The sequence below is a fragment of the Pelobates fuscus genome, chromosome 5, assembly GCF_036172605.1.
Source record: "Pelobates fuscus isolate aPelFus1 chromosome 5, aPelFus1.pri, whole genome shotgun sequence".
Lineage (NCBI taxonomy): Eukaryota > Metazoa > Chordata > Amphibia > Anura > Pelobatidae > Pelobates > Pelobates fuscus.
This window is the reverse complement of record NC_086321.1, coordinates 62,653,624-62,797,802: the sequence shown is the minus strand read 5'-3', so window position 1 is coordinate 62,797,802 and position 144,179 is coordinate 62,653,624.

Here is a 144,179-nt window from a genome sequence, read left to right as displayed (position 1 = left end):
AGTGATGAGGTGATGAACCCCTGGGGCTTGTTCTTTCTATCTTTCATTGAGTCCACTACTGTTGGGTTATTTGGAGGTTCATCTCACTATGTTCCAATGCTGTGATTTGTTTGGGTCTAGAATTCACTTTAAATGGATTCTGTAGTGCCAGGAAAACAAACCATTTTTCCTACCGTACTCCCCTCCCTTTGTGCACCCCCCCCCCCCAACCCTCCTGCACGGCTGAAGGAGTTAAAACCCATTTGGTCACTCACTTGAATCTAGCGCTGATGTCCCTCGGCGTTGGGTCAAGCTCCGCTCAGGTTCCTCCCTCGCCGATGTCAGCTGCCATTGGAGACCTAATGTGCATGTGCGGCAAAGGCCGCGCTCGCATAACAATTTCTCCATAGGAAAGCATTATTCCTTTGGGGAAAATCTGATGATGGAGGTCTTCATGCAGAGCATGAGGATGTCCAGCATCAGAGAACTGACCAAAGGTGTGTTTCAATTCCAGAAAATTACCTCTAGTGGCTGTCTGGTAGCCACAGCCACTAGAGGAGTAGTTAACCCTGCAAGGTAATTATTGCAATTTCTCAGAAACTGCAATACTTACTATTGCAGTGTTAAGGGACATGGGACATTGCACCCAGACCACTTCAATGAGCTGAAGAGGTCTCGGTGCCTAAAGTGTCTCCTCACCAAACAGTCTGACATGGGTCTGTATGTTCTGTAAACAATCCTCAAGTAGGTTGTGAGGGTCCATTTGGTAACTGGTGAACACTCCCCAGCATTCAAACCAAGTTTTATGAGGATGGTTCATATTGGACATTTACCATATTTTGGATAAAGTAGCTGGAGGATATAAATGGATTCTCTGCCAGCAGAGCCATTTTGGCTGTGTGCACAACATTTGGTCTTCAAAGCAAATCTGCAATGTGGAGGTTGCTGAATGGTTATCCATCTTGTGGGTTTTTTTGTTTTTCTTTTTTGTTTTTTGCTAATTAACATAGTAAATAACTCATTGTCATCCACTGGGATCATGGGAATATTGACAATGGAGAAAGGCTCAATATAGCTCAGAGCAACAAATGGCTGCTAGCTCCGCAGCACCATCCTTGGAGTTGTATTGTTTATAAAACTCACTGCAAAGACAGATTATCGCCTCCCCTAATTTGCTGCATATCTTCTCTTTACATCCTAATACACTATAAGTCCCTACCTCATACATCACTCTGTGTCATTGGCACTTACATATATGACACACAAAAGCATATGTTTAATCATAGGTTGTCTAAGCAGTTGTTTCTCCAGATAGTTCTAAACTCACAACAAAGCACTGGTTAGTGAATAGCCCACTTTCCTTTTCCCATTGCTAATGATGACTGTAGGTATTCTAAATTCCGTAGTGTAGTTACGAATAGAAGAGCCAAGCAGATTACTGAGGATATTACACTGATACCGATGCATATGCTATAAAAATACTGTAACATTGTTTGTTCTATGCATTACTACTTTTACTGTGATTAAACTAAAGCTTTCTGTATCATGTAATCTGTTTGATCTAAGCTATCCTAGAAGAAACAACATAAATGAAATGTTAAAGGAATTAGAAATTGTTCTACAGATTACCTCCGGAGTGGATGTGTAATTTATTTATTTATTTTAAACGGAATCATCCTTATATGCTTTTTTTTTTTTTTTTAATCCAAGTGTTACAGTTTAAATTATTATTATTATTATTAATAATAATAATAAATAATACATTTGGAAGGGTAGGCTTTTATTTTTGTTCAAAGTTCTACTTTTCCAATATTTTATTGAAACAGTTAATTGGTTTTGTGCTATTCTTTAACTCCTCCATTTTACATATACAGAAATAAATGATACATAAATTGGACACTTTTTTATCTTAATTATATAACATTAAATACTATCTGTTTTGTGTAGCTGTCCAGTTTGTGCACTCTTTAGGGTCAGTATAGTGGTAGGGGTAGTGTTAGGGCTAGAGTTTATGTTAGTTACCGTTAATGCTTTCTGGGTGCTTCTTGTCAGTGGTATGTTTTAAGCTACTCTTTACACTAATCTTAGTCCTCTAGTGCAGTGCTCCCCAACCTTTTTATCGCCACGGACCGGTAAACATTTGATAATTTTTCCGTGGCCAGCTTGTTTTGATTTAATAAGACAAAAAAAAAAAAGTTACATATATTAAAAAAACACGCAGACACATACATAGTCAGAAAATCACAAACACAGTCACATAAAGACATAGACTCAAAATTGTGTGTATGTGTGTGTGAGCGGTGCAGTGTGTATGTGAGGGTGGCAGTGTGTGTGAGAGTTGCAGTGTGTGTGTTTGGGGCAGTGTGTGTATGGGGGCAGTGTTTGTGGGGCAGTGTGTGTAGTGTGTGTATGGGGCAGTGTTTGTGGGGCAGTGTGTGCAGTGTGTCTATGGGGGCAGTGTTTGTGGGGCAGTGTGTGTAGTGTGTGTATGGGGCAATGTGTGTAGTGTGTGTATGGGGCAGTGTTTGTGGGGCAGTGTGTGTATGGGGCAGTGTTTGTGGGGCAGTGTGTGTATGGGGCAGTGTGTGTAGTGTGTGTATGGGGCAGTGTTTGTGGGGCAATGTGTGTAGTGTGTATGGGGCAGTGTTTGTGGGGCAGTGTGTGTAGTGTGTGTATGGGGCAGTGTGTGTAGTGTGTGTATGGGGCAGTATGTGGGGGGCAGTGTGTGTAGTGTGTGTATGGGGCAGTGTTTGTGGGGCAGTGTGTGTAGTGTGTGTATGGGGCAATGTGTGTAGTGTGTGTATGGGGCAGTGTTTGTGGGGCAGTGTGTGTAGTGTGTGTATGGGGCAGTGTTTGTGGGGCAGTGTGTGTAGTGTGTGTATGGGGCAGTGTGTGTAGTGTGTGTATGGGGCAGTGTTTGTGGGGCAGTGTGCGTAGTGTGTGTATGGGGCAGTGTTTGTGGGGCAGTGTGTGTAGTGTGTGTATGGGGCAGTGTGTGTATGGGGGGTAAGGAGGGTAGGGAGGCTTTTTTAAATTTATTTAATTGAACTTAATATATTCATGTCCCCCCTCCCTCCTCTCCCCCCTCTTACCTTTACTGGGAGGAGGGGGGACATTTCTTAGTCCCTGGTGGTCCAGTGGGGAATCCCTGGTGGTCCGGTGGTGGAGAGATGAACTCTAGCCCAGTTACAGGGCTAGAGTTCACTGGTTACCGTGGCAACGCTCCAAATCTCGCGAGAGGAGGACCCGGAGGAGCTGCAGGTAAGAGCTCCCGGGTCCTCTCTCATTCCCTCCGCTGCCGGCTGTCAGCACAGTGCCTGCGGACCGGGGAGGGAGATCTCTGATCTCCCCTCCGGTCCGCAGGCACATTGCAGGGCTGGCACTTGGGCAATGCCAGCCCTGCATTAGCCGGCAGGCTCGCACACCCCTGGGCGGCCCGGTACCATTTGATCCACGGACCGGTCCGCGGCCCGGGGGTTGGGGAACACTGCTCTAGTGCCCACAAGGCTGTTCTCGCCCTGCCCCCATCCCCTCCCCTCTGAAGCAGGAGTGTTTACTAGTCTCAACACTCTATATGGGCAGTGATGACAAGAGTTCCAATTCTTTGGCCATGTAGAGAATAAACAGTCCCATCCCCTCTCTTACTACTTATCTTGAGCGGAAGTCTTTCAAATCATGTAGAGCTGTGCTAAAGGTGCAATTAAGAACAAAAAGGTAGCAAAAGGATATCCTACTGTACATGAATGTGATTCTTTAGGCATGTCAACTTGTATCTAGACTCATTTCTCTCTAGAAGGATTCTAGAAGGACTAGAACGTTGGAGAAGCTACAGACAAGATATTACTACCTCCAAACTCGTATTTGTATAGCCGATGTACTCTGTATGATCAGAGGTTTTGTGCTTTACGTTTTGAGTTTCCCAGAGTCTTTTTTCATTCATATTAAAAGAAAATGTCCATGTTCATAGTATTATTGTATTTTTTAAAATAATATTTAATTTTATAATAATGATTTTGGTTAAAAATATACCTGTTGCATAAGGGCAATAAAAATACTAAAACCCATAATAAAATTGTAGTTATCTATAATTACAAGCTTGTTCAGTGGAATTTGAAGCCCCTTTCTCCAGATGGATCGTGATTTCATATAAATATTTAATTGTAGAAAAAAAGCAAAAATGTATTTATTTACGCATCTTTTTTAGAAGGGAGGATTCTGAATGAAATGATTGTGCTACAAAAAAACAACATTTTCATAATTCACTATGAAAACATGAACTGTGCTCCATTTAAAATATTTTGATAAAAATTGAAAGTTGCATGTGTTGTGAGATAGTTTTCACCCTGAAGGTTTAACATCACGTCTTGGCTGATTCCCTAAATGACATTGGCATCTGCTTTGTTAGAAGTTGAGTAATTCACACTAGCTGAAGGCAAGGTGCCATAATGAGGTCTGCCAGCAACACTGAAAACAGGAAGATGAATGAAAGAGAAATTACACACTGTGTTTATTCTGCATAGTCCTCTAAGTTCTTTTGAAATTTTCCAAAAACAATTTACGTATGTATAAAACTAAATAATATCTGCTGCATTGAACTAGATACCTGAAATTTAGAGAGTTTTACTGAAAACCATGTAACTTATTTTTAGAAAATGTTTGCAAATGAACATTATTTCGATGGGTAGCCAAGATGATTCTAAGCAGAAGCAAATAGGTAGGGATGTATACATTCCGACCAAATTGGGAAATATTCAATGTACATATGAAACCCAAATGGTGAGTATATGTAACTCCTTAAGAGAGTTTATACAATATTTATACACCCACCAAATGTTCAGGACTTTAACTTTTCATATATCACTCGTGTAAGCTGGCTTTATATGTGTTTTTACACTATTTTTTTCTATAGTGCTTTCTCGAATTCCAATTTTTTTCGATTTTCACGAAGATGATCCTGCACTGGGAAAGGTTCAAAAGAAGCCTTGCCAGCAACTCGAATTTCTTCATCAATTGTAGAAAAGTATATTTACTTTCATGCTAATAATTTATAAATATATCTGATTTTTTTTAGTCAGTTGGGGCTTGCAGATATGTTGCTGACAGTAAAATTATTTTATGTTTTTCTTTTCATGATTTTATTGGATATTTTTGTCTCACTTTTTAGATCACTATTGAAGATGGACACGTCTTTTTGACATTCACTTTTAATTCACTATGAAATCTCCCTTTGGTGAATAACCCTGTGAATGTTATTTTTGCTTACCAAGTCATTATATTGGCAGCGCACACTTGTGAGAACAGCTATACACAGTGCACAATGCATGTTGGATAGGTTGTAATAATTTAGATGGTAAATTCATCAGCACCAAAACTATTAGTCTATCTACAGGGATAAGCAACCCCAGATGTTGTGGACTACATCTCCCTTCATGCTTTGCCAGCATTGTGGCTGTAAGAGCATTATGGGAGATATAGTCCAAAACATCTGGAGTGCCAAAGGTTGCCTACCCCTGGTCTATCAAATACTTACAGAGTTATCTAAATAAATGTGAATTATCAGTGATTTTTTATGTTTTTATTTTCTTGATAAATTCATCTATTTATTCAATGAACATGCCTTATATTGTGTCCCTACCATGGCACTTTGCATTCATTTATAATACAATGAACCAATTAATAACTCAATACCACATTATTAATTAAAGGAACAAATTAATAATTTGCTAACACAACCACAGGGTACATAATCCATTGCAATATTACACAAATCAAACATGTAGGGGTTGATGTACTAAACGGTGAACTGAAAAATGAAATGGAAAAAATTTAGAATAAAAAAAAAGTTAAACTGTGTTGAAAGCTGAGTTGCAGATTGTTTTAAAAATTAGTTGTAGATTTGGAATTTTGGTTACATTTTGAAATGTGGTTTTCAATTCACTGCTAATGATTGTTTAGTGAATTAACACCTTAAAATCAAGTATGTCCAACTGGGTTGGTTTAATAGTGGAATAATTAGTGAGCCTTTTGTTTATACTTTTACAAACCACCAACCAAATAATCTTTTTTTTTATAGAAATCTTTATTCATATATATATATATATATATATATATATATTTACGCATTCATCTTGTTACATAAAAAAACAGACATATCACCATGATTCATTTCTAGAAAAACATAAACAAAAATCAATACTAAACATAAAATAATAAGCATCCAGAGGGTTTGGTCGTCTACTCTGTTTCTTAGTTCTCTTACTTAAAGAGGGTAATTGTATTTTAGTTCCTTCTGTAAAAAATCACAAGGTATTATTATAGGTTGTATACCAGCATGCCCACATTTCATCATATATCTTATATTCATATTTATCGCTTTTAAAGAAATATCTTTCTGATGAAGCTTGATATTGTATTTGTGCCTTTATTTCTGGCCAGAGTGGTATCTCTGTTTTTTTCCAGTATCTAGCAATGTATATCTTAGTAGCGAAAACATGTTCTTTGTGACCAATTAATATGCCGCGAATTTCGGGTGACCCTCTAATATAAGCTGCCAATTGTTCAATAGAGTAATGGGCCAAGGGACAACCCTGACGAGTTCCATTTTTTATGTAAAAAAAATCTGATGTTATTAATGGGCCCTTAATCTTAGCTGTAGAGGTAGAATATAATACCATTGTATGTTCCAGGAAGATACCAGTTCAGCCAAACACTCTCAGAGTCTCCTGTATAAATCTCCAATTTACTCTGTCGAATGCCTTTTTGGCATCTAAGGCTATAATCACAGAGGTATTTTTTTGTATGTGTATTTCTTCTAGAATACACTCTGCGAGTGTTATCACACTGGATCTTCCCTTCATAAAATCTCCCTGGTCTACAGGAATCAGATCTGATATAACCGAATTCAACCTATTAGCTAACAGTTTAGGGTAAACTTTAATATCTAAATTGATTAATGAAATTGGTCTATAATTATTGACATAGCTAGGATCTTTATCCTGCTTCGGGATAGGAGAAATAGTTTCTTCCAACATTTCTAGGGGAAAATAGGATGTTGTACCCATTTGTTCAAAAAGGCAGACTAATAACGGAGCGATTACCGGCTCTAATATTGTATAAAACTTAGCCGAAAAGCTTTCTGGGCCAGGAGCTTTGCCTTTTTTTAAATCTTGGATTGTTTTTGAGATTTCAGTTATTGTGAAGGGTTGATTTATCTCTTCCAATTTTTCTGCCGAGAGTCTCGGGAGATGAACGTCATTAAGGAACTGGTGAATCTCAGTATCTGACCTATCTGGTTCTGGTAAATTATATAGGGACCCATAATAATTTTTAAATGTATTACCAATCTGTATTGGTGATAAATGGATTTGTCCATTACAATTAATCTTTTTAATTCTATTAGATTGATTTTGTATTTGTAATTTATTTGTCATAGATTTAGAGGCTCTGTTGTTACTGTAGAACCATTGTTGTCTTGGTCGCATTAAAACATTATCAGTCCTCTTCTTTAATTTTTCCCTATTCAAGTCCTGGATGACCCTCAGCAGCAGGGTTTTGTTTATTTATGTTTTCTAACTGAGCAAGGCCAATATATAATTCCGCCAGGTTCTTCCTTTTTTCTTTTTTGAGCCACAAACCCATTTTATGAGGTGGCCCCTCAAAAAACAGATACATCATGTATCTGTAACCTTGTTTTTATCATTCTGGTCAAGAAACAATTTAGCTTTATTTAATAGCTCTTGTTTACTGTCTTCTGTGTCCAGAATCGCCTCATTCAGCTTCCAATTTGCACGGGTCTTATCCTGCTTATTATTCTTGATCTTTATCTTCACTGGTGCATGGTTAGACCATGTGTTATTACCAATATCTGATACCATGCAGCTCTCCAGTGTTGTCCCACACATTAAAAATAAATCTATACATGAGTAAGACCTGTGTGAATTGGAATAAAAAATAGAATCCTTATCAATTAGACTCCATTCATTCGTTTGTCCATATCTTAATTACGTATAGAATTCATATCTCCCCCTTCAAATTTTTTTTAATTTATTCAATAGTTGAGTTTAAAAACCTTATTGGATATTCCGAGAGTGCATAAACATTCAGCAGCGTATATAAAATATAATTCGTCCAATATAATTTGTCCAGCATATTAGTGCTATATATCTCACTTCTTGGTCATTCTTGTGGTGTATATATTCAACTTCATGTCTATTTGTTATAATTAAAGCTACTCCCCTTTTGTTTTATCTTTTACAGAAGACACAATAATATGTGGATATTTACAATATTTCCACATTTTTTCCTGTTTACATTTCCAATGTGTCTCCTGTATAAAGGCTACATCTACGTTATCGTCTATCAATACATCATATAGGTAAGATAATAATTCACCCTGTGACTTTAGGGTGATCATCTTAAGGGACATATAGAACCTTTGTCACCCTCTTCTCATTCAACGAGACAAGCAAAACCTCTTTACATAACCAACATTGACCCAATCACATTGAACAGTCACAAATCCCATTTTACATGAAAGGATATCTAATCCAATATTGTATAGATGAAAACAATCACCCCAATCCACTGGGAAGTATAAACACAATTGCAACTTCCAGAGGCGGAAGGATGGGGAGAGAAGTAATATAAGTAATAATAATTCTACTTTCGGGAGGGGTGGACAGGCCATGTTTCTTTTCCAGTATATACAAAAATATTCTATTTTGTTTTCCAATATTAAAATATCAATCAGAGGATTTTCTCAAGTGTTAAATATATTTATCCATGGTTAGGAAGAGGGGAGGAGAGAAGGTAGTTTTTCTTCCCTTTTTTCCTTTACTTTTCTTCCCTTTTTGCCTCTTTATAAATAGCTTAGATGATATTCAAGATACTAATCATTATCTTGTTTCCATATTCCCTTTAAATAGTTTAGTTCATAATACAGGTTTCAAGTATTCAATAATTTCCCATCAATTAAAATGATGTCAGGCATAAGAGAGATAGAAAAAGGGAGGAGATCTAACTCATAAAGAGATACATTTCTCACATACTAACATATAATATCTATAATTGTTACGCTGTATATTATACAATATTTGTGTATTATCCATTTCACTGTTTTAAGATTTACTTTGTCTGTGTAATAACACATATTATAAGTGCTTCAATTTAGAATTAGGAAAAAACTAGAATATCTAAGTATTAAAGTACAAATTTAATTAATCATATTATTCTGTCATTTAGTCCTGTCATCTATAAACAAGTAGAGAAAAAGGATACTTTTATACACATTGTTCTACTTTGTGTGCGTGTGCTTTTTGGTTAATACCATGTGAATTAATCTCTTTAGTTCCCTTTTACTTATGAAACAGTGCTTTAATTCTTTAAATCCCTTTAATCTTCAACTTTTTCCTTCCCCTTTCAAAGCTTTTACTTCCCTATCAGTTCTTATTAGTGATGTACCGAACTGTTCGCTGGCGAATAGTTCCCAGCGAACATAGCGTGTTCGCGTTCGCCACGGCGGGCGAAACCCATACGCGGTTTGATCCGCCCCCTATTCGTCATCATTGACTAAACTTTGACCCTGTGCCTCACAGTCAGCAGACACATTCCAGCCAATCAGCAGCAGACCCTCCCTTCCAGACCCTCCCACCTCCTGTACAGCATCCATTTTAGATTCATTCTGAAGCTGCATTCTTAGATAGAGGAGGGAAAGTGTAGCTGCTGCTCATTTGATAGGGAAATGTATAGCTAGGCAAGTGTATTCAGTGTCCACTACAGTCCTGAAGGGCTCATCTGATCTCTGCTGTAAGGCCCTTTTTAGGGCTAGAACATCAGTCTGCTTTTTTTGTGTGTAATCTAATTGCAGTTGCCTGCCTGCCTGCCTGCCAGCTTCTGTGTCAGGCTCACAGTGGATACTGTGCCCACTTGCCCAGTGCCACCATTCATATCTGGTGTCACAATAGCTTGCATTTAAAAACAAAAAAATGTTTTTCACTGTAATAGATTGAATAGCAGTTAGTTGTCTGCAAGCGTCTGTGTGTCAGGCCTACAGCGTGTACTCTGCCAACCTCTGCCAGTGCACAGTGCCACTCATATCTGGTGTCACAATAGCGTGCATTTAAAAACAATTTTTTTTTTCACTGTTATAGATTGAATAGCAGTTAGTTGTCTGCAAGCGTCTGTGTGTCAGGCCAACAGCGTGTACTCTGCCAGTGCACAGTGCCACTCATATCTGGTGGCACAATAGCGTGCATTTAAAAACCCAAAAACCTTTTTTTCACTGTTATAGATTGAATAGCAGTTACTTGTCTTCAAGCGGGTGTGTCAGGCCTACAGCGTGTACTCTGCCAACCTCTGCAAGTGCACATTGCCACTCATATCTGGTGTCACAATAGCGTGCATTTAAAACCCAAAAACTTTTTTCACTGTTATAGATTGAATAGCAGTTACTTGTCTTCAAGCGGGTGTGCCAGGCCTACAGCGTGTAATCTGCCAACCTCTGCAAGTGCACATTGCCACTAATATCTGGTGTCACAATAGCATGCATTTAAAACCCAAAAACATTTTTTCACTGTTATAGATTGAATAGCAGTTACTTGTCTTTAAGCCGGTTTGTCAGGCCTACAGCGTGTACTCTGAAAACCTCTGCAAGTGCACATTGCCACTCATATCTGGTGTCACAATAGCGTGCATTTAAAACCCAAAAACTTTTTTCACTGTTATAGATTGAATAGCCGTTCCTTGTCTTCAAGCGGGTGTGTTAGGCCTACAGCGTGTACTCTGCCAACCTCTGCCAGTGCACATTGCCACTCATATCTGGTCTCACAGTAGCTTGCACGCATAGTACCACTAATCCAAAAAAAATGACATGCAGAGGCAGGCCACCCCGCAGGGGCCGTCGTGGTTGTGGTACTGTGATTCCCTTTTGCCCTAGAATAATGCCCAATTTTCAGAGGCCGCGTACCCTGAACTTGAAAAGTTCTGAAGACATAGTTGACTGTCTAACACGGGACACCCAATCTTCTACAGCTTCTGCTCAGAACCTTGACGCACCATCTTCCTCCAGCTTAGCTTTGGGCACCTCTCAAGATACCACTCACCTGCCTGCCGCCACCACCAACACTAGCACCACAGCCGCTTCACTTTATATGTCAGAGGAGTTATTTACACATCCGTTTGAAGAAATGAGTGATGCGCAACCATTATTGCCAGAGGATGTAGATAACAGGGATATGTCTCACTCAGGCAGCATTACACACATGGACGTACGGTGTGATGATGATGATGTTGTACCCGCTGCTGCTTCCTTTGCTGAGTTGTCAGATACAGGTGAAGCGGTTGATGATGACGATGCGTCCATGGATGTCACGTGGGTGCCCGCTCGGAAAGAAGAAGAACAGGACGAAAGTTCAGATGGGGAGACAGAGAGGAGGAGGAGACGAGTTGGAAGCAGGGGGAGGTCATCGCAAGGAGCTAGTGGCACAGTCAGACAGCATGCATCGGCACCCGGGGTCAGCCCGACAGCACGCCAATCAGCGCATGCTGTGTCCACCACCAGAATGCCGTCATTGCAGAGCTCAGCAGTGTGGCATTGTTTTTGTGTGTCTGCCTCTGACAACAGCGATGGCATTTGCAACCTGTGCCAAAGGAAACTGAGTCGTGGGAAGTCTAATACCCACCTTTGCGTAGGCACATGATTTGCTTTGCGTAGGCACATGATCGCACTTCACAAACGCCTATGGGATCAACACATGAGTACAAGCAGCACACAAACTCATAGCCGCCATCCTCCTCCTGGTCCAGCATTTTCAGCCACGTCAACCACTGCTGTCCTCCTTGCCCCCTCTCAACCATCCGCCACTCCGTATCTCGCCTTGAGCAGTCCACGCTCATCTGCCCACAGTCAGGTGTCTGTCAAGGACATGTTTGAGCGTAAGAAGCCAATGTCAGAAAGTCACCCCCTTGACCAGCGTCTGAGACCTGGCTTGTCTGAACTATTAGCCCGCCAGCTTTTACCATACAAGCTGGTGGAGTCTGAGGCGTTCAAAAAATTTGTGGCTATTGGGACACCGCAGTGGAAGGTACCCGGACGAAATTTCTTTTCACAAAAGGCAATCCCCGACCTGTACTCGATTGTGCAAAAGGAAGTAATGGCATGTCTGGCACACAGTGTTGGGGCAAGGGTCCATCTGACCACTGATACCTGGTCTGCAAAGCATGGTCAGGGCAGGTATATCACCTACACTGCGCATTTTGTAAACCTGCTGACGGCTGCCAAGCATGGAATGCGTGTCTCTGCAGAGGAGTTGGTGACACCTCCACGACTTGCAGGCAGGCCTGCTGCCACCTCCTCTACTCCTCCTACTCCATCCTCTTCCATAACCTCCTCGGCTGAGTCGTCTTCTGCTGCTCCGTCTTGCTCCACATCAACGGCACCCCCCCAGCTCCCCAGGTACTATTCCATATCCCGGATACGGTAGTGTCATGCCGTCTTGGGTTTGACTTGCTTGAAAGCAGAGAGTCACACCCGTCAAGCACTCCTGTCCGCCCTGAACGCACAGGTGGAAAAGTGGCTGACTCCGCAGCAACTGGATATCGGCAAAGTGGTTTGTGACAACGGAACAAATTTGTTGGCGCCATTAAAGTTGGGCAAGTTAACACATGTGCCGTGCATGGCACATGTGTGTAATCTGATCGTACAACGCTTTGTGCATAAGTACCCAGGCTTACAGGACATCCTGAAGCAGGCCAGGAAGTTGTGTGGCCATTTCAGGCGTTCCTACACGGCCATGGCGCACTTTGCAGATATCCAGCGGCGAAACAACATGCCAGTGAGGCGCTTGATTTGCGACAGCCTGACACGTTGGAATTCAACACTCCTAATGTTCGACCGCCTGCTCCAACAAGAAAAAGCCGTTAATGAATATTTGTATGACCGGGGTGCTAGGACAGCCTCTGGGGAGCTGGGATTTTTTTTGCCACATTACTGGACGCTCATGCGCAATGCCTGTAGGCTCATGCGTCCGTTTGAGGAGTTGACAAACCTAGTCAGTCGCACCGAAGGCACCATCAGTGACATCATACCATTTGTTTTCTTCCTGGAGCGTACCCTGCGAAGAGTGCTGGATCAGGCCGTAGATGAGCGTGAAGAGGAAGAGGAAGAGTTGTGGTCACCATCACCACCAGAAACAGCCTTATTAGCATCGCTTGCTGGACCTGCGGCATCGCTGGAAGAGGATTGTGAGGAAGAGGAGTCAGAGGAGGAATGTGGCTTTAAGGAGGAGGAGGAAGACCAACCACAACAGGCATCCCAGGGTGCTCGTTGTCACCTATCTGGTACCCGTGGTGTTGTACTTGGCTGGGGGGAAGAACATACCTTCATTGAGATCACTGAGGAGGAGGAACGGGAAATGAGTAGCTCGGCATTCAACCTTGTGCAAATGGGGTCCTTCATGCTGTCATGACTGTTGAGAGACCCTCGTATAAAAAGGCTGAAGGAGAACGACCTGTACTGGGTGTCCACGCTACTATAATAAGCAGAAAGTGGCTGAAATGTTACCAAATTACAACAAGTGGGAAAGGATGCAGCATTTGCAAAATAAATTAAAAAGTATGCTTTACACAGCGTATAAGGGTGATGTCACAGCACAACGGGAATCTAACAGGGGAAGAGGTGAAAGTAATCCTCCTCCTCCTCCCATGACCACACCGGCAAGGACAGGACGCTTTAAAGACGTGTTGTTGATGGAGCACATGCGGAGCTTTTTAAGTCCTACGCATCGCCACAGCCCTTCGGGATCCAACCTCAGAGAACGACTCGACCAACAGGTAGCAGACTACCTCGCCTTAACTGCAGATATCGACACTCTGAGGAGCGATGAACCCTTGACTACTGGGTGTGCAGGCTTGACCTGTGGCCTGAGCTATCCCAATTTGCGATAGAACTTCTGGCCTGCCCCGCTTCAAGTGTCCTGTCAGAAAGGACCTTCAGTGCAGCAGGAGGTATTGTCACTGAGAAGAAAAGTCGCCTAGGTCAAAAAAGTCTAGATTACCACACCTTTAATAAGATGAATGAGGGATGGATCCCGAAGGGACTGACAGTGGGCGATACATTTGACTAAAAAAGGCCTGATGAGATGAGCTTGCGCGAAAAATGGTGACCCTATGTAAGAGGAACAGTCCCTATTCTGCTCTGTGTCAGTGTGTATCAGGGTCCCTGAGGACAGGTGTCAATCCATATCTGCAAAGTGACCCTATTTAGGAGGAACAGTCCCTATTCTGATCTGCGTCAGTGTGTATCAGGGTCCCTGAGGACAGGTGTCAATCCATATCTGCCAAGTGACCCTATGTAGGGGGAACAGTCCCTATTATGCTCTGTGTCAGTGTGTATTAGGGTCCCTGAGGACAGGTGTCAATCCATATCTGCCAAGTGACCCTATGTAGGGGGAACAGTCCCTATTCTGCTCTGTCAGTGTGAATCAGGGTCTCTGAGGACAGGTGTCAATCCATATCTTCCAAGTGACCCTATGTAGGGGGAACAGTCCCTATTCTGCTCTGTGTCAGTGTGTATCAGGGTCTCTGAGGATAGGTGTCAATCCATATCTGCCAAGTGACCCTATGTAGGGGGAACAGTCCTATTCTGCTCTGTGTCAGTGTGTATCAGGGTCCCTGAGGACAGGTGTCAATCCATATCTGCCAAGTGACCCTATGTAGGAGGAACTGTCCCTATTCTGCTCTGTGTTAGTGTGTATAAGGGTCCCTGAGAATAGGTGTCAATCCATATCTGCCAAGTGACCCTATGTAGGGGGAACAGTCCCTATTCTGCTCTGTGTCAGTGTGTATCAGGGTCCCTGAGGACAGGTGTCAATCCATATCTGCCAAGTGACCCTATGTAGGGGGAGCAGTCCCTATTTTGCTCTGTGTCAGTGTATATCAGGGTCCCTGAGGACAGGTGTCAATCCATATCTGCCAAGTGAGCCTATGTAGGGGGAACAGTCCCTATTCTGCTCTGTGTCAGTGTGTATCAGGGTCCCTGAGGACATGTGTCAATCCATATCTGCCAACTGACCCTATGTAGGAGGAACAGTCCCAATTCTGCTCTGTGTCAGCGTGGATCAGGGTCCCTGAGGACAGGTGTCAATCCATATCTGCCAAGTGACCCTATGTAGGGGGAACAGTCCCTATTCTGCTCTGTGTCAGTGTGTATCAGGGTCCCTGAGGACAGGTGTCAATCTATCTGCCAAGTGACCCTATGTAGGGGGAGCAGTCCCTATTTTGCTCTGTGTCAGTGTGTATCAGGGTCCCTGAGGACATGTGTCAATCCATATCTGCCAAGTGACCCTATGTAGGAGGAACAGTCCCTATTCAGCTCTATGTCAGTGTGTATCAGGGTCCCTGAGGACAGGTGTCAATCCATATCTGCCAAGTGATCCTATGTAGGGGGAACAGTCCCTATTAAGCTCTGTGTCAGTGTTTATCAGGGATCCTTAGGATAGTTGTCAATCCTTATCTGCCAAGTGACCCTATGTAGGAGGAACAGTCCCTATTCTGCTCTGTGCCAGTGTGTATCAGGGTCCCTGAGGACAGGTGTCAATCCATATCTGCCAAGTGATCCTATGTAGGGGGAACAGTCCCTATTAAGCTCTGTGTCAGTGTTTATCAGGGATCCTTAGGATAGTTGTCAATCCATATCTGCCAAGTGACCCTATGTAGGAGGAACATTCCCTATTCTGCTCTGTGTCAGTGTGTATCAGGGATCCTTAGGTTAGGTTTCAATACATATCTGCCAAGTGACCCTATGTAGGGGCAACAGTCCCTATTCTGCTCTGTGTCAGTGTGTATCAGGGTCCCTGAATACAGGTGTCAATCCATATCTGCCAAGTGACCCTATGTAGGGGGAGCAGTCCCTATTTTGCTCTGTGTCAGTGTATATCAGGGTCCCTGAGGACAGGTGTCAATCCATATCTGCCAAGTGAGCCTATGTAGGGGGAACAGTCCCTATTCTGCTCTGTGTCAGTGTGTATCAGGGTCCCTGAGGACATGTGTCAATCCATATCTGCCAACTGACCCTATGTAGGAGGAACAGTCCCAATTCTGCTCTGTGTCAGCGTGGATCAGGGTCCCTGAGGACAGGTGTCAATCCATATCTGCCAAGTGACCCTATGTAGGGGGAACAGTCCCTATTCTGCTCTGTGTCAGTGTGTATCAGGGTCCCTGAGGACAGGTGTCAATCTATCTGCCAAGTGACCCTATGTAGGGGGAGCAGTCCCTATTTTGCTCTGTGTCAGTGTGTATCAGGGTCCCTGAGGACATGTGTCAATCCATATCTGCCAAGTGACCCTATGTAGGAGGAACAGTCCCTATTCAGCTCTATGTCAGTGTGTATCAGGGTCCCTGAGGACAGGTGTCAATCCATATCTGCCAAGTGATCCTATGTAGGGGGAACAGTCCCTATTAAGCTCTGTGTCAGTGTTTATCAGGGATCCTTAGGATAGTTGTCAATCCTTATCTGCCAAGTGACCCTATGTAGGAGGAACAGTCCCTATTCTGCTCTGTGCCAGTGTGTATCAGGGTCCCTGAGGACAGGTGTCAATCCATATCTGCCAAGTGATCCTATGTAGGGGGAACAGTCCCTATTAAGCTCTGTGTCAGTGTTTATCAGGGATCCTTAGGATAGTTGTCAATCCATATCTGCCAAGTGACCCTATGTAGGAGGAACATTCCCTATTCTGCTCTGTGTCAGTGTGTATCAGGGATCCTTAGGTTAGGTTTCAATACATATCTGCCAAGTGACCCTATGTAGGGGCAACAGTCCCTATTCTGCTCTGTGTCAGTGTGTATCAGGGTCCCTGAATACAGGTGTCAATCCATATCTGCCAAGTGACCCTATGTAGGAGGAACAGTCCCTATTCTGCTCTGTGTCAGTGTGTATCAGGGTCCTTGAGGACAGGTGTCAATCCATATCTGCCAAGTGACTCTATGTAGGAGGAACAGTCCCTATTCTGCTCTGTGTCAGTGTGTATCAGGGATCCTTAGGTTAGGTGTCAATCCATATCTGCCAAGTGACCCTATGTAGGGGGAACAGTCCCTATTCTGCTCTGTGTCAGTGTGTATCAGGGTCCCTGAATACAGGTGTCAATCCATATCTGCCAAGTGACCCTATGTAGGGGGAACAGTCCCTATCCTGCTCTGTGTCAGTGTGTATCAGGGTCCCTGAGGACAGGTGTCAATCCATATCTGCCAAGTGACCCTATGTAGGAGGAACAGTCCCTATTCTGCTCTGTGTCAGTGTGTATCAGGGTCTCTGAGGACAGGTGTCAATCCATATCTGTCAAGTGACCCTATGTTGGGGGAACAGTCCCTATTCTGCTCTGTGTCAGTGTGTATCAGGGTCCCTGAGGACAGGTGTCAATCCATATCTGCCAAGTGACCCTATGTAGGGGGAACAGTCCCTATTCTGCTCTTTGTCAGTGTGTATCAGGGATCCTTAGGTTAGGTGTCAATCCATATCTGCCAAGTGACCCTATGTAGGGGCAACAGTCCCTATTCTGCTCTGTGTCAGTGTGTATCAGGGTCCCTGAATACAGGTGTCAATCCATATGTGCCAAGTGACCCTATGTAGGGGGAACAGTCCCTATCCTGCTCTGTGTCCGTGTGTATCAGGGTCCCTGAGGACAGGTGTCAATCCATATCTGCCAAGTGACCCTATGTAGGAGGAACAGTCCCTATTCTGCTCTGTGTCAGTGTGTATCAGGGTCCCTGAAGACAGGTATCAATCCATATCTGCCAAGTGAACCTATGTAGGGGGAACAGTCCCATTCTGCTCTGTGTCAGTGTGTATCAGGGTCTCTGAGGACAGGTGTCAATCCATATCTGCCAAGTGACCCTATGTAGGGGGAACAGTCCCTATTCTGCTCTGTGTCAGTGTGTATCAGGGTCCCTGAGGACAGGTGTCAATCCATATCTGCCAAGTGACCCTATGTAGGGGGAACAGTCCCTATTCTGCTCTGTGTCAGTGTGTATCAGGGTCCCTGAGGACAGGTGTCAATCCATATCTGCCAAGTGACCCTATGTAGGGGGAACAGTCCCTATTCTGCTCTGTGTCAGTATGTATCAGGGTCCCTGAGGACATGTGTCAATCCATATCTGCCAAGTGACCCTATGTAGGAGGAACAGTCCCTATTCTGCTCTGTGTCAGTGTGTATCAGGGTCCCTGAGGACAGGTGTCAATCCATATCTGCCAAGTGAACCTATGTAGGAGGAACATTCCCTATTCTGCTCTGTGTCAGTGTGTATCAGGGATCCTTAGGTTAGGTTTCAATACATATCTGCCAAGTGACCCTATGTAGGGGCAACAGTCCCTATTCTGCTCTGTGTCAGTGTGTATCAGGGTCCCTGAATACAGGTGTCAATCCATATCTGCCAAGTGACCCTATGTAGGAGGAACAGTCCCTATTCTGCTCTGTGTCAGTGTGTATCAGGGTCCTTGAGGACAGGTGTCAATCCATATCTGCCAAGTGACTCTATGTAGGAGGAACAGTCCCTATTCTGCTCTGTGTCAGTGTGTATCAGGGATCCTTAGGTTAGGTGTCAATCCATATCTGCCAAGTGACCCTATGTAGGGGGAACAGTCCCTATTCTGCTCTGTGTCAGTGTGTATCAGGGTCCCTGAATACAGGTGTCAATCCATATCTGCCAAGTGACCCTATGTAGGGGGAACAGTCCCTATCCTGCTCTGTGTCAGTGTGTATCAGGGTCCCTGAGGACAGGTGTCAATCCATATCTGCCAAGTGACCCTATGTAGGAGGAACAGTCCCTATTCTGCTCTGTGTCAGTGTGTATCAGGGTCTCTGAGGACAGGTGTCAATCCATATCTGTCAAGTGACCCTATGTTGGGGGAACAGTCCCTATTCTGCTCTGTGTCAGTGTGTATCAGGGTCCCTGAGGACAGGTGTCAATCCATATCTGCCAAGTGACCCTATGTAGGGGGAACAGTCCCTATTCTGCTCTTTGTCAGTGTGTATCAGGGATCCTTAGGTTAGGTGTCAATCCATATCTGCCAAGTGACCCTATGTAGGGGCAACAGTCCCTATTCTGCTCTGTGTCAGTGTGTATCAGGGTCCCTGAATACAGGTGTCAATCCATATGTGCCAAGTGACCCTATGTAGGGGGAACAGTCCCTATCCTGCTCTGTGTCCGTGTGTATCAGGGTCCCTGAGGACAGGTGTCAATCCATATCTGCCAAGTGACCCTATGTAGGAGGAACAGTCCCTATTCTGCTCTGTGTCAGTGTGTATCAGGGTCCCTGAAGACAGGTATCAATCCATATCTGCCAAGTGAACCTATGTAGGGGGAACAGTCCCATTCTGCTCTGTGTCAGTGTGTATCAGGGTCTCTGAGGACAGGTGTCAATCCATATCTGCCAAGTGACCCTATGTAGGGGGAACAGTCCCTATTCTGCTCTGTGTCAGTGTGTATCAGGGTCCCTGAGGACAGGTGTCAATCCATATCTGCCAAGTGACCCTATGTAGGGGGAACAGTCCCTATTCTGCTCTGTGTCAGTGTGTATCAGGGTCCCTGAGGACAGGTGTCAATCCATATCTGCCAAGTGACCCTATGTAGGGGGAACAGTCCCTATTCTGCTCTGTGTCAGTATGTATCAGGGTCCCTGAGGACATGTGTCAATCCATATCTGCCAAGTGACCCTATGTAGGAGGAACAGTCCCTATTCTGCTCTGTGTCAGTGTGTATCAGGGTCCCTGAGGACAGGTGTCAATCCATATCTGCCAAGTGAACCTATGTAGGTGGAACAGTCCCATTCTGCTCTGTGTCAGTGTGTATCAGGGTCTCTGAGGACATGTGTCAATCCATATCTGCCAAGTGACCCTATTTCGGGGGAACAGTCCCTATTCTGCTCTGTGTCAGTGTTTATCAGGGTCTCTGAGGACAGGTGTCAATCCATATCTGCCAAGTGACCCTATGTAGGGGGAACAGTCCCTATTCTGCTCTGTGTCAGTGTGTATCAGGGTCCCTGAGGACAGGTGTCAATCCATATCTGCTAAGTGACCCTATGTAGGGAGAACAGTCCCTATTCTGCTCTGTGTCCGTGTGTATCAGGGTCCATGAGGAGAGGTGTCAATCTATCTGCCAAGTGACCCTATGTAGGGGGAACAGTCCCTATTCTGCTCTGTGTCAGTGTTTATCAGAATCTCTGAGGACAGGTGTCAATCCATATGTCAAGGTGTCAATATGTCATATGTCAAGTGTCAATCCATATCCATTGTGATTTAGGAATGTTTTCCATGGGAGTTTTGCCATGGATCCCCCTCCGGCATGCCACAGTCCAGGTGTTAGTCCCCTTGAAACAACTTTTTCATCACTATTGTGGCCAGAAAGAGTCCCTGTGGGTTTTAAAATTCGCCTGCCCATTGAAGTCTATGGCGGTTCACCCGGTTTGCCGGTTCGCGAGCGTTTGCGGAAGTTCGCGTTTGCGAAATTTTATGTTCGCGACATCACTAGTTCTTATATACTCCCTTTATACTAAAATAGTATAGTTAAAAACATATACCAGTGAGGGCGCCACTATCACAAATATACAAATATAATTACCATTCAGATGGTTGAAATTGGCATGTAATTGAAACATAAGAGAAAATATACATAGTGAAGTATTTAATGACAAAAGAAAAAAAGATAAAAACAATGGATACACTCACAAAATAAGTGGCACAAAGAGAAATATATCTGTTTGTGCTAGAGAGCTTGTCATCCACCAATGGGCTAAGTCCCCATATAGTTGATATCAGCCGTTGGTACCTCAGGATGTCAGTCACACACATTTTTCACCAGTCTTCAAACAAATGTAAAGAAAGCTGAATGTTGTCCTGTAGATCTGACATGTATTGGTTTATAGGCTTTAGTCCTTGGGAATACTCCAAACTGTTCACTGCTTGACGTGTTTCATCTTGCGACTTTATCAAGAGCTATTTACTTCTCTTCAATTCCTACCTTAGTAAATTCTAGTTATATTAGACTAGACAATCTGTACATGACTAGGGTAATTGGGGTAATATAGTAAGAGCTAAATAACGTATCATTTAAATATCTGCAAGCAAAACCATTAGGTGGAAAAAAGTATTTTTTTATTGACATATGCATTTAATCCTTTGAGTGCCAATGAATTGGACCAAATGTCATGTATATGCAGATGGATGGACTTTTGACCCAGCCCCTATTTTCTCTTCCATGTTGGCTTTTCTGCAAACAATTTTCAGCACTCTATCACCTGTATTATGATGATTATGGTACTCTCTGTTAACCTTACATGGAAATTTACTCATGTACCTTCTTTTGGGGAGTGTGGGACCAGTATAGGGAAACTGCAATCATTCCAGGACCATACTGCATTTTAAATCTTCTAGGAAAAGTGTGTACACATTGACTCATTGGATTCTCTATACCTTATCTGAAGAACTCAGGACCCATCTAGAATAAGCCATTTTTTTCTACTTTTACCGTGTGTCTCTTCTCTGCCCTCCTTCCTTACTTTTACCCTTCCTGCTTCTTTTCATATCTCCCCATCCACCAGATTTTTAAAAAAGATTTCCTTTACTGCTGGATGACAGATGGTTCCTCACTGTACTTCATACTCAGACTCTGGATAAACCCAGTCTGTTCAGAGCTTTTTGCAAGATTTACCTTCCAACCTCAACAGAGTTTGCATAGAAGATGAGTTTCACATGTACATGGCTGAGCTATGTTCTCCTCAGGTAAGTCAAATATCTGTAAATCCTTCTTTCCCTTGTCATACTGCAGGCCAATAAACCCATTTTTCCAGTCTTGATCTAGGATTTCCTTCCATGCTTGGTTTTTTAACAATTAATAAAGTTTATGTCATCAAATTCCATTCTCCTCAAACTGGTCATGGCTCACATTCATGAACGAGTATTCAAGTGCATAATTCTGATTTGTTCTAAGGTGGCTTCATTATTACAAATTCAGACTTGGTACATGTATGTTTATTTTCATTGTACTGCTATTTTTTTTACTGTCATTACTGTCATTTTTTTTCTACATGTGGATCATGATGTATAGTTAATTGATTTGTAATTTATGCTTGATACTTTTGACCAGTTATTGTTCAATATCTTCCACATGTTTTTTTTTTTCCTATATGAAATTTTAGATAATTTTTATTATTGGACCAGCCTAAGTTGTTTCACATTCAACATATTTGCTTACATTATTTTTTAGACATGGACTATTATTGCTGAGATGCATGGCCTGGTTCTCTCTGTAATGGCTCAAGCTGAGCTAAAACCAGCTTGAGAACTGAGCAGGGATCCACCGAAGGGCAGGCTAATTGAACTGTTGTCCATTGTCAGCTTTCTCTTGCGACTTGTTTTTTGCTCTCCCTAAGTTTAAAGGGTCATCCAGAAGTGGACCGCTTGCTCACTGTGCCTAGAGAAATATTGGCTATACCTCACTGATGATGCCTAACAAGGGTGAAATGATCTTGGGTTGCTGTTTCTCTCGTGCAGAGAGCTTAGCTGAGCCAAAACCAGTTTGAGAACTGAGCGGGGACCCACCGAAGCGCAGACTAATTGAGCTGTTGTCCGTTCTCAGTTCTCTTGCAACTTTTTTTTGCTCTGAACTATTATTGCATTTTACTGTTTTTTCCTTCCTTTTTATCTTACTGTTGCATCAGAGCAAAAGGAGGTTCTTCCTGTTGTGGGAACTTATATGATGAGTTCTTTGTTTTGATTGGTTATTCTGTTGCTGTAATATAACTGCTGCTATAGAGGTGCAGTAAAAAAGGCAAACAAAATATTCGCCTTTGGTCATTATTAAAGGACCACTAAAGTAACCCAGGCCACTTCCATTCAATGTCCTGTCTATTTAATAATGTAAGGTAAAGTATTGTGATTTAACAGGAACAGTAACATTTACATTGAAGGGTTATACATTAGACTTGGGCATTTGTTTTCAGATGAATACATTTTCAACCACATTTTTGCAAATTCTTCTGAAAGACTAATGGATGAAGGCAAATAACAACAAATTAATTGAAGAACAAAGTGCTTGTTGGATAAAATTCTGTCATTGCAATTAGTTTGTTCATTGTTTTTTTTTTTATAAGGACATCCAAATACTTAGATAATCTGAGCACACCGTCGCTATTAAAATTGTGTCATGTTTTATGGACCTTGCAACAATATCACTTAAGAGTAGTTGGGATTTAGAAAGGTTCAAAAGTCTATATCTGGAGTCCTATCCACTGACCAATGTGATCACAATCACAAAAGGTAAACAAAAAATGCCAAACTGAACTATGTTGCCCATTCTTTTTAAATCTTCTCTTTTGTCCTAATTTTTACAAGTTAATCATATGGATTGGTGAATATGGGATGCACCAGCATCTTATGATATCTGCTTGTTAATAATTTAGCATTTCTTAAATTTTTAACTACCGTATATACTCGAGTATAAGCCGACCCGAATATAAGCCGAGGCCCCTAATTTTATCCCAAAAAACTGGGAAAACTTATTGACTCGAGTATAAGACTAGGGTGGGAAATGCAGCAGCTACTGGTAAATTTCTAAATAAAATTAGATCCTAAAAAAATATATTAATTGAATATTTATTTACAGTGTGTGTATAATGAATGCAGTGTGTGCGTATGTGTGTGTGTATGAGTGCAGCGTGTGTGTATGAGTGCAGTGTGTGTATGAGTGCAGTGTGTGTGTGTGCATGAATGCAGTGTGTGTGTGTATGCAGTGTGTGAATGCAGTGTGTGCAGGGCCGGTGCAAGGATATTTGCCGCCGTAGGCAAAAAACATTTTGCCGCCCCCTCCCCCCCCCATATGTCCTGACTTCCCCTCCTCCTCCCTCAGTGGTCCTTACCTCCCCACCCCCGTGTTCCTTCACCCCCCCCCCCCAGTGGTCCTGACTCACCACTCCCCTAGTGGTCCTTACCCTCCCCTCCCCTAGTGGTCCTTATCCCACCCCCTCCCTCTCATAGTGGTCCTTATCCCCCTTCTCCCTCCCATAGTGTTCCTTATCCCCCCCCATCCCTCCCATAGTGGTCCATATACCCCCCCCTCCCTCCCATAGTGGTCCTTATACCCCCCTCCCTCCCATAGTGGTCCTTATCCCACCCCCTCCCATAGTGGTCCTTATCCCCCCCCTCCCTCCCATAGTGGTCCTTATACCCCCCTCCCTCCCATAGTGGTCCTTATACCCCCCCTCCCATAGTGGTCCTTATACCCCCCCTCCCTCCCATAGTGGTCCTTATACCACCCCCTCCCATAGTGGTCCTTATACCCACCTCCCTCCCATAGTGGTCCTTATCCCACCCCCTCCCTCCCATAGTGGTCCTTATCCCACCCCCTCCCTCCCATAGTGGTCCTTATACCCCCCTCCCTCCCATAGTGGTCCTTATCCCCCCCCCTCCCTCCCATAGTGGTCCTTATACCCCCCCCCTCCCATAGTGGTCCTTATACCCCCCCCTCCCTCCCATAGCGGTCCTTATACCCACCTCCCTCCCATAGTGGTCCTTAACCCACCCCCCCCTCCCATAGTGGTCCTTAACCCACCCCCCCTCCCATAGTGGTCCTTATACCCCCCCCCTCCCTCCCATAGCGGTCCTTATACCCACCTCCCTCCCATAGTGGTCCTTAACCCACCCCCCCCTCCCATAGTGGTCCTTATACCCCCCTCCCTCCCATAGTGGTCCTTATACCCCCCCCCCTCCCATAGTGGTCCTTATACCCCCCCCCTCCCTCCCATAGCGGTCCTTATACCCACCTCCCTCCCATAGTGGTCCTTATACCCCCCCCCTCCCATAGTGGTCCTTATACCCCCCCCCCTCCCATAGTGGTCCTTATACCCCCCTCCCTCCCATAGTGGTCCTTAACCCCCCCCCCTCCCATAGTGGTCCTTATACCCCCCTCCCTCCCATAGTGGTCCTTAACCCACCCCCCCCCCCTCCCATAGTGGTCCTTATACCCCTTTTTTTTGTTGTTATTAATTTTTATTTTATTATTATTCTTTTTTGATTATTATTTCTTATTTTATTTATATTTTTAGTCCCCCCTCCCTGCTTGATACATGGCAGGGAGGGGGGCTCCTTCCCTGGTGGTCCAGTGGCAGTTCAGTGGGGGGGAGAGGGGGGCTGGCAGAGCTGTACTTACCTGTTCTGCAGCTCCTGTCAGCTCTCTCCTCCTCCGCGCCGTCCGTGCAGCTCCTTCTATCAGCTCACACTGTAAGTCTCGCGAGAGCCGCGGCTCTCGCGAGATTTACACTGGGAGCTGACCGAGGTGCTGACCGGACGGCGCGGAGGAGGAGAGAGCTGACAGGAGCTGCAGGAGAGGTAAGTACAGCTCTGCCAGCCCCCCTCTCCCCCCAGTCTGTATTATGGCAATGCAAATTGTCATAATACAGACTCTGACTCGAGTATAAGCCGAGTTGGGGTTTTTCAGCCCAAAAAATGGGCTGAAAAACTCGGCTTATACTCGAGTATATACGGTAATCCATACATCAGAAAATAAATGAAGAATATGACATAACCAGAGTTGGCCTAAATATCCCAACTTTAATTATTTTAGATTGTAAGCTCATTTGAGTTGGACCCCCTCACCTTCTTCTCATTTATTTTTGTTCACCTAACTCATCATTTTTTTTTTTTTTTTTTTGCTTCTTCGTATTGTACAGTGCTGTTGAGTTTGTTGGTGATATTGATTTAATAATATTAATAATTCTATGGCAAACCCTTTTACTTCACATGTCAAACACCCATATGTAATAAAAAGAAATTGTAACTTGATTACAAGCATACAGCATAGAATTAAACAGTGCATAAAATTTGCAGAAGCTCTGTTCCAGATTAGGACACAAATACTGCATTTAAAGCATCCATCAACAAGACTTCTCTTAATCACCAGCTTCCCTAGGGGTCATTTGAGACATGTGCAAGTGTTCTCTACTCTATTATTATAAAGGGAGAAGCCATTATATAAAATAACATTGTATATTAGAATGTGAAAAAATTTAAGTTATTCAAAAATTAGATGGGTGCATACTACATGCAAATAGACATATACATCATTTATTATTATTCATCAATTTAAAAATATCTGCAGATCTAACCCTTACCAAAAAAAAGAAATGAAGATACCAATAATAATACAAAACTGAGTTTAGCCAGGCTACATGTAAAAAATGATTCAGGTTATATTTTAGACAGTACATTTCCAACTACTAACAAAAAACTTTTGGAATTATAATGGATGTTATCCACTAACATCTGTAGTTTGACAGTGTTAGTAGCAATTATGGCATGACCTGTTGGGGTTCTAGTGAGTTCACTGTATTCAGGATTCAATTGGAAAGGGGTGACATTTTATTTTTCTTTATGAGTGCCACCTACCCATGCAGTACCAGTAGAGCTTTTAGGTGCTGTTGCGTCACCAACTATTCATTTATCCCCTTGAAGGGACACACAAAAAACATTAAAAAAACAAATGTGTCTTAATGAAGGGGTTATGGTGTATAGATCATACTCCTTCAGTCCCACCCAGTGGTGGCTTGTGAAGTTTGGATCTGGTGCCCCCCTCCCTCCCTGACTTTTTGGACTCTACCCACTTAACACCATAACACATCTAGTCCTGTTCAAAACCAGCTGCATCTTCAGTCATCAAAAAAGCAGAACCAGATTTATGGTTGTTTACCCCCAAAAATCGGAATAATTCCTATAAGAAGTTGTGGAAATCACCCTCATTTGCAGTGTGACAGCCATCTGTTGTTCCCAAGGCCTCATCTTTGGATAGCAAGTATGCTGCCCTAAAAGACAAGGCTGCCTAATGGGCTGAACTCCACCTCCTCAATTTAACCTCCATGCCTGCTGCCTTGTTTAAGCCTACTGCTTCTGCTGCTTCATGCGTTGAATACATCCCTGCACTTTCTCTCCTGCAGCTCTGGTACACCTTCCCTGGATCGATGCTTTGAGTCCAACCCTCCCTCTCTCTCCTGCCCGTCTCATCTAGGCATGAACTAAAAGCACTATTCCTCAGACAGGTAGGATGTTGTCAGAAACTCTGCATGTAGAAAACAAAACTAATTAGTAGTGACCTCAAATAGTAATGTCTTACCTTTAGCACCCCAATTCTTGCTGACTACATTTCCCATGAGACTCAGCTAGTCATTCAGCTGGCTAAGTGTCTTGATAATTATAATGTACTTGAACTGTTGAGTTATCAATAAAGCATAAAAATATATATTTTGTATAAAATATAAAACACAAACCAAATTGACCACTAGTTAAAACTGTAAGTAATTATCTTAATATAGTATTGATAGAATATGGATATTTCACAAAAATTGGGCAAAATCCAACCAGTTAAAGAAATGTTTACCTGGAGGCCAGAATCAAATTTTAGCCTGTGTAGCATCCCGCAATCTAAGAACTTCACCAGCTGTCACTGTGTTTAACCCAGTTGACAGAGCACATTTTGCATATTCCATTTCCTTGGAATATTTGGGAACAAGGTGCAGGATTGTTTTGACTTAATAATAATCTATGGTGAGTTTGTACAAGTGCTCATTTACTGTTGCTAGACTTTACCTTTTGTTCTTAAAGGAGCACACAAGCCCTATTATTACAATAGTGTGCCTGGAAGTCTGCCCCAGAACTCTGTCTGAGCTATTCCCAGTGATGCTCATTGTCTGAGTGCGAACTGAAGTTTTTGGTTCTCCAAAGTGCAGAGCCAGTGGAGAGAGGAACTCTGCAGACCCCAGGTAAAAACTCAAACAACTTTAAAATAATAAGTTGGGTCTACCGACAAGGAAAATGTAACCTTTTAGATAGAAGTAAATTTCTTCACTTTTTATATGGGTTGCCGCCCCTGAGTTGCTACCATTCATGTGGAGCATTATTTTTGGTAATTGAGAGCGCTTGCTGTGTTTAAATGTAGGGGGTGCCATGATGTCTAGTTGAGAGGAGAGAGTGGAGTTGTAGAGTGAGGTTGCAGAGTTAGGGCAAGTGAGATTTGAGATGGGTGAAAGGAGAGTTTGGAGTTTGGTGGAGAAATATTGGAGATCAAGGCAGTGGCAGTTTATGCAAGATTGGAGAGTTGAGGGTGGTGAAATTTGGGCATGGGGTATGCCGATGTCAAAGGTCAGCAGATGGTGGAAATGGAACAGTGGAGAGATTGGAGGTGGAGATTGGTGAAGATGAGGTCAAGAGTATTTCCTGCTGTATGAGTTGCTGAAGTAGACCACTGTGTGAGGCTGAAGCAGGAGGTTGCAGAGAGCAGACAGTAGGCATCAGGGCAGTTGAGGTTGTTGATTGGGATGTTAAAGTCCCCAAATATGAGTGAAGGAGTGCTAGAGGAGAGAAAGTTGGGTAGCCAGGAAGAAAAGCTTCCAATGAATAGCCTAGGATGACCGGCGTGGGGTGGGAGGGGGGTGGGGCGATAGATGATGGCAATTCTTAAAGGAGTGGGCTTAAATATTCGGACAGTGTGAACTTCAAAGGAAGTAAAGGATAGGTCAGGGAGAGGGAGGATAGGTTGAAAAGTACATTAAAGGGAAGAGAAGGATGCCTACAATGCCGCCTTTACAGTTGAGTCTGGGAGTGTGGGAGAATTGTAGTCCACCGGACTGGAGTAGCGGTATCAGAGGGGGACAGCCAGGTCTCAGAGAGTGTAAGAAGTGTGAGGGAATTAGAGATGAAGAGGTCATGTATGGCTCTTTTAGCCAGATAATGTCAGATTTAAATTTTCACAATCTATTGTGAGAATCAGATGTTGCTTAGTGTAACAATCCATTGTATGTTAAGGTTTGTATCACATAAGCTGACTTGTTGGTAAATGTTTGTGGCAAACATAGAAACAAACCCATATTTAGAGGAAAGTGGTCAATGGAAATGTTAACGTTTGATGACGGAGACAAGAAAAGTCAGAAGAGACAAAGGCAGTATCATCAACAAGCTCATTTATGGACTGTAGCTTTTATAAACTTTGCTGTCTATCTACAAGGTTACATGACACAGCTCTTGCAAGATGCGTTGGTGCTTTTGCCTTATAAGAGATACAATAATATTTGTAACTAAAATATGTCACTTTTTCCCCTGACATAACAGTAAAAAAATAATTTCTTTTTTTTTTCTAGTATCCTATAACATTGTAACTTCATCGCAAATCTGTAAGGTGGACTTTTTATTTTTAATTTGTTAACTGAATTGAGACTTACAGTCATGGGAGGGTTTCTGTTTTTTATGCTTGTATAATTAAACCTTTTTAAATTTCATAAAGATGCCCAATGCAAATTAAGAAGGCAATAAAAGAGACATTACACTGCTGGATTACAATTGAGACAAATATTTGAGAAGCCGAAGCAGCATAGAGTAATAAATGTCTAAACCCTGATTAGGAAGTAATATTTATGATTATGGCATAAGAAAAGGGAAAGTACAGTAGCGAAGGAGAAAAATGTTATATAGCGAGATTAATCTTAAAGTTTATTGCTTTCATTGTGTTTATATATCTAATTTTTAACTCTGTGGTTATATTTCACTTTTATTTTATACTGTTACTTTAACAATGAGTGGCTTCTTATATTGCATTATCTACAATAAGGCTGCAGTAGTAAGCAGATATAGAAGGGACATTAAAAATATATATTAATACCACTATTACATATCTTTTTTTTTTCAATTTGGCAATTTTTATTGCTTTTGGGGTACAGAAGAGAAAAGGGGGAGGGGTGAAGAGGGGGAAGAAACACTTCTGTAGCCATTTGGATCATAGAATTGCTTATGCGATACATGTAAATTATACATAAGGCAAATACTCAGTGAGTTATTCGAATCTGTATACATAGTAGAGATCCAAGAGAAATGTATTCAGTACCTTGTGTGGGCATGTTTGCAAGGTTTAGGAGAGCCACCTGTCTTCTGCTGGCGGTTTGCTATGGGGAAGGGACATTTAACTAGTTTTCCTATGGTTATTATTTTAGTGCCAAATTTAGTATTTAAAGTGTTGTGTGGTTAGGATAGTTGTGGGGAAAGAGGGTAACCCAATCGGGGTGTGTCCGTCATGGTTTAGTCCTGTCCTTAGATTGATGTGATAAGGAGTACTCTGGAAATTATAGGCCTGTGTGTCACAAGCACCCTACCTAGTTTTCCTTAGCGTTATTTTGGTTTTTGTGGGTGGACCCTGTTCATCCTGTGGAAGTTTCTCCTACTTTGTTGGTAGAGACTTGAGATGTGTTGAGTTGTGTTAGGTCTGATGGAGTCTGTATTTATCCCACATTTCCCATGCTGTGGGCCAGTATTGGGCTTGTGGTAGCATCTTCCTTGCCATTATCTCAGATTGTTTGTTTGTTTGTTTGTTTCTATGGCTGTGGTGCATTGGTCGATTGTAGGTGAGGAGGTCTGCTTCCACTGTCTTCTGATGACCGTGAGAGCCGCAATGATGATGTAATATAGTAGATATCTTTGGCTTTTTTTGTAGTCGTTTTGGCAGCAACAGAAGTAGGAAGGTATCAGGTAAGAAAGGCAGATCTATATGGTACAGCTTTTGGCCATGGTCTTGCCAGTAGTTTTTGAGCCCAGGACAATGCCACCATGTATATGTCATATTTCCTTTGTCTGCCTGGCATCTCCAACAGACATTGGATGTGTTGGGGGAAGCTATGTTTGAGGCGTATAGGGACCAGGTACAATCTGTAGGGCAGTGAGACATGCATAGCGTCAGTTATTTATGGGCTAGGAAAATGTCTTGCCATTGTGCATCCGTGAGTGGATGTTTGATGTATTTTTCTCATGCTAATTGGAAGGTAAGGGGATTTATGTTAATTTGGATATGTTCAGAGGCGTAAATCATGGAGATTAGTTTTTTAGGGTGGTTTAAGTTTCAAGCAGATTTTTTCTGCCTCCAGTAGCTGTGATTCTTGGGAGTGTATAGTGGATGTTCTGAGTTGTAAGTTTATCCAAGATTGTAATTGCCTATAAGAGAAGGTAGCTGTGGTGGGTAGTGTGAATTCTGTTTGGAGATCCGAGAACTTTTTAAGGCTTGGGCCTTGCAGTAATTGTGACATGTTGAGCACGCCGTGCCTATTCCAGATCCTGTAGTTGAAATTGGGGATAAGTAACTGTAGGACTTCCAGTGGAAGGACTGGGGAGATTTGCGTAATTGTGAGCCATTTTCGTTCGGTAGTTTTCCCAAATGGTAAGGGTGAGCTCGGTCGTAGGTAGTATGTTTCGGCCTATGAGATTTCAGTAGCCATGCCAGCACTGTTAAAGGGAGTCCATTTGCGCAGGTCCTCTCTATTTCTGTCCAAGTAAGTTGCTTATGGTGGTGAAATGCGGACATTGGGGGGGCTATGTGAGCTGTTCGGTAATATCCTAGTATATGTGCCATTCCCATCTCTCCATGAGAGAATAGCCAATACAATGTAGTTTTTGCTACTTTAGGTCTGATGTTTCCCCATATGTAAGTATTAAGAAGTCTTTGTACATCCAATAAATATTTTGTGGGAAGTTTAAGTGGGAGTGTTCTGAAGAAGTATTGGATTTTCGGTAGAATTGTCATCTTTACTGCTGCAATTCTTCCAGCCCAGGAGAGGTATTTATCCTTTCACCCTTTGGTGATATTTTTCATTTCATTAAGTAGTTTTGTGTAGTTTGCCTTGGACAGCGAGTTTGTTGTGGGTGTGAAGTTAACCCCTTAGAATTTTATATAGTCTTGTCTCCACTCATAATTAAATGTTGTTTCAGTGTCATCATATCTTGTGCAGGGATGTCCACTCCTAACGCTAATGATTTTGCAATGTTGAGTTGATAATAGGAACATTTGCTCTATTGGGTCAGGACCCTGTGGAAGTTTGGTAGGGAGATGTGCGGTTGTTCTAAAGTCAGATGGATGTCGTCTGCAAATAAGGACAGTTTGTATTCTTGTCCCTTAAATTAAACTCCATGTATATGTGGGTTGTCTCGTATCATTTGAGTTCTAACGCTAATATAAAGAGTATCAGGGAAAGCGGACACCCTTGTCTGGAGCAATTTGAGATGGTAAAGTTTTGGAATATGAAACCTCCATTCACTACTCATGCCGTTGGGGAAGAATATAGTGCAGTGACGAGTGATAAGAAGTGAGTCAGAAACTCGAACCTTTGAAGTACCGCGAGGAGGAAGGGCCAGTGGAGTCTATTAAAGGCTTTTCAGCATCTAGAGACAGCAGTACACTTGGGACCCTCCCTCCCCATGTCCCGTATAGGAGGTCTAAGACCTTCCGAGTGCCATCCGCCCCCTGTCTTCCTCACACAAAGCCCACCTGATCTTCCCTGATTAGGGTCGGGATGATGGATGTTAATCTATTCGAACATTTTTTTGCTATGAGCTTGACGTCTGTGTTTAACAGAGATATTGTCCTTAGGTTTTGGCTTCTGTCTGTTTTTTTTTTCCTGGTTTTGGGAGGGTGGCAACATGCGCCATTAGCATCTCCGATGGTATGTTCCCTGTTTGGGTAATGTGGTTGAATAGTTTTTCTAGGTAGGGGATTAAGATGGGTGAAAATTGCTTATAGTATGTATTATTGAAGCCGTCCGGGCCAGGTGACTTCCCCAGAGGGAGTGAACAGATAGTGTCCAGTATTTCTTGTGTTGTTATCGGGCTTTGTATGGTGAGTTTGTGTGCAGTTGATAACATTGGCAATACGTCTGTTTTAGGAAGCCTTCTATCTCCTGTTCAGTTGGTTAGTACAAAGAGACATCTTCTTTAAGGTTGTAGAGCGTATGGTAGTATGCTGCCATTTCAATGTTTATTTCTTGCAGGTTGTGTATCTTCTTGCCTGTTTTTGCAAATCGGTATGGGATATTGGAGTTAGCATGTTTCTGTCGGAGTATTGCTGCTAAGTGTTTCCCTGCTTTATTTTCTTGGGTGTACGCTTTCAGTTTCAATTTAGTTAATATACGTGCTGTCTTATTGAGGGCCATGGCATTGATTTGGTTGGTGATAGCCGCTATGGTCTTAGCATATGCTTTCGATGGCTGCAAAAGGTGGGCACTTGTCATGTCCCGAGGTTTCTGCAGAAGGTCTAGGTGTTCTCTCTGTTGCGTTCACTTGAGATAGGATGCGCAGCTTATTAGTAGTCCTCTTATTACTGGTTTATGAGCTTGCCAGATGTACAGGGTTGGTACATCTGGGGTGTCGTTGAGCGTAAACTACATTTGTATGCTATCTGACAGCTGTTCTATAAATAGAGGGTCATGCAGGAGTGTGTTGTTGAGGCGCCATGGTGGCTTGACTCTGTGTTGGTATTCGTCAGTCATGGTTATACCATACTATGTTCCCTATAGTGCATCGAGTTATCGTCGGGAGAAGGGAACCTGAGAAGAGCGAATATTCTCTATCATTTGGATGGTGCGTCCTCCAAGTATTATATAGCCCATGTTTTAGTATTGGTTTTGTGAGTGATTTGTTTGTGGATTTTAGTTTAAGGTGTCTATCAGAGGTGACAGGAATTGTTGAGTCTATGCGGGAGTTTAGTGTATGGTTGAAATCATTCATGTTGGCTGGTATTATCGTCAACACTTTCTGAAGGAAGTTCCGCTGTTGTTCATTTGGGCTGTATAGGCAGACTAGCATGTATGGAATATTGTTTATTATGCAATATATGATAACGTATCTACCTTGGTTGTCTTTTTAATGTGGAGAAGTTCCACTGTGAGTGAGCTGTGCAATAGAATGGATACCCCTCTAGCTTTGGAGGAGTGGGTTGATATTGGGGAGGGTATAATTTGAGACCAAATTTGGGTACTCTGTTTGTGACAAAATGCGTTTTTTGTACGCATACAATATCTGCTCTGATGCGTTTTAGATCGTCCAGCAACATGCGCCGTTTGTGAGGTGTATTTAACCCCCTAGTGTTGTGTGAGTAGACTTTCATGGTTAGGATAATAAGGGAAGTTTAGGATAGCGGTGCCTAAGTATGTTCAGTCATGTCAGACCGTCACCTGGTCGAGTTGGGTTATGGATCGGAGCAAGGGTAGGGTTTTGGTATATAGGGGAAGGTGATCTGGACAGGGATCAAATAACGTATATACAGTTGACCTCTATCGGTCGGGTACGCGGGTTGTACCATGGGGGATAGGAGAGAAACTTCCTAAAGGGTGGCTTTTGGGCTCCAATGTGGATTGTGTGTCAAAGCAAAAAACAGTTTTGAACAAAACAACAGAAATCAATACACATGTAACAAATATAATGTAAACAGTATTGCGGACAACCTGTGTTAGCAGTCTAGTTCTATACTAAAGGTACTCGTTGCACCGTATCATACAGATATTCCCCATATTGTTCTGGTATATGGGCCACCAGACATGTTCGCATATGTACTGTGGTCAGGGGGGTATAACTTTACTTGTTATTGTATGTTATAAATGTGGAATGATCCCCTCATCGTGCAGGGCAGCAATGGGTTTGATGGCAATGGTAGCCTGGGTGTACATAAATTGTGCCTTACAGGTAGACCCGCACGGATTACGTCATTTACTCCCTCCTGACCATGATGACACCCTGTCAGGGTCAGATCCATTTTAGCACCCCAGTGGTATTAATTAAAGGTGCATGCCTATCTAACCTGTTGGGCAGATGAGTCCCGCCTGGGGGAAGGGTATCGCCCATGGTCTAATGTGAGCAGTCGGGTGTCCAATAGCAGGGTCCTCGCGACCTGCTATCAGAATTTGGGCTATTCGATTCAGAAGATTCTGGCTCTGCAATAGTTACTAGCGTTGCAGTTCAGTCTCCGGGTTAGTGCTAGGTACTGTTGGTAAGCAGCGTTTAGTCTGCCAGCGCTTTCCCTAAACAATAAAACCATAATACCTAGATTGTCTGTCAGGGTGCGGAGGTCGTACTGTGTACAATGTTTATCACAGGACACCCATATAGGTATCCTATAGCCACTCTGAGGTCACCTGTCAGGTCATTGCTAAAATAATAAAGGAGGCAGAATATGTATGTGGACCCTAAAATGGTTGGAGATCAAACACATCCCGCCAGACTCACCCAAGCATTGCAATTAAGGGGTTGTGACTGTAACTGCGTTAACATGCTGTTTATGTGGAGTGTTCCGTCTGGCATGTTATGTGATGTTGAGGCTAGTTTTGGTTGATATCTGGCTATGATCAAGTCGTGCAACAACTTTAGTATGCTGTGTGCTGTGCCTTGTGTGCTCTCTCGGCTGTGGTAATGCCCTGCCATATTTTAATCTTCCTCTTGCCCCATTGGTGTGAGTAGGTGACTTCTAGCTCATCTAACTAGTGGGCGAATGTGTCCCATGCCGTATGGCCTGTTGTACTGGTCCGGGTGCTCCGAAGGAGTCACCCCGCATTGACATCAGGCCTTATGATTCTGATCCCATAGGGTTGAGCCCCGCAGTGGTTATCAGTGGGTTTCAAAAAGGCAAAAAGACCCTAGCTATAGTGAATAGCAGGGTTAGTACTTTAGCACGTGTCCAAACATTAAAACCATAATACACTTATAAAACAAAAACTGAAATATGGTCAGCATTGAACCAACGTATGCATTAGGATACTTGCCACTGGAATTTGCCTCAACACGACACAGTTCATAATTTTATTCCATGTCAGTCCTGCGGCTTTGACGGGTAGGCGTAGAGGAGGCACGGGCAGGTCTCTTGGTGCGTGAGCCCCATTCTGCGAGTACTTTCATGCCCTCCTCCAGGGTAGTGATACATTTTGTTTCTCCATTTTTGGTGAGTATCAACTTCGTGTGGAAGCCCCACCTGTAACGGATTCCCTGGTTTCTCAGCTCCGACGTAACTTGTTGGGGAAGTCTTTCCTGCACCTTGGAGTTGCTGCTGACAGGTCTGCCATGATGCGTACAGTGGGGTATTCTTCGTGTGGGTCAGACTTTCTGTGGCAGGCTCGGAGAATAAGTTCCTTAACATGAAAATAATGGGACTGGAGCAGCACATTGCGGGGTGTAGAGTCCAGTAAGTATTTTGGTTTGGTGACTCTGTGAACCCTGTCGACTAATAGCATGTCTGCGGGTATTCCTGGGGCGTAGGCATGCATAAGGCCCCAGACATATACTGGGAGGTCTCCGCGGAGGACGGATTCTGGGATTCCACGCAGATGCAAGTTATTTCTGCCTGTCCTGTCTTTATAATCAGTCATGCGGGTTTCCATAATCTCCATCTTGTGCTCTAGGGCCTGTACATAGTCTGCCATGTCATTGTGGGCTGAGGCTAATTCCTTACACTTCTTTTTTGTGTGAGATGTTCTGGTGGATAGGTCAAGGGCCTCTTTTCTGAGTTGGTCTGCCGTTGATTGCCAGGTATGTATGAGTTTTGTTGACATGGCTTCGATAGCTCTCTCAAAATAATCTCTTGTGGGGCATTCAGTGGGTTTTAACTCGTCCGGAATTCCAGTGTGATTACTGGCGTCAGAATCTTCAGCGCCATCTTGTAGAGCAGCCTGCGCGGCCTCAGACGCGGAGGATGACTTCTGGGCAAAAAAAAAAAATTAGCTTTTCAGCTCTCAAGGTGCATTTATTTGTCTTAGGTTGAGACATAGTTGGTTGGGGTAGTTTGAGTGTTTCTGCAAGCATAATTTTCAATGATATTGGAGTCATATGCTGGAGCCCCCCCCCCCCCCATTACATATCTTTTGATGGTACGATAGGAAAATCCCAGATGCTTTTCTTCCATTCCCGGATTCATTGCAGTTGGGGTGTAGGGGTTGTTGGAGTTTAGTGTTTTAGTGTTATTTAAGGAGATTTAATTGATCCGCTTCACCTGTTGAGTTCCACTCTGTTACATATGGTGCTGAGATAAGATGTCAACAAAGGAAGCCAGGTCTGTCCATCCAAGGACATTAGAGAACAGTTGCTGATCTGTCCATCCAAGGACATAAAAGAACAAGGACCGATCTGTCTGTCCAAAGACATAATTCCACTCATTACAAGGACAGGTACAAAAAATATAATGGTAGAAATCCTTTGTAATCTGTGGCCTGTTTCAACCCATGTGGCCCATATTATTACATCCCTGCCTGTAATAAGCTAGATGCTTGATACTATAACCTTGTTGTGAATACCTTAAAGAAACCAATCTCTTTATAAATCAGTATCTATCTATCTATTGCTTTCATTCAGTTATATGTATATAACAATAATATATCATATTTCAATCATGGCTTATCTGTTTCAAACACTATTCAGGATGCGTTTTCACTTTCATTAATTTTGTATTATGACTATTATGGTAATAGAAATTAATTTTAATTGTTTGCACCTTGTATATCTGCATTTTTATTTTATTCTATTACCTGACAAATGCCAAGTGAAACCATTAATTGCTTGCCCAACAATCATCAAATTTGGTTTCTATAGTAACATAACAAGATTTACATATATGCCTTTTGTCATTGAAATAGTTACTTGGCAATCATATATTGCGTTTAAAGAGAAAATACATAACTGGAGTGTTAGTTATTTGTTAGCTTTCAAAACATATTAGATTGCTAAATCTTAACATAAAAAAAAAAATTAATTAAGCGGGATTGCTCATAGGGCATTCATAAAGAAGGTCCACAGAGGAAATTAGTCCTTATAGTTACATTAAAATGACTTAAAACTGGGTAGCATTAGAAAATAAATTTTAGACAGAATTTTGATGGATGAATGATATAATGCTAAAAAAAAAAAAAAAAAAAAAAAAAAGCTTCACGCCAGAGCCACTTCAAATGTAATCTCATAAAATAAAGAACAATGGTTAAGCAGGTTCATAATACTACATAAATACAAACTCTGTTTCCAATATAGGACAGATAGAAAATGTACACAATACATGGAACTTGAAATAAACATGGGTAAGTGAGTGCAGAAATGGGGGAGGTGTGAACATGGTTAAGAAGGATAAGACAGGGATGAGATGCATGGGTATTGTAAAAGCAGAATTCTGAAGAGTATTATTGTAGAGGACAATCAAGAGCAATAAGCTATATGAGTACATTTTGGTGAATGGTGACGAATAACATTTAGATCTGTTAGCTAAGGGACAGTGTGGCTATGAAGAAAAAAAAATGATTCCACTCACATTGTGATGTTACCTGAGAGGATTGTCAATATTGTGGGCTTAACGGGGTTGGCTGGCTTCTTGGTACCAAGTTAAATATATTTATTTTAGACATACACACAGGAAAAAAAAAGCCTTTTAGTTCATACTGTTTTCATACAATTGGAGACATTCATTTATTTAAAACTCAGAGAGTTAAAAGTGTGAAATAGTCGTTTGGGTTCACAGGAGAGTGTGGTTATGAGGGTATTGAAGTAATTTACTTTTGCAGAGGAAAGAGCCAAGCTGTAAGAGCGCAGCATAAATTTATAGTGGAGAAAGTCAGATGCGGAGTGAGACTTTCTCCACCAGCGTTCAGCAGTTCTGGAGCATTTTTGGAGGTATCGAGTCAGCTTGTAGTTGGGGGTGCTTGCTGTGTTTAAGTATAGGAGGTGCCATGATGTCTAGTTGAGAGTAGAGGGTGGAATGTAGAAGGAGATTGCAGACTTGGGCAGGTGAGATTTGAGATAGGTAAAAGGAGAGTTTGGAGGTTAGTGGAGAAGCGCTCTAGGTCAAGACATTGGAGTTTTCTGTGATATTGATGTGTCGAGGGTGATGTCAGTTGGGTCTTGGGTGTGCTGATGTCAAAAGTCAGCAGATGGTAGTCAGATAGAAGAAAAGGAATATTGGAGAGATTAGAGGTGGTACATCCACATGATTCTTAACTATAAATGTATTTTAGCATGAGTTTACTTTGCCAAAAACTTATATATCTAGAGTGTGAATGGTGTGTGATGCCTTACATTAGATGCCACCTTCAATCAATCATTTATATGTTTAACCCTTTAAGACTGGAGGGCGTACTATTACGCCCTATTTTAAGCGTCTCTAAACGCTTTTTTACTTACCCGGTCGCCGGCGATTCCACACTGGCGATCACGGTTGGGGGGACTCCCAGGGAGCCCCCCGCGGCACGTCCTTCCTCCTGGGGGCCCCCCCGGCCATATGAGAGTGAGGTCCTTGCAAAGACCTCACAATCACATGGACGGGTTAGCTGGCTGAGGCATTGCCAGCAGGGGGACTAACTGTAATGACAGTTAGTCCCCCTGCTGGCTGGAAATAAAATAAAATAATGTTAATAAATGTGAAATGTGTATTATATATATATGATCTAAGTATATATATATACACATATACATACACACACATACACTCTCTGTGTATTTTACTATTAATATATATATATATATATATAATTATATATATATATATATATATATTAATTTCAAATTACACGTAGACTGATACTGATTAAATATATATATATATATATATAATTATTGTTATATATATATATATATATATTTATATATAATATAAAAAATATGTAAATACGTTAATAAAATAAAATTAAAAAAATAATTAAAAATAAATAATTAAAAAATATATAGATGTGTGTTATTTCGTTCTAACTGTATTGTGATATTAATATATATATATATATATATATATTTATATCAAAATACACATCGAACGAAATAATATATATATCTATATACATAAATATATACGTATATATTGATATAGATTCTTTTAAGCAAACAAATAAGTTTGAATGACTATCTGTTCCTGTCCAAATTAGAGATGATTAAATTGCGTATGCGCAGAAGTAAATTCACACTGACACACGGAGTTCAGGTTAAAAGAACTTCGAGAAAATTTAATGGCATCGGGTTAAAAAGCGGGCTCGCAGACCCTTATAAAAGCAATATTACATCATCATAGAATATCAAGATAACAACAAATAAACATCATTAATTGGGTTAGGTGTTAAGTGGCTATGTCAATACCCACCCATCAATATTATTAATTGGCTTAAGTACTAAGTGGCCGGCTAAATGTCCTCCCACCGAGAGGTGGCGTCATCTTGGACAAGGGAGTGGACACGATGGCTCAGACGCCATCTTGCTAGCACGAGGCTTCACTCGATGGGAGGGGGGCTTTAGGCGCCATTTTGAGTAGTTAGTGCTGTTAGATTCGAGGTCAGGTTCAAGGCTTTTTAGTGAATGGACATTTCATTAGTACAGTTCTCATGATCTAACTATGGCATACAATGTTTCATACTACAGGAACTTGACAATTCCGGTGTTGCTCATATCCTTCTAGAAAATACATTCTCTTTCTAATATTCTAAATGCTGTTAGGAAAATCTGTCATATAATGAAGTTAATGGAATTAATGGGAAATTTAATAAGGGTTTTAATAATTCTATAACAGTCCCCCCTATGAAATGTTAGGCACTAAAAAGATAAACTTTATTTGTTAATACCAGAAGACAGAAAAATTCTGTCCCTTCCTGTCCCTAATAGGCTGCAGCTCATCCGTCAATACGGTCAGGAACTTTCTTCACTCCGCTGGTATCCCGCAGTGGCTTGCCCACCACATCTCCGCACGGCAGTCTATCCATAAAGACGGACGCTGTCCCTAAGCTGGTTCCCTACCTAAAACTCTTGCACTTTATCAGTAAAAGGGATAGTTTGCAGCGGTATACAGGGTGAAGTGAAATCTTGGTCATCAACTGTCAGATAGGCAAAAGTTGGTGCCGCTTGGTCTGCAGTCTTCTGTAGGAATTTTCTCAGGCAGGGGAGGACACAACAAACGAGAAGAGCGAGAATAAAAAGAAAAATTAGTAGAGCCATACCAATGTGAATTAAAGCTTTTTGCCACCCCGTCATCCAACCAAACCACCTTTCCCAGGGATCTTTCACCCCAGAATTCCTTTTTAACTCTTCAGAGAGCTTATTTAATTTCTCTATGGCCATGGTGACTTTACCATTAGGACCTGTGTTTTCTGGGATGTATGTACAACAGGCCATGGTGTCGGGCAGTATTTTACATACGCCCCCCTTCTCAGCTAGAATCATGTCTAAGGCCATTCTGTTCTGGAAGGACATCTGGGATGTGGCCTGCAATTGTTCGGCTAAACCCTGGAGGGCATCTCTGGTGTAGTTGACAAAGCGTTGTTGGCTGTAATAAATGTAATTAATCCAATTTAAATTCTTGTTTGCAGTAACTATGGTAAAAAGTGATTCAAACCCCGCAGCAACTTCATCTCTTGCTTTAAATTCATTAGGCACCCCCCTAGGCACCCCAATGGCATCAATATAAATGTGGGGGTCAAAACTGCCTCTTACTGGGGCTTCACGCTTAACCTTGGCTGGTGTGTGTATGGACTCATGTAGGTCAGGGTGTGTGTCAGAGATAATATGTATGGGCATGATGGCTTTAGCCAGAGTACACTCCCCCCACCATTCCTTGTCCATTCTGGATCTTAACTGTAAATCCCCACACAACCAGTAAATATCCCCTAATGACCTAGTATGGAATTTTAATAGGTACATAGGGACAGTTCTGTAGGTGGCACAATATCCTTCGGAAAAGTTACCCATGAACTTACCAATTCCGTCATAATTGGCATAACAGGTGTAGTTTCCCTTATAGATCGTAACACCATCTGGGGGTTTGACATCCTTGATTAGGAGGGGATATTCTACTGTCCATGCTTTGCAGAGGGACCTATTAAAATTGTAGTGGTAGGCAAAAAGACTTAAGATGCAATTTTCCATTTCTAATGGCAAAGTCAAGGGCACAGTGCCAAGGTGAGGCCGGGCACCACCACACACATAGCATGCGGTTCTATTATGCTTGTTGGCATTATATTTCATCCATTCCAACCATAAATTAACATCATTAAAACCTGTTTCAGCGGCCATGGTATCTTCAAAAGTGGGGTTAGCAATGGCCATCATGTCTTTAAAGGACTGGATGTGTGGTTTTAATGGGTTTGGGACCATGTGGGTAGCCCCTCGCCACTCTGGAGAGTGGCACATATCTTTTAGGTAGAAGTGCCCCAATTTGTTATAGGAACCTTTCTTCCAATACATTCCCATTACATACTGATCTGCATCCGTTGGGCTGGGATGCTCTATGTTTAGGATTAATTTTATGGGTGTACCTCCTCCAGGCTTCCTTAAAGTCATTCTTTGAAGGAGGGATCTACCATGGTCATCTACTTTAGATAAGGCACTTTGGGTTTGTAACCCCAGGCAGGCCCAGCATTCCACCCTGCAGCCCCCCAATGGTTACAGTTATGCCCCCATTGTTTGTCAACTACACAAACATAGGGGTCTTTTACATGAGGTATATCTCTATAGATGGTTTGAATTTGTGACGTAGGGAATGGGCAGTCTACAATGTCACAATAGTCAAAAGTATATGTAGCCACACGGGTACATGAGGAATTGTACCAGAAGGTATACCCACTGGCATCTTTAGTAATGGCTACTTGTTGGGCCCTAATAAGGCTAATTAAGGTGGTACATGGTTGTGCGGTGTCTGCTTCCTCTGGGGCAGGAGTCTTCTTGCAATGGGAAGCGTGGATCCAATGTGGCCTGCCAGCCAATTTGACAGAGGTTGAAGTGATCAGGAGAACTTGGAATGGTCCGTCAAATCTTGGTTCCAGGGTGTGTTTCCGCACAAATTTCTTGACCAGGACCCAATCTCCGGGAAGCAGGCTGTGGGTACCCGTATCAAAATCGGGATCTGGAATTGAAGAGAAAACTTGGGCATGTATTTTGTTCAAAGCACTTGCAAGTTCAGTTACATAATCTACCAAAACATCAGTTTGAAGCTGAAGCTGTTGGGGGTAATAACAACCTAGTCTGGGTGCAGTCCCAAATAGAATCTCATATGGGGATAGTGAGTGCTTCCCACTAGGTGTGTGTCTAACGCTGAATAAAGCTATTGACAAGCTTTCTGGCCAGGGCATCTTGGTTTCTTGTGACATCTTTAACATTCTAGCTTTTAGGGTACCATTCATGCGTTCCACTTTGCCACTGCTTTGTGGGTGGTAGGGGGTGTGGAAAGCTAGGGTCACCCCCAGAGCGGTCCAAATTTCTTTAGTCACTGTTGCTGTAAAAGCTGGGCCCTGGTCACTCTCAATAACTTCTGGGAGTCCAAATCTACATACAATATCTGCAAGTAGATGCTTTGCTGTTGTCTTGGCAGTGATATTGGCTACTGGATAGGCTTCTGGCCATCCTGAAAACATATCCACTATCACTAGTGCATATTCATGGGGACCACTCTTTGGCATTTGTATGTGGTCAATCTGAATTCTCTGGAATGGGTACATAGGCTTAGCCAGGTGTTTCAAGGGCACTTTGGTTGGTTTCCCTGGGTTGCACTTTGCGCAAATAACACAGGCCTTGCAAAAGTTGTTGACCAGTGTAGTAATTCCAGGTGCTTCATAATACTTCTGTATGAGGGCAGCCATTAGGTCTTTTGACAGATGTGCAGGTCCATGTGCCCATTGGACGACTGCTGGATATAAATTCTTAGGGAGGCAGAATCTAAGATTGTTGTAGTATACTCCATCTTTTAGGACTGCTCCTTTCTTCTTCCATTTCTGTATTTCCTCAGGGGCAATTGCAGCTTGCTGTTCCCGTAGGATTCTTAGGTCAGTAGGAAGAGTCTGCAAGGTAAAAATAGGAATTTCTTCGTGTCCGGACACTCCTTCATCCACTTCCTGCAATTCTCTTGCTGTTTGCTTAGCAGCCTGATCAGCCAAATGGTTGCCCTTTGCTTCATCTGTATCCAATTTCCCGTGTGCCTTCACTTTCAAAATGGCCACTTCTTCTGGGAGTAGGAGGGCATCCATTAGTTCTTTGATTGCAGAACTGTGTTTGACTGGCTTACTGGCAGTGGTAAGAAATCCTCTTGTTTTCCAAATTAATCCGAAGTCATGTGCCACGCCCAATGCATATCTTGAATCAGTGTAGATGTTGGCGCGCTTTCCTTCAGAGATCTTGCACGCTGAAGTCAGGGCTTGCAATTCGGCTTCTTGTGCAGACATTGTTGGTGGTAAAGATGATGACTTGATAATTTCATCTGTTGTGGTTACGGCATATCCTGTGTGGTATTTTCCTTCTTCATCAGCATACCTTGAACCGTCCACAAACAGAGTGAGATCAGGATCTACTAGTGGATCCTCATGCATGGTTGGTAGATGTGTTGTCTCCATTTTCATCTGTTCAAAACAGTCATGAGGTGTCTCTGGGTCATAGTCATTTACTATGACCAGATCTTGAAATTCATTTTCCAGGAAGTGGCGTGGCCATGCCTCTAGATGGTCAGTTGCTGGGTATTTGACAACGCCATTTTCCTGTAGCTGTGATTCATTCATGGTGGCCCATAATTTTGCCATGGGCCCAAGATCATTCCATGATCTTGTCTTTAACTTGGTGACAGGGACATGTGGAATGGCAATGTCCCAATGACGATACAAATGTTTGAGTTCTGGAGGTAGATGAATCAAGACCATACTGTTGCCTTCAGAGTCACAGTAGAAGTCTTGTGAAGTTTCACCTCGACCAGATGATAGAGCTCATCTTCATAGCAAGGTTCAGGAGTGATGTTTGGCTTGTACCACATGGTACAGAAGGCATATCCTGCTCCATTGCAGAGAGGTGTTTGTCCGTCATAGAAGGATAAATTGGAATGCATCTTCTTGATGGTGCCAGCAAGAAGGAAAATATAGGTTTCATCCATGATAAACCCATAGTGTATACCCCCCTCAGGAAGTGGGAGAAGGGTGGATGGATTGAGAACCTGACATCTTTGGAGGGTGATGTTGTCAGGTAACAGGAGATGACATTGAAGACGGAGGTGTCTGGCAGGAGAGACATGCTTGAGTTGTACTTGGTTGATGATGGCAGAAATGTCATGAGGGGCCAAAACAACTAGAGGGTGGCCAAGGACCAGGTCTGCAGTTCTTTCAATTAGTTCTCTGGCTGCAAAAACGGCCCGAAGGCAAGAAGGGGTTCCTCTGGCCACAAGATCTAGTTGGCAGGAGAAAAATCCAATAGGCCTTTGTCATCCTCTAGATTCATGTGCTTGGGTAAGAACTCCTGTGGCATGGCCCTGTCTTTCAGAGACAAATAACTTGAAGGGTTTGGTATAGTCTGGTAGGCCAAGGGCAGGAGCAGATGCAATAGCACGTTTTAGGGTGCAGAGGTTGTCATGGGCTTCTATGGTCAAGCAGAATGGTTCTGACTTGAGGGTATCATAGAGTGGTTGCATGAGCAGAGAAGCTTCTGGGATCCAAGCTCGGCAGTATGAAATGAGGCCTAGAAAGTCATGTAGAGACTTTGAAGTCCTTGGAGGTGGAATATCCAGTACTGCTCTGACTCTGTCACAGGTGAGATGTCTAGTACCCTGAGATAGGCAATGGCCAAGGAAGATAACAGTAGGTTGACAGAATTGAAGCTTGAGACGTGAAGCTTTACATCCTTGTTCTGCTAAATAGCAAAGGAGATTAATTGAGCATTCTTCTGTTGTGGGTATGTCATCTCCACAGAGCAGCAAATCATCTACATACTGAAGCAAGACGACCTCTGGATGGTCAGATTGCCATGGATCAAGAATAGAACACATGGCCTTTGCAAATTGACTTGGAGAATTTTGTGCCCCTTGGGGCATGACAGTCCATGTATACTGTTGTTTTTCATGTGTGAAGGCAAACAGGTATTGACAGACTGGATCCAGGGGTACACTGAAGAAGGCATTGGCCAGATCAATGACTGTGAAGTACTTTGCAGAAGGTGGAACTCCAGAGAGAAGAGTGTGTGGGTTTGGCACAATAGGGGTGTCCAGGACTGTTGCTTCATTCACTGCACGGAGATCCTGGACCATTCTGTACTTCTCTGGTTCTCCTTTTGGTGTCTTTTTCTTCACAGGAAACAATGGGGTGTTGCATGGAGATTCACATTTGACAAGAGCACCCTTCTCCAGGAGTGCTTGGATTTGAATTGTGATAGCTGCAGCTTGCGCTGGTTTCAAAGGGTACTGTGATTTCCTTGGTAACTTTGCTCCTGGAATGAGTTTTACCATCACAGGTGGGACTTTTAGGTGACCTATGTCCTCTGGGCCTGAGGACCACAGTTTTGCAGGAACATCTGTCTTTAGTGAATCAGGGAAATTAGATCTCAGTTCCTTTGCATCCCCATGGGGTTGTTCTAAATGGAGCATCAGAGGCAGGGAGCACAAGGCTGAGGTGTCAGAAACAGATAGAGGGGTAGATAATTCTACTTGTCCATCTGGAGTGAAGATGATAGATGCCTGCAGCGTGAAAGAACATCAGCGCCTAACAGGTTAATGGGGCATGTGGAGGACACCACAAAACGAGCAAGCAAGCTAGGATAGTTGCCAACCCGTAAGGGAGTTGTTAAAGGACTTTGTCTTGGTAGGCCATCCACTCCTACACAAAATACATCAATTTTTGACAGAAATGATGGGTCTGGCAGGTCTTGTTCTCGTAGAACACTTCGGGCTGCACCTGTGTCAACAAGAAATGTAGTAGGTTGTCCTTCAATGGGTAGAGTCACAGTGGCAAGTGCCCCCCCTGATCCCCTGAAGACACTGCCATGACAGGGGTTAATGACACAGGCTTGCCAATTTCCTAATCTTCTGGCTCCTCAACATGTGGAATGGCTTTTGGGGTCTTGGGGGCAGGAGCAGACTTGGTCACTTTCTTGGGTTCTGGGCACTCATTTTTGAAGTGCCCTTTTGCATGGCAATTGAAGCAGAATCCATCTTCGGGTCTGGTTCCTCTGGGAACAGTGCCAGGGCGGGACACCATAAGGGGAGCTGAATTGGGCTTTCTTGGAGTCTGAGCAGATTCTAGTCCCCTAGCCACCTGGAGTAATGTATCCAGAGGAACAACTCTATATTCAGGGCGTGCAGCAATGATCCCCTTGCGTATAGAGTCTTTGATGCCTAGGACAAAGGCACCGGACAGCATTTGAGAATGAATCTTATTAGTAAGATCAAATCCCAAATCTGAGAACACTTGAAACAGTCTTGCATGGAACCTTTCCACTGATTCTCCTTTTTCCTGCACAATATCAGTAAGGCCAGCAGCCTGATCTGCAAGTTTATCCTTAGCCCAGTCCTTTAGCTGGTTGCAGAATGCTATTCCTGAAGAGTAATCAGTATCAGTCTCAAGCAAATTTGTGCTTAGGTGGCGGGCTATGCTAGGCCAGTAAGCATCTCCGGCCTTAATGGCACAAATGCTTAGTAAATCACGCCATGCGGCGGAATAGGTCTTTTGAATCTGAACTATCCCTCGGTAAAAAGGCATTGGTTGCTTTTCTGGGTCAGGGAGTGATTTCATCAAAGCACTAGCCTGAGTGGGATTAAAAGAAACATATTTAGGAGGAGCCTGCTCTCCCCGGCCCATATGTCTGAAAGGATCATCGAGGGAACAGCGAGGCTGAGGCTCTATGGCATCCGGTGAGCCATGGTAACCATGAGAGCCAACCTCTTCAAATTCATCTTCGTATGTGACCTGGACCCCTTTGGGAAGCAGAGCCGCTTGAGGTGTCAGGACCGGGGGATATGAGGGGATCCCGGATGCCGGGGTAGCCAGTGGGTTATGAGCTCGGGGTGAGAAATCATTAGGAAGTACCGGCATTAGGGGTGCTGGATTACTGGGGGCCGCCATATTGGGGGCGTGAAACGAAGCTGCGTTAGGGTCAAGAGAGGTAGTTGGATGTGGGCACATCCGGGGCAGACTGTATCGGGATGGGCGTGAACGGGGCCTGGGGTGTGGCTAGGGAAGGGAAGTAGGGATTGTTTGGATAGGACAGGGCCACGGGATAGGGGTAGGGGTATGGCCAGGCCATCTGGGCAGGGGCTAAGGCGGAACCTGGGGAGGGCGAGATAGCTGGGTAGGGATTAGGAAGGGAGGTGGGATATCCGGGGTAGGGATGTGAAGGTGGGGAGGCGGGAACTTGGGCTGCGGGAGGAGTAGGCAGAAGGGAGGACGGAGAGAGATTAGCAGAGGCAGGTGTAGTAGGAGGGACCGAAGGGGGTGTAGTAGGATGGGTAAAAGCAAGTGAGGAGGGGTTAGTGGACTGGGTGGGTGCAAGTGGGAGGGTAGGATTATTGACGGAGAGAGAGCGTAGAGAAGGAATGACGGATGGAATAGCTGTATTAGGCAGGGAAGATAGTGCAGGGATGGATGAGGGTGATGTAGGGATGATGGGGGGGGAGAATAAAGATCCATCAGAATTCAGGACTGGGTAAACAGGGGTGATGACGGGATGGGTGATGGGAGGGTTAGGGTTGGGGAACATGGTCAGCTGAATGTCACTCATTGCTGACTGAACCTTGGGAATGGACATCCCCTGGGCGCCATTTTGGGGCGCTGGCTGAGGGAATCCCCCAGCAACATAATTATTATGATATACATACAGTTTCAAACATTTGTGATCAATTTCTTCCTCAACCCAACCTTCCTGCTGAATAGCTCTTGCTACTCTGTACCAGGCTTCTGCTGTACGAAGCAAATCATTGTCTGTAAGCTTGCCTTTCTTCTCTGTCAGTAATATGCGCCAGCTCTCTGGCTGTAAATTACCACATGAAGGTACAGCAATTCTACACACTTTAGCAATCTTTTCAACTCCCTTAACCATCTCTTCACCCTTTCTGTCTTCAACTAGATCACACGCTAACCAGCCCTTACTGGGCTTATCTAACCCCTGTCCCATTCCCCCTATAAAAGGCGTCCCAGATATAGAGGAAGAAAATGAAACAGAGTGTCTACAATGCTCGACTGCTACGTAAGGGTGGGTCCCCACGTACGTCTTCCCAAAACGTAGACTAGTCACTTATTCCGCCTACCCGAGGTAGCCACGGATTGGAGCGAGGTGAGAAGTGTGTGACCAATCACTTCTCTCACAAAGAGAAATAGGAGGGGAAAGTGTAAATAACACAGGAAGTAGAGTAAAAGTAAAAAGTGAAAGTAGAGATAGACACAGGAGTTTGAATGACTCCCAATTAAGACAACATTTCAATTAAAAATACAGTGCATGCATCACAGTTCAAATAAATTCAACAGTAATCCCTTTCCTTTACTCATGTGGCCAAAGCCACCTCCCTCAACCTCGTAGTGTCCCCGCTCGGAGAACGACTTTCGTAAGTCTCACTACCAGCGGCGACGGAAAACAGCTAACACCGGCCCGAGTTCCGTACGCATCCCCCGTTAAAGTGGACCGGTACCCGTGACCACCACTTCCCTCACTCCCGTAGTGCCCGTACGGACCCACCCGTAAGTCTCACTACCACGTGGTGATGGAGACAGCAATGCCTGCCCGAATCCACGCGCCACAAATAAAATTGGAATGCCACCAGCCTCAGCGCTCGAGGCTGGAGGGTACCACCTCTCTGCAAGCAGAGCAATGTGCACAATGAGGCTAGCTAGGCTATCATAGTGACACCAAAGGAACCCCCAGGAAGCTATGAGTCTACACAAACCTCAACAGATCCCTCACCCCCCTTTTTCCTTACTGCCGCAGCTACCCGGCACCTCAAAGAGGTAAACAGGCAAAAGAAGACCCCCAGGAAAACTTCCACAGGTCCACCCCCCTTTTTCCTTACAGCCACAGCCACGTGGCTCCTAAAAGGGGTAAACAGGCAATAGAGGACCCCCAGGAAAACCTCCACAGGTCCACCCCCCTTTTCCCTAAAAGGGGTAAACAGGCAAACACTCTACCTGGGCACTTAAGCTAAAGACAGACCAATACAAACACACCCAGGCAACAGATAGTCAAAATGCAGGTAAACAGGTGGGTAACAATAAGGCCCCGGGCAAGTTATTACCTGACTTTGATGTCCTCCCGGCAGCAGTCGCAGACACTGGGATGGGTCAATCAAAGGGGCTGGAACATACCGGCTAGGCTCTGCAGCAGTCTCTACCGTGTACTGGGAGGTGATCAGTCTCCTTTCCTTCCCCCAGGATTCCTTCGACCAGCGTCTTCTAGGACGGCTGACCGGCCAAAGGCCATAACCCGGAGCCCCACGTTGGATGCGCCAAATTGATATAGATTCTTTTAAGCAAACAAATAAGTTTGAATGACTATCTGTTCCTGTCCAAATTAGAGATGATTAAATTGCGTATACGCAGAAGTAAATTCACACTGACACACGGAGTTCAGGTTAAAAGAACTTCGAGAAAATTTAATGGCATCGGGTTAAAAAGCGGGCTCGCAGACCCTTATAAAAGCAATATTACATCATCATAGAATATCAAGATAACAACAAATAAACATCATTAATTGGGTTAGGTGTTAAGTGGCTATGTCAATACCCACCCATCAATATTATTAATTGGCTTAAGTACTAAGTGGCCGGCTAAATGTCCTCCCACCGAGAGGTGGCGTCATCTTGGACAAGGGAGTGGACACGATGGCTCAGACGCCATCTTGCTAGCACGAGGCTTCACTCGATGGGAGGGGGGCTTTAGGCGCCATTTTGAGTAGTTAGTGCTGTTAGATTCGAGGTCAGGTTCAAGGCTTTTTAGTGAATGGACATTTCATTAGTACAGTTCTCATGATCTAACTATGGCATACAATGTTTCATACTACAGGAACTTGACAATTCCGGTGTTGCTCATATCCTTCTAGAAAATACATTCTCTTTCTAATATTCTAAATGCTGTTAGGAAAATCTGTCATATAATGAAGTTAATGGAGTTAATGGGAAATTTAATAAGGGTTTTAATAATTCTATAACAATATCACTATACATATACCTATATATAAATAAAAATATTTTTAAAAAAATGATATATATATATACATATATATACACATACGTATATATATACATATATTAATTCTACACATATATTTATGTAATATTTTTACATAATTAGGTATCTTAATTAATTACAATTAGCGGGACCTGCCTGACAACCCATGCCGAAAGTAAAGGGAATTTAATTTGCTAGCACTATATTTAACCCTATAACTTTCCAAGACACCATAAAACCTGTACATGGGGGGTACTGTTCTACTCGGGAGACTTCGCCGAACACAAATTTTAGTGTTTACAAACAGTAAAATGTATTACAACGATGATATCGCCAGTAAAAGTGAAATTATTTGCATTTTTCACGGGCAAACATCATTTACACGGATGATATTACTGCTGCGATACTTTTTACTGTTTTGAAACACAAATATTTGTGTTCAGCGAAGTCTCCCGAGTACAACAGTACCCCTCATATACAGGTTTTATGGTGTTTTCAAAAGTTACAGCGTCAAATATAAGGCTTGTGTTTCATTTTTTTTACATTAAAATTTGCCAGATTGGTTACATTGCCTTTGAGACTCTATGGTAGCCCAAGAATGAAAATTACCACTATGATGGCATACCATTTGCAATAGTAGACAACCCAAGGTATTGCAAACGGGGTATGTCCAGTCTTTTTTAGTAGCCACTTAGTCACAAACACTGGGCAAAATTGGCGTTGTTTGCATTTTTCACACACAAACAAATACTAACGCTAACTTTGGCCAGTGTTTGTGACCAAATGGCTACTAAAAAAGACTGGACATACCCCATTTGCAATACCTTGGGTTGTCTACTATTGCAAATGGTATGCCATTATGGGTGTAAATTTTATTCCTGGGCTACTATACAGTCCCAAAGGCAACGTAACCAATCTGGCAAATTTCAATTTCAAATGTAACGTGCTATATTTGACCCTGTAACTTCCCAAAATACCATAAAACCTGTACATAGGGGGTACTGTTTTACACGTGAGACTTTGTTGAATACAAATATGTGTATTTTATTGCAGTAAAAGCAAACAGTATTATGACATTGACAGTTAAAATGTAATGTAGAACTGAAAAAACATTTCTTATTTTCTCCCATTATTTTCATATTAAATTATGTTTCATAGCTAAATATTTGATATTAAATGAAAGCCCTGTTTCCCCTGAATAAAATGATATATAATAAGGGGAGGTGCATTTAATATGAAAGAGGTGAATTACGGTTGGACAGACATATAGCGCAAATGCCAGGTTTTGTTTACGTTTTGTTTTGTTCACAACGTGTACATTTGGCTCAGTCCTTAAGGGGTTAATATGGTTATGGATCAAAGGGACATGTATTTATTTTGAATTTTTTTACTTTTCAATTTTGCCACAAGGAGTAGTATAATCATTTTTTTGACTAGATATTTTATGAGCTAACAAAATTTTAGGGGAAATTGCACCCAGTGAGATGGAATAGAATGCAAGAAGTAAAGTAAACTTCTCATGGTCCATCTTCCATCACATTTATTCTTGACGGCTGGAATGTTCTCAGTTCTGTTTCACTGGTTCTCTTTGGATATTATGTTCTATTACAGGGTGCCAATTGGATCATAGGACAGGTATGGTTTTCTTTCTTACTGTCTACTTTTATTTTACTGTTAAGCTTGAAGCAAAACAATAGCCGGGTGAATATATGCAGAATGTGTTAGAATGAATTGATGTTTGTAATATTACTTCAATTTTATTGTATAAAAACTCAAAGACTGAAATCAGACAAACTCACAGCCTAAAGAGATGCTCAATCAAGTATTACCAGTATGTTTTTCTATGTGTAATTACCTCCTAGGTAGCATCACAGTAGGGTTGTACATAACTAGTATCAATACAAATCAGACAAATGAAAAGAAAACTTAGGAAAATCATGAACTAGAGAAAACAACCACAAGTGTACAACACTAACTAACTGAACTTAAAAACCCAGGCAGCAACACTGTCGCACATTGTTTCACGGAGTCACCCATAACTTGTCTAGTTTGAAAATAGCTTAAAAAAAGACTCTACATGCTTAAAGAGACAATCTAAATGAAGTAGTTATGGTGCCAGGAGGCCCCATTGAGGCACTCTTACCTCAAGTGGTTAAACCTTTTTAAAACAGTTTGATCCCAATGTTGCCTCCAGTAGTGATGCCCACTCCCCCCCCCCCCCCCCCCAACCTCCAGGTGTCTTCCAGCTTCTGAACCATTATTTCTATGACATTATAGAGTGTCCAATGCTAAATTTATACAGGTAGCTAAAATAAATAAAAACACCTTAAGGCAATACAAATATAAGCACAATATCAGAGTCTATATAAGGGTTCTCCTGCTCTCCCCAGTCACTCAGATGTGTTAATACAGGTCTATGCCATAAGCATATAGCCCTTCCTGACACAAATTGATTCTCATGTAAGTAGATAGACCATATTTTTAAATATATTCTTCTTAATATCTGTACATACAGTCATTTGTAAATTGCATGTACTGTCTTTATAAAATCTTAGAACACACTGTGAAAAATGTATGGCGAGCTATTACTCATAGGCAGGTCCAGAACCTTTGTAGATCTCAATTCATGTCCAGCATAAATCACTCCTATGCTATTCAGTTTTATCACTTTAGTAGAGATGTCGCGAACATAACATTTTCCGTTTGCGAACGGCGAACGCGAATTTCCGCAAATGTTCGCGAACGGGCGAACCGGGCGAACCGCCATAGACTTCAATTTGCAGGCAAATTTTAAAACCCACAGGGACTCTTTCTGGCCACAATAGTGATGGAAAAGTTGTTTCAAGGGGACTAACACATGGACTGTGGCATGCCGGAGGGGGATCCATGACAAAACTCCCATGGAAAATGACATAGTTAATGCAGAGTCTGGTTTTAATCCATAAAGGGCATAAATCACCTAACATTCCTAAATTGTTTGGAATAACGTGCTTTAAAACATCAGGTATGATGTTGTATCGATCAAGTAGTGTAAGGGTTACGCCCGCTTCACAGTGACAGACCAAACTCCCCGTTTAATGCACCGTAAACAACCGCAAACAGTCCATTTGCACAACCGCAAACTCCCCATTTGCACAAGGTTGGATACCAAGCTAGCCATGTCCTGTTCCTTGTCCTCACTGATGTCATTGAAAGTCTCTTCCTCCATCCAGCCACGTACAACACCAAGGGTCCCCGAAAGGTGACAACAAGCCCCTTGGGACGCCTGCTGTGTTTGGTCTTCCACCTCCTCAAAGCTACCTTCCTCCTCTGACTCCTCTTCTTCAGACTCCTCTCTCTGCGTTGCCTCTCTCTGCATTGTTATAAGGTGTGTTAAGTAGTACTATTCCTATCAGTTTAATCCCTGTTATGTCCCCTATCGGGGGACGTGTATATGGCATTGATTTTAGGAACCAGGAGATGGGAAAAGATGCTTGGTCGGTCCTCCTACTTCAAATTTGGGGCACTGCGCGTGCAATCTAATGTGCCACCAGATAGGAGTGGTGTGTTAAGTAGTACTATTCTTATCAGTTTAATCCCTGTTATGTCCCCCTCATCAGGCCTTTTTTAGTCGAATGTATCGCCCACTGTCAGTCCCTTCGGGATCCATCCCTCATTCATCTTAATAAAGGTGAGGTAATCTAGACTTTTTTGAACTAGGCGACTTCTCTTCTCAGTGACAATACCTCCTGCTGCACTGAAGGTCCTTTCTGACAGGACACTTGAAGCGGGGCAGGCCAGAAGTTCTATCACAAATTGGGATAGCTCAGGCCACAGGTCAAGCCTGCACACCCAGTAGTCAAGGGGTTCATCGCTCCTCAGAGTGTCGATATCTGCAGTTAAGGCGAAGTAGTCTGCTACCTGTTGGTCGAGTCGTTCTCTGAGGGTGGATCCCGAAGGGCTGTGGTGATGCGTAGGACTTAAAAGCTCTGCATGTCCTCCATCAACAACACGTCTGTAAAGCATCCTGTCCTTGCCGGCGTGGTCGTGGGAGGAGGAGGATTACTTTCACCTCTTCCCCTGTTAGATTCCTATTGTGCTGTGACATCACCCTTATACGCTGTGTAAAGCATACTTTTTAATTTATTTTGCAAATGCTACATCCTTTCGGACCTGCGGTAATTTGGTAACATTTCAGCCACTTTCTGCTTATACTGGGGGTCTAGTAGCGTGGACACCCAGTACAGGTCGTTCTCCTTCAGCCTTTTTATATGAGGGTGCCTCAACAGGAACGACAGCATGAAAGACCCCATTTGCACAAGGTTGGATGCCGAGCTACTCATTTCCCGTTCCTCCTCCTCAGTGATCTCAATGAAGGTATGTTCTTCCCCCCAGCCACGTACAACACCACGGGTACCAGATAGGTGACAACGAGCACCCTGGGATGCCTGTTGTGGTTGGTCTTCCTCCTCCTCCTCAAAGCCACATTCCTCCTCTGACTCCTCTTCCTCACAATCCTCTTCCAGCGTTGCCGCAGGTCCAGCAAGCGATGCTGATAAGGCTGTTTCTGGTGGTGATGGTGACCACAACTCTTCCTCTTCCTCTTCACACTCTTCTACGGCTTGATCCAGCACTCTTCGCAGGGCACACTCCAGTAAGAAAACAAATGGTATGATGTCGCTGATGGTGCCTTCGGTGCGACTGACTAGGTTTGTCACCTCCTCAAAAGAACGCATGAGCCTACAGGCATTGCGCATGAGCGTCCAGTAACATGGCAAAAAAATTCCCAGCTTCGCAGAGGCTGTCCTAGCACCCCGGTCATACAAATAGTCGTTAACAGCTTTTTCTTGTTGGAGCAGGCGGTCGAACATTAGGAGTGTTGAATTCCAACGTGTCGGGCTTTCGCAAATCAAGCGCCTCACTGGCATGTTGTTTCGCCGCTGGATATCTGAAAAGTGCGCCATGGCCGTGTGGGAACGCATGAAATTGCCACACACCTTCCTGGCCTTCTTCAGGACATCCTGTAAGCCTGGGTACTTATGCACAAAGCGTTGTACGATCAAATTACACACATGTGCCATGCACGGCACGTGTCAACTTGCCCAACTTCAATGCCGCCAACAAATTTCTTCCATTGTCACAAACCACTTTGCCAATCTCCAGTTGCTGCGGAGTCAGCCACTATCCACCTGTGCGTTCAGGGTGGACAGGAGTGCTGGTCCGGTGTGACTCTCTGCTTTCAGACAAGTCAACCCCACAATGGTGTGACACTGCCGTATCCGGGATGTCGAATAGTACCTGGGGAGCTGGGGGGGGTGCCGTTTATGTGGAGCAAGACGCAGCAGCAGGAGATGACTCAGCCGAGGAGGTTATGGAAGAGGATGGAGTAGGAGGAGTAGAGGAGGTGGCAGCAGGCCTGCCTGCAAGTCGTGGCGGTGTCACCAACTCCTATGCAGAGCCACGCATTCCATGCTTGGCAGCCGTCAGCAGGTTTACTCAATGCGCAGTGTAGGTGCTATACCTGCCCTGACCATGCTTTGGAGAACAGGTATCAGTGGTCAGATGGACCTTTGCCCCAACACTGTGTGCCAGACATGCCATTACTTCCTTTTGCACAATTGAGTACATGTTGGGGATTGCCTTTTGTGCAAAGAAATTTCGGCCGGGTACCTTCCACTGCAGTGTCCCAATAGCTACACATTTTTGGAACGCCTCAGACTCCACCAGCTTGTATGGTAAAAGCTGGTGGGCTAAAAGTTCAGACAAGCCAGCTGTCAGATGCCGGGTAAGAGGTGACTTTGTGCAATTGGCTTCTTACGCTCAAACATGTCCTTGACAGACATCTGACTGTGGGCAGATGAGTAGGAACTGCTCAAGGCGAGAGACGGAGTGGCGGATGGTTGAGAGGGGGCAAGGAGGACAGCAGTGGTTGACGTGGCTGAAGATGCTGGACCAGGAGGAGGATGGCGGCTTTGAGTTAGTGTGCTGCTTGTACTCATGTGTTGATCCCATAGGCGTTTGTGATGTGCGATCATGTGCCTTCGCAAAGCAGTTGTACCTAGGTGGGTGTTGGACTTCCTACGACTCGGTTTCTTTTGGCACAGGTTGAAAATGGCATCGCTGTTGTCAGAGGCAGACACACAAAAAAAATGCCACACTGCTGAGCTCTGCAATGACGGCATTCTGGTGGTGGCTACGGCATGCGTTGATTGGCGTGCCGGCTGGCTGACCCGGGTGCCAATGCATGCTGTCTGACTGTGCCACTAGCTCCTTGCGACGACCTCCCCCTGCTTCCAACTCGTCTCCTCCTCCTCTCTGTCTCCCCATCTGAACTTTCTCCCTGTTCTTCTTCTCTTCTAGCGGGCACCCACGTGACATCCATGGATGCATCGTCATCATCAACCGCTTCACTTGTATCTGACAACTCAGCAAAGGAAGCAGCAGCGGGTACAACATCATCATCATCATCACACCGTACGTCCATGTGTGTAATGCTGTCTGACTGAGACATATCCCTGTTATCTACATCCTCTGGCAATAATGGTTATGCATCACTCATTTCTTCCAACTGATGTGTAAATAACTCCTCTGACAGATCAAGTGAAGCGGCTGTGATGCTAGTGTTGGTGGTGGCGGCAGGTGGGCGAGTAGTAACTTGAGAGGTGCCCGAAGCTAAGCTGGAGGAGGATGGTGCGTCAAGGTTCCGAGCGGAAGCTGTAGAAGATTGGGTGTCCTGTGTTAGCCAGTCAACTATGTCCTCAGAACTTTTCGAGTTCAGGGTACGTGGCCTCTGAACACAGGGCATTATTCTAGGGAAAGGGAATCACAGCACCACGACCACGACGGCCCCTGCCTCTGCCTGTCATTTTTCTTTCGATTAGTGGTACTATGCGTGCAAGCTACTGTGACAACAGATATGAGTGGCACTGTGCACTGGCAGAAGTTGGCAGAGTAGACGCTGTAGGCCTGACACACACGCTTGCAGACAACTAACTGCTATTCAATCTATTACAGTCAAAATTTTATTTTATTTTTTTAAATGTACACTACTGTTACACCAGATATTAGTTGCACTGGTGTGACACTGTGCCCTGGCAGACCCTGAAACACACACGTGTGAAGGAAACTGACTGCTATTATTTCACAGTCAAAGTGTTGTTGTTTTTTTAAATGTACACTAGTGTTACATCAGATATGAGTTGCACTGGTGTGACACTGTGCCCTGGCAGGCCCTGAAACGCACACGTGTAAAGGAAACTGACTGCTATTATTTCACAGTCAAATTTCTAGTTTTTTTTTAATGTACACTACTGTTACACCAGATATGAGTTGCACTGGTGTGACACTCTGGCCTGGCAGGCCCTGAAACGCACACGCGTGAAGGAAACTGACTACTATTATTTCACAGTCAAAAAAGTGTTGTTTTATTTAAATGTACACTAATGTTACACCAGATATCAGTTGCACTGGTGTGACACTGTGCCCTGGCAGACCCTGAAACACACACGTGTGAAGGAAACTGACTGCTATTATTTCACAGTCAAAACAGTGTTGTTTTTTTAAAATGTACACTACTGTTACACCAGATATGAGTTGCACTGGTGTAACACTGTGCCCTGGCAGGCCCTGAAACACACACGTGTGAAGGAAACTGATGGCTATTATTTCACAATCAAATTTCTATTTTTTTTTTAAATGTACACTACTGTTACACCAGATATGAGTTGCACTGGTGTGACACTGTGCCCTGGCAGGCCCTGAAACGCACACGTGTGAAGGAAACTGACTGCTATTATATTACAGTCATAAAAGTTTTTTTTTTTAAAAATGCAAGCTATTGTGACACCAGATATGAGTGGTGGCACTGGGCAAGTGGGCACAGTATACGCTGTGAGCCTGACACACACACTGGCAGGCAGGCAACTGCAATTAGATTACACAGGAAAAAAAAAAGCAGATTGATGTTCTAGCCCTAAAAAGGGCTTTTTGGGGTGCTGTCCTTACAGCAGAGATCAGACGAGTCCTTCAGGACTGTAGTGGACACTGAATACACTAGCCTAGCTATCGATTTCCCTATTAAATCAGCAGCAGCTACACTGTCCCTCCTCTCACTAAGAATGTAGCTTCCGAATGAATCTAAAATGGATGCTGTCCAGGAGGTGGGAGGGTCTGGGAGGGAGGGTCTGCTACTGATTGGCTGGAATGTGTCTGCTGACTGTGAGGTACAGGGTCAAAGTTTACTCAATGATGACAAATAGGGGGCGGACCGAACATCGCATATGTTCGCCCGCCGTAGGGAACGCGAACAAGCTATGTTCGCTGGGAACTATTCGCCAGCGAACTATTCGGGACATCTCTATTTATTAGACATATCCTTGGGATTAATATCATCTACCTGAGTAGGTTGTCATTTAACCTTGTTTATTGCACAGTGGGAAGCCCGGCCACCTCTACAGATGGTAATACTCCGATAGCCTCTTTTCCTATCCTCATATACAGAGTAGGAATTAGGCATAGCCTCTGCATACAGAGGTCATCACAAACCTGACCCCAACATGACACGAGGTATGCATAGGAAAATATGAAGAGTTGAATGCTTAAATTAATAATACAAAAATGTGGAGAATTTTTTTTTCAAATAAGTTGGATTCAAAAACACATTGTGTGTTCTGTTAGTTTCCATTTTTTTCACTTTTACAAACAAGTTTGGTGGAAAATATTATTTATGAAAACACCAACACATTTCGCAGTGCCAAATCCACCCTAGAGCCTCTCTTTTTTTAAACTCTTAACAATGAAGACACAATGAAGTGGAAATAAAGTTGCCTGCCAAAGACCTGTACATTTGACATGTGTCCGGTTTACTGAGATGTCAGATTAAATACCATGCAAATTATAGATCCCAGCAAGATGACAAAGCCTTGTTTTCTTTTGGTTCAACAATTTTTACAACTTGGAACAGAAGTCATGCAATGCTATTCTGCCATCATACCGCAGTTTACTGATCATCACACAGTATTCTGCAAATTGCACATAACATTGATATATTTGTATATCAAACAGTCTTTTTTTCCGCACACCTGTGTTTTTTAGCTCTAAATAAGTTTAAGGATTTTTCTAAATTCTTTTTCAATATGACAGTAATATCTCTCTAAGTGTTTGTAAGAACACTCTGCATCCATCTGTTATTTACATTATTCACTTTCCTGAGGTGTCTCCAACAAACCCTGGCTGGATACACTGTATTTGTAATTAATACAACAGCTGTAAAAATATTACCCATACGCTATTAATTGCTAGTCCGTATTGGAAGCCAGCTTTATCCCTAGATGGATGGAGAAACACATAGTGGGGGCTTTTATCCAGCTTTTATACTGACCTTAGCCTGTCAGCTACTATACACTCTTTGAATGTTCACAGTCTAAAGCTCAACTTGTAAAGTAAATATTTGCAAATATTTATGTTCCATGAGAATCTGAATTTTGCTTTCGTTCAGTTTAATCTACCACTAGTCACAATATTATAAAAAATAAATAAATACACAATTTTTTTATATACAGTTACGTTCAAAAGTTTGCATACCCTTGGACAATTGGTATTATATGTGATATAAAGAAAACATGAGTGAGCAGGCAAAACACATGTCTTTTATTTCTTACGGGATTCATATTGAACTGTAGGTTATAACAGAATGTCATATTTAAAAACAAAGCATGGCAACAAGGAAAAAAAAAATGAAAAAAAAGTCTGCATACTCTTCGTTCTTATTACTGTGTATTGCCCCTTGAACATCATTGATAGGGTGCAGTCTTTTGTAATAGTTGACTATGAGGGCCCCTAATTCTTGAAGGTGGCATATCTGCCCACTTGTCTTGGCAAAATGCCACCAGGTCATGCAAAGTCTTTGGTCGTCTTGCATGAACTACACGTTTGAGATCTTCCCAGAGTTGTTCGATGACATTAAGATCTGGAGACTGTGGGACGTGGGGGTGATGACGTGACACGTGATTACGCACGCTCCCGCGGCTGAGAGACTCTGGTATGAGTAGGAGAAGCGGCGTCCAGCACATAAGAGCAGCGGAATGCCGAGATTTAATGCTGCAGAATGATGAAGACGCAAGCGATATGCTGTCTGCTGTTTGTTGAACACTGAGTGCCGAACTGCTTAAGGTCCAAGGTATAGGGAAGCTCCTAAACCACACATTTGTGCTGCAAATAATTCTAAAGCCCATAAGGATTTTGGACTATTGGGAACATTTTTTGTCTAATGCTTAAATGCTGTAATGGAGTTCTGAATGCCGAGGGGATACTGCTGGAAATTAGAGCGAAAATATAGCAGGAGAGTTGGAGGAAGGCAACTGTTCGCAACTAATTAGCAAAGTTTTTGATACTGTATATTATATGTTGAACTTAACATCCTGTTGCTGTGTGTCACGGTAATATAGCCCAACACGCAAGAATAGTCCAGATAGTCTAGAGGCAGAAAACAAGATACGTCTTACCGGACCTTAGAATAGCCGGACTTTGACGAGGACAAGAAAAGACAGAGTCCTGAACGAGCCGAGGTCAAGGGGACAGAACTAGAACAAGCCGAGGACTGGTACACAGGAGAGCAAACCGGCGGACAAGACAAGCAAGGATAAAGAGAAAACAGAGTCAGGAACAAAGCCAAGGTCTAGCACCAAAAAACCACAACCGAACAATACAAGCACTAAAGGGAACTGAACCAGAAACCACGATAGGGCAAGGTACTAAGGGAAAAGGTGAGTATAAATACCCTAGATATCAATTTGATTGGCCCCTGTCATATCCACGCCCCCAAAACGTGAGTGTATGGGGAATGTGGCATGACAGGGGCCAATGAGAGACCGTTTCATTTTTCAGCTCCCACTGTCCCTTTAAGAGCATGCCCGAGACACGCGGCGCACTCTTAGAGTCAGGCGGGACACATGACCGCTTCTCGCGGTCACTGCCCGCCTGTCTGAGATTGCCGTCAGATGAGCCGCGCGCGGCTCGTGCAGCAGCAGGACCGCGCGCGGCGAGAACAGAGGACCCCGGCCGGCCCCTGGAGAGGATAAGTACTGCTACACTGTGAGAGAGCCTCAATTGTTACTGTTTTCAATAGTGAGACAGATTGATACAAATTCTTGAGAGAGAGCTATAATTGCAACTGTTTCAATGGTGAGACATATTGACAGATTGATTTAAATTGCTTCCTTCTTTTTTTGTTGTTGTTGTGGGAAGGTAGAAATGTATATCTAAATAAGGCTCCATTTATCTGAGGGGTTTGATATTGGGATAGTAATCAAATATTCTCCCTAATCAAAACTGCTTTTAACACTACTTACCTCTGGGCGTTGCCTTAAAGGAGAACACCTAAATCTCAAGAGCGATCACTAACTAAAAGATCATCTCTGGGAGATCGTAGAGAATCAGCTCCATTAATCCCATATTCATTTTCGACAAATCCCCAATATATCACACAACAAACATTTAATGAAGCTTTGGAAGCTTTATATTTGAAATTAAAACAAGATTTGGAAGATAATTCTAATATGTCAAGGCTGGAAATAGCTAATATATCCTCTATATTGCAAAATCAGGCAGACACTCTCCAGGAAATTCAAAAATCTAACGAAGATTTAACTTCAAAGTATAATCAATTGGATGAGAAGATTAAAGCACTAGAGACAAAGGTTACCGATTTGGAAGACAGATCTCGTAGGAATAATATAAATTTGAGAGGAGTTCCTGAAACTATTAATTACGACCATTTAGACCAATTTTTTTAATCTTTTTTTCAAAATGTAATTCCTGATCTGCCACTTGGAGAATTCCCATTTGAACGACACCACAGGCTATATAGACCAAAGAATTTGTCGGCAGACATACCCAGGGACATCATTGTCTGTTTTTCTAACAACTATATTAAAAATGTAATCATGCAGTCGGCACAAAAAATTGTCATAACAGATCCCCAATATAAAGATATTAAGTTATATTCAGATCTATCTTTGACGACCCGGCTGGCAAGGAAAAAAATTGTCGCTCAGACCAGCATTTTGAGGAAACATGGAATTAAATATAGATGGAGTTTCCCTACAGCATTATCGGTATCTTTTCAAAATCAACAATTTATTTTTAAAGAAGCCTCTGCGGCTCAAGAAAAAATTACATTTTGGAATCTACAATAGTTATCTTCTTAAATCGACCAAATTAATGACCACCTACCTGGAACTAAATAATGACTTTCTACTAAGTTGACCAAATTAATGATCACCTACCTGGAACAAGATAATGACTATTTACTAAGTTGATCAGAATAATGATCACCTACCTGGAACAAGACAAGGACTATTTACTATTATAAAAAAAAAAAATTCTCTCTCTCTTACTTTTGAAGCCAACAATAATTAGCTGTGAAGACAGTGAGCAGAGTTATGTCTAAAGATAAAGAATGCTATATACATGGATAAGGGTATCTGGTAATATTTGCAACTTAAACAATCTAAACTGTTTCCATACATGGGGTTTGACATAAGTTTGGTTTAAACGCTAATTTGGCATAAAGTTGGTAGGTATGTAAATACGCCACAATATATAGCCAACATATATTATTTTTGTTAAGATGCCTTTTCTCCCCTATTTTCCTCCGTTCCTGATATATTTAATTATATAGGAGATTGGTAAATTCCATATTATATCTATGTTGGATATTTGAAGGTGGAACATTGAATATATATAAGAATGGCACAAAGCACATGTGCAATTTAATGGATTTACATATTTTTTTTTAATTTTGGAGTCCGTCACGAAGGAACTTTACAGATTGTTTCTCACATAGTTTGTATTAACACTGCTTTGATCACAATAGGTATAATGTGATATCAGTAGTACACTTCTCCAATTATGGAGTTTGACATGAAGGAATTTCACAAGATAATTTATATTTGTATCTTGTAGTAACACAAGTTTTGATTATAATAGTTATGATTTGATATTATTTGTACTAACAAGAATGGAAGTAAGTTATCTATACACGAGTGACAATAAGCACAGTTTCATAGTATGGGTTTATTCACCTATGATAAATCATGGTTAGTACATGGGTATGAAGGAGGTGAATGAGGTCAGAGATTACGGCTACTACGTCGGTATCAATGGGGTGGATGAGGTTAGAGATTCTGGCAACAGTAAGATAATATATAAGAGGTAAAGTTTAATTTTTATCACAATAGGTAGGGGGAGCCGCACTATGTGTATATTAAGGAAATCTGTAGATAGAATGACTAAGGGAGGGGAAAGAAGAGGGAGGACTTGCACGATCATATTCTAGAGTTGGAGAGGCATGTTGAACAACTTTAGAATAACAATTCAACGTAACATGGTCCTTTAGATTAATGTGACCCAATATCTTAGACAAAACTAACCGATTTATTGAATGTTATAGCGATTAATATAGGTCGGATATTTGGAATATTGTTTGGTTTTTGATGAGGTTTGGAGATTTTCTCCTCTTCTTAGTGTTTCTAGTTTTGTAACGATAGGTAGGTCTTGTTCAGGGGGTTATAAATACATAGGTTCCCTCATTTTGCCTCTTTCTTGGAATATGTTCCACTTTTTTATAGTATATTTTGGAATTATAATGACTGAGGGAGGAGAGAAGAGAGGGAGATTCGCAATACTATTATTGATAGTTGTAAAATATGTTAAGTAGATTTAGATCAGTAACTTGTGGTGATAAGGCTTTAGGGGCTAGTGTGGTTATATATTCTAGACAAAGTCGATAGCTTTATGGATTCATATATGATGGACTTTAGGTTGGATACTCAGAATGCTGCTTTGCCTCTGGAGAGTTTGGAGGCCTTCCTCCTCTCGCTAGGGTCTCTATTCCTGCAACCATAGGTAGGTCTCGTTCAGGGGGTCACATGTATATATATATATATATGTGTGTATATGTCTCCCCACTGGATTACCAAGAGGGGGTCTGTTCCCCATCTTGGAATACTTTTTATGTTTCATGTATTTTATAATGTAAATTTTTATTATGTTTTTTTTCTCTGAGACTCGACCTGGGGCACAATCAGGACAATAGGTGTTATGATGGCACTTAATGTGATATCATGGAATGTTCAGGGTTTGAATTCACCACAGAAAAGGGGAGCGGTCTATACATTCCTAAATGAAAATGATTTAGACATTGCCTTTATTCAGGAGACACACTGGATTAATTCTCCAGAGAGACTCTGGAAATTTAAGAAATTCCCGTTAATATTTTCTTCTAACATGGAGGGGAGTAAAAAAAAAAAAAGAGGCACTGCAATAATAATCTCTAGTAGAATCAATTTTGAAATGATTCATCTAACTGGGGATCTAATGGGAAGATATGTGATATTCATTTAAAAAATTAACGGTATTATATATACTTTGGTGAATATTTATGCACCAAATTCGTGCCCGGGGGACTTTTTGGATGAAATCATGGAAAAGGTTGACGTACTAGCATGTGGTAATATTATAATTGGGGGAGATTTTAATTGTGTATTTGACCCAACACGAGATAAAAGTCATAAAAACATTAGAGATCATAAATCTGTAAATACCCATATTTCTGACTTTTTTGAATTTCTAGATAGGAATTTTTATTTGATTGTTGGAGGACTTTGAACCCTAGTGAGAGAGATTATGCCTTTTTTCACCTGTTCATCAGACCTATTCCCGAATAGACATGTTTCTGGTGAAAGCTGGATTTTTAAGTTCCATTATTAAATCCAATATCCAATCCAAAGTTGTGTCTGACCATGCACCAGTATTTATTAAGGTTAAGTTAAAAGGTGGTCTTAGATCAAGGACAAGGTGGAGACTGAACGAAAGCCTGTTGAAATCAGAGCGTAACATTGATTTTTTTGTCTTCTGAAATTGAAAACTTTTTGATTACTAATTATAATGGGGAAGTCCCCACGGCAATGGTATGGTGTACCTCTAAAAGCTATACAAGGGGATTATTGATTAAACTAGGCTGCGAGGCTAAAAGGAAGAAGGGAGAATCTTTGCAAGAATTAAGAATAAAATTGGCAAATAAGAAACGTCTAAATAAAAATATGGTGAATAAAGATTTAATTGGAGAAATAGCTAACTTAAGGGAAAATATCAAAGATAGAATTCATGACACGGTCAATAAAAATATATTATTCCTTAAGCAAAGATGGTATCATAATAACAATAAAATAAATAAAGATCTTTCTAATAAAATCAAAAATAACCTTAAAGATAAATGGATACATTTTTTAGTAATCTTAAACTACCAAAAATTAACCAAAGGAGGTTGGAAATGCTGAATGCCCCATTTTTATTATCAGAAGTAACCAAAGCAATAGATAAATTAAAACTGAACAAGGCTCCGGGCCCAGATGGTTTCTCAACAATGTTCTATAAAACTTTTTCTAAACTTATTTACCCTATTCTTTTAGAGATGTTTACGAAAGTATCCATGGATACCCCCTTCCCTAATGAGATGTTGCTGGCTTCAATCATTCGTATACCTAAAGTAGGGAAAGATCTAACACTTATTGCTAATTATAGACCCATATCTCTTATTAATTTAGATTTGAAAATATTCTCTCAAATATTGTCCAATCGTTTTAAAGAGGTAATTGGAGAATTGATTGATGTTGATCAGTCTGGATTTGTGAGAGGGAGAGGTACTACTGATAACACACATAGGATATTTAACTTAATACACAGAATAAATGAGCATAAATGGGGATCCGTCATTATGGCCCTCGATGCTGAGAAGGCCTTTGACAGAGTCAATTGGAGATTCCTTGACTCTGTTATGGGCCAATTTGGCCTGGAGGGTCAGTTTAGACACAAAACTATGCTGTTATATAGGAGTTCTACAGTCAAAATAGTTAACTCTTATGCTGAGTCTGACCATTTTGAGGTCAAAAATGGTACTAGACAGGGTTGCCCTTTGGCTCCCCTGTTATATATCCTTACAATTGAACCTCTGGCCACTCTGATCAGACAGAATACCAATGTAAAGGGGGTCAGGTCTTTCAATGGGGAAATCAAGGTTTCCCTTTTTGCAGATGATGTCCTCCTTATCTTGACGGATCCGATAGTTTCAATTCCGTTGGCATTAGATGCTATATCTATTTATAGTAGTTTCTCCAACATAAAAAACACAAATCTTGGCCTCTTTTTTATCTGAGGCTCAGAAAGATCTTCTGACTGCACGTTTCCAACTTCTATGGGCAAAAGATACTATTGGCTACTTAGGGATCAAAATATCCTTTGATATAAAGAGGATGATACAAACGAACTATGATAATCTATTAAAAGATTTGCAACAATAGGTAGATAAATGGAAAAGATTGAGTCCTCATGGATAGGAAGATTAAACATGATCAAGGCATTTTTGTTACCTAAATTTTTATATTATCTTAGGGCGATTCCTTATAGATTGGGGAAAATTACTCTTAACCAATTTCAAATCCTGATTTCCAAATGTATTTGGGCAAATAAACCACCTAGGATAGCGTTTGACACTCTTCGAAGGAGCTATCAGAAGGGAGGAATAGCATTTCCAGATGTTTATAAAATTCATGAAGCATGTATGGTGACTCACCTTTTACAGTGGTTAGATGAGGACCAGGGAAATAAATCATGGCTTACTCTAGAACAGGAGGATTGCCCCAGATACAAACTGTCTGTTCTTTTTTTGGATGGGTATGTTGAATCTAGGTGAATTGGATACCAAGCATATTTCGAATAGAATTCTGATGGATATGATTGATACCTGAAAATCCCTAAATAAAAAATTGAAGTTGGAAGACAAATGACTATATAGAGTTCCATTAGTGGTCCTACAACATGCAATGGGTAAAAAAAGGATAAATGAGTCATTTATTACATGTGAGTTTACAGAGGAAGAGGTTCTATTTCAACTGTCAAAAGTAAAGACAAATAAGTCAATGGGACCTGATGGAATACACCCAAAGCTATTAAAAGAGCTTAGTGGTGTACTAGCAAAACCATTAACAGATTTATTTAACCAATCATTGTTAACAGGAGTAGTCCCAGAAGATTGGAAGTTAGCGAATGTTGTGCCCATTCACAAGAAAGGTAATAAGGAGGAGTCGGGCAACTATAGGCCAGTAAGCCTTACTTCAGTAGTGGGGAAAGTGATGGAAACCATGTTAAAGGATAGGATTGTTGAACATCTAAAAACACATGGATTTCAAGATCAGAGACAACATGGGTTTACTTCAGGGAGATCATGCCAAACTAATCTTATTGATTTTTTTGATTGGGTAACTAAAATTATAGATCAGGGTGGTGCAGTAGACATTGCTTACCTAGATTTCAGTAAGGCTTTTGACACTGTTGCACATAGAAGGCTTATCAATAAACTGCAATCTTTGAGTTTGGATTCCAATATTGTTGAATGGGTAAGGCAGTGGCTGAGTGACAGGCAACAGAGGGTTGTAGTCAATGGAGTATATTCGAAGCTTGGGCTTGTCACCAGTGGGGTACCTCAGGGATCTGTACTTGGACCCATTCTCTTTAATATTTCTATTAGTGATATTGCAGAAGGTCTTGATGGTAAGGTGTGTCTTTTTGCGGATGATACTAAGATATGTAACAGGGTTGATGTTCCAGGAGGGATAAGCCAAATGGCAAATGATTTAGGTAAACTAGAAAAATGGTCAGAGTTGTGGCAACTGACATTTAATGTGGATAAGTGCAAGATAATGCATCTTGGACGTAAAAACCCAAGGGCAGAGTACAGAATATTTGATAGAGTCCTAACCTCAACATCTGAGGAAAGGGATTTAGGGGTGATTATTTCTGAGGACTTAAAGGTAGGCAGACAATGTAATAGAGCAGCAGGAAATGCTAGCAGAATGCTTGGTTGTATAGGGAGAGGTATTAGCAGTAGAAAGAGGGAAGGGCTTATGCCATTGTACAGAACACTGGTGAGACCTCACTTGGAGTACTGTACACAGTACTGGAGACCATATCTTCAGAAGGATATTGATACCTTAGAGAGTTCAAAGAAGGGCTACTAAACTGGTTCATGGATTGCAGGATAAAACTTACCAGGAAAGGTTAAAGGATCTTAACATGTATAGCTTGGAGGAAAGACGAGACAGGGGGGATATGATAGAAACATTTAAATACATAAAGGGAATCAACACAGTAAAGGAGGAGACTATATATAAAAGAAGAAAAACTACCACAACCAGAGGACATAGTCTTAAATTAGAGGGACAAAGGTTTAAAAATAATATCAGGATGTATTACTTTACTGAGAGGGCAGTGGATACATGGAATAGCCTTCCAGCTGAAGTGGTAGAAGTTAAGCATGCGTGGGATAGGCATAAGGCTATCCTAACTATAAGATAATGCCAGGGACTAATGAAAGTATTTAGAAAACTGGGCAGACTAGATGGGCCGAATGGTTCTTATCTGCCATCACATTCTATGTTTCTATGTTTCTATGTAATGGACAATATAAATGTTCAATCTTGGATACATCTAGGCATATTGAAGATCTCTGATTTATGGGATGGATTTAAACCCATCCCATTTACACAAATGCAAGAAAAATATAATCTTTCCCCTAGAGATCTTTTTCAATATTTAAGGATTATTTTTTTTTTATTATCTCGGACTATACTTAAAGATCACAATGTTAATCCTCTTATTGTATTATATAAAAAGAAGGGGGGATTTCTATATTCATTAAATTGTTGGAATCAATGGAAAAAAATTCTCATGTTACTTCCTTTATTAAATGGGAACAAGATATTGGGGAATCCTTTTCACTTCTGGAATGGACTAAAGCTACACTCCTAGTGAAGCGCTGTATAAATAGTGTCTCTCTCTATGAAAAACATCTAAAGATAATATATAGTGATGTCGCGAACATAAAATTTTCCGTTCGCAAACGGCGAACGCGAACTTTCGCAAATGTTCGCGAACGGGCGAACCGCCATAGACATCAATAGGCAGGCGAATTTTAAAACCCACAGGGACTCTTTCTGGCCACAATAGTGATGGAAAAGTTGTTTCAAGGGGATTAACACCTGGACTGTGGCATGCCGGAGGGAGATCCATGACAAAACTCCCATGGAAAATTACATAGTTGATGCAGAGTCTGGTTTTAATCCATAAAGGGCATAAATCACCTAACATTCCTAAATTGTTTGGAATAACGTGCTTTAAAACATCAGGTATGGTGTTGTATCGATGAGGTAGTGTAAAGGTTACGCCCGCTTCACAGTGACAGACCAAACTCCCCCTTTAACGTACCACAAACAACCGCAAACAGTCCATTTGCACAACCTCAAACTCCCCATTTGCACAAGGTTGGATACCAAGCTAGCCATGTCCCGTTCCTTGTCCTCACTGATGTTATTGAAGGTCTCTTCCTCCACCCAGCCACGTACAACACCAAGGGTCCCCGAAAGGTGACAACAAGCCCCCTGTAATTTTTTTTAAATGTACACTACTGTTACACCAGATATGAGTTGCAGTGGTGTGACACTGGGCCCTGGCAGGCCCTGAAACACACACGTGTGAAGGAAACTGACTGCTATTATTTCACAATCAAATTTCTAGTTTTTTTTTTTATGTACACTACTGTTACACCAGATATGAGTTGCACTGGTGTGACACTGTGCCCTGGCAGGCCCTGAAATGCACACGTGTGAAGGAAACTGACTGCTATTATATTACAGTCAAAAAAGTTTTTTTTTTTAAATGCAAGCTATTGTGCCCCCAAAACGTTTGTGTGTGGGGGTGCTGGAATGACGTGGGCCAATGGGAGCCTGAATCAACTTTTGGCTCCCACTGCCCCTTTAAGAGCAAGCTCGTGACTCGATCCGTGCTCCTAGTGCCAGGCGGGCCACGTGACTGATCACTGCGGTCAGTGCACGCGGCTAAGTCAGAAGACGAGATCAAGCCGCATGCGGCTCGTGTGGAGGCAGGAGTAATCCAGCCACGCGCGGCTCAAGCTTAGGAGCCAGGTCGGTCCCAGGATAAGGTAAATACAGCCACAACCACTTATCCCAATCACACACCTTTCCTAACGTCCTATCCCATTAAAAGCATATTACCGCGTATTTAATAAAACAGATAGACCCCCTACTTCATCCAGGTTACCGATCGATGGTTCGATATTCTGAGCCCTCTCTGATTTACTGTACATGACTATTCGATATTCCCACAAATTTTATATAGCATTTTATGTTTGTTTGAGAACACCTTTAAAAATATTGGATATCGCTAAAAATCATGATCACTATATACTTTCTCTACTAACGTCTAAAACGAACCAAACTACTCATCCATCCGCTATACCACTTTATCCCACCTAGAACTAGTGCCCAGTTAAAATACTTGACTCTTACTTACCCACACTCAGTCATGCCACACACATTTCACCACTACTCTCACTGAATCCCTCTGACTACAGCTAAATTCATCTTCCACATCAAAACACTACTCCTAAGATTGGGTTGTATCCATGTCTCGGGTCTTACATTTAGAATAGGGGCAGCTTCGGTCTCCTTCAACACTGACACTCCAGTGCATATTATTAAAAGATTGGGCAGATGGAAATCCTCAGTCTACAACCGATATATTCCTCATCCCGAGAAAGAAATTAGGAAAGCTTTTAAAAGTTTGGCTTTGTAAATTTGATGCAATAAGTGTGATTTTCTTTAATACCTTTTCACCCTTTTTGCATGAACCCGATTTACATATATTACTAATGTGTTTCTGAACATAAATATTATATTATTCACTCACTCACTCTCTTGGCCGGCCTAAGACACCATGCTGCCTAGGTCCAACGATAAATGACTATGGGGGATAATGCATAATAAACACAGGTTACTGACTATGGGGGATAATGTATAATAAACACACGTTACTGGCTATGGGAGGGATAATGTATAATAAACACAGGTTACTGGCTATGGGAGGATAATGTATAATAAGCACAGGTTACTGGCTATGGGGGGAAATGTATAATAAACACAGGTTACTGGCTATGGGGAGGATAATGTATAATAAACACAGGTTACTGGTTGTGGGGGGTTAATGTATAATAAGCACAGGTTACTGGCTATGGGGGAGATAATGTATAATAAGCACAGGTTACTGGCTATGGGGGATAATGTATAATAAACACAGGTTACTGACTATGGGGGGGATAATGTATAATAAACACAGGTTACTGGTTGTGGGGGGATAATGTATAATAAACACAGGTTACTGGCTATGGGAGAGATAATGTATAATAAGCACAGGTTACTGGCTATGGGGGATAATGTATAATAAACACAGGTTACTGGTTGTGGGGGGATAATGTATAATAAACACAGGTTACTTGTTGTGGGGGATAATGTATAATAAACACAGGTTACTGGCTATGGGGGGATAATGTATAATAAACACAGGTTACTGGCTATGGGGGATAATGTATAATAAACACACGTTACTGGCTATGGGAGGATAATGTATAATAAGCACAGGTTACTGGCTATGGGGGGATAATGTATAATAAACACAGGTTACTGGCTATGGGAGGATAATGTATAATAAACACAGGTTACTGGCTATGGGGGGATAATGTATAATAAATACAGGTTACTGGCTATGGGGGGATAATGTATAATAAACACAGGTTACTGGCTATGGGGGGATAATGTATAATAAACACAGGTTACTGGCTATGGGGGGATAATGTATAAAAAACACAGGTTACTGGCTATGGGGGATAATGTATAATAAACACGGGTTACTGGCTATGGAGGATAATGTATAATAAACACACAAAAAAAGAATACAAAAAAAAGAATGCAGCTTCAGAATTAATCTAAATTGTATGCTGTCTAGGAGGTGGGAGGGAGGGTCTGCTTCTGATTGGCTGAAATGTGTCTGCTGACTGTGAGGTACAGGGTCAAAGTTTACTCAATGATGACGAATAGGGGCGGACCGAACATCGCATATGTTCGCCATCCGTGGCAAACGCGAACACGCTATGTTCACCAGGAACTATTCGCCAGCGAACCGTTCGGGACATCACTAATAATATATAGATGGTATATGGTACCGGCTAGACTCTATAAAATATCATCTGTATATTCTAGGAATTGTTGGAGGTGTGGAACTGAGGAGCTGAGGAGCTGAGCTTCGTTGTTTACATGCCTATTATTGTGGGTTCTGCATTGTGGGTTGGTTTCCATGCCAGCTCATTTTGACTTTTCTGACATCCAGAACGGATTAATTGGTTTTCAATGCATTCCTATGGGAAACCACGTTTCTGTTTACATATGTTTCGCAATAAGAAATGTCCCGGAAAACGCATTAAATTCGTAAACCGAGGTCCCACTGTACATGTATTTCTCTTGAGGTCGCCTGTTGTTTTTTTTTGTATCCCGAACAATTCTTAAGGCAGTTGTGGCTGAAATCTTTCTTGGTATAACTGACCTTGGCTCAAGTGATCCCCAAATCTTTCACTTCTTAATAAGTGATTGAACAGTACTGACTGGCATTTTCAAGGCCTTGGGTATCTGAAGTTCCATTACCTTGTTACGCAGGTCTTTTGACAGTTCTTTTCTGCTCTCCATGGCTCAGTATCTAGCCTGCTCAGTGCATCAACGTGAGAGCTAACAACTCAATGACTATTTATACACAGACACTAATTGCAATTGAAAAAGCCATCAGTGTGGGAAATTAACCTTTAATTGTAGGTATGTCCTGTGAAGATACTGTGATAGAGCTCATATATTCAGGCTGTGTGTCTCTGCAATGTATTTATTCTCTCCTAGGACAGGGGTTTATTCTCTGCCTTTCCTCTGGGATAGAGCTGCTAGAGTGATTATAGCTGACCTATTTCCAAACATCAGCTGAGGCTTGATGAAGGGTGAAAATTTACATATGTATCCACAGACTCCCAGCAGGGGATCATTAACTGAAACAATGGGGATCCGAATTACACTATTTTGTATTTGGGAGATAACTAGATCAAGAAACGTTGATCTAATGAACCTCCAGACAACAAGGTGCCTTAAAAGAATATACCCAAAACACACATATAAATATCACAAAACCCCAAATATTTGGTTTCCCCGGATAGCTCATCCCAAAGTGTTCTAACTTGCAAAAGAGTGTCTTTATCTGTCACAGGGGATCCAAGCTACCTTGGATGAAAGTTTCAGCAGGCTGTTTCAAAGTTCCTATGCGCTCGGCAGTTCCACAGAGGTTTCACGTTTGTCTCGATTGAGCACATGGAAACCTCACAGCCGAACAGTCTGTGGAAGTCTGGCCTGGGCCAGCCAGTCTGGGTTTCCAGGTCACCTTCTGCCCCCAATAAGCACATGGTGACTAAGACATAAGAGACATAAACACTAAATCTGAAACTCTGTGTTTCCATCCCAGGGCAATTGCTGTCACATTTATTCCCCTTCGGAAGGAAAATAACACAGGAGGAGACCCCAGACGGGTTAACTCCAAAATTAGACAGTACATCCAGCCCACAAAGTCCAGTATCAAATTGGTCCTTCAAGCAAATTGTCCATGCAAGAACAGCACTCACCCAGCCAACCTCTTCCTCTCCAGAAGCATATACCCTTCGCTGGGGTTATGTGACCAATGGGGACCGAGTAAAGCACACCAACAAAATTGAACCAAACAGTACTAGTGGCAGAAAAAAAGTTAAGTAATTGTAGATATTAAGATGTCAGAGAGGAGAGAAAGAAAAAACAAAGGCCAATATGCCGCTGAGAATGGAAGAAAATAAAAAATAAAGACCTATAGTCAAAACACATATTTCATGTTGTGAACATCAGGTGGTCATGCTATTCATTGAGGAACTCCACAGAGGTAGCTAATGTAGATGGGTGCTGTTGAGTGAGGCATCAATGACAAGAGAGAAATCCCAAGTCTACAGCTTTGGAAGGGGCTATTACTAAATGACACCTTAGTCAACACTGGTGGCGTTCCACCCAGTCATCCAACTATAAGTTTCATGTTTTGGTGAAACTGGTAGTTGGGCATAATGCTGAGATGGAGAGTGTAAGTGAAGGATGAAAAAAAGTAAAACCTTAACAACCTATGTATTTGCACAGCATTTCCCTGGATGCTGTGCTAAGGTAACATCCACAGGACGTATTTGAAAACCAGAGTAATCTGAATGTACCTTTCCTGGTTAAATACTTTGTTATTATTATTATTATTATTATTATTATTTGCATTTTTTCACATATTTGTGTAGGCATGCAAGGAAAATTCAATGATAAAGAGTGCTATGTAATATCACATAAGCTCAAATGTACAGACACCAAAATATATGGTCAGTAAATGCAGAGAGGGTCTCTCTAGTAATTAAGGTAGGTAGAATAGAGCACCAATCTGAGATGCCAACCAAACTGAGGTGTGCACTCCATGATTGGTGTGTCCATCATATCAGGTGAGAAATCACTGTATGGATTGTGAGGTACTTTGATTCTGACAATTCTTGGGTGTTGGGAACCTCCAGCTGCTTCTTCCGACCCATTATGTGTTGAGACAGGTAGGTGAGTTGGGCTAATTATTGCTGAAGGACACCACCTTTGCCATTCTTTGATTACTACTTTATTTTCCATTCTTTGATTACTACCTCTTTATGTGTTCCTAAAATATATTTTACATGCATGATACAGTTAAAACTGTTTAAAAAAAATCAGTAGATGAGATTATGAAATGTATAAACGAATATAGTTCCCGTTCAAATTATAAAATAAATATAACAAAGACAAAATTGATTTCTTTCAACCTGACCAAAGCTCAACAAAACTACCTAGAAGGAAAATATTCCTTTAAATAGGTAAGGAATCATTTTATTTACTTACCGTAGGTATTAAAATTTCTAAAACACCTGAAGAATGGTTAGAAATCAGTCTACTGCCACTGATAAAAGAAATGAACAGATCATTAAAAGAATGGAAAATCTTTTAAAGATCATGGTGGGGGGAAATAAATACCATTAAATCCTTTGTACTACCCAGATTCACTTTTATATTGAGAATGGTACCTTTTAAAGTACAAATACCATGGCTAATTATGATCCAATCGGCTTTTATGGGGTTCATATGGGCTGGCAAAAAAACTATAATTAACCAACAGTTACTATCAAAAAAGTTGAGTTGGATTGCAGAAATGTTTGTGGTAAGTCTCATCGATCTTCCCTTATCTACTAAAAGATAAGAAATACAATGAATTATTTTAAGATATTAAAATAGCAATATCTAAAAAAATAGAAGAAAAAAACATAATTTGCTTACCCAAGATATCTGATTGTTTCTTCAGTTAGAGCAAGTGGTGCCATCTTATAAAAATATTTTAATTTCCTTATACTTCCACATGCCAACTAAATTACATAGGAACAAGTTGGGTAATTTTAGCAATCAAGATTGGTGTGATGATGTCATGTTGTGTTTTTTTGTTTTTTTGTTAATATGCTACGTGGTAAAGCAGAAACGAAGATATTTTTACAGAACGTGATAACATTATTTTAAATTATTATTATTGTTTGTTTATGGTTGTATTGTATCTTGTTTTGTATTGAATTGCCTTTGTACTAGCACTGTAACCTTTTAACCAATCATTCTGTTACTTTAATTACATGTATAAGAAACAAAGTGGCATTTAATTGAAAATCTCTATGAATACACCGGCATTTAATATGTTTACAGTGAACAGCATAGTAGTAGGAGGCTTTAGTAAATTGAGTATGGATTCCAATCATGAAAGCTATGGTATTTCAAGACACATCTTGATTGAACAGGAAGAATATTTCAAGATGGCTGGAGTGAATATCCTATTTGATAACTTCATTCTTTATTTTCAGTGAACTGTAGGTGCATGCAACGGGTGTCTGGTGAGTATGATGTGCTCAAGTATACCCTAAAACAGTTCCAGATTGTATTCCTTCTTCCCTATTTACATTTGTGTAATTTTGGGATAGCTTGTTGAAGGAGCTGCATAGGTTAAAAAAAATGTATATCCCTTCCCCCCATCCATCAAAAAGCATACTGTCACTAAATACTATTTCCCCTAAATAGTGTAAAAATTAGCTTTAGAAGTACCTTATTTTACTTTGACCATATTTTCTACTCCTCCTCTGATTGCATGTATCTTTGCTTTTTCCTTGCTTCCTGCATTTCCGCTGGAGCTTCCACCAATCATCATGCTCCAGTGATTCTCTATGAGAATCTGTAATGACACACTTATGTGAGCCGGAGCTCTATGCCGGAGCTTCGTGATATAATTTGCATCACTCAACACATGCCCATAATGCCTGTCCAGTAAGTTACACTACAAATACAGCATTCAGATACTAGAACTTACAGTGAAGGAAAAAAGTATTTGATCCCCTGCTGATTTTGAATGTTTGTCCACAGACAAAGAAATGATCAGTCAATAATTTTAATGGTGGGCAAGAGACAGAATAACAAAAGAAAAAAAAAATGCATGTCAAAAAAGTTATAAATTGATTTGCATGTCAATGAGTGAAATCAATATTTGATCCCGTATCAATGAGCAAGATTTTTAGCTCCCTGGTGTCTTTTATGCAGGCAACGAGCTGAGATTAGGAGCACTCACTCAGTGGGAGTGCTCGTAATCTCAGCTCGTTACCTGTATAAAAGACACCTGTCCACAGAAGCAAGCAATCAGATTCCAAACTCTCCACCATGGCCAAGACAAAAGATCTGTCCAAGGATGTCAGGGAAAGATTGTAGACCTACACAAGGCTGGAATGGGCTACAAGACCATCGCCAAGCAACTTGGTGAGACGGTGACAACAGTTGGTGCGATTATTCGCATATGGAGGAAACACAAAATAACTGTCAGTCTCCCTCGGTCTGGTGCTCCATGCAAGATCTCACATCATGGAGTTTCAATGATCGTGAGATTATGAGAATGAGGAATCAGCCCAGAACTACATGGGAGAATCTTGTTAATGATCTCAAGCCAGCTGGGACCATAGTCACCAAGAAAACAATTGGTAACACAGTACGCTGTGAAGGACTGAAATTTTGCAGCACCGGCAAGTCCCGCTGCTCAAGAAAGCACATGTACAGGCCCAAAAAACAACACAGAACTTCGGGATACGGCTGGAAGTTAATCTGAAAGGAACATAAAAATATACAACAATAGTGAAGCACAGTTAACATGTTTTTTTGCGCTGAATACAAATGCACTCACAGAATTAAGTAGAATATATCGCTCATAGGGTGCCTCCCCTGGTTGGAATGGGGGGTTGCCAGGGGAGGCACCCTATGAGCGATATATTCTACTTAATTCTGTGAGTGCATTTGTATTCAGCGCAAAAAAACGTGTTAACTGTGCTTCACTATTGTTGTATATTTTTATGTTCCTTTCAGATTAACTTCCAGCCGTATCCCGAAGTTCTGTGTTGTCTTTTGGTTATCTCTGTATGAAAAGGTCGTCTTCTCTGGGTAACGATCTTGGGAGGCTGTATTATAATTAAGTTAAGTACTTTTATACATTTCACTACGGTTATTATCCATAGTAGTGTGTATATTATATTGTACCACATGTACAGGCCCGTCTGAAGTTTGCCAATGAACATCTGAATGATTCAGAGGAGAACTATGTAAAAGTGTTGTGGTCAGATGAGACCAAAATTGAGCTCTTTGGCATCAACTCAACTCGTCGTGTTTGGAGGAGGAGGAATGCTGCCTATGACCCCAAGAACACCATCCCCACCATCAAAAATGGAGATTTGGGAGTGTTTTTCTGCTAAGGGGACAGGACAACTGCACCGCATCATAAGGACGATGGACGGGGCCAGGCTGGGTTACACTGCTGAAAACAGCAAACCATTTTACAGCACTGCAGGAAAACTACACAGAATTGAAAGGAAAGAAACTAGACACAAGTATTTTAGCTTATTAGCTGTAATTCAATCTTAACTTATTTAGCTGCTTGTAGTGTTCCTTTAACTTGGCACCCGACAAACTTCCATTAGATGAATTATATTCATATGTATTAAGGCCTTTTGGCCTGTAATTGTGGGAGGGGCGTATGACACACCTCTTCCCTACTTAAGGGACACCCCTTACATGGCTCCATATCGTTCAAGGTCAGCGCTGCATCATTTCCACTTCCGGGTCATCCAGACGCCATTTTACCTGATTACTCCATGAGGTTTTTTAAGCAGAGCTGTGTCAGGAATCCAGCCACAGGCTTTTCCGGCCTACCACCTTCTTTCTTCAATCCATCGCCGTGGATGGTGTCCAAGTGACTCACAAACTGTAAGTCAACCTACCCGTTATGCCAGGCATCAGTCCCACGGCACCATGCACGGGTCAGGTCCTCACTTTACGGCTGCATTTTGTCTAAGTCTGTTCTAAAACCATTGCATGTTCATGTATATCATTCGTTTAAACCCCCTACCGGTCTTTGGGTGTACTACAGGCTTCTTAGACATTATCGCATTTCATGTACAAACCAATGAACCACTGCATTTTCGCCTACACACTGACCCCTACCGGTCATTCGGTGTACTACAGGCTTCTCAGACATTATTGCCTTTCATGTACAAACCATCGAACCACTGCATTTTCGCCTACACACTGACCCCTACCGGTCATTCAGTGTACTACAGGCTTCTCAGACATTATTGCATTTCATGTAAAAACCAACCTTGCTTCATTTAAACGATTGTCATTTCGGTTTGTGTTTTCTGGTCGGCACTTATTCATAGTATATTCTATGCACGATTGCTGTTCGCATTAAAATGCATACGGTTAAGCTATTCATGCTAACTTCTGTTTCCCTTCATACTAAGATTCGGTTATTCTGCTATGTATTCACATAGATCTTTTTCGTGAGTTACATTTCATGTATTTACATGTGGTTAAAAAGTTGCTTGGTTAAATAGACAGACCATTTTCATGCTATTTTTAAGGTATCACTTATTACATCAGGGTATGAAACCAGCTAACATTTCTGTATAGACATTGGACTCCCACGCTTACTGGAGTTTTTTTTTTTTTTATAATTATCCATTTCATTACAATTAAATCAGCCTACGTTACAGGCCTCATTTCTTTGTTGTTAACCATGACACAAGGATTTAATTCCTTTTCATGCATACTCGGGTTGAATCACACGTACTGATCCAACCAATCATACGTTTCCTACACAGTAATCGGTTAAACTTTCAAATACTTATTTTACATGATCTTAGGTTGTCTATTTTGTTTCAGTTTGCTTATTATATATATATATATATGGTTTTAATAATAATAGTTATTTTATTTTACAATGCAGATATTACATGTATATTACTGTTATGGTTAGCCTACATTACGGCTCCTTTTTCTGTCATGCTCGTACGACATACCACGAGTTCAAGGACACGGTCCTATTTTCAAAGAGTATAATGGAGATATGATGTTATTACAACCATGTACATTACGATTACATGGCACTAACTATTCAGGCCATTTCTTATCATACTCATACGATATACCACGAGTATATAAGAACACGGTCCTACCTTCCACAGAGGGTTTCGGGTTGAATCACACGCATTGGTTCAACCACTCATACGTCACGTTACAACATTTTCTGCATAGATTGTCATTTCACATAATTTCACATGGCATTTACAAACTCAGGCCTTTTCTTGACACACTCAGACGACGTAACACGAGTATTCAAGAACACGGCATATACGTCTCACAAGACTTCCAGTTTTTGAATCACACGTTCTGGTTCATACATTCATACGTCACTTTACAGCAACATTTATGATTCTGCATATTGTCACTTCACATTAAAAAGTCCCTTGCATTCCCAGATCAGTTTAGTGACATGCATATCATCTGATCACCTTCCATATATACACATTACACGGCCAATCCCCTGCTGCCAGGTATCGGACTCAGCGTAACGCTTGTCACCAAGCATGGGCAGTCATGTCACTATCATACTCATAGATTTTACACCTCCCACACATACTGCTAGAAGTCCTAATCACAGCCTATACAGATTACACAGGTCTCACAGGATCCATTCTCACTCTATCCCTTTTTAGGTTTATCCAGGTTTTCATACCTGTCGAATCTCAAAACTTCATACATACTACCAGGTACGTAAGCCTGCTCACGTTGTAGTTCACATACGTTTCATTCTTCTAGGCCATAGAGTACTGGCAAGTTAGGGGTATAGGCCCAAATAGGTACCTCCCTTCTTGGCATTTCTGCCTATCGTTTAGTGGTCCGCGAGGCCAACACCCCGCCTCAACGTTTCGGAGGAAAACGCCATCGGGCCACACGTGAGTTAGCCGCCTCGCAATATTATAGAGAGGGCCTCACATGTCACTCCCTCCCCCTGTTTTCTTTTACTATCACCGAGAGGCCTACGATTCCTGCCACTACGACGGGTGGCCTCAATAACCCCTCGCGTCAACTCATAGACAGAGCCTCTCATAGCCACTTGCAAACTAGCAGGGCCTCACCTGTCACAAAACAAGATTAATTTTTCGCCTTTCAGGCCTAGTTAGTCTGCCAGTATCACCCCTGGGGAATCGGTCACTACACCCCTTACCATGGCTGGGTCGGCCGCTGCGACCCCTCCAGCACTGGTTGAGTTGCAATCACTTTCTCCAGCCATCTGTTTCAGGGCACATGCTAAATCTGTGTCCAAATAAAATGTATCCCAAAACTATACTTAACATCAATAAACATTTCTGTACTTACAACATTACTGCCACATCATCCATCTAGACATTTGGTGGAATTCATTATCTCGGGTCTATCAGAAGGATTCACACAGGCCTCATACACATGCCTTCCGGAATCCTGGAATGTCCTAATTTACAATCCGCACAACAAACCCTACAGCGGTGGAGACACTCATAGCCAGGAAGTGGCAGAGGACATCCTATGGGGGCCCTTCCAGTCCCCTCCGTTCACCACATGGCAGACAAACCCCATCGGTATTGTCACGGGGAAATCTTCTCACAAACAGAGACTTATCATTGATCTATCAACACCTCACACCTCTGCCACTCCTAGTCTGAACTCCCTCATACCCTCTGAGGAATTTTCACTGCAATATTCCACCATAGATCACGCCATTACGGCTATCATGCAGGCAGGGGCCGGAGCATGGCTCAGTAAGACTGATATCACAATGCTTTCAAGTTACTGCCTATCCACCCTACACTGTGTCACCTGCATGGTATCAAGTGGGCAGGGAACTACTATTTTGCTCACGTTACACATTTAGGTTCCAAAGTAGTTCGGCCATTTTCGACGTATTCGCCGAAACCCTATGCTGGTTTTATTAAATATAGCCAGATGCCCTACAGTTATACATTATCTGGATGATTTCTTACTGGTCAAGGAGAATATTTCCCCTCCCAGTAGCCTGAAAGAAACCATCAGTCTATTCGAACAGGTGGGTGTCCCAGTCTCCTCCACCAAGACTGAAGGACCAGATACCTTCATCACATTCCTGGGTATCATACTAGACTCAGCCACCATGCAAGCTAGCCTGCCACGCCCAAGGTAGAAAACATTCTGATCAACATAATCTCTACATACAACTCGGTACTTGCAACCGCAAGAATTACAGTCTCTGCTTGGGTCACTGAATTTTGCCATTCGCATCATACCTCAAGGCCGGGCTTTCATCTCACAACTCCTTTACATGTTTCCCACTTTTAGACATGATGGACACAGGTCACCCCTGGATACCCAAGCCACGGCAGGTGTAATTATGTGGAGAAAATTTTTAACCACCTTGAATGGTAAAAGCATGTTCCTTCCAAAATTGTCTGACTCCTCACCTACCATTTGGTCAGACGCGGCGTCTACCACAGGTTTTGCAGCAATTTTTCAGGAACGAATGGCTTTGGGGCAGCTGGCCTTCAGAAGTTCAGGACCTGGAGGGTTTTTCCACTACCTCAGCTCTGATTGAGATATATCCCATCGTGACGGTTGCTGTGGCATGGGTGCATTTATGGGCAGGTTCGTCTGTACGTTGCTACTCAGACAACCAAGTAACTTGTCACATTATAAACAAGGCCGATCCAAATCACTGACTATTATGAGATTCTTGAGGAAACTCACTTGGCTGGCTGCATGTCATAATTTTCTCTTGTTTTGTATTCATGTTCCAGGTGTATGTAACACTGCTGCTGACAATTTGTCTCGCTTTTATTTCCAGGCTTTTCGTCAAATACTCCCGTCAGCCGCACTCACAGCCACGAACACCCCACTATTCCACCATCTAGTAATGGACTAGATGCTATTATGCAACATAGCAGAACATTGTCCCAATTAGCACTGTCTACTAATACCCGGGAAACTTACGATAGAGCTTTCATTTGATTTAAAGATTCCTTTCTGAACACAACATCTTACAACCTTTCATCGTGACATCCTGGTTGGGCTTTGCTTCTTTTTGCCACCTCAAACTCAAACTATCATACAACACAATCAAACCATATCTGACAGGCATCCAACATCCATGCTAACTTTACAACCAGACAAATCAAGTGTCCTCCTACCAATTAAGAACATCCTTAGGGGTATTCAGAGATCCGAACCCCCACGTACGGCCCAGAGGCTACCCATAGATTTCCATATTTTTAAAGACTTATACAATTCACTAGATTTAAACCCTTTGCCAACAACACAAACCTCATCGTTAAAACCGCCATATACGTAGCCTTGTTTATGGTTTCTTGAGACCAAGAGAATTTACCGCCATCAGCACAACACAGTCCACTCACATCCTACTTCATTCACACTTAACAAAACACATGGACTATTATATCTTGACTCTGCCTCACTCCAAAACCAGTCAACATGCACTTTCAGTAGAGGTTAAGTACTATCCTACTCACAACAGGTGGAGCCCCGTCAAACTACTGGACTCATATACCCAGCATAACAATGAACCACCATCTCAACCACTTTCAGTCTACAAGGTCCGGTACTCACTACCACCACCTTTATGACACACGTCAGGTCTTTACTTACACAGCTGGGCCTCAAATCAGCTAACTATTCGGGCCACTCCTTCCGCATAGGAGCGGCCTCCACAGCATCCAGTGCAAACATTCCAGTTCATGTTATCAAGTCACTAGGGCGCTGGAAATCATCGGCTTACTCTAGATACATACCTAACCCGGTACAAGAAGTAAGAAATGCCTTTCAAGACATGTCTGGTTAAAGTATGTATATTGCTGGTATGTAATAAATTAGATTTTCTACTTTTGCCCTCTTTATTTACAGGCCTATCTCATCGTCGGTTCCGGCACACCACAACCGACTTGCTCTTTTAATACCATCCTACACTTATCAGTGTTTGTATCTTCTGTACTATCATGAGCCCTTAACACAAGTATTAAGGCCTTTTGGCCTGTAATTGTGGGAGGGGCGTATGACACACCTCTTCCCTACTTAAGGGACACCCCTTACATGGCTCCATATCGTTCGAGGTCAGCGCTGCATCACCCTCCCACCCACTCCTCATTATTAACTCCTTTTCTCTTTACATTTCTTCTTGGTGGGCCCTCTTTATTTACAGGCCTACCTCATCGTCGGTTCCGGCACAGCACAACCGACTTGCTCTTTTAATACCATCCTAAACTTATCAGTGTTTGTATCTTCTGTACTATCATGAGCCCTTAACACAAGTAGTGTATACTTATATCAGTAGACAAATATATGCTTCATTTTTTAGTTAGTATTTTCAGGCAATGGTTAGATTGTAATTAAACATAAATTATGTGTATGTTATTTTTTATGAGTATAAAAATGTTTTTATGACAGTTGTTTTAGATAATACTTTATACATTCCATTGAGCAATGGATAACAGGCAATATCTAAAGAAAAAGGGAAAGAATTTGCTATGTATCTGATATAAAAAAGCTGTGAGTGGAGCTTTGTGAGGTGTTACCCTAGCCTTTACCAAGGACATACTTGAAAACGAGAGAAATCTCTCAAATATTCACCAAACACTAAATGGATAAAAAACAGATGTGTCCTACTTTGGTTAAGCAGCTGTCGTTGGACTACATTTTGCTAAATGATACCCAATTGGTTAAATGGATAAACAGAGAGAACGAAAGTAGTGTTGTATTTCATGGTATTTCTGAATTTAAAATTCCCCCACACTATAATAGTTGGATTTAATTGCATCAGAAATTCAGATGTGAAAATGTAACACTTTTTTTATGATTATCCCTTTGGCATATAATATTGACTACAAATTCTCCACTTTGTTTATTGCTTTTTTAGTCTATATAGCACGGAAAAGTTTGACTCACACTGATATTCTCTTGTAGTCAACAAGCACATTAAATTTTAATTTCCTTTGTCAGTTTACCTGTGGCTAGCTGTTGTTGCGTCCTCTGCTTATATATAATTGTTTCGCAATGTTAAGCTTTATTAAACAGCTGCCCTATGCATTTTATCCATGCTTTTTCCTTACAACTATAAATCGACAAACAGTACTCGTGATCAAATAGACACAACATTGCATTGGCGTACTGACCAAGTTTTAAGTGCAATCCAATCTAATGGAGCTCTAATATGTTGCTGGTAAATTATTCCTTGTTCTGTACTTGTAAAAAGTTCTGTTTGATTTACAGAACTCAATCTAAAATGATGTCTGCCTTTCAAGATACAGGACTGACAAAAGAAAATTAAGAAATAAGAAAATGAAAGCGAGGGCTCCCGCAACTGAAAATTCAAATCATAAACTGCATGTTATAACAATTTATGTATACCCTATTAAAGAGAATATACTTTGAAAAGTAATATGTGATGCTCATACAGATGCAAAAGTTATTTTTGACATGCCACTTGAATTCTGAAAAGTAGCTTATATTTTTCGGCTTACACAATTCCTTTTTCGTACTAGGCCCAGTTTGTTTAAAAAAACAATCCGAAAAGGGATTCTAACTACCGCACTTCAAGTACTTTACCAAACTAAAGTTGAAAACATCATAGCCAAACTAATCTTCATCTAATGCCAACTTTAGACCTATCACCAACTTACATTTGCGATAATATGAAACGATCTTCTGCTAGATGATATTGCACTTTTTCTATAAGATGTGTATGTATCTCTATGTACCCTGGACCAGAGGACAGTTATCATCCATGCAAAGGAAGCATGGAGCCCAGAGGGCTATTATTAAAGTTGATCTCAAAATGTCCCCAAGCAGAGACTGTCTGTGATAAAGCTGTAGAGACTTGTAGAGTCCTGTAAGCAACAGGGTTATCTTTACTATTTAACATGTCATGAAGCCTTTACAGATACAAAAAGAGGTTGACACTCACACTGCTCTATATTATAGATTCAAACGTACTTATAAAAAAAGCAGACCCAATCCCAGTAGTATTTGAAGACATCCTCAAATGTTGGACAGAAAACCTCTGTAATTATCATTAATGTTCAGTGGAGACGTACAAGTGATTATAGTGTAAAGAGTGTTCTGGCAGCCCCAATATTACAACAAAATCAATGGGCAGTTATATTATGTAAGGCACAAAACATAAATCACAACAACAAATGTCACCCAAATGTAGAGTATGGTAGAACAAAGCAGTATGGACTTTATAAAACAATATAATCTTCAGATTGTTTAATTGCTTAAATAAAGAAATATACTTCCATAGTGGAGTACATTAAAACCACAAATCAAATATAATCAAAGTGAAACACTTACAAACAAAAACTAAAATAGCACTAAAAGAACTTGAAAGCTGCTTCTGGACTCTGGAAAGGAACTAAGACAGTCATATAGTATGAACAGCTCCCGCAGGTCCTTACGAGATTGAGCACCTCGGCAGGCCACCAGTATTCTTAAGAAATGCTCCTACCACTACCTGTATATACCCCATAAACTAATTCCAAAATTAAACATCTATAATACTATGTCTGACACCAAGAAAATGGCTTTTAGATCTCCTTATTTATTTTTTTTAAATTGGCTTTTAGATCTCCTTAAAAAATAAATTTCAAAAAGGTGTGTTAATATAAACATGCAAATTTTATTACAGTGGCACACATTACATTTTAAAAATAAGCAGATAAAATAAAATGTGTATGTAAAAAAAAAAAATAAATAAAATTGATTAATACCACATTTGAAAACGGAGTATGGAGTATGGAGTAATTTAAATATTTGAGCGGCAGTAATTTCCCAAAATGCACCGTAGACCCATCTTCAAAAAGCCTTTTAAAACAATTAGTACTCAGGCGATTATCTGAGCACATATTAGTTATATTCTTTTTTGCAGTAGCACATATCAAGTTTACAAAATATATCACTAAATTGCTACTTGGATGTAAAAAAAACTGCTAAAAGAAAACAATATAATAAACTTTAAAAGAAATTTGTGATGATGTTATGACATACCCCATGGTGGCTACTTGTAGTGATGTCGCGAACATAAAATTTTCGGTTCGCGAACGGCGAACGTGAACTTCCGCAAACGTTCGCGAACCAGGCGAACCGCCCTAGACTTCAATGGGCAGGCGAATTTTAAAACCCACAGGCAGTGGTGTATCTTGGTTTTGTGCTGCCCTAGGCAGGACAAAACTCAGACCCCCCCCCCCGCGCGCGCCACCCAACCCTTCCCCCCTGCCCCGCCTTCTAAATACACACACATTCACTGACAGATACGCATACACTAGCTAACACACACAGTCAGACACACACAGTCAGACACACACATTCAGACACACACACTAACAAACACACACAGTCGGACACACACAAACTAACAAACCCACACAGTCGGACACATACACTAACAAACACACACACACTAACAGACACACAGTGAGACACACAGTGAGACACACAGTGAGACACACACACACACAGTCGGACACACACTAACAGACACACACAGTCGGACACACACACACACTAACAGACACACACAGTGAGACACACACACTAACAGACACACACAGTGAGACACACACACTAACAAACACACACAGTCGGACAGACACACACTAACAGACACACACAGTCACACACACACACACACACACTAACAGACACACTAACAGACACACACACTAACAGACACACACACACACACACTAACAGACACACACACACACACACACTAACAGACACACACTAACTTTTTTTATTTACTCCCCCCCCCAGCCTCCTTACCTTTGGGAATGCTGGGGGTGGGGGGGGTTCTCCAATTCCCTGGTGGTCCAGTGGCTGCAGGGCGGCACTGGCGGGCAGGCTGGGCGGCCGGCGAGGGAGCTCTTCCCCTGAGCTCTCTGCTCAGCTCCCTCGCGCGCCGCCCGCAGAGTGAGGCTGGGAGGCGGAGCCGGAATATGACGCCCAGCAACCAGCCCAGCATGTCTGTTAGCCGCAAGGCTAACAAGACATTTGCCTTGGGCATTTGGGGGCGGCGTTTTTTGCCGCCCCCTGGAAAATGCCGCCCAAGGCAAATGCCTTGTTTGCCTCGCGGCTAATACGCCCCTGCCCACAGGGACTCTTTCTGGCCACAATAGTGATGGAAAAGTTGTTTCAAGGGGACTAACACCTGGACTGTGGCATGCCGGAGGGGGATCCATGGCAAAACTCCCATGGAAAATTACACAGTTAATGCAGAGTCTGGTTTTAATCCATGAAGGGCATAAATCACCTAACATTCCTAAATCACAATGGATATGGATTGACACCTGACATATGACATATTGACACCTTGACATATGGATTGACACCTGTCCTCAGAGACCCTGATAAACACTGACACAGAGCAGAATAGGGACTGCCCCCCCTACATAGGGTCACTTGGAAGATATGGATTGACACCTGTATTAAGGGAACCCTGATACACACTGACACAAAGCAGAATAGGGACTGTTCCCCCTACATAGGGTCACTTGGCAGATATGGATTGACACCTGTCCTCAGAGACCCTGATACACACTGACACAGAGCAGAATAGGGACTGTTCCCCCTACATAGGGTCACTTGGCAGATATGGATTGACACCTGTCCTCAAAGCCCCTGATACACACTGACACAGAGCAGAATATAGACTGTTCCCCGTCCTCAAGCCCCTGATACACACTGACAAAGAGCAGAATAGGGACTGTTCCTCCTACATAGGGTCACTTGGCAGATATGTATTGACACCTGTCCTCAGGGACCCTGATACACACTGACACAGAGCAGAATAGGGACTGTTCCCCCGACATAGGGTCACTTGGCAGATATGGATTGACACCTATCCTAATGATCCATGATACACACTGACACAGAGCAGAATAGGCACTGTTCCCCCTACATAGGGTCACTTGGCAGATATGGATTGACACCTGTCCTCAGGGACCCTGATACACACTGACACAGACCAGAATAGGGACTATTCCCCCTACATAGGGTCACTTGGCAGGTATGGATTGACACCTATCCTAAGGATCCCTGATACACACTGACACAGAGCAGAATAGGGACTGTTCCCCCTACATAGGGTCACTTGGCAGATATGGATTGACACCTGTCCTCAGGGACCCTGATACACACTGACACAGACCAGAATAGGGACTGTTCCCCCTACATAGGGTCACTTGGCAGGTATGGATTGACACCTATCCTAAGGATCCCTGATACACACTGACACAGAGCAGAATAGGGACTGTTCCCCCTACATAGGGTCACTTGGCAGATATGGATTGACACCTGTCCTCAGGGACCCTGATACACACTGACACAGACCAGAATATGGACTGTTCCCCCTACATAGGGTCACTTGGCAGGTATGGATTGACACCTATCCTAAGGATCCCTGATACACACTGACACAGAGCAGAATAGGGACTGTTCCCCCTACATAGGGTCACTTGGCAGATATGGATTGACACCTGTCCTCAGAGACCCTGATACACACTGACACAGACCAGAATAGGGACTGTTCCCCCTACATAGGGTCACTTGGCAGGTATGGATTGACACCTATCCTAAGGATCCCTGATACACACTGACACAGAGCAGAATAGGGACTGTTCCCCCTACATAGGGTCACTTGGCAGGTATGGATTGACACCTATCCTAAGGATCCCTGATACACACTGAAACAGAGCAGAATAGGGACTGTTCCCCCTACATAGGGTCACTTGGCAGATATGGATTGACACCTGTCCTCAGAGACCCTGATACACACTGACACAGAGCATAATAGGAAATATTCAGTAAATGCCAAACATTGTTATGTAGGGGAATATTCAGTAAATAAGTATAAGGGGGGGGGTACCTACTGTCCTCCCCCCCGGCCCCCACCCCTGCACGGTGGGTGGGGGCCATAAATCACAATGGGGGGGACCTACTGTCCTCCCGCCCGCCCCCACCCGTGAACGTTGGGTTGGGGCCATAAAAATAATGAGGGGGGGACATACTGTATGATGTTGTATCGATCAGGTAGTGTAAGGGTTACGCCCGCTTCACAGTGACAGACCAAACTCCCCGCTTAACGCACCGCAAACAACCGCAAACAGTCCATTTGCACAACCGCAAACTCCCCATTTGCAAAAGGTTGGATACCAAGCTAGCCATGTCCGTTCCTTGTCCTCACTGATGTCATTGAAGGTCTCTTCCTCCACCCAGCCACGTACAACACCAAGGGTCCCCGAAAGGTGACAACAAGCCCCTTGGGACGCCTGCTGTGTTTGGTCTTCCACCTCCTCAAAGCCACCTTCCTCCTCTGACTCCTCTTCTTCAGACTCCTCTCTCTGCGTTGCCTCTCTCTGCATTATTATAAGGTGTGTTAAGTAGTACTATTCTTATCAGTTTAATCCCTGTTACGAGTAGAGGACTATTTCATTGTTTCGCCAAACCCCTTCAAAGATGGAAAAAGCTGTATGAGTGGAAGAAACGAGGAAATGTGGTCAGGTGGTGGTGCCAGCCCCACCGAGGGATTGTACCCAGGTATGCTAATAAACTGAAAAAAGAAAAAATCTCCCAAGAAGGAGATCTAAAACTGGCATAGGAAAAGGTTAGACAACTATAATAAAGTGATACCTACAAATCCTAGTGAGCATAGGTGTATAATAGAGGGAGAAAGGGAAAGCAGAGTAATGCTTCCTAATACCGTGGTTAGTACCCTTTGTTAAAGTAAATTGAGAAATGGACAAAAGTCTTTACTGTATCATTTATAAATAACAAAGGGATACTATACTCATTCCCCTATAGTGGCTAATTGTGTAATAATGGTAATACTATTACCTATTATATAATATTGCCAGGGGCAAGGAAATTCCCTCTAAATAGATGGGTATAGGCAGAGAGTATGGAGACCGGAGTGATGCTGTCATAAAAAGTGTCAATAAGGTGATATAAAGTTAAATGTATCACAGACACACAGCCACCCTTTCTCTTAGCTAGTTTCCAGAAATGCTGGATAGGTAAAAGGGCTATAAAGACTCAGAGAGGTCTAAGAAGAATCCTCTAAACTAGCCCTAATCTCCTTAAACACCTTCAAGGGTGTTCTAAGCTAAAGCTCAATCTAAACATTTAGATGACTGCCTGATTTCCCATCACAGATGTTGGCTAGGAATAACACTGTGCAAGACAAAGAGTGGGTCTAAGTGTCCATAGTGCAGTAAAGTGTCCATAGTGAAGTGAAAAAGAGAATAACGAGCTGGCGCCCAAGAGAATAACGAGCTGGCACCCTATCAGGGGACGTGTATATGGTATCAATTTTAGGAACCGGGAAATGGCAAAAGATGCTTGGTCGGTCCTCCTACTTCAAATTTGGGGCACTGCGCGTGCAATCTAATGTGCCACCAGATAGGAGTGGTGTGTTAAGTAGTACTATTCCTATCAGTTTAATCCCTGTTATGTGCCTTTTTTTTTGGTTTGGTTTTTGAAGCTACAGTGCAGCACCAGAGGCCCGAAAAATTAGTCATGTACACATGCCTGAAAATTAGGTATTGTTGCAGCTGCTGCTGTAGCAGCGGCCAGAAAAGTTGATGTTTGTTTCCCAGGCAGAAAGTGCCCTAAAACATTGCGGCTTGAACCCTAGTTGGTGGCATTCAGAGCTTAAATACAGCAGCGTGTTGACCATTTTTAGCCCAAGTCAGCTCATCTCATAAGGCCTTTTTTAGTCGAATGTATTGCCCACTGTCAGTCCCTTCAGGATCCATCCCTCATTCATCTTAATAAAGGTGAGGCAATCTAGACTTTTTTGACCTAGGTGACTTCTCTTCTCAGTGACAATACCTCCTGCTGCACTGAAGGTCCTTTCTGACAGGACACTTGAAGCGGGGCAGGCCAGAAGTTCTATCGCAAATTGGGATAGCTCAGGCCAAAGGTCAAGCCTGCACACCCAGTAGTCAAGGGGTTCATCGCTCCTCAGAGTGTCGATATCTGCAGTTAAGGCGAGGTAGTTTGCTACCTGTTGGTCGAGTCGTTCTCTGAGGGTGGATCCCAAAGGGCTGTGGTGATGCGTAGGACTTAAAAAGTTTTGCATGTCCTCCATCAACAACACGTCTTTAAAGCGTCCTGTCCTTGCCGGCGTGGTCGTGGGAGGAGGAGGATTACTTTCACCTCTTCCCCTGTTAGATTCCCGTTGTGCTGTGACATCACCCTTATACGCTGTGTAAAGCATACTTTTTAATTTATTTTGCAAATGCTGCATCCTTTCCGACTTGTTGTAATTTGGTAACATTTCAGCCACTTTCTGCTTATACCGGGGGTCTAGTAGAGTGGTCACCCAGTACAGGTCGTTCTCCTTCAGCCTTTTTATACGATGGTCCCTCAACAGGCACGACAGCATGAAAGACCCCATTTGCACAAGGTTGGATGCCGAGCTACTCATTTCCCGTTCCTCCTCCTCAGTGATCTCAATGAAGGTATGTTCTTCCCCCCAGCCAAGTACAACACCACGGGTACCAGATAGGTGACAACGAGCACCCTGGGATGCCTGTTGCGGTTTGGCTTCCTCCTCCTCCTCAAAGCCACATTCCTCCTCTCACTCCTCTTCCTCACAATCCTCTTCCAGCATTGCCGCAGGTCCAGCAAGCGATGCTGATAAGGCTGTTTCTGGTGGTGATGGTGACCACAACTCTTCCTCTTCCTCTTCACGCTCATCTACGACCTGATCCAGCACTCTTCGCAGGGCACGCTCCAGGAAGAATGATGTCGTTGATGGTGCCTTCGGTGCGACTGACTAGGTTTGTCACCTCCTCAAAAGGACGCATGAGCCTACAGGCATTGCGCATGAGCGTCCAGTAACGTGGCAACAAAAATTCCCAGCTCCCCAGAAACTGTCCTAGCACCCCGGTCATACAAATATTAATTAACGGCTTTTTCTTGTTGGAGCAGGCGGTCGAACATTAGGAGTGTTGAATTCCAACGTGTCGGGCTGTTGCAAATCAAGCGCCTCACTGGCATGTTGTTTCGCCGCTGGATATCTGCAAAGTACTCCATGGCCATGTAGGAACGCCTGAAATGGCCACACACCTTCCTGGCCTGCTTCAGGACGTCCTGTAAGCCTGTGTACGTATGCACAAAGCGTTGTACGATTAGCTTACACACATGTGCCATGCACGGCACATGTGTCAACTTGCCCAACTTCAATGCCGCCAACAAATTTGTTCCGTTTTCACAAACCACTTTCCGATATCCAGTTGCTGCGGAGTCAGCCACTTTTCCACCTGTGCGTTCAGGGCAGACAGGAGTGCTTGTCCGGTGTGACTCTCTGCTTTAAAGCAAGTCAAACCCAAGACGGCGTGATACTGCCGTATCCAGGATGTGGAATAGTACCTGGGGAGCTGGGGGGGTGCCGTTGATGTGGAGCAAGAAGCAGCAGCAGAAGTGGACTCAGCCGAGGAGGTTATGGAAGAGGATGGAGTAGGAGGAGTAGAGGAGGTGGCAGCAGGCCTGCCTGCAAGTCGTGGCGGTGTCACCAACTCCTCTGCAGAGCCACGCATTCCATGCTTGGCAGCCGTGATATACCTGCCCTGACCATGCTTTGCAGACCAGTTATAAGTGGTCAGATGGACCCTTGCCCCAACACTGTGTGTCAGACATGCCATTACTTCCTTTTGCACAATCGAGTACAAGTTGGGGATTGCCTTTTGTGCAAAGAAATTTCGTCCGGGTACCTTCCACTGTGGTATCCCAATAGCCACAAGTTTTTTGAACGCCTCAGACTCCACTAGCTTGTATGGTAAAAGCTGGCGGGCTAATAGTTCAGACAAGCCAGCTGTCAGACGCTGGGCAAGGGGGTGACTTTGTGACATTGGCTTCTTACGCTCAAACATGTCCTTGACAGACACCTGACTGTGGGCAGATGAGCGGGAACTGCTCAAGGTGAGAGACGGAGTGGCGGATGGTTAAGAGGGGGCAAGGAGGACAGCAGTGGTTGACGTGGCTGAAGATGCTGGACCAGGCAGAGGATGGCGGCTTTGAGTTTGTGTGCTACTTGTACTCATGTGTTGATCCCATAGGTGTTTGTGATGTGCGATCATGTGCCTACGCAAAGCAGTTGTACCTAGGTGGGTGTTGGACTTCCCATGACTCAGTTTCTTTTGGCACAGGTTGCAAATGGCATCGCTGTTGTCAGAGGCAGACACACAAAAAAAATGCCACACTGCTGAGCTCTGCAATGATAGCATTCTGGTGGTGGACACAGCATGCGTTGATTGGCATGCTGTCGGGCTGACCCCGGGTGCCGATGCATGCTGTCTGACTGTGCCACTGCTGTCTGACTGTGCCCCCTGCTTCCAACTCGTCTCCTACTCCTCATCTCTGTCTCCCCATCTGAACTTTCTCCCTGTTCTTCTTCTTGCCGAGCGGGCACCCACGTGACATCCATGGACACATCGTCATCATCAACCGCTTCACTTGTATCTGTCAACTCAGCAAAGGAAGCAGCAGCGGGTACAACATCATCATCATCACACCGTATGTCCATGTGTGTAATGCTGCCTGCCTGAGACATATCCCTGTTATCTACATCCTCTGGCAATCATGGTTGTGCATCACTCATTTCTTCAAACGGATGTGTAAATAACTCCTCTGACATACCAAGTGAAGCGGCTGTGGTGCTAGTGTTGGTGGTGGCGGCAGGCGGGTGAGTGGTATCTTGAGAGGTGCCCGAAGCTAAGCTGGAGGAGGATGGTGCGTCAAGGTTCCGAGCGGAAGCTGTAGAAGATTGGGTGTCCTGTGTTAGCCAGTCAACTATGTCCTCAGAACTTTTCAAGTTCAGGGTACGTGGCCTCTGAAAACGGGGCATTATTCTAGGGCAAAAGGGAATCACAGCACCACGACCACGATGGCCCCTGCGGGGTGGCCTGCCTCTGCCTGTCATTTTTTTTTGGATTAGTGGTACTATGCGTGCAAGCTACTGTGAGACCAGATATGAGTGGCACTGTGCAGTGGCAGAGGTTGGCAGAGTACACGCTGTAGGCCTGACACACCCGCTTGAAGACAACTAACTGCTATTCAATCTATAACAGTGAAAAAAGTTTTTTGTTTTTAAATGCACGCTATTGTGACACCAGATATGAGTGGCAATGTGCACTGGCAGAGGTTGGCAGAGTACACGCTGTAGGCCTGACACGCCCGCTTGAAGACAACTAACTGCTATTCAATCTATAACAGTGAAAAAAGTTATTTGGTTTTAAATGCACACTATTGTGACACCAGATATGAGTGGCAATGTGCACTTGCAGAAGTTGGCAGAGTACACGCTGTAGGCCTGACACCCGCTTGAATACAACTAACTGCTATTTAATCTATAACAGTGAAAAAAGCCGATTGGCTGGAATGTGTCTGCTGACTGTGAGGTACAGGGTCAAAGTTTACTCAATGATGACTAATATGGGGCGGACCGAACATCGCATATGTTCGCCCGCCGTGGCGAACGCGAACAAGCTATGTTCGCCATGAACTATTCGCCGGCGAACTATTCGGGACATCTCTATTTATTAGACATATCCTTGGGATTAATATCATCTACCTGAGTAGGTTGTCATTTGTCATATCTTAAACAAGTGGAATGTGACAAGGGAAATATGGAAGCTATATGGGTAGATATCTGCTTGGGGAAAAAGGAGGGAAAATCAATTATTGGTTGGGGCATGTTATAAACCACCTAATTTTAATATTGATGAGGGAGAACAGCTGTTAGAACAAATTAGGAAAGGTGCACATCTGGATATTACGGTAATTATTGGAGATTGTAATTATCCAGACATATATTGGGGTAGAGGGACTAGTAGTCCAGCAAGGGGAATTGGGTTTTTGAATGTATTAAATGACACCATCATGTCACAACTAGTACAAGTACCAACTAGACACTTGTGTATCTGGTAACAACAAATAATATTGATCTTTTGACCAACAGGGGAGCACTTGGGAAATAGTGATCACAATATGGTGCCTTTTGAAATAAACTCAAAAAAGAAAAAGCACATGGGGTATACTAATACATATACTTTTTAAAAGGCTGCTTTCAATAAGTAAAGGGCAGCTTTACAAAATATTGACTGGCATAAACTCTTTAGTGGAATTTTTATGGAATGTATTTAAACAAATATTAGAAATTTTATTTTTTATTTTTTTCAGTATATACCATTGGATAATAAATATAAAAGAAACAATTTGAAACCAATGTAGCTTAGTGGGAAAGTTAACCAAGAGATGAAAAATAAGAAAACGACATTCAAAGCATTTAAATCAGAGATATCAGAGGCACCCTATATATATAAGGAAGCCAATAATGCATTCAAAAAAAGTCAATTAGGGTGGCTAAACTAGAAAACGAGAAAGTGATAGCCAAACAGAGCAAAACCAACCCCAAAACATTTTAAGTACATAAATTATTAAAAAAAAGAAAAATATAAAAAAAAAAATGAAAGTGCAGGTAGACTTAAAACGGAGATGGATGTGTTAGTTAATGAAGACCAGAAAAAGGCAGAACTTTCAAATAACTATCTTTCCTCAGTATATATTAAGGTGGATCCTTTTGCAAGAGATATGCAAATGATTGCTGAAAAAAACTTGCAGAAACATTGTGATTGGATGACTCAAGACAAAGTGCTGCAATAAGTAAAGAAAGTAAATGTAAACAAAGCTCTGGTGCCTGATGGTATTCATTCATGAATACTTAAGGAGCTAAGTGTGGAAAGAAGTGAACCTCTGTATTTAATCTTCCAAGATTCTTTTCTTTCAGGAATTGTACCAGAGGATTGGAGGAAGGCAGATGTGGTTCCTATATTCAAAAAGGCATCAAATCTTTGCCTGGAAATTATAGAACTGAGAGCTTAACGTCCGTGGCTGGGAAAGTATTTGAAGGGTTATTAAGGGATAATGTTCAGACGTTCATTGGGAAAACCATTGTTATTAGCAATATACAGCATGGTTTTATGAAACATAGGTCATGTCAAAGTAACCTAATTGCAATCTATGAAGAAGTGAGTAGAAGTATAGATCAGGGTGTTGCATTGGATGTGATCTACTTGGAGTTTACTTATACGTTTGATACAGTTCCTCACAATAGGATAGTCTTCAAACTAAAAGAAATTGGAGTAGATGAAACGTCTTCTTCTTAGGTGGAACATTGGCTTAAAGAAAGAGTACATTAATGGTAATTTATTAAACTGGACACAACTGGTGTCTCAAAGGGTTTTGTTCTGGGATGCTTCTCTATAACATATTTATAAATGATCTTGAAATAGGCATTGAAAGTCATGTTTCTGTGTTTGCAGAAGACACACATTTTTTTAAAGTAATACAATGTGGGGAGCCTGACTGTAATGGTGACTGGACGTGTTCTCTCCTCATGCGTGACTAATAGGATGTTTCATATATGTACCTGACCTCCCTTGGGTGGTGTACTTAACAGTTATCTACTCATGTATACCTAGCTTGTTTGCTAAATCACGGTGTATGCATGCATATCACTGTTTCTTTTGTGGTTGTTTATTCATGCATATCAAGCCTGTTTTACTATTTTTATTATTATTATTTTAGAAAGAGACTGCATTGCTATGTAGCTTGGTTATACGTGTCCTCTACTGTTCACCTCCTATTTGCTTGTTTTATAACTTCCACCTGCCTCAAACACAGACTGACCAAAAAAAAAAAAAAGTAATACAATGTGATCAGAATATTGATTTGCTGCAGAGGGATGTAGATAGATTAGGGGACTGGACACTCAAATGGCAGATTACATTTAATGTAGAAAAATGCAAAGTTATGCACTTCGGGGTAAAAAAAATGCACAAGCAAATTACACCCTAAGTGCCAGTAAATTAGGGATAACAACAACACACCAGAAGGATTTGGGAATTCTTATAGACAAAAAAACAATGTGTAGTGTCAATCATCAGTTACTAAAGTCAGTAAGGTATTGTCATGTATAAATAGGGGCATTAATTTTGGGGATGAAAATATAAGTTGTGCTATTTATAAACCACGAGTAAGATCACACCTTGAATATGCTGTGCAATTTTGGGCACCTTGGTTTAAAGAAGGATATTATGGCACTAGAAAAAGTGCACAGACAGGCTACACAATTAATAACAGGAATGGAGAATTTTAGTTATGAAGAAGGGTTAACACATTTAAGTCTCTTTAGTTTAGAAAAAAATGGCCCATCAGAAAGTATATGATAGCATTATACAAATATACTAGGGGCCAATACAAACCATTGTCTCAAATCTATTCATAAACAGGGCTATACACCCTGTTCCAAATTATTATGCACATTCTACTTAACCCCTTCAGGACCGCTGACGGTTCAGGACCGTCAGCGGTAAAACGTGCGTTTGGACCGCTGACGGTCCTGAACCGTCATAACGGTTTTGGGCTACTTACCTGATCGCCGTCGGTCCCACGGCGGCGATCAGCTCTCCTCCCGGTCCAGGGGGACTGCCTGTCTGCCCGGGCAGTCCCCCCTCGGCAGATCAGGACCCCACGGCCATGTGATCACTCGATCACATGACCGCAATAGGGGTCTTTGTATCTGCCTGCAGGGGGACTGTCTGTGCTGACAGGCAGTCTCCCTGCAAGTGTAAAATCATAAAATAAAGTTAAAAAAAAAAACAATCAGTGTAAAAAAAATTATAATATGTGTATATATATGATATATATACATGTATTATATCTATATATATAATATATGTATATGTATCATATATATAATGTCACACTAAGTGTATTTTTATATTTATATATACGTATATTAATATAAAAATACACTTATATTTAAATTACACACGGATATATACAATATATATAATAACTATATATATGGTATATATATATTATTATAAAATACAAATAATATGTTAATAAAAATAAATAACAAAAAATAAAAATAATTTTTAATAATTAAAAAAAAATTATATATATATATTCAATTTTATTCTAACAGTATTTTGATATTGATATATATATATATTTATATCAAAATACACTTAGAATGTAATGATATATATATCTATGTATAAATAAATAAATAAAAATAATACGAAATATACATATGTCCACATACAAAATTACATTATTAATTTCATAAATATACACGTAGACGTCAAATATATAAATATGTATATATATTAAAATTCTACGTGCATATTTATGTAATATTTTTACCTAATTAAGTAATTTTAATGATTGCAATTTGAGGGACCTGCCTGCCAACCCAGGCCAAAAGTCCAGATAATTTAATTTGCTAGCACTGTGCTTAACCCTGTAACTTTCTATGACACCCTAAATCCTGTACATGGGGGTACTGTTTTACTCGGGAGACTTCGCTGAACACAAATATTAGTGTTTCAAAACAGTAAAACATATCACAGCGATGATATTGTCAGTGAAAGTGAAGTTTTTTGCATTTTTCACACACAAACAGCTCTTTCACTGAGGATATTATTGCTGTGATATATTTTACTGTTCTGATACACTAATATTTGTGTTCAGCGAAGTCTCCTGAGTATAACAGTACCCCACATGTAGAGGTTTTATAGTGTTTGTGAAAGTTACAGGGTCAAATATAAGGCTTGATTTTTTTTATTGAAATTTGTCAGATTGGTTAGGTTGCCTTTGACAGCGTATGGTAGCCAAGGAATGAGAATTAGCCCCATGATGGCATACCATTTACAAAAGAAGACAACCCAAGGTATTGCAAATGGGGTATGTTCAGCCTTTTTTAGTAGCCACTTAGTCACAAACACCGGCCAAAGTTAGCGGTTTTTGCATTTTTAACACACAAACAAATATAAATGCTAACTTTGGCCAGTGTTTGTGACTAGGTGGCTACTAAAAAAGACTGGACATACCCCATTGTAAATACCCTGGGTTGTCTACTTTAAAAAATATGTACATGTTAGGTGTGTTTCGGGGATTTATGACAGATAACGGTGTAACAATGTCACTATTGATACATTTAAAATATATATATATTGAAACAGCAATTTCCTACTTGTATTTATAGGCCTATAACTTGCAAAAAAAAGCAATAAAGCATGTAAACACTGGGTGTTTTTAAACTCGGGACAAAATTTTGAATCTATTTAGCAGTTTTTTTCATTAGCTTTTGTAGATAAGTAAAAGATTTTTCAAGTAAAAGTCCAAAAACATGTTTTTTTTTTTATTTTTCACCATATTTCATTATTTTTTTTAAATACAATATATGACATAATATAAATACTGGTATGTAAAGAAAGCCCTTCTTGTCTTGAAAAAAACAATATATAACTTGTATGGGAACCGTAAATGAGAGAGCGGAAAATTACAGCTAAACACAAACACCACAAAAGTGTTAAAACTGCTCTGGTCCTTAACGTACAAACATCGCAAAAACAGGCCGGTCCTGAAGGGGTTAAGGGTCACAAAGATTAAATATTTTGCTTTTCAGTTTAACTCATGGATGGCATTGTGTCTCAGGGCTCTTTTGATCACTGAAAACAATCTCGGACACCTGTGATAATTAGATTGCCAGGTGAGCCCAATTTAAGGAAAAACTACTAAAGGAGGTTGTTCCACATTATTAAGCAGAGCACCATTTTCATGCAATATGGGGAAGAAAAGGGATCTCTCTGCTGCCGAAAAGAGTGAAATAGTTCAATGCCTTGGACGAGGTATGAAAACATTAGATATTTCACGAAAACTTAAGCGTGATCATCGCACTATTAAGAGATTTGTGACTGATTCAGAGCACAGACGGGTTCATGCAGATAAAGGCACATTGAGGAAGATTTCTGCCAGATCCATGCATCGGATCAAGAGAGCAGCTGCTAAAATACCATTGCATAGCAGCAAACAGATATTTGAAGCTGCTGGTGCCTCTGGAGTCCCACAGACATCAAGGTGTAGAGTCTTCCAGAGTCTTGCAACTGTGCATAAACCTTCTATTCGGCCACCAACCAATGCTCACAAGCAGAAACAGATGCATTGGGCAGAAAAATACGTGAAGACTAATTTTCAAACAGTCCTGTTCACTGATGAGTGCCGTGCAACAGAGGCGGCTCTAGACTTTATGAGGCCTTAGGCGAAACGCAAACATGAGGCCCCACTAACAAAAAGTGTCACATATACACATTGACGCACTGTCTACCTGTGTATGTGCCTGAGAGTGTGTCTGACAGAGAGTATCCTCAGGGCCGTCTTTAATTTAGATTGGACCCTGGGCAAGCATTTACTTGGGCCCCCCTGACTACATATAGATACGCACAAATACACTACCTGACACACACACGCAGATACACACTGACCGCATATAGATACACACAAGAACATACAGATACACTGACACACACATAGACACACACAGATACAAACACTGGCATGCATGCAGATACAAAGGTACACACACTGACTTCATATAGATACACCGACACACACACTGACACACATACACAGATACACAACCTGACACACATGCAGATATACAGATACAAACACTGACGCATACAGATACACACACAAACACAAATGGACAACATACAGATACAGAGACACATTCTGACAGACGTACTGACACAGACAGCCATACTGAAAAACACATACACAAAGACATACTGAACCACACAGACACTGACGGACTCACACACACAGACATACAGATACACTGACAGACATACCGGCACATATACACACAGAAAGATGGACATACTGAAACACACATACACTGACAGACATATTGACAAACACTGACATACAGAACCACACGGACACTGACAGACTCACACATAGACATACAGACATTCTGGCACACATACACACAGACAAAGAGACAGACATACTGAAACACACTTAACGACATACTGACACACTGACATACTCACACACACACACACACACACACACACACACAGACAGACATACTGACACACTGACAGACTCACACACACAGACATACTGACACACTGACAGACATGCACACATACTGAACCACACAGACACTGACAGACTCACACACACAGACATACAGGCACACTAACACATACACACATACAGGCAATATAAGATAAAACTTAAACCTTTCTGGATAAGAGGTAAGGCAAATCATTTGCTTTCATGACAGATCTCACCTGTCATTTGGCCTTAAGGGGTTAACAGACAATATGTAGAAACGGCTTCATTTACTAAACTCATCTCAAACTAAATATTCACAACCTGGCTATTAATTAAGCTCTTCCTTGATGTCTGCATAATTTGAGAGAGATCCCTCTGGTCCTCAAATAATATACACTTTGCATAATCTCATATATTAGAGTTGAGTTTATGAGAGGGTTACTCCAACCACAAAAACGTGTTTTAAGAAATCACTGTTTTCATCAAAAAACTTTAAAAAAAATGGCCAAATTCTCCCTGCAACCAGATACTATACTGACACACACACACACTCATGCAAAATTTGATAACCACCCTCCAGTTTCTTACCTTTTCCTGGAGGGTGGCTTCCCTGGGGTCCAGTGGGGTGGCTGGGAGTTAAGCTCTCCCGGCCTGGCCCCCTCCGGAACATCTTCTTCCTCCCGCGCGGCTCCTGTTTCTGTTGGAGGAAGTGACACGCGGCTGTCACTTCCTCCCAGTCGGCTGCCAAAAAGCAAGGGCCCGGTCACGCTGTTAAAGCGCCACAGCGCCCGACCGGGCCCCTGCTGACACAGGCCCACTGGGTGGCCCTAAGTGCATGGGCCACCCGATGGGCTCCCATAGTTTGCGGGCAGAGGGCAAACGGAGCAGCTGTCTTGGGCCCCCCAGCAGGGACAGGGCCCGGGGCAGCTGCCCCGTTTGCCCCGCGTTAAAGACGGCCCTGAGTATCCTTGTGTGTGCGAATGTATGTCTCTGTCAGCATGTTTGTGTTTTTGTCTGAGACCCTATGTGTATGGGGTAGCTGATGGTGAGAGGGAGCGGGGGGTGTGATGGTGAGAGGGAGTGGAGGGTGATGGTGAAAGGGAGCGGGGGGTTGATGGTAATGTGAGAGGGAGCAGGGGGTGATAGCAATGTGAGAGTGAGAGGGGGTAATGTGAGAGTGAGGGGGTTAATGTGAGAGTGAGGGGGTAATGTGAGAGTGAGCGGGGGTAATGTGAGAGTGAGGGGGGTAATGTGGGAGTGAGGGGGGTTAATGTGAGAGTGAGAGGGGGTAATGTGAGAGTGAGAGGGGGGTAATGTGAGAGTGAGGGGGGTAATGTGAGAGTGAGAGGGGGGTAAATGTGAGAGTGAGGGGGGTAAATGTGAGAGTGAGGGGGGTAATGTGAGAGTGAGGGGGGTAATGTGAGAGTGAGGGGGTTAATGTGGGAGTGAGGGGGGTTAATGTGAGAGTGAGAGGGGGTAATGTGAGAGTGAGAGGGGGTAATGTGAGAGTGAGGGGGGTTAATGTGAGAGTGAGAGGGGGTAATGTGAGAGTGAGAGGGGGTAATGTGAGAGTGAGAGGGGGTAATGTGAGAGTGAGAGGGGTAAAGTGAGAGTGAGGGGGGTAATGTGAGAGTGAGGGGGGTAATGTGAGAGTGAGGGGGGTAATGTGAGAGTGAGGGGGGTAATGTGGGAGTGAGGGGGGTAATGTGGGAGTGAGGGGGTAATGTGGGAGTGAGGGGGGTTAATGTGAGAGTGAGAGGGGGTAATGTGAGAGTGAGAGGGGGTAATGTGAGAGTGAGAGGGGGGTAATGTGAGAGTGAGAGGGGGGTAATGTGAGAGTGAGAGGGGGTAATGTGAGAGTGAGGGGGTTAATGTGAGAGTGAGAGGGGGTAATGTGAGAGTGAGGGGGGTAATGTGTGAGTGAGGGGGTTAATGTGAGAGTGAGAGGGGGGTAATGTGTGAGTGAGGGGGGTAATGTGAGAGTGAGGGGGGTTAATGTGAGAGGGGGTAATGTGAGAGTGAGAGGGGGTAATGTGAGAGTGAGGGGGGTAATGTGAGAGTGAGGGGGGTAATGTGGGAGTGAGGGGGGTTAATGTGAGAGTGAGAGGGGGTAATGTGAGAGTGGGGGGGTAATGTGAGAGTGAGAGGGGTTAATGTGAGAGTGAGAGGGGGTAATGTGAGAGTGAGAGGGGGTAATGTGAGAGTGAGAGGGGGTAATGTGAGAGTGAGGGGGGTATTTTGAGAGTGAGAGGGGGGTATTGTGAGAGGAGAGGGGGTAATGTGAGAGTGAGAGGGGGTAATGTGAGAGTGAGGGGGTTAATGTGAGAGTGAGAGGGGGTAATGTGAGAGTGGGGGGTAATGTGAGAGTGGGGGGTAATGTGAGAGTGGGGGGGTAATGTGAGAGTGAGAGGGGGTAATGTGAGGGTGAGAAGGGGGTAATGTGAGAAGGAGGGGGTGATGGTGAGTGGGGGGAAGCTGAGGGTGGTGACGGAGGGTTATGCTGAGGGTGGTGATGCTGAGGGTGGTGGGGGGTAATGCTGAGGGTGGTGAGGGGTGATGCTGAGGGTGGTGATGCTGAGGGTGGTGGGGGGTGGTGATGCTGAGGGTGGTTCATCGATGACGTGATTGTCATCTGGAAGGGTACTCAAGAGGATTTTTTATTGTTTGTTCAGTATTTAAATTCTAATTCTTTTATTTAGAAATTTACACCGGAGTGGCACAAAGACACTATTAATTTTTTGGACCTAAGCCTATATTGGGAGGGAGATAAAATTAGGTCCAGATGTTTCTTTAAGAAAACTGATGGGAACAGTTACGTCCATAAGTCAAGTTGCCACCATCAACCTTGGCTAAGAGGCATTGCCAAAAGTCAACTCACAAGGGTACGTAGAAATTGCTCCAACACTCAAGATTTTGAAACTCAGGCGAAACATATAAAAAATAAATTGGTGAATAAAGGTTATGATAAGAACACGATTGAAAAAGAAATTAGAATATTAAGGAATAAAGACAGAAGTGACTTACTGATTAAACGTCCGAAAAATAATCAAAATGAACATTTTAGACACTCATTTATAACAAAATACAATACAGACCATTGGAAAATTAATAGGTGCCTTAAAAAACATTGGCCCATATTACTCCAGGATCCAATTCTTGGAAGTATCCTTCCAAACCGGCCATCTATTATCTATAAGAAGGGTCAAAACCTTAAAGATCTAGTCGCTCCCAGTTTCCCTAGAAAGGATATCCCTAAAAAGAGAGTCATTTCACATACAAAGGGATCTAAGGGATGCCAAATGTGTCGGGCTTGCTCAAGAATGAACCTAGGCTTAACTCTTCAATTTACAAGTCATATTTATGGAATTTCTTTCCCAGTGAAGTCCAGTATTGGATGCCACACGGATTTTGTGATTTATTTATTGCAGTGTCCGTGTGGCAAACAGTACGTGGGAAAAACAAAAAGACCTCTTAAAATACGCCTCATGGAACATATTAATAATATAAGGAAAGGCATAACAACTCATTCAGTGCCAGTGCACTGCAATACATGCCAGGCCTTTAATTGGAGGGATTTTAGGGGTTGTGGTATAGAACATGTGCCCGCCCACTGGAGAGGAGGAAATAGGGAATTGAAACTAGCACAACGGGAGACCTATTGGATATATCAATTGGATACCTTAACACCCAAAGGTTTAAATATAGATGTTGATTTGGCCAGTTTCATGGTATAAGGGTATTTTTTTTCTAAAGATGTCCTTGGAACTTAGGGGGGATTTCCACCTTCTGCCACATAAAAAGTTTTTTCTCTTTAGATTGATATTTTATTATTTTTCATTATTATTTTTATTTTTTATTTTTTATATTTTTTTTTTTTTTTTATTATATATATATTTTTTTATTATTTTTTTATTATTTTTCATTATTTATCATTGATTATTTATTATTTTTATTTTTTTGTTTCCATTTCTTTTATTTTTTTCATATTTATATTTATTTATATTTATTTTTATATTTATTTTCATTTAACTGTTTATTTATTTTTATTTTATTTTATTTTTATTTTTATTTTTATTTTTATTTTTATTTAATTTTATTCATTTATTTTTGGTTGATTTCTAGTTCATTTTATATTTATTTATTTTTTAGTGTACACATATATAATTTTTCTCATTATAATTTTTGGAGTCTATGTATATATTTATACTATAGCAATTGGCAGAAGATGAAAGTCCTACAGCTCTATTGGATGATGATGTATCTCTTTGTTATTTATAAGTTTTTATTTTGAATTTGAAAGTCTGATCACTGATTGCGATTACTTTGAGATTTTTTTCAGTTATTTAACTGTTCAAGTGGCTGTTCCATGCTTGGAACGCATATGCCGCATTTGGAACGCAACGCTGACGTCATGACGTACGTCGCCGTCCGCAACCGGAAGTATGCGCTTGGAACGCAACCGGAAACGGACATTTGGAACGCATATCTTGATAAGCTAGACGGATGAAAAACGGCTATGTCTTTTTGCCGCGGAATTACAAAACAAGAGCCATCTGGAGGCAATATACCCTAATGGGAGAAGTGGTTCCAGGAGAGAATTCTCCAATCAACACACGGACTGGTTGTATTTAAGGGACTCTGTTGGGGGTGGGATTATGCATGCTTTGTATTTTATGTGATTGTTAAAACTGCAGAATTTTCTCTGATGAAGTCCAAGTTGTTTGGACGAAACGCGTTAGATTGCAGTTATTTTTAATAATTTTACTGATTGAATCTTTCAAGGCTATTTATTGCCTTTTGAATAAAGAAAAATATTTTTTACATTTCAACTGGCATTCTTCCATTTCCTGTGAAAGACAGAGCAACCGGTCCGTGGAAGGCAAATACCATTTTAGCCCAGTGTGGGCTTAAAGGCGCATTACCCTACACTATCTCGTGAGTGCAATCTTTGTGGGTTAAATCCAATTATTGTTAATGTACTTCACTATGTGTTTTATATTCTTTTTTTTCTAGTTATTCAGCTGTATCCCATTTTTTGTCTATATCCATACTTATATTTGAGGTTCGTTTGGGGGAAACCTCTTGGGAAGCTGTATCCATCTTATACGCAGTTAAGTACCTCTGCATATTCCTACCATTAAGTTGGTTAGGTGTACTTGTGTATATATATTTTTTTGGTGGGGGGTGATGCTGAGGGGGGTGATGCTGAAGGTGGTGGGGGGAGTGATGCTGAGGGGTGGTGAAGCTGAGGCTGAGGGTGGTGGGGGTTATGGGGGATGGTGAGGCTGAGGGTGGTGGGGGGTGAGGCTGAGGGTGAAGGGGTAATGGTGAGGGTGGTGGGGGGTGAGGCTGAGGGTGGTGGGGGGTGATGGTGGTGGTGGGGGGGTGATGGTGACGGTGGTGGTGGGTGTAGCTGAGGGTGGTGGGGGTGAGGCTGAGGGTGGTGGGGGTGATGGTGGGGAGGGGTGATGGTGAGGGTGGTGAGGGGTGATGGTGGTGGGGGTGAATCTGAGGGTGGTGGGGGGGAGGCTGAGGGTGGTGATGGTGGGTGATGGTGGTGGGGAATGAGGCTGAGGTTGGTGGGGGGTGATGGTGACGGTGGTGGGGGGTGAAGCTGATGGTGGTGGGTGTAGCTGAGGGTGGTGGGGGTGAGGCTGAGGGTGGTGGGGTGATGGTGGGGAGGGGTGATGGTGAGGGTGGTGGGGGTGGATGGTGGTGGGTGGTGAGGCTGAGGGTGGTGGGGGGTGAGGCTGAGGGTGGGGAGATGGTGGTGGGGGTGAGGCTGAGGGTGGTGGAGGTGATGGTGGTGGGAGGTGAAGCTAAGGGTGGTGCGGGGTGATGGTGGTGGGGAGGGGTGAGGGTGATGGTGGTGAGGCTGAGGGTGGTGGGGGTGATGGTGGTGGGGGGTGATGGTGGTGGGGGGTGATGGTGGTGGGGGGTGAGGCTGAGGGTGGTGGGGGGTGATGGTAAGGGTGGGGGGTGAGGCTGAGGGTGGTGGGGGTGATGGTGGTGGGGGTGAGGCTGAGGGTGGTGGGGTTGATGGTGGTGGGGGTGAGGCTGAGGGTGGTGGGGGTGAGGCTGAGGGTGGTGTGGGTGAGGCTGAGGGTGGTGGGGGTGATGGTGGTGAGGCTGGTGGGGGTGATGGTGGTGGGGGGTGAAGCTGAGGGTGGGGTGGTGGGGGTGAGGCTGAGTGTGGTGGGGGTGATGGTGGTGGGGGTGAAGCTGAGGGTGGTGGGGGGTGAGGCTGAGGGTGTTGGGGGTGATGGTGGTGGGGGGTGAAGCTAAGGGTGGTGGGTGAGGCTTAGGGTGGTGGGGGGTTATGGTGGTCGGGGGTGAGCCTGAGTGTGGTGGGGGGTGATGGGGAGGGAGAGCCTACCTTTCCCTGGTGGTCCAGTGGGCTCCCTGGTGGTCCGGTGGCCACTGCTCCCGGTCTGCAGCTCCACAGAGCTGCAGACCGTGTAATCTCGCGAGATTTCAGAGCGTTGCCGTGGTAACCCACGGCAACGCTCTGATTGGCCAATTCTCGCGAGTCACATGGTCTGCAGCTCTGCACACTGCGGAGCTGCAGACCAGTGTCTGCGGTGGCCGGCCTGGCAGCCAGGAGGGGCCTCGCACCCGGCGGCATACTGGGCAAGCCGCCGGGCCCCCTCCTGGTGTCAGGTCCTCGGTCACTGACCGAGGACCTGACACACTCTGCCAAGAGGCGGTTTAGGCGGCCGCGAGGCCCCAGCCAGCGCGAGGCCTTAGGCGGCCGCCTAAGCCGCCTAATTAGAGAGCCGCCTCTGCCGTGCAACCCTGGATGGTCCAGATGGATGGAGTAGTGGATGGTTGGTGGAGGGCCACCCTGTTCCAACAAGGTTGCGACATCAGCAAGCCGGTGGTGGAGTCATGTTTTGGGCGGGAATCATGGGAAGAGAGCTGGTCAGCCCCTTTAGGGTCCCCGAAGGTGTAAAGATGACCTCTGCAAAGTATGTGGAGTTTCTGACTGACCACTTTCTTCCCTGGTACAGAAGAAAGAACTATGTTTTCCGTAATAAAATCATCTTCATGCATGACAATGCACCATCTCATGCTGCAAAGAATACCTCTGCATCAATGGCTGCTATGGAGATAAAAGGAGTGAAAGTCATGGTGTGGCCTCCATACTCCCCTGACCTCAATCCTATTGAGAACCTTTGGAGCATCCTCAAGCAAAAGATCTATGAGGATGGGAGGCAGTTTACATCCAAACAGCAGCTCTGGGAGGCTATTCTGACATCTTGCAAACAAATTCAAGCAGAAACCGTCCAACAACTCACAAGTTCATTGGATGCAAGACTTGTGAAGCTGCTATCAAATAAGGGGTCCTATGTTAAAATGTAACGTGACCTGTTAAAATGTTTAAAAAGTTAAAATGTTGTTATAAGTTTGATTGAAATAGCTTTTGATTTCAGTAAATATGCTGCAAACACAACAAATGACAATTTTCAGTTCTTTACAACCTATAAAGTGTTTTGAAACTTACTGTGCGTAATAATTTGGAACAGTGCATTGTAAGTTTTTTATGTTTAAAAAAAGGTTTGTTCAATAAAATTTGAATGGTACTCTTAATAGCTGATAACATGAGAATTATGCTGACTGTTATTTACATCAATTATTTAGGTAAATGAGAAAAATATCATTTGCATAGTAATTTGGAACAGTGTGTACATAGGATACAAAGTAATGCATTTAGACTGGAAGAGAGAAGATTTAGTTTAAGGCAAAGCAAAGGTAAGAACAATAAGGGTGTTGAATTCTCTGCCTGAAAATGACGTTTTATTGGAGTGCCCACAGATGTTTAAACAACAATTGGATAAATACTTTGAAAAAAAATAATATTATGGGGTTCAATTTATAATTAGAGGGATAATAGCTTCTTGATCCAAGGAAATATCGTACTACTAGTAGCAGTCATTCAGAATGTGCATCACTGACATTCAGCATCTCTACATCCGGCATGGAGACACTGAATGTTCGTCTATGAGGAGATATTGATTGGTACAGAGTGGTGTTTTGCTGTGCAAGCACAACAGTCTCCCATTGCTTCACTGTGGGAAAGTATTGGGTTGGCTGAGATCACCAATTTTGATTATCTCAACCAAGGAGGTGGAGCGGTGCTGGGACCAGCCACAAGGAGACCCATGTGGGGCTGGTAAAAAGGTGAGAAAACAACCTTTTACCTTTCTAACAAGAGGCCTGACCACCTAAACGGCACTATTATAACTATAGTGGCAGCAATACATGCTTGCATTCCTCACACTATAGTGTTCCTTTAAAGCAGTGGTGTCCAACCCGTGGCCAAGGACCACTAGCAGTGTGACTCAGTTGCTGTCCACTCTGCTGGGAGGTGAGGACGGCAAGGAGCACTTTACATACTATGCTCCTCCTGGAATCTCCCTCATGCGCCCAGCAGTGACCCGGCCGCCGGGATATGGTGTCATCCCAGCATTGGAATCACTGTTGGGCATGTGAGGGGCCTGTACAGGAAGAGCAGCAGCAACCACTAGCCACCAGGGACAGAGGATCCATTCCAGCCCTCCCAGAGAAAGGTAGGTACTAAATGTATTTTCATGTAATTTTTGTGTATGTTTTGGCAGTGATTGTGGGTGTGTATGTCTGTGATTGTGTGTGTGTGTAAGTCAGTGATGTGTTTGGGTCTGTGATTGTATTTGTATATCTGTGATTATGTGTTTGTATGTATGTGATGTTTGTGTGGGTCTGATTGTGTGTGTGTGTGTATGTATGTGACTGTGTGTATAGGTCTGTGATTGTGTGTGTGTATTTACATCTGTGATTGTGTGTGTGTATTTACATCTGTGATTATGTGTGTATGTATGTGACTATGTGGTTAAGTGTGTGTGGATCTGTGATTGTATGTGTGTATATTTTTGATTGTGCATATAGGTCTATGATTGTATGTGTGTGTTTGTGATTATGTGTGTATAGGTCTGTAATTGTGTATACATGTGATTGTATGTGTGTGGGGGTCTGTGATTGTAAGTGTGTGTGGGTCTGTGATTGTGTATGTATTTGATTGTATGTGTGTATGTAGGTCTGTAATTGAGTGTGTCTGTGTCTGTAATTATGTTTGTATGTACGTGAAAGTGTGTATAGGTCTGTGATTGTATGTGTGTATGTGGGTCCGTAATTGAATGTGTATGTGTCTGTAATTATGTTTGTATGTACGTGAAAGTGTGTATAGGTCTGTGATTGTATGTGTGTGTCTTTGATTGTATATGTGTATAGGTCTGTGATTATGTGTGTATAGGCCTGTAATTATGTGTGTATATGCCTACCCTGATCCTATAGTGTTCTGTTAAGTACAAGCAAAATTAAGCTTGATATTTAAGGCGTTAAGCTAGTTATTCATATAAACCGATACATTGAATTTATAACGTAGTAAAATATCTAGTTTGCCTTAAATTTTCTTGAATTATTTAGATATACTCAGCTGACTGACTTTTCATCTTCCTACTTCTTCAATCTGATTTCTGCTATCCACACTCCAGTAAAACATCCCTAACAAAACTAAAGCTAAATAATAATTAAACCATTGCGAAATCCAAAGGTTATGATTTGCTAATAATTTATCTAAGGGGAACAATCACTTTACAGCAATTTACACCATTGAAAAAACATCGAAAAACCAAATGCATATGTTTTAATGAACTTTAACAAATACATTTAAAAAAAATATGCATTTACTATTTTTTCAAAATAATTTTTCTACAAGTTCTTAGTTCTGTGACTAAATTGATTCCATTTTTAACCACCACTAATTTCCTTATTCATCCTGAACAAAGTACAATCAATTAACATACTAGGTTATTAATGTAAGCATTAATCTATGAGACTTTAGGGACTGATAAGGCACCAAAACTACTTCATAAAGCTAAAGTGGTTTTGATGCTTAGGGTGCCCCTTTAGCCTATGTAAAGTGATCTGGATAAAACAGCTATGCAAGAAAAGTTGCACTCAATGATTGTTTAATTTTACCCTACTTCCATTACACTGATCAGGGCACTTATCTCCTGCTTCTTGTATTTAAATATGTCACCTTTTACTTGTATGTCTTTTTTATTAATTATTGAGGTCCATGGAACATGTTGGTTGGTGCTGTAAAAATAAAAATAATTAAAAATCACAATCAGTTGTATTTAATTTGCCCACAGGACTTCCATTCTCTAAATACTGCAAATCCTCATGCACACAAAATGCAATATTTTAGATTGAATTTGCATTATAAATGTTATACATGTTATAATACATTTTTTTTATATATATAAATGATGGAAAGATAAGAAAAAAAAGAGTAAAATTACAGAAAATAAATTTAGCAAATTATAGATTTTATTTAATTTAATAAACAGTGGTGACCTGAATACCAAATTGTAAAAAAAAGAGAAAAATACGCAAGTTGTAAATTAAACCCGGTTGCAAATTTTTTTAAATTGTTCAAATTTTACAATTCATTTTTCAATATTCCACAACTTGCTATTTAGTAAATAAGCCTTATTGTGTATTTTCTATTTTACCCAAATAAACAACACAATTCTGTGCCTCTTATAAAGAGGACCACAACTCGTGCAGGTCCTCTAGATGAAGATGAGTGCTTTAGCCATTTTATGTTTCCATGGGAATTACCATGGTAACTTGTAGTTTATTAAGTTATTTCTTATGAAACTAATGGTAAATCAAGCATTAAAGAAAAGATATTTCTTTCAAGATTAGTATTGCTTTTGTTGTGTGATGTTTGATGAAAGAAGTTCTTGAAATCCCGGGTAAGTATTCCCATATTCAAAGTACACAGTGAAAAAAAAACATGCACCACAGAATGTTAGCATTTAAAGAAAAAAACACTTTTTTTTTTAAGCATTTTCAAATTGCTGTCATTAAATGAAGTTATCTTATAATAAAAATTTCTCGAGATAAGTGCTAAGCATTTTATGCCAAATTAAATCTATACAGGTAATTGTCATATATGTTTTACTGACTATATATTTAGTAACCCCAGAAGAATGAAAGGCTAAGCTGACCCTACCAGGACTTCATCCTGAAAATTGTAACCCTATGGCTGGTACATAAAATATCTTAGCTATTTCACCAGCTTGTGTCTGTATGCTAATTTGTGTGTTTCTTCTAGTATATAAAAATGTTTAATCGGTGAAGTTTTGGGAACAAATCAGAAATGTAATTGGGTACCTCAGAGACCAATAGAGGCAGAGTCATGGTCATTCCTGTTTTCCAGATCAGTAGAGGGAATTCCCACGTACACCTGCAAATTATTTAACAAGCTAATACTGGCAACCAGATGGTCCCTGGCTCAACAATGAAGAAGTGAGGGGACTCTCTCAATGAGTGTAGTAATAGAAAAAAAATCAAAGATGCATGTCTAATGGACAAACTCACCATAGAAATCAGGCATTCCATAGAATCCTTTTATGAAATATGACATCCCTGTGAAGACAGCCAGATGCCATTAAAGGTGAATGGTAAACTTATAAGCCCCATTTGAGGAAATCTGCGTCAGGAGTCACTTTAACTCTTCTCCCTACCCTTCCCCTCCTATCCCCCTTCTTGCTTCTCATGTTATGGACATGTTGCCTGTAGCAGAGCTCCAATACCAAGCATAGATATCTCTGCTATTCCTTCCTCGTAGCTGAAAGAAGCACTGTAATAATCCAAGACCCTTTCTCCCCAGCAACTAGACGACACATAGTTTTGGGAGTCAACTGAACTTATTTTGGCAACACACTGCTTTTATGCACTGACTCCTAGCATGGGGTCTCCTCATCAAAATCACAAGGGTTTTCCTCCCAAGAGTCTCTGTTTGTGAGAGATAATTAAGTGAGAAAACTATAACTCAATTATCTCTCAGATACAGGAAACATACACAATTTTAGACTTTTCCATAAAAATACATTTTAATAACATAGGAAAGTCATACCACCGAATAACTGGGGGCTGAGCACCCACTTTGTCAAAATAGCACTCAGATCCCTTTTGTGGTTCGGGAACGCCATTCGAATTAAGTTATCTTATGGTGGGTTTTCACATGAACACAGACGAATGCTTCCCCTGCCTGTTAGGAAGCGAATGCTCTCCCTGTTTGGTAGTTTCCCGAACGCCGTTCTCATAACTGTTCAGGAAGTTGGATGGGCAGTGGTACTAGTTTCCTGAGTGTTCCAGGCTCATAGCCTGCAGCTACCTAAGTGGAGGTGGCCACCGGAGAGAGGTACAAGCCCCAGAGGAGACCCTGAAACTGTAAGTCGGCTTCACAGCTGCAGAGTCCCACTGGCCTCCTGGAAGTCTGTGCCAACTAATCAGGAGAAGGAGCTCCCATTCAAACTGGGTTTGCGCTATTCTCCTGATGGGTTGTCACGAGTGAGCGCTGATTGGTCGCTGCGGGGTGCAGGCGACCAATCAGGGAAGGAGCGCCTTTCTCCTGATTGGGTGGCGAAACCCCTCTCCACCCTGAGCGCTGATTGACGTGATTTGGTTTGCGCCCTTTTTCTGGATTGGCTGTTACTTGGTTTAGGCACAAAGTTTGAATTCGCCAGACTAAACCAAGCAAGGCTGTGGAACTAATTTCGGGGAAGTATAGAGCCTTGAGCCTAGACTTTAGACAATGGTTTCTCAGCTCTGTGTCACATGCTGTTCTGTTCTGCGGAGATGTCTGGCCTTGGCTTCTGGTATCCAGTACTCTTTTTACAATTCGTGTTTAGTTTTCCTTGTTTTTTCTGGTTTTCTATTCCATGTCTGGTTTTCTTTATGCTGGGTTTTCTGGGTTCATTCCTGTATTCCGTTCCTGGCATTCCCAGTCTCTTGGATTCCTTTATATGTTTGTTTTAAGTTGCCACACCCGTTCCTTTTCCATTAATCCTTTTCTTTCAGTTGGTTCCTGCAGGCAGTTGTTCCAAATCCTCTGACCCTTGCTTGCAGGTACCTGCTGTGTGTGTTTTATTATTGTTTATTTAGTCATGCATATCTAGGCAGATAGGACCCACCGTAAATTGTAGTACATTGGCGCAGTGGTGGGCTGCATACATCTTGGCCATTTATGTATGTCTAAATCTCCAATGTTTTACATATATAGTACTTAGTTTTGTCTCCTCTTGTTTTGCCTTGCATCTTTGGTCTTGTTTTATTTTGTCTTGTATTCCCAGTTCATGTACAGTTCTGTCCTGCCCTGTTCATGTTTCCCTCATGTCTTGTGTACATGTTCTTTGTTCTGCTTTCTGTCCTGCTCCGGTTCTGGGTTCTTCTAGTTTTGTCTTGTTTTCTTGTTAGGTGCCTGTCCTAGTCTTGCCTTTTTTCTGTACTGGATACATATCTGCTGCAGAGCCTCCCTATCCAGTTCCTGGGAGGTCTGCATATCATCAAGCTCCTAGCTCTTGGGATCTGCAGTAGCTGCATCAGGGCCCTGGTATATGGCCGAACAAATGCTGGTGCTCAACACCAGGGGGCATGTGGTTATCCTGCACCAGGCCCTGATAATCCACTTCCATGCTGAAGATTCATCTTTTCATCAGGCACTCAAGGGTCCCGGTCTCCGTACTGCCACCAGTGATACTCTGTACATCCAATAGCCCCACTGTTTGCAGGGATCCGAGTTGGCATCACAAGCTATCCAAGGACATATGTTTTATATGTGTGACCCCTTCCCTTCCCGGGGCGCAGAGCACCTACGTCCCCCCACCCCCTGTGTGTAATATGTTTTACTGTATGTCACTGTGTCCTGTTGGTATCTCCCAGAGCAGGAGATGGTTATGTGTAACCCCCCCCCCCCCCTCCTGCCTGGGACAAAAGAGAGTGTATTGAAAGAGAACAGACCCCCTGCAGGGTCCGTGCATAAAAGCTGTGTGTGCCAATAAAGGATTGTCCGTTTTGTACCTCCAGAACTATGTCTCATCCAGTTACTGGGGGGAGGAGAATAGGGTTAATCACTGTGCCAGCTTGTTGCAGCTGGTAGAAGATGCAGCGGGGAAAGCCATTGTAAGGAGTGGAGCTCCCAGGACTGTGTGCCGTCCAGTGGCTGGGAGTGAGCAGAGCTAGTTCACCTACCTAGTTGCAGCTAGGAAGTGTCCCTTTGGCAGAGGTACCCAGCCATAGTACAGGGTACCTTGGACATGTTTGACTATCCTGTGATCTTGCTACTTAAAATGTACTTGCCACTGAAAGCCTGGAGAGCCCATGGTATAGCAGAGGTACATTTCCCTTTCTGAGTCAGGAACCGATAATCTAGGTCTCATCAATGGCCACTTGGCCAATCTGACAACAAGCAGTACTTCCCTGTTAAGCAGGCATTGGTGCACAAGTGGATACCTTACACAAGCTTTTCCAGCACCAGATGGTCTGGATCAAGTCTAGAGGCCTACACAAGTTTGAGCTGAGGAGAGGAGGCCACTCTCCCAGTTCTCCGGCCTTTCAGGCGACAACCGTATATAGCTGTCCTTCCCCCTTTGGACTGGTGAGGGTTATCCCACATACCTCTGCTTACTCCACAGACCTTTGCTTCAATGGCACAAGCCTAGACCGCAGTAGACCCCTTCAAGATGGCATATCCGCAGTCCCATTATGCGCATGAGTGTCATGGTTTACTAGATAGAGCCCAATATGCAGTTACAGACTTGATGGACCAGAGCGAAGTACAGACAAGTATAAGACAGAGATGAAGTCAGGCAAGTAAAAGGTCGGTTCAGGCAGCACAGGATAAACATAAAACAAGCCAGAGGTGGATATCAGATAAGCAGACAGGAACAGAGAACAACTTGATAGGGGACTGGAACACAGAATACTGAGCATAGGTAGAAGGTCTGAGCAGGATTATATAGGAGAGGGGGTGAAGCACATCTCACAGGTGTCCTACCTTTCTCCTTTTGGAAAACGCCTACCTCTCCTTTAAGAGTCTTCTTGTTCTGGCACATGCATGCTTAGAACACCCAGTTGGAGAACGGATTTGGCTGATGCGGCTCTAAAGCCACAGTCTCTGTTGGTGCAGCATGTTCCTATGTAGCGTAGAGAGGAGTGGATGAAGTAAGTGTATGATTGAGCAGGGGTTCTGTGATCGAGCTGGTCTGGGGGCTGACAATGAGCCTCTGAATATCCAACAAAGTACAGCTGAACATATCCGTACGCACCTGAACGAGATATTTGTGAGTTTCTGGGCAAACTTGGAACCTAAGAAGGGAGAGCAGAGGGCCCCGGGCACAACTTCCCTGCAAGAACTAGAGTCTTCTGGCTGAAGGCCAGAATGTATACACTCCAGCCATAGGCGTGCGCAGCCTGTTGCATTAGGGTGTGCACCCTAAAGCACAAACACGCCGCATGTGTATATATGTAATATATATATATACCGTATATACTCGAGTATAAGCCGAGTTTTTCAGCCCATTTTTTGGGCTGAAAAACCCCAACTCGGCTTATACTCGAGTCAAGGTCTGTATTATGGCAATTTGCATTGCCATAATACAGACTGGGGGGAGAGGGGGGCTGGCAGAGCTGTACTTACCTTTCCTGCAGCTCCTGTCAGCTCTCTCCTCCTCCGCGCCGTCCGGTCAGCACCTCGGTCAGCTCCCAGTGTAAGTCTCGCGAGAGCCGCGGCTCTCGCGAGATTTACACTGGGAGCTGACAGAAGAGCAGAACGGACGGCGCAGAGGAGGAGAGAGCTGACAGGAGCTGCAGAACAGGTAAGTACAGCTCTGCCAGCCCCCCTCTCCCCCCACTGAACTGCCACTGGACCACCAGGGAAGGAGAGCCCCCCTCCCTGCCATATATCAAGCAGGGAGGGGGGACGAAAAAAAAAAAAAAAAAAAAAAAAGAAATAAAATAATAAAATAATAAAAAAAAAATTAATAATAAAAAAAAGGGGTATAAGGACCACTATGGGAGGGGGGGGGGGGTATAAGGACCACTATGGGAGGGGGTGGGATAAGGACCACCATGGGAGGGAGGGGGGTATAAGGACCATTATGGGAGGGAGGGGGGGTATATGGACCACCATGGGAGGGATGGGGGGGATAAGGAACACTATGGGAGGGAGAAGGGGGATAAGGACCACTATGAGAGGGAGGGGGTGGGATAAGGACCACTATGGGAGGGGAGGGGGAAGTAAGGACCACTAGGGGAGGGGAGGGTAAGGACCACTGGGGGAGGGGTGAGTCAGGACCACTGGGGGGGGGGAGTGAAGGAACACGGGGGTGGGGAGGTAAGGACCACTCAGGGAGGAGGAGGGGAAGTCAGGACATATGGGGGGGGAGGGGGCGGCAAAAATTTTTTTGCCTACGGCGGCAAATATCCTTGCACCGGCCCTGCACACCCTGCATTCATGCACACACACACTGCATTCATGCACACACACACACTGCATTCATGCACACACACACACACTGCACTCATACACACACTGCACTCATACACACACGCTGCACTCATACACACACACATACGCACACACTGCATTCATTATACACACACTGTAAATAAATATTCAATTAATATATTTTTTTTAGGATCGAATTTTATTTAGAAATTTACCAGTAGCTGCTACATTTCCCACCCTAGTCTTATACTCGAGTCAATAAGTTTTCCCAGTTTTTTGGGATAAAATTAGGGGGCTCGGCTTATATTCGGGTCGGCTTATACTCGAGTATATACGGTATATATAAACATATACACTGCTGTGTGTGTGGGCTGCTAGTGTGCTGTGTGAGGGTGGTGTGAGGGTGCTGTTAGTGTGATGTGTGTGTGAGGGTGCTGGTAGTGTGCTATGTGGGTGACTGTGTTTGTGTGGGTGCTGTTTGTGTGTGAGGGTGCTAGTAGTGTGCTGTGTGAGGGTGTTTGTGTGTCTGTTAGGGTCCTGTTACTGTGCTGTGTGAGGGTGCTGTTTGTGTGATGTGTGCGTTTGTGTGATGGTGCCATTTGTGTGTAATGTGTGTCGGTGTTGTGTATTTGTGAGGGTGCTGTTTGTGTGTGTGTGTGTGTGTGTGTGTGTGTTTGTGAGGGTGCTGTTAGTGTGCTGTGTGTGAGGGTGTTGTGTGTTTGTAAAGGTGCTGTGTGTGTTTGTGAGGGTGCGGTTAGTGTACTGTGTGTGTGAGCGTGCTGTATGTGTCTAGGTGCTGTGTGTGTGTGTGTGGGCTGTATGTTGGGAGGGATTGTGGAGGTGGGGGCTGATTAGTAAATATCCCCCCTCCCTACCTTATGTAGGGAGGGGGGATCCTTGCTTCCATGTGCCATCCCTTGTGGTCCAGTGCAGAGTGAACTCTAGCCTGCGGAGCTAGAGTTAACTCTCGCGAAATCTGAGTGTTGCCGTGGCAATGCTCAGATCTCGTGAGAGGAACCTGGTAGAGCTACTGTCTAGAGCTCCCCGGGTCCTCTCCTACCTCACTCCGTGTTGCTGTGGGTTGGTGAGGTAGATCTTTGATCTCCCCGCCAGCCCATGGAGGCTAAGAGCAGAGCCGGCACAAAAGATAGCGCCGACTCTGCGTGAGCCGTCAGGGGAGATCCGGACATCTCCAGAGAAGTCCTGGGGAATAAAGTGTGGGAACTCTTTTCCCACCCCTCAAAAAAAATAATATACACGTGTGTGTGTGTATATATATACTGACACACATACACAGACACACACATATATATATACGCGTGCACACACATACTCAGACACACACATACATTCACAGACACACACACAATTACAGACACACACACACCCATACACTCACAGACACACACACATACTCACAGACACACACACATACCCATACACTCACACACATACCCATACAGACACACACACACTCACAGACACACACACACATTCACAGACACACTCACAGACACACACATACATTCACAGACACACTCACAGACACACACACTCAGACAGACAGACACACACACACATACAAATATTTTTATTTTTTTATTAAAAAATGTCCACCCAGCCTCCCTACCTGGAGTGCTGGCGTGGACTTGTCCCTGGGGTCCAGTGGGTCGGGTGCCTGTGTCCATCCCATCCCATCTCAGATGCAGTGAGGGAGCTGTGTGCTCTCTGCTTCCACTCGCCTCGCGGGCTGTCTGCTGTAGCTGGGAGCCGGAATATGACGTCATATTCCGGCTCCCAGCTACAGCAAACGGCGCGCAGCGAGAGGAAGCAGAGAGCACACAGCTCCCTCACTGCGTCTGAGATGGGATGGACACAGGCACCCGACTGGGGGGTGTCCTTCACCTCTTTCCCCCCCCACCCCCCCGCCATGACAGGGGGAAACATGGGGGCCGGAAGGGGGCATTTGGGGGCACTGAGTGCCCGCAGGAACAGCGTTCCTGCTCAAATAAAAGTGCAGGAACGCTGTTCCTGCAGGACTCCATACATAGGCGTGCCACGGGGATTAGGGTGTGCCCAGGCACACCCAGCACACCCCGTGCGCACGCCTATGACTCCAGCCGCATCGACCATCTACGCAGAAGAACAAGCGGCGGCAACAGTCCTCTAGGAGCTTCTGCCGTTTCCTGATAGGGGAAAACTTAGAATCACCAACAAGTTCCCCCGGGGGGATCAGTGATGCAGGTCCTCATAATGACCTGGGGCTGGGGGTGCTCGACTTGGATCCTGTCTCTCAGTGCCGCTCACTTACCTTTTCCTGGGACTTATCATCTTGGGCGCACTGTTAGAAGCCACCGATTGGCCTTCCCGATTGTCTCCTGCATGATAGTTAATGTCTTTCCACATTGATGGGCTATTAATCAGTACAGATTGAATTGTTCTTGTTTTTATTTGACTTTATCTCTTGTGCTGAGACAGAGGTGGGTGTCAGTGGTATTATTATCCTGCACATCTAGCTTGTTTTACTGCAAATGTAATCTGCCAGTTTTGCTAATATTACTTAGACTAGTAAGTCACTCCAGGCATTTACCTTATATGATTCTTTTATAAAAATGCCCAGTTAATTCTTATAGTGACCTTGTCTACGCATTAAGCTACAGTAGGACTGTACAATCTATGCCTTCTTGCGGAGTTATGTCCTGGTTTTGTGCTGTTGCATTGTTGCTCTTAATGAAAATGTCACGACTGTACCAATGTATAGCATGTTTACAATAAAACAAAGATTGACAAAAAAAAAAGAAGTCACACGAAAAAAAATAAAACACCCCATAAAAGAAAAGACAAAATTAGGGCATTAGTTATGTGAGAATGGAGAATGTAATGGACAACTAAATATGTATGATGTGGCCTATCTACCAACAAATACTTATGGAATCAACCAGTCAAGGAGCAAGTGGAATTCAGCAGTGTTGAAAGCATTTTATGCATGTTAAATCTATCTATTAAATATCTTTCAATATCCTACACAAAAATAAAAAAAATATTGATCCATCAAGTTGTCATATGTGCATTTGAACATAATGCTACTTTGTAACTTATTGATCTTTCTTAATATTTTTTCTGGCATTGTGTTAACTAGCACTTATACCAGGAACAATCACACTCTAAAAGTGGGGATTTCCGTTCACAAGAGAGATTGTAAATATAAAGAGCATAGAATTGTTTTTCTGACTTCCAAGCTGAACTAACTTTATAGGTTTTAGCTGTGGCTAGTAAACCTACTCCATAATATTAGTGTTTCCCTCTCCCTCTGTAATTAGCTTTGGTATGTTCTATCAGTCATTGCTGCCATGGTTAACCAGTAATAGTCAGAACACAGTATATTCATACTTATATGTTTAATTTTCTGTTTTTGTCTATTGACAATGTATTTTTGTTCGGTACTCAGGCCGTACTATAATGAAAGGTCAAACTTGTTTATTATAAAGTACATAATCCTTTCCATTCTGCTGCAAGTAGGAGGGGCTACCCATCAGTCAGTGCTGAATGAATAATAAACAGTAAATTAAAATTACTATAAGTATGATTACCATATGCGCTCTTATAAACAGTAATAAACTAAAATACACATTTGCACTTTTTAAAAAGTATTTTGAAACTGAATGTCTGACATCACTGTAACTAATATCTCTTGTGTGTTTCAACCAGGAAACAGCTGTTTTTTGTCATTAAAAATGGTAGAAGGTAATTAAATAAAAGGTAATTAAAAAAAATACAATGTATTAAAACATATGACACGTTATAGCACATTTCGATTAGCTAACATAGCTAACATATTTCCTATTAGGCCACCTAATTACTTAGGTAATTAATAAGTGCTAAGTATGTTCTCACAAGAGACCAACTATTTAAATATAAATAAAGTTACAAAAAGCTAAATTTAGATTAACAAGTTCAAATTTAATTTTTTTTTATTGTTTTTGCATGTTTAATTTAAGAGCAGTTTTTCTATTTGGACAAAAAAAAGCTTATTAATTTTTAGATCTATATTATATGAGAATTTGTGTGTTGTTTTTAATATAGCAGGTAAGAGCAGACTCCCATATGCTTAGATATGTGAGAGAGCATGAGAGTGCACAGTGTTTACGAAATAACATCTGTTAGATAATGTTAGAACCGATCCACTCACTATTTGTGATGCACAAGGACAGCCAAGCATGGCACAGCATGGTGAGAATAATAAGAAACCTGACAAGGTCATGAGTTCATAACAGCATGGCATATCACATAAAACAAATAGAAGCACAGCTAGAGGCCTACAAGCTAAAACTGACTTAGCGGATAGGTCACCAAGGAACATGCAAAACAGTGCACCAGAATAATTTACATAGCTACCTCCACAGAGTCTCCCACACTTTGGCTCCAGATATTCCACCTGGTATTTCATTGCTGGACTCAACTCACCATGTGACTAAACCCAAATTTCTACACTCTACGGTTCCATAAGATGTATTGTTACAGGTGCATTAATTCACCATACAGGAATTGATGTTGAGACCAAGCAGAACATGCAAAGACTTACCTTTGGTGTACAAAGAAGTTCAGATATATGTGGATCTTTCTGCAAAGACCCTATGTCCGCAGAAGGCATTCATTGTGCTCACTGAGGTACCATATCACTGGGAATATCCATCAAAATTGTTGGTATTGCATACCTGGAGAAAAATTCCATCTTCCCTCTGGTATAAAGCCATTCTCCAGAATGGAAACAGGCATTCATCTGAGTTGTCACTCTCCTGATCCTAGTTCTTGAACCCTTAAGCTTCTAGGAGACATTTATATAACATAATAATATAGATGATTACTCTCTTAGGGCCTAGTTGGACTGCCTATTCAGTTTCAGAATATGATAACAATAATAAATACATAAAGTTTTTAGTAAAATTCCTACCTTCCAACCTTTTTTTCTGCTATACCTACCCTGAATGACACATTTTAATGTTGGGCATTAAGTTCATTATATAGGCCGTCTTCTATTTATGCTTTTGTGTTTGAATTTTATTACATGATTCTTGTGTATGTTCTGAGACTTCCTTATAGCGCCCCTGAATCTACCTGTGCTTCTACTGTAGATTGGGTACTCCCTGGTTAAGTAACTCCTTTTAACTGTAGTTCAGTATGAAAATATATTCTCACAATGTTTGTGGCCTTAATACTCCTTCACAAATAAAGTTTAGAGCCTGTAACATATAATAGATAGCATGGGTACTCACTTTTAATTCAATGCAGCTTCCTAATTCATACCTATAGTGCCGGTGTCTCTTGTAGCCAAGTTGGTGATGACTCCCACAGATATAGCAGTAATAAAAAAATAATACTTTTAAAAAATGTTCATTAAATAAGGAACAAAATAAGTTGGGAGCAAGTGCTATGTGTTTACAGGAAATGTATTTTAAGAAATGACATGCAGGGGGCAGGGCCTGACTATCATGGCCCTTGGACACATATTGCCTGAGCTCCTAGCCTGACATGGGAGTTTCTTGAGTTAACCGACTCCCAACACCCCAATCTGCCTACTCTGGGGACTGATTTTCCCCCCACACCACCCTGGGAGTCTAATGACAGCTTCCACGGAGCGCCCAAAGCATACCAGTCTGGTGGATCCCATTAAGGCTCACTAATGGGTCGGGTGGGGGAGGTGGCTGATCTCCCGCTCTTCAAAATCGAATCCCCCCCCCCTTTTGGGCTGGCAGGGGTCATACCGGTCCCACTGGCCTGCATAACTGCCTCTGCAGCCAGCTCCAGCTTATACCTGAGTCAACTCTGCATACTACTCTCTCTCCCAAGATGGCGGCAGAGTTAGCACCTCATGGACTCGGCAAACACAGCCTGCACTACACCGACATTACTTGGTTGAGCAGTCGTTACAGTGGCTGGAGGACATTTTTATCACTTCTGGGCAGCTATTGTGACTCGTGCGTTTACAACACCTCCTCAGCGAATGAAGGTGGCCGAGGAGGGCAGCGGTCGGGAGGTGACTAGGACACTTCTGGGCAAAGCCTCTACACACAAGTTTGCCACACCCAAATTGGGCCCATTTGGCCCATCAACCCCGAGGCTTCATCCACACAGGCGGAAGGCCCAGAGCCGACTGCAGCGAAGTACCATCAAGGCCTCCTTCTATTCCCCAACGGGAAAGGACTTGGACTCAAGAAGCCCCCGAGTCCTTGGCTAAATTATGCTGGCCCAGGCCTGGAGCTTGAGAAATGGCTCTGCTTGCTTTCACCTGGCCGCTGCCACCAACGTCCTCCCCATGGCACTGCCAAATCTCCCAGCAGTGGGCATAGGATGACTGTGTCTATGGATGACCCACATCTGCACCCAGTCCACAACTTACCATTGTTATGTGGACGCCAACAAGCAGCCGTCAGGAATTTCGGGTCTCCCAAAGCCTCCAAGTTGTATTAAGTTGATGTACTGTATGCTCGCTGTTTTCCTTTTTATTATGATTTTTCATTCTTACGGTACACCACTCACCTGTTGAGCATTAATTACAAAAGTCTTGATAGCACTGCCTTTAAACATGCAATGCAACACTCTATGTCTTAGATGCTGATCAAGGAAGTGCACTGCTGTCTGCACTGTTAATGTTTTTTAATGGGGTAATATGGCGAGTCAATGCCAGTAAATCTTGTCTATGTAGATCCCAACATTTACCCATGTCTTACTTAGCCTGGCATGTCTCCTAGCTACACAACTCACTTACAAATGTTTGCTCTTACCGGGTATCCTGTTTATTAGCTGGGCAGACCTGACTAGAAACGTTCCTATCCTGTTCTCTTTACTATATCATAAAAATGTGCTCTTTCCTAGAAATGCCACGCAACGTTATATTGTACACTATCAGTATGTGCAGCAACTGTTAACGCTATGTAATTACTTCACTATGACTATTGTTGCACTTGTGAGAGCTGTTGTGGCCTCGCAAGCTAAACTGTATTTTTCAATGCACAGCAAAAAAAAAAAAAAAAAGAAATGCCATGCAACCACCTCAAATGGCCCTGCTCAAAGAGCTTACAATCTACGAGGTAGGCTGATATATTTTGTTAGATGCCTTGCCCAGGGACACTTAATAGTGAGGTGGACTAACTAGGATTAAAACCTGGGTTTCCCAATTCTAAAGCAGTGATATTGCCACTGATCTAACCATGCAACAACTAACATCAAAACTAGGGGTATTTCTAGTAATACTAGCTTATATGTAGCATTCTCTCTTGATAGACAGTTACATTGTTACATAGCTGAAAAGAGACTTGCGTCCATTAAGTTCAGCCTTCCTCACATATGTTTTTGCTGTAGATCCAAAAGTAGGCAAAAAAACCTAGTCTGAAGCGCTTCCAATTTTGCAACAAACTAGGAAAAAAATCCTTCTTGACCCCAAAATAGCAGTCAGATGTCTCCTTGGATCAAGCAGCTATTACCCCACTAATTAGAAATATCCCTGTATGTTTTTGCAAGTATTTATCCAATTGCAGTTTAAAAATCTGAATAGACTCTAGTAAAACCACCTCTTCAGGCAGAGAATTCCATATCCTTATTGCTCTTGTAAAAAACAACTTTTCTTTACCTTAGATTATTTAGATACCTGAATTAGATTAGATACCTGAACTGAAGGGATGTTATCTCTTTACTTTACTACGTAACTCCGCCTTTGATTGTATTATATCTGGTTACTTGCACTTTTGTAACCTGAACTTTTATACTGCTGCCAAAGGGGGGATTCGGGACCAAGCTGCTGTATGGCATTTGTGCAATAAGTCTGAAAAAGTGGATCGACTGCCTCTGTCATTTTCTACTCGAGAAGGATATGTCATTTGGAGCTATCACAGTTACAGCAGGCTCATCTGCTCTACTTTTGTGAGTGTGTACTATATCCATTATATTCTGGGTTTATGGTTATACAGATTTACACTATTTGTATATTGTATATTGTTTCTTCTTTTTTATATATGTTGTGACACATGGAGATGACCTGTTTATGAAATTTAGAGTGAGTGGTTTGTGTATTTTTTACCACATGTAGCACAGATTTGCACAATATATAAGTGACATGGAGTCTAATGCACTATAATGTAAATTGCACTTCTGCACATTATAACACTTGCTGCACTTTAAAACAGGGTTTGTCTTCAAGACACAGTGCACCTATATAGATTTCTTGTTTTTATTGTAGTGTGGCAAAAGGACTTGCAGTGGACTACATAAAACAGGGTCAATGGATTGCCCATTATACTTATAGGTCCTACATCCTATGCCTTTCATAAAGAACTTTTGAGGAAAATTATTTATCAGTGGTGTCTGCTTCACATTTAACTATCTCATGTAGTTCCTCCTTACTCTAATGAATGCTGTAAATGCCAGTCAGACACTGGGACAACATTACATATATAGTTGTCTTGCTCCCTCATACGACTGTATAAGTCTATGGTAGCTCATTTGTTGTTCAGCTTGCTTGGAACCCAAGTTTAGCTTTCATTTATGCAGCTGTGGTCATTGTCTGAGAGCTTAAGTTATTACTATATTTTCCTTTTTAATACTTTATTTTTGCTTTGCGGTCAGATAAATAGCAATTCAAATGGTACAGAGTTTTGGTAACATTTAGACATCATTTACTTTACAAGCCATTATAACATGTTTTGTTGTCTTATGTGACTGCTACTGTTGCGATAAATCTCCTTTTTTCTGTATGTATAATAGGCACTCTGATGACAAGCGATTTTTAGTATTAATAAAAAGTAGCATGAATGAACATATGGTAACTCAAACATGCAATACAATAGTGTCTTTGGGTTGAGGACTGTGCATCTTGCCCTAGTTGGTGATATATAGTGTTGCCGGCATTAGAATAGGAAAGAAAAAAAAAAGAGTAAAAGATATAAGGGGGAGAGGATCCGGGGTTTTGGTGTTCACTTTTCTAGGGGATTAGTATTCTTCTGTTTTTGGATCAGGTCTTGCTGAAGGGCAGGGGTTAGGATTCTTATTACTGAGAGAAGGGGTATATTCTCCCCCCTTTCCTAGCCCCTGCTTCCTTTATCCCCCCAATAACCAGCCATCCAGAGTTCCCATATCTTTTCATATGATTTAATTGTACCCCTAACTTGTGCTGTTAGATTGTCCATGAGTCGTGTGTCCTTCATTTTATGAATTACTGTGTTTATGGAGGGGGTATCTGGTTTGAGCTAGACCTGTGCCATGGCTCTTCTGGCGGCTAAGGTGATTTTGTGGAGCAGCTTCTGTTCTTTTCTTGACCAGTCTTCCTTTGGTCTGGACAGTAGGAATACCCATGCATCGTGTTTCACTCATCTCTGGAAAACCTTGTCTAATAGGTTGCCCACTTCCCCCCAAAAGGACTGTGCCCTTGAGCATTCCCACCAAATGTGAGTATACATCCCTTTTCGTCTGCAATCCCTCCAACATAGGCCATCTGGGGTTTTGTGTTGTGGTATACCATCTGAGCATGGTCTTATAGGACTGCTCTTGTTGAGTTATTCAGATTGAAGTAGCTTTGTTTGCTTTGCATATATCCCTCCATTCTGTGCCCTCCAATACCTTCCCAATATCGTATTCTGATTGTGATGTGTATTGTAACTCTCCCCAGTCCATTTTATTTGAGCTTAGGTGGGCGTATAGAGAAGCAATGAGTCACTTCTGGGGGTTTTCATTTATACATACTTTTTCAAAGTTAGTTTTTTGGGGGCTGCTGTTTTGACTAGTTTTTGTTGGGCAAAGTCCCTGATCTGGAGGTATCTAAAAAAGTAATCAGGTTTTAACGTGGCTTTTTCCTTCAGTGCCTCGGAATTTATGATTTGGTCTCCCTCGTATAGGTGTACTGCTCTTTGTAATCCTGTGTATTCTATTCCTTTATAATTGTGTACTCCCCTTCCTGGGGGGAAGGTCCTGTTTCTCAATATTGGCATCATTGGTGAGGGTGAAGAAATTAACTTATATTTCAGTGCGGTTTTGTTCCAGACTCACAGGGAGTTCAGAATCGCTGGGCATTGTGTGCAAATCAGTGCTCTGTTTCCCTGGGTAGCCATATATAGAATTGAGGGAGATCTGTTCCCATCATAATAGATTTGAGAGCTAACCACCTGCGTTCATCTGGTATAGAATGCCACATTGCTCTCTGTGCTAACTGAGCGGACAAGTAATAGTAGTATAAATTAGGTAAACCCAGTCCACCCTCTGCTTTAGGTCTGTATAGAACATTACGGGAGATTCTATGTGTCTTGTTTTGCCATAAGAAGTCCCCTATTGCTATTTGTAGTGGTGACAAGTCAGATTTGGCAATGTGCACTGGCAACGCCTGGAAATAGAACAACAGTCTGGGTAATATATTTATTTTTATCAAGTGGACTCATCTGATCCAATAGATCAGTTTGTCCACCCATCTGTCCAAGTCTTCCGTCAATGTCTTGAAGAGGGGGATGTAGTTTGAGTGGTACAGTTGCGTAGAGTCTGCTGCCAGCTGAACGCCTAGATATTTAATGTACATGTAGATTATGCGTATGCGGTATGTGTCCCCTATGTGTGCCGTGTCCGCCACCAGCAGAGCTATCGGTAATCCGCTCGATTTGTTGAGGTTTACTTTATAGCCTGAGAGAGACCATCGTGTTCATTTAGTTTGTCTGCTAAGGCTTCCATTGATTCCCTAGGCAGGCATAGGCAACCTTCGGCACTCCAGATATTTTGGACTACACCATTATGTGTTGCCAGCATTATGGGTGTAAGAGCATTTTGGGGTATGTAGTCCAGAACATATGGAGTGCTAAAGGTTGCCTACCTCTGCCTTATGGTGTGTAAGGGTCAATAAAATGTCGTCCGTGTATCCCAATACTGTGAAGCTCTGTCCTCCTATCATGATTCCCTGTATTTTTTGGTCTAAGCGTATAGCTTGAAGGAGTGGTTCTGTCTCGTTTAGTTGTTGAGGGTAAAGGGAGTATTAGGAGCCCCTGTGATCTGAATTTGTGCTTTAACGTTAGTATACATGGATCTAATAGTCGTGATGTACGTTTCAGGGAAGTTTAGGTGAGTTGCAATGCAAACAGATAAGGCCATTTTACCCTGTCAAACTCCTTTTCGGCATCCAGGGATAGAATCAAAGTTGTGTTTTAGTGGTGGCCTGTCTCCAGATTAGATCTATATTGTGTCTTTTATTTTCGATTAGTTAGCACCCTGGTACAAAGCCAACCTGGTCTATATGTACCAGCCTTCGTAATAAGGGGGATAGTCTAACTGCTAATACTTTTGGTTGTATTTTGGCATTGGGATTTATTAACGATATCGGCCTGAAATTTTCTGGCAGAAAAGTGTCCTTTCCAGGCTTCAAAAGTAGTACAATGTTAGCTAGAGACATTTCAGGGTCAGGGTTGTCTTCATCCATGAGATAATTAAACCAGGTTGTCATATGTGTCACCAACTTGTCTCCAAATATTTTGTAGTACCCTCCCTCAAAACTGTCTGAACCCGGAGCCTTATGTTCTTTTTGTGTCGATATCGCCTGGTCTATCTCTTCCGTTGTGATTCCCCCCCCCCCCCAGGGTCGCTATAGCGTCTGCTTTCAGTTTCGGTAAGGTTAGATTGTCAAGGGGAGTGGTCTCTTTTGTTACTGATGGGTTGTCCCTATCGTGGGGAATGTGGTTGTATAAGGTCTTGTAAAATTCGGTAAATACTTTTGCTATGTCCACGGGTGTTGTCTTGGGTTGGCCCCTATGATCTTTGATTGCTGTTATGTGTGGGTGTCAGAGTCTGGGGCGTAGGGTTCTGGTGAGCATTGTATCCATTTTATTCGCTTGTTTGAAATATGTTCTTTTGGACCATAATACGGCCCAAGCCGTGTCATCCAGGAGAGTCTCGTGAATGAGGCGTCTTAGGGCTCTCAAGTCGTGGAGCTCAACGGGAGAAGTTCTTGTCTTGTGTTGTTGTTCAGATTTGCATAGGGCATCTAGTAAGGTTTTAAATTTTACATTTTTTTGCTTATTTTTCTGTGTAGCCTCTCATATCAAGGCTCCTTAGATTACCATTTTGTGGGTTGCCCAAATAGTCGCGGGCATCAACTCTGAGGATGTTTTGAGTTGGAAGTATTCCTGAATTTCTTTTTGGATGGTTTGTACATCTTTGGATCCCTAATTAAAGACCAGCTTAGCTTTCATGACGATAGGGATGTTGTGCATAGATTATCTAGTTCAATAGCTATGGTCGGACCACGTGATGGATCCAATCATCGTCTTTGTTATCTTATTCATGACTATGTAGTTTACTAGAAAATAGTCAATGCGTGAATATGTTTCATGTGGCGACGAGTAGTATGTATAGGCTAAGTCTCCTGGGTGGTGTGCCCTCCACACGTCCATTAGTCCTGTCGAATGTATGAATTTGTTGGCTAATTTGTCCTGTCCTCCTCTGCCATGGGAACATAAGTATCCTCTGCTTGTGCTTTTATCGACACCCAGACATGACACAGATTATCATACCATATGGTAATGCTTCCAGTTTGTCTTTGATATAGTCCCAGAATTCCCGTACTGGCTCACTGGGTGCATAGATGTTAATGAGTGTATGACATGTGTCCCCGATACGATTACATATTGTCCCTCCGAGTCTGGTTCCATGTGTCTTACGTGTATAGGGCATCTTTTGTGTATCAGTATTGCTACTCCATTTATTTTTCATTGTGATCTGGCCTCGAGGCTAGTAGCATATATGTTGTCTTTAAGTGGTATGCCAGCGTTAGCTGGTAGATGAGTTTCTTGGAGATAGACTATATCAGGGTTTAGTCTTTTAAGTTCTCGGCGCCTTTTGTTGGGTGCATTGAGGCCCTTGACATTTAATGATGTGATTTTTATGGGCATCTTGGATTTGGAGTGTATGAGCTATGTATGTTCCCCTCTTGCATCTTCCATGACTAGCCAGGTTTTAGTTGGGTTAACAGGCCAGGTAAGCTATGCTCGGTACCTAACCTTAACTGCTGTCACCCCTTCATGTCCGTCATAGTGTCCCCGAGATCCAGAATAAATGAGGGGAAAAAATGTGAAACGTAAGAGAAGGAATAAAATAACACTGAAACTGAATCAATACTATTGTCTGGTCTTACTGATTGCCAGGCTTGATTAGAGCGCACACATCAGCAAGTTTGTATAATTTAATATGATTTATTTGATAAATATATAACATATACATATAGTATTTTACTGCTCCTCCTCTTATTCCCTCTATTGGTTACTTACCCTCACTTGATCATCAACCAAATGATGCAAAAATAATGTGCCTAACATTTATATTTTGTAATACACTGATTGGCAAATTTTTGCGCCCTTTTTGTTTGTCCAAATCATTTTTTCAGGAACGATCGAATATATACATTCAGAATTGTGATTGTTTGGAGTGTGCAGAAAATACGCAGCTACTATATGTGCTGTCTTCTTGGCTACTCTATGTTTCACACTTTGTGTAAACATGTTCTCATGTTACACAAAGAGTGACTTCATCAGGCCTGATAAAACTACTCCTGAAAGAACTTCATGTAAAACATATCTCTAATTAAAAAAATGAATTCTTATTTTTTTGCTTTTATTTCTCTTGAATAGGGATCATTTTCACTTGTTGCTCCTTTTTGGGCGAAAAAATTTGCAACTAACTGCCTTTTGCTTAATGTTCTTATGCCCAATCATATTATATGATTTATTTATTTGTATCTTCTTATTGTAATGCTTTTAACTTTAAGTGCATTATTTATTAGAACATTTTGATTTCATTTTACTTTTTATGTATTACTTTGTTTGTTCCTTCTTCATTCTACCTAAATAAAAAAAAATTAAATGTGCAACCCTTACACAATAATCATTGGCCCAATAATTTCCATTCAGTATGTGTTACAGTGCTGTATCCTCTAGAGATGGTTTCACTTTCAGAGCTGAAACAGTTACTGTGTGCTTCTGTTTATCCAGGTCAGATCATGCACAAAACAACAGAGGAAAGATCCACAACAAGGAAGAGGATAGGAAGCTATCTAAAGCCATGCTGTTTGCAAGATCGTTATAGTGATAATGGTTTCAATAATAATTAATATGCAGGGCATAGGCTAGTGACACACACCATTTCAGACTAGATCTGCATCTGTCAGTACAAATTGCAACCACATACGAAGCATAAAGTACTGAATCTAGTTAGACAGCTAAGTGAATTAAAACAAAAATCTACAGATGCATGATAAATACACAGGATGCTGTGTCACACATGAATAACTTCCATGCAGGCCAAATGACAGATGTATTTCTTCAACTGCAGGCCAGGCTCCAGCACAAACCACTCTCCATTTATCAATAATTGGGCCTTAATTTCATTTGGCAGTGCTAGAACAGCATGCTTAGCTTCCTCTCCAATAGACTAACACTAATTACAGCGAGGTTTTTTGGGCATTAATCGTTTTTTTCATCATTGCATTTTCAAAGATACAGAAAACTGTATTTTTTTAATAATTAGTTTTTTTCTTTTAAGGGGGAAATAGATATTTGACCTATAATTCGTTATTACAAATAATGCCAGGCAAGCAGATCAACAGAAAAGGAAGACTGCCAGATGATTTCTCTAGTTTAATGTATTTTTATTTTACAGAATCCTGCAGAAAATTTGTGTCAACATGAAATGGAACATTAGATTTTTTCAGCATTCCATGATGCATAACACACAATGTTTATGTAGTTTTCATTTTAACCATTGTAAGCTTAAATTATTGTTTCTTAATATACACACAATATATAGTACATTGTTATTGCTTTATACCATTTTTTTATTTTATTTTACAATTTTGGATAAATAAGTTACCAACAGAATATTCTTTAAGTATGTAAACATGATTTCATGACAGTGTACCAATTATTACTAAATTATCAGATGCCAAGTCATCCAGTTTCTCTAAAAGGACCACTAAAATCACAAGACCACTTCATCTCAATGTAGTGGTCTGGATGCAGTGGCCTTTTAGTTTTAACCCTGCAATCTAAAACATTGACTTTTAGAAGAAGATGCATTGTTATGATTGCATGGTTAAACACACCTCTAGTCACTGAATAGTTTTTATTCAATCAATTGGTGCTCATAGAGATAATTTGATTAGCATTTCATGAGTGCAATGTTGTGATTTGTTTTTCCTTATGGGGCAACTTTGGATTGGCTTGATGATCTCAGCCAGGGCTGCGGGATGTCCATTGCGAGACTAGTGCTGTGAGAAAATAAATGTAAGCAAAAACTCTCCTTCCAATCAATTTAAGGGGAAGGTGGTAAGCACATGCCATACGTCACAATATTTTCTTGCTTTCAAACCTTAATATTTTTGGTGTAGCATCATTAGTTCATACTCGCTGGTTAGCGGATCTATGAGGTCATCCTCAGTAGGAGACCTTGTGGTGCACCAAAGTCTAGTTAATAGGGTGATCATGGAGAACAGGATGTGAAAAGTCAACCTCCCCTCTATCTTAGGAATTGTTAATGGGACTATAAGTTACAAGCAAACAGGTGTACAGTACATTTAAGAAGTAGACCTAGTGATACCGAAGAAACTGACGGAAGCCAAGCACAGAGAGATGGACACAGGTTTCTTCAGGAAGGAAGAGATTCTTTATTCGATTCACCGACCGGGACTCAGAGGGACTAATGTCACCAAAATACAACAAGATCTGAGCCCCGAACAATAGTGTAGGTTCCTTATATAGGCATGTAACTCCACCCATAATCAGCTCCACCCACACATACTCTTACCCAATCAATCGAACAAGAACTAACTTCCTGTTTGACCACATGGCTTGCCCAGCACAATGGAGGAGGGGAATACTATATCCTGTATCCTTGCACATGCTCCGTACACTACTGATTGTATCTTTGCCACGTGCAACCAACCGACCGATACACCAGTATATGCACGTACACATACCACGTGGTAATCTCGGCCTACTAAATTTATTTTTACCGAGATTCCACCACACTAGCACATTTTAAATATTGTTAAATTCAAAAGATTTATATTGCATTTGGTCATATTGAAATCTAGTTTGTGCTAAAATATATTATTATTATGCTAAAATAATTTTGGACTCCCAGTTTATCACTATCAACTTCCTCTTCCATCTGAAGAAGGAGGTTAAACACCTGATTGATGTAGAATATATTATAACATCAATGCACAATTGCATCTTTTTACACATAGCCTACTGCTATAAGCTATGCCTGGGGGTTCCATAAAATGTGTGACTTATAGAGTGAGGGAGATAGAATTATATCAGTGGTGACAAGACCTAGTGAGATAGGAATCGGTAACACCGCCAGTGACTGACTAGGCTTCATCCAACAGCTCATTTGCTCTAAAACCCCAGTTGTGTGTCACATTCAGATGCAGCTCCTTCTTATCTCTGGTAAGCTGCCGCTGAAGCAGTGTCAATATACCAATGAGCGGAATACCTTAACTTCCACAACATTTACTTTAAGTTTGACTTACCACTGTATTCCAGCCTCCGTGATGTAATTTTAATTAAGTTATAACTTTTTTTGTTTGGATATACTTTTTCCAGAATGAGTGGTTTATCTACCCTACCCTTGAAGTGTGGTCGTGATAGAGAAAGAGAAACCAGGAAAGACCAGAATTTACAACATGTACATCATACGGAAGAGGGATTCAAGTCATGGAACATCTGTATTGCATCACTCACTCTGAATGGGTAACCTATTATGCACAACCAACAGTGGGGCTGTAGAGATGATTTTACTAGATGGAAGCAATGGGCACTGGGAAGAGTGCTGGGCTATTTATTTAAAGTATTTCATGGTGGCTAATATTTATACAATAATTTTAATATATACAGTATCGTTTTTACTACTTGAAGCCTGTTGTACTATTGTGTGTGGATGTCCCAGATCCCAAGGAAGACCTACTAAGCATTCTGGATTCGAATATTCCGTCTGGATTAAAACCACCTTCTGTGTTCTATCCTCAAGCGGATAAAGGCCCTTATATCCCTTATATCCAAATGTTCTACGAGTTGGTCCTAAAAGAATTGAGAGTCCTCTGCAATGATCTCAAAAAGAAAAAAGCAAAAGTCTGTAACAACTTGGAGAAAATTGAGCTAACAGCAATGTCCTCCTTGAAAAACAACGAGAATTTGATCATTAAAGGAGCGGATAAAGGAGGGGGTATCGTCCTGCTGGATAAAGTGGACTATCTAGAGGAAGCACATCGAATTTTGGATAATGTGGATTACTATAAGGTTCTAACCGGTGATCCTACTCCATCTTACAAAAAAGAGTTGAGAGAACTTATAGAACAGGCTCATCTGAATGGAGCCATTGACAAAAAAGAAAGGAGTTTTTTCATCTCAGCTAAAGGGGAGATTCCTATTTTTTACTACCTCCCCAAGGTGCATAAATCCCTCACTAATCCACCGGGGCGCCCCATAATATCGGGTTTGGGCTCATTGATATCACCCATATCCAAATGGGTAGATTTTCATTTGCAGAGATATGTACCACACTTGCCCTCATACTTAAAGGACACAGGACATGTGCTCACGATTGTCAAGGATATTGAATGGCGAGAACACTACTGCTGGCTGACCATTGATGTGGCAGCACTTTATTCGAACATCGACCACACCTTGGGTTTAGAAGCCATTTCATCATATCTAAGATCTGACCCTCTACTTCCAACCAACCAGTCTCACTATATCGTCAGGTTTACCGAGTTTATGTTAACTCACAATTTTTTTGAATTTGATGATAAGTTTTTTGTGCAAACCAGGGGTACCGCGATGGGGGCGAGTTTTGCTCCATCCTATGCCAACTTATTTATGGGTCACTGGGAACAGTCGATGATACTCAGTGATCTGTATTGGATGGAGCGACTCGCCCTCTATCGTAGGTTTATTGACGATATTCTTATTGTCTGGAGGGGTGAGTGGAATGAGGTGGAAGACTTCATGTCTTATATCAACAACAACCGCTGGGGTCTTTCCTTTACATATAAGAAACATAAGTCTACTATAGATTTTTTGGACTTATCCCTCACGGGGTCTAAAGGGCGGATCACCACCAAAACATACCTGAAAAATGTAGACGTGAATGGTTATCTGCATGCCAACAGTGGCCATCATCCAACATGGATCCAAAATATTCCCATGGGGCAGTTTACCAGAATCAAGCGAAATTGCACACTAAGGTCGGATTATGAGAGGGAGTCGCTGAAGCTTTGCCAGCGATTTATAGAAAAATCCTATCCACCAAATAAGATTTTGAAGGCTTATATGAGAGGACATAGTTCCAATCAGATATTGGAGCCTGGGTCTCAAGGTCCAAGTCCATCTGAACATGGAAGTCATACGAATGAACACTACATCATTCTGGATTTACTTGAACATACTCAAGTCCCTAAGTTAAAAAGAGCAAAATATAATATCAGCACCAAAGAGGTTGGAAAAAGTTCCACACCAATATTCACCACCACGTTCAATAAAGGCTTTGACGAGATCATTAATATTTTTTATACATACTGGCCCATTCTAACCAAGGACCCATGGTTATCATTCTGTATCTCAGAAACCCCAAAGGTTACTTTTAGAAAGGCCCCAAATTTAAAGAACATTCTGGCACCCTCTAAATTACATCACTCTAATGAAAAGAGCAAAGAAATAACAACCCACAAAGAAGGGATACCGAACAAAGGTTGTGGCCGCAATATATGTCTTACATGCAATTTTATCTGCGTTCAGATCTCCACCTTTAGTCCATTCAACAACTCCGATGTTACTTTTCCAATTCTATCAGAAATCACCTGTAACACCTCATTTGTAGTGTATCTAATAATTTGCCCATGTGGGCGGCAATATGTGGGTCAAACCACAAGACCCCTCAAATGTAGATTCCGGGAGCATAGAACAGCCATCATCCGTAATGATACCAGGTCTGCAGTAGCCCATCATTTTTCAATTTTTCATGACAAGAATCCATCGGGAATACAGCTTATGGGGATAGCCCAGATCCCCCCTTACCAAGATGAGGCAAGGAGAAGAAGAGAACTCATTAAGTTCTCTTAAGTCAGATTAAGTCAGAGTCAGTCTGGATCTTTAAGCTTAATACCATGACACCTAATGGTTTAAATGAAGAGCTGGAACTCTTCTGATTTGTTCAGTTTTTCAAATTTCACTTTTGCCTTAAGGGGTATCTGTAGTGATATCTGGTTGAGGGTGGTATGGTATGTTGAGTTCTGCTCAGGGCCTGCTATATCCCCATCTATTGTTTCATTATATAGATAGGTTTGTGCCACTGATAGTGTCTGTTTAATATTATTTAGTCCATTATTGACTTCATTTTGTTGTAATATGAAGATCAGGCATACTACTCTGCTTGATCTATACCTATATTTAGGTCTAGAATATTTAATCATTTCCCCATCTATAAAGCCCAAATGTATTATCCTTAGATTATATATACCTTTTTAATAATATTTGCTTTAGTTTGAATTTATTATCCATTAATACTATGTCTGCCCCTTTAAATAGGGATGTGTCTGATTATTAAGTTTCTCTCGTGTCTCAAGGGGGATCTATATTGGTACCAGGTGGAGGCTGGTGTGGTCTGCGGAGTTCTGTTTGGGGCCTTTTATAGTTCCATCTATTATTTCATTATATAGATATGTCTTTGGTCACTGATAGTTACAGTTTAAAATTACTTGGTTCATTATTTATTTTATTTTTCATACCATGAAGATTAGGCATATCATTTTGCCTGATCTACATTTATATCCATGTCTAGAAGATTTAATCATTCCCCTATCTATTATACTCAAGTGTACCATTCTTAGACTATACATATTTTTTAAACAAAATTGTTTCCGTCTGAAATTATAATTTGTAAAATTAAATCTGCCCCTTTAAATAGGGACGGGTCTGATTATTTGTGCAATGGGTATATATATATATCGTGTAGGGTTTTTGCTCATTATTTTGTAGATTCATTTTTATAATTTTTTATTCAGAGTTTCTAGTCTAACTGTTATTTATCAATTTATGTTTGAGTAATGTTTATGTTCATTTCCCATTCATGTTTATTAATAGTACTTTGTGTTATCAATTTCAATTGATTTAGAATTAATTGTTTGAGTGTAAGGGGTGGGTGTTTTCCTCCCTCACCTGTTTAATTACTCCAGCATCTTGGAGGTATTTAAATCAAATTATCTTGCAGCTATTCAGTCTTGAGAAAGTCCCGTGGGCGGGACGAAACGCGTAGACGTGACTGCATGTGTGGCTGGTTCCACCGGATCCTTTTCGGCTGCCTTTATTTGTTTTATTCATTATTTTTTAATTAATCATTTTTTATTTTTTTGTGATTTTCCCCTTACCACCAACTATTTTGGTTAAGTGAAGTGAGGGTTACTATACCTCCGGACACAGTGAAGCCGAGGACTGACGGCTATACATTCAAGGCTGCTCCATTTCAACTATACCGCGGTCTTTTGAGAAGACACCGACCGCGGCATCTATATATAGTTATATTGTGAGTGACTCACCAGGTGCCTGTGTAAGTGGTCTGTTACAACGTTCAACGCGGTCTTTTTCGAAGATCCCGAGCGCGGTGCATATCACCGTTCCTCGACGGACCCCTTTTGAAGGGGGTCGGATACCGGCGGCATAGAATCCTCTTCAATACCCTTCCTTTTTTGGGGGTTTTTCTCCTCTATTACCTCGGTGGGGGGCCCACACCGAGGCAGGTACTTTTTATTATTGTTTATGCATTATAGTTTTTATTTTTTATATATAGGTTTTTATTTAATTTTTTTGGCAGCTGCTTCTGATACCGTATGTGATACTTTGTACTCTCTATGCAGAGTTAGGTGACAGATTAATATCTATATTACACTTTGTATTGTGTTACATATTCTATAAAGAAAGTTGATTGATACATTGTTCACCAAAGTGGATCCGTGCACACATTGTGACTTTTTACTCATTCAATGTTTTGTTTGATTTTTTAAATAAATATATCTATTTATTGTATAAGTGTTAAATCACAGTAAATACAATAGTTATTTTTTTGACATATTCATTCTTGAGCGCACATACTTCTTTATACTTTTTTGAGCTACCACTCAATTTTAGACGCTTGTGTATGTATGTAGCTGCCAGTTCTAAATATTTGTTATTTAATACACCTGATATCTATCTTTACTATTGTGTGTGGAGTACAATGTCTCAGTACTGTGGGTTCCTTTAGAGATATTATCAGTCTATAATGCCAGTTACGACGTCCATGTTTTCCTGTCTCAGTGGAGGCTCAGTTTATTCCAGTGAAGGCATAGTGGCTATCCAATCTAAACCAGATTTGCGAAAGATGCTTAAAAAAAAAAAAAGATGTTGTGAGACAAAGGTTAGCAAAGGTGTTTTATGCCTTAGGTGTCATTTGGTATAATACAGTTTCAGTACAGCACAGTTCCAGTATACTTTGGTTTGTAAGCGGCAGTGGTTTAACCATATCCCTGCAATCTGGGTCCCTGTAATCCACATGTTATCAAATGTATAAAACACTGTAGGGGCCAAACTAAAGTTTTCACCATATATTTTAATAAATATAGCTGCTAACTCAGCTGATATCCTGTGGCACCTGATATCCCAATGAGAATCTAAGCACTTATCTGCCATTGATCTACCATGGTGATCAATAGTAAAGTTTATTCATACTCTCTTTAACATACAGGACAAAACAAGGATCAATTTGGGATATTAAAAGTTCACTGTGTCCTACTTCAACTGAGCTGGTACTTAGTAAAGAAAAGACACCAAAAAACTTTTATACAAAAAAACAATAGACAAAACTAATTTAAAATAAATAATCAACCGAGTTGATCAATGTATCAATTTAGTTGAATTTATTTACAGATAATGGCGGTGCTTAATTAGAGCTACAAGGCTATGTAATACCATAATGGTGATTATTTTTGGTAGGACAGCAAAAAAAGTACATTTTGAATTCAGGGTTTTATTAAAATATGTTAATTTCAAAGAAAGGTAACTTAAACCCATCCACGTTTAAAGGCAGGAAGTTTTAAATGTGGCTAATGTAGCATAATAATCCTCAGCAGGACTATATTCTTCAGTCTTCTCAACCAAAGGTGACCCAGATTCCGAGTTATTATTCTATGATCATGCAGCTTTCCATTACCTAATGCTGCGATAAATGCTAGGGCTAAATCGCTGCTGAGTGGTTAAGTACTTGATAATTCATGAGGAAAATCAAAGCATCATAATTAATACTACTGATGTGTAATGAATTTTCTATCAGTTACAGTAAGTAATATTAAAATGGAAAATGTGTTAAAAGGCAATTCATCACTACCTGTCAAAGCTCAGTGTTCTATTTTGTATTACATGACATACCAAAAAATCATATTGTGTGTAACATGTCCATTAGTTTGATGACATTAATAATAGCATGTCTAAGTCAAAGTATTTTGACATCCCATGCCCCATTAAGTTAGTTTGAACAGAGAATACATTGAGGATAAGTGAATGAAGAGTCCTTGGGCTAGGAGTTTACAAATGTGGACTTTCTATGTCTTACACTCAAATACCCTGGTGGGTGAGGTTGGATTGAGCTTAAGGAACAGGTAGTAGATAGTCCAGACAATATTGTGGCTTTGGAATATTTTTATATTTTCAGTATGTCTTGAGAAAGGATAGTTCTCAAGACATTAAAAATAAAAGTTAAGAAAAACCTAATAAATCCTATATTAATGAGAGACTAAATTATGGGTATTCTGGTGGGAGATTCCAAGTTTAGGATGAATGTACAGAAACACATACCCTGAGGAGAAAATCATCTTGTGATCAGCAGCCTGGGCCACATCAAAATGTCCACTGAGAAAGATCTGTGTGAGAGACTGGATGACTACATTTGGAATTTTGAAAAAAAAAAAAAAAGTTTTAAAAGCTGTCATAGTGTATCTATTTGCATTGCAATACAACATGGTGACTACAAGAGTATCTTTAGATGGCATTTGGACCCAGTGAAACTCAGTCTCATTAAACCAAGTCTCTTTCCCCTCCGTTATGGGGGTATGGCTCAAGGGGAACCTTCTCCCATATGTGGTGGACTTATGTCATGATTATAAATGTTTTAACTATTAATCCTATCCCCAAATTGATCTGCCATCTAAAAATTGGAGGTTAAAATATCCAATAAAATCTGTGTGGCAACCATATATTCAGCACATGTAGGTGGAGAAACATTATACCTACCTAGACTTTAGCAGTTCCCCACATATTCTTTTTAATAGAGCCCAACCCAATGGCCATGGGTGGGAGCAGGGGGGTAGACAGTGATCTGTCCACTCTTCCCATTGTTTAATGTCTGCCCCTAACTGAGGCCCATGAATGGGGGCTCATAAGGGGACCAGTGGCACCCAAAGGGGTTTCCACAAGTATTTTGCAATTGACTAGGCAGGTAGATTTCATTACAGTGAGCAGCCAGTAGCTGTTCACTGTAACCCAGCATAGGGGTCATTTTCATTCCATTTTGTTTTGTCTAAATCCTGAAACACCACATGGAATAAATTTGGTTCATTCAAACCAAAGATATTTTTGCAAATAAATCGATTTGGACGAACCCAATTTCTTTGCTGTGCTTAATAAAAATAATTCTACAATTTAGTTTTCACATGATAACAGCAAAAAAAGCATAAATAGATATATGCAAAATTAGATTAGCCATAATAAATATATTGAGCAATCTGTGAGCGTTTTTTAAAAATAAGTATTTTACACTCCACGGTTTATAAATATGTTCATTTTTATATTTGAAACTATCAGTTTAAAAAGTTATCTTTAAATGCATTTCTTTTGATCCGTATTTTTTTCCATTGAAATACATACATAAAAATAGGAATATGGAACCAATTTCAGCTACTTTGTATTCTATCCAGTGGTTAAAATGTCACAATATTCTCTACAGCAAGTTGGATCCTGGATTATGAAATGGCAAAGTAACGTTGGCAGATGGTTAATTATAAAATATAGGCAAATATAGAGAGTTTAAAATTCCTGTCCTTCTCAACAGATGACTGCTTTGGTGAGGTTTTGTAGTTGTGTGGGTATTAAAACACAATGACTTAAATAAATAAACCTCAAACCCGCAGTTTTGAAAGCTGTGGTCATCATGTTTCCACCAAAATTGGGAGAAATATTGGCATATTTTTTCTTAAATGATGTAAACAACGTGACAAATACAACTCACAAAAATAGCTTTTTTAAATGACTCACTTGGCACTTAAAGTATGTGTTAAAAAAGTAGGATTAAATATATTTCAGAATTGCAATAACTAAATGCAAGCTATGTTTAATTAGGTTGTATGAATTGCAGGGCAGGGAAGTCTATTGTCTGCATACATCATTCGGTATATGTCCTGTGTTAAAGAAGGTCTATCAATGTAATTATTACCTTAAAATGTATTTAGATGTTAAATGTACATAAATATTGTACTTTTTAATTAAATGTGACGTGGTTTCCCTATATTCATACTGAGTTAAATTATACCATAGCTTTTGATATTGAGTTCCTCTGCTGTCTTTTTCAGATTTGTTGTTCTTCCTTGATTTTCTAATTTTAAATAATGACTTGGATCGGAACCTTGAGTTTTTACTTGTGTATTTATTTCCTGTGTTGATCTTTGGTTTTCCATTGTATGCTCTTAGATTTCTTGTTGTATATACAGGGAGTGCAGAATTATTAGGCAAATGAGTATTTTGACCACATCATCCTCTTTATGCATGTTGTCTTACTCCAAGCTGTATAGGCTCGAAAGCCTACTACCAATTAAGCATATTAGGTGATGTGCATCTCTGTAATGAGAAGGGGTGTGGTCTAATGACATCAACACCCTATATCAGGTGTGCATAGTTATTAGGCAACTTCCTTTCCTTTGGCAAAATGGGTCAAAAGAAGGACTTGACAGGCTCAGAAAAGTCAAAAATAGTGAGATATCTTGCAGAGGGATGCAGCACTCTTAAAATTGCAAAGCTTCTGAAGCGTGATCATCGAACAATCAAGCGTTTCATTCAAAATAGTCAACAGGGTCGCAAGAAGCGTGTGGAGAAACCAAGGCGCAAAATAACTGCCCATGAACTGAGAAAAGTCAAGCGTGCAGCTGCCAAGATGCCACTTGCCACCAGTTTGGCCATATTTCAGAGCTGCAACATCACTGGAGTGCCCAAAAGCACAAGGTGTGCAATACTCAGAGACATGGCCAAGGTAAGAAAGGCTGAAAGACGACCACCACTGAACAAGACACACAAGCTGAAACGTCAAGACTGGGCCAAGAAATATCTCAAGACTGATTTTTCTAAGGTTTTATGGACTGATGAAATGAGAGTGAGTCTTGATGGGTCAGATGGACGGATTGGTAAAGGGCAGAGAGCTCCAGTCCGGCTCAGACGCCAGCAAGGTGGAGGTGGAGTACTGGTTTGGGCTGGTATAATCAAAGATGAGCTTGTGGGGCCTTTTCGGGTTGAGGATGGAGTCAAGCTCAACTCCCAGTCCTACTGCCAGTTTCTGGAAGACACCTTCTTCAAGCAGTGGTACAGGAAGAAGTCTGCATCCTTCAAGAAAAACATGATTTTCATGCAGGACAAGTACTCCACAGCGTGGCTGGCAAGAA